This window comes from Cervus elaphus, chromosome 24, assembly GCF_910594005.1.
Source record: "Cervus elaphus chromosome 24, mCerEla1.1, whole genome shotgun sequence".
NCBI classification, from domain to species: domain Eukaryota; kingdom Metazoa; phylum Chordata; class Mammalia; order Artiodactyla; family Cervidae; genus Cervus; species Cervus elaphus.
Genome location: NC_057838.1, coordinates 34,439,519 through 34,583,697, shown reverse-complemented (window position 1 = coordinate 34,583,697; position 144,179 = coordinate 34,439,519). Strand labels below are relative to the sequence as shown.

The 144,179-nt window shown below is 39.6% G+C and overlaps 1 protein-coding gene across 2 annotated transcripts; it reads left to right on the top strand.

Moving 5' to 3' along the window:
* The first annotated feature begins 56,182 nt into the window (after nucleotides 1-56,182).
* LRRN1 (leucine rich repeat neuronal 1) lies at nucleotides 56,183-101,380 on the top strand. 2 transcript variants are annotated; one of them, XM_043885669.1, is made up of 2 exons: nucleotides 56,183-56,688; nucleotides 94,248-101,380. In XM_043885669.1, the coding sequence occupies exon 2, from the start codon at nucleotides 94,527-94,529 to the stop codon at nucleotides 96,675-96,677; it is 2,151 nt and encodes a 716-aa protein (XP_043741604.1). In that variant the 5' UTR covers nucleotides 56,183-56,688; nucleotides 94,248-94,526; the 3' UTR covers nucleotides 96,678-101,380. The 2 variants fall into 2 exon arrangements, with proteins under 2 accessions (XP_043741604.1, XP_043741605.1); XM_043885670.1 differs by lacking the exon at nucleotides 56,183-56,688 and adding an exon at nucleotides 57,092-57,215.
* Nucleotides 101,381-144,179: the final 42,799 nt, after the last annotated feature.

Genomic DNA, 144,179 nt, shown 5'->3' with positions numbered 1-144,179 from the left:
TGACTCTTTGCCACCCCATGGTTTGTTTGTACAGTCCATGGAATTCTCCAGGGCAGAATACTGGAGTGGGTAGCCTTTCCCTTCTCCAGGGGATCTTTCCAACCCAAACTACTATATCATTCAGGACAATAGATTTTGCATATATTATCAGATAAACCTAAATCATTCTTGTGACTAAATTTAGATTATTGACTAAGTGATACATGGGGGAAAAAGTTTAATTGATTTTGGTACCAATACTGGGAAAGATGGAGGGCAGAAGGAGAAGAGGGCATGAGAGGATGAGATGGCTAGATGGCATCACTGATGAAATGGACATGAACTTGGGCAACTTCAGGAGATGGTGAGGGAGGTACCGGGAGGCTTGGCGCGCTGCAGTCCATGGGGTCGCAAAGAGTTGGACACAACTGGGACACTGAACAAAAACAACCAATAATCAAGAAGAAAAATGCTTCTACCTTTTCAGTAAAACTACAACAAACTTTTTTGATAAAAATAGAGGCATGGTTAAAGTTTGAAAATAAAAGTTTGAAGCCTTCCTTACATTGAAAAACAAAAGACAACAGATCCACAATTCTATGAATTGGTGTAACAACTTATTTTTTTAAGGCTTTGTTTCTTAGAGCAGTTTTAGGTTCACGCAGTTTTAGGTTCACATCAAAAGTGAGCAGGAAATTCAGAGTTCCAAGGTACTCCAAACCCTGCCACATGTATGACCTTTCTCACCCATCCCCCTCCAGAGTGCTACATTCATTGCAATCAATGAACCTATACTGACACATGATTATCACCCAAAGTTTACATTAGAACTTGCTCTTGGTATTATATATTCTATGGGTTTTGACAAATGGATCCAGCACTATAGTGTCACACAAAATACTTTCACTGTACTAAAAATCTTCTGTGCTCTATCTATTCATCCCTCCCATTCTTCATCCCTCAGACAACCACTGATCTTTTTACTGTCTTATAGTTTTGCCTTGTCCAGAATGTCATGTAGTTGGACTCATATAATAGTAGCCTTTTCACACTGACTTCTTCCACTTAGCAATATGCATCTATGTATGTTTCCTTCACATTCTTTCATGACTTGATAGCTCATTTTGTTATAGTGTTGAATAATATTCCATTATCTGGATGTATTCTGCCACAGTTTATTTATTCATTCACCTATTGAAAGACATCTTGGTCATCTCCAAAGTCAACAATTCATTTTTAATCTCCACTTTTAAAAAGTAGCTATCTTAGATCAACTGTTTTCTTTATTTCCTCATTGAATTTCTGAGGCAACCCAGCCATACTCTTAACAGATGTGTGAATTCCCAATGACAAACAAGGCTGCATGATTGGCTTTGCTTGCTTCCTCTAAAAAGTAACTCACTATTTTCATAAGGCAGCCCATTTTGTTACAGGATGTCCTTAATTATTATTAAACAGTTCTTCCTAATGGCTGACTTGTCTGCATCTCTCAAAATAGTCTTTGTTCCTTTCCATGTATATTTCTGAATGTATTTTTGATCGAAATCTCAATATTTTTTCTATTGTTTAAAGGGAAAAAACAGAATTGTTTTATTTTTTTATCCACTTTTGCAATTTATTTTCTTAAAATATTCACAACAATCACAGATTTTCAGACAACTAACGTGAACTCTGACACACTTTTTTTCTCCTAGATAAGCACTGCTAACCCTTGAAGCATCCTCTCACAACATCATTTTGAGTCTCCCACATCATTCTGGCCATCCTCTAAACATGCTTCTTTTTTATAAATATATTTTTTCTTCAGACTTGGGCACAATCTTCCATGAGTAATTGGGGGAATGCCGAGGAGAGGGAAACAATTATCTCTCGTGTGAAGAATATGCATTCCAATTACTGCAGTTGGAGGCTGCATCAGCTTTTCTGCCACACTATTCTGAGACCACATTAAACCTACGGTTAATTAAAACTCACTCCCTTTCCATCTGCTCCACGGTACCACCTCACTTCTTTGTCATATTCTCCATCCTAAATTTTGTGCTGTTACTTTTAGACCTGTTTTATTAATCTGAAAAGATAACTTTGAAAACTTTATCTACTATCCAAAGTATCAGCCCTCTCACTTTGTTTTATGGTACTTGTGGTTTTGATCAATTGCCTTTAATTCATTCATCCACTCATTCATTCATTTAGCCAGTACTAAGTGTCAATTCGGAGAAGGCAATGGCACCCACTCCAGTACTCTTGCCTGGAAAATCCCATGGACGGAGGAGCCTGGTGGGCTGCAGTCCATGGGGTCGCTATGAGTCAGAGACGACTGAGCAACTTTACTTTCATTTTTCATTTTCATACATTGGAGAAGGAAATGGCAACCCACTCCAGTGTTCTTGCCTTGAGAATCCCAGGGATGGGGGAGCCTGGTGGGCTGCCGTCTATGGGGTCGCACAGAGTCGGACACGACTGAAGCGACTTAGCAGCAGCAGCAGCAGCAAGTGTCAATTATGGTGTCAGGTTCTGGGGCTACATGACACACATAAGTCTCTATTCTTAGGAAGCATATGGTGTAGTGCGAATAGCAGATTATAACTGATCATACTAATACATGTGTAGTTACAAACTGATGTAACTGTTCTGAAATTTTTAAAATGAAATTGTATTAGTGATTAAAACAAAGTAACCTAGTATGGCTATAATCAGGGAAGTGGTAATGAAAGGCTTTCCTAGAGAAATGATGGTCAAGCTGAGGCCAAAAGGACAAGTAGAGGTTAACTAGGCAAAGGTGTAGGGGTGGAAAGTATTTTAAACAGGGAAGTCCTGGAGGAGAAGGAAGCATATCATTATTCAGGGATCAAACCGAGGCAGGAGTGATCTGGAATACAGAGTGATGGTCACAGGAGAATCATGCCACAGACATACGCAGGACCAGGCCCCGTAAAGTCTCTGTAGAACGGGTTGATGATTTGGCTGCACTCTATGCTGTGCTATGCTTAGTTGCCCAGTCATGTCCAACTCTTTGTGACCACATGGGCTGCAGCCCACCAGGCTCCTCTGTCCATGGAACTCTCCAGGCAAGAACACTAAAGTGGGTTGCGATGCCCTTCTCCAGAAGATCTTCCCAACTCAGGGATCCAACTCAGGTCTCCTCCATTGCAGGCAGATTCTTTACCATCTGAGCCACCAGGGAAGCCCAAGAATACTGGAGTGGGTAGCCTATCCGTTCTCCAGGAGATCTTCCCAACCTAGGAATTGAAACTGTGTCTCCCACATTGCAGGTGGATTCTTTACCAGCTGATTTTTTACCAGTTGCTATTTGTTTGTTGTTACTTTTCTTGAATGCTACTTACTTCTGTACAATTTCTACACACAGTAGAAATAGCTAATCCATGTTTATAGGTTGTATAAGTAGCCACCTCTAAGAGTTCCCTACTGAATAAGATTACTCCTTTTGCTAGCACTGAGCTCTACGTAGTAGGCACAACAGTAACATGCAGTGATTATGAGACTCGGTTTCTTAGAAAGGATGCTGTGGAATCTTGTGTGTTAGGAGTTTTTATACAGTGGGGAAGCCGAGCTAGGGCATGTTCCCTAATGTTTTAGGACAGCATTTTTCAAAATGTGTTTCACACTACTTCGGTTGTTGTTCATTCACTAAGCTGTGTCCGACTCTTTGCGACCCCATGGATTGCAGCATGCCAGGCTTCCGTGTCCTTCACTGTCCCCTGGAGTTTGCTCAAACTCATGTCTGTTGAGTCAGTGATGTTATCTAACCATCTCCCAAGAAAAAGAAATGCAAGAAGGCAAAGTGGTTTTTTGAGGAGGCCTTACAAATAGCTGAGAAAAGAAGAGAAGTGAAAGGCAAAAGAGAAAGAGAAAGATATGCCACTTCTGAGTTATATTCAAAAAACTTAGTTGAAAAGGTGTCCCTTGACCATATATGCTTCAGAATATCAGGTTATGTATGAATTCAATTTGCAGAACTTCTCAAAGCGTTAACCTATTGGTAGGTATGTCCAGGAGACAATACGTCATTTGTTTAACAATACTAGCATATGCCATACAACAAGCTAACAGAGGTATTCTGGTAAATTTTTAAAAGCCAGCTCTCTAAGGAATAAGAAATCAGACCCTCCAACTTGAAGTGTTTGCCAATCTCTATAATGTATAGATTCCCACATGGTTGATTTCAAGCTATCAAAGTGACATCACCGAACTTGGAGTAAGGTTGAAATGCACACCATCAGCCCTTTCCAGCCAATTCAAATTGGCTTCAGCACAGTGGGTACTAACCATTGATAAATAAAACAGCCATGGTATCTACACTTGTATAGCTTACAGTTTAATGCAGGCAACAGAAAATAAACAGATTAATAAGCCAATATATAAATCTGAATTGTAAAGCGGATGGCCAAGGGGAAAGACAGAGCCCTGTGAGACAGGGAAGCTCTGGGGACTCAGGAGGTGTCACATGAGCCCCCTCCAAAGAAGACATGTTAAGGACTAGGTTATTAGAAGAAGCTTGTCAGACGGAAAGGGAGGAGAAAAGCATTTCAGGTAAGAGGAACAGCATGTGCAAAAACATTGCCCTGCAAAGAATATGGCCATCGAGCAGACTATGAAAACCACTGTGGCTGGATCAAGAGAGAAGGGAAGAAGGACAGCAGACAAAGCTACAATGGTAAGTGGGCTCCACATGCATGACCTTGGACTTCCCAGTAGGGACTTTGGATATTAAAAGGCAAAAAGAAGCATCTGAAGCTTATTTTTGTTTTAAGAAGAAGGAAAATATCCTTAGAATTTTACAAGCTCACTTTGACTGCTGTATGGAAAAGGGCCTGAAGCATTTCCCATTGGTAACTGACAGGGAGCCATGCTTTGTCTCGGGCTCTCTCTTGGAGGACTCTTAAAGTGCATTTTGGAAAATGTTATACTGGGAGTTTTGAATACATGTGTAATTTTTTGTTGTTCCGTTGCTCAGTTGTGTCCGACTCTGCCATCCCATGGACTGCAGCATACCAGGCTTCCCTGTCCTTCACTATCTCCTGGAGCTTGCTCAAACTCATGTCCACTGAGCCAGTGATGCCATCCAACCATCTTTTGTCCCTTTCTCAACATCAGGGTCTTTTCCAACGAGTCAGGTCTTTGCATCTGGTGGCTAAATTGTTGGAGCTTCAGCTTCAGCACCACTCCTTCTAATGAATATTCAGGATTGATTTCCTTTAGGATTGACTGGTTTGATCTCCTTGCAGTCCAAGGGCCTCTCCAGAGTCTTCTCTAAAACCACAGCTCAAAAGAATCAATTCTTCAGCATTCAGCCGTCTTCATGGTCCACCTATCACGTCCATACATGACTACTGGAAAAACCATAAGTTTGACTCCATGGACCTTTGTTGGCAAAGTAATGTCTTTGCTTTTTAGTGTGCTGTCTAGGTTTGTCATAGCTTTTCTTCTAAGAAGCAAGTGTCTTTTAATTTCATGGCTGCAGTCACCATCTGCAGTGATTTTGGAGCCCAAGAAAATAAAGTCTGTCACTGTTTCCATTGTTTCCCCATCTATTTGCCATAAAGTGATGGGACTAGATGCCATGAACTTTGGTTGTTGAATGCTGAGTTTGAAGCCAGCTTTTTTACACTCCTCTTAATTAGTTAACCTTATTTTTCAACCTCTCACGTGTCAAGGAACAAATTCTTAAGCATGATTAATAGAAGCTTGTTCTTTGCTGCTCCCTACCAAACCATCCCAAGCTTTCCCAAAAGGCTCAGTACAATCCCTACTACTTCTACATATGATAAAAATGAAAGCAGCTTTAAAAAATGTGAATAGAAAAACCTAGAGACACTGTGAGTTCCAAGTCAGATGACACTGGCTGTTGATGGTTATATCTAAAGCTTTGTTGTTGTCAAAAAAACAGATGAAGCTGGTTCCAAAGTGGCACCATGCAGCAGGATGTTCTGAGACAATGGGAAGTTCTGTATTTTCTCTGTGCAGCATCGTTGTTGCTAGCCACATGTATCTCTTAAGCTCTTAAAATGGGGTAATGTGATTGAGGCACTGAATAAATTTAAAATTTAATATAAACTTTGAAATTTTATGTAGCTTTAATTCATTTAAATTAAATTTAAATAGCCACACATTATTTTGGCTACTGCAAACGACGCTGCCATTCTAGAAGATATTAATGGTAAAGCAAAAAGTGGTGACATCTCACTTTTTCTGGCTAAATGAAACCCCTGCCCCCAAATAAAGTCAGTCCCACAGGAGAGTGGCATTGCAAAGGTCACTGCAATTTAAACTTTGATTGCTATTTTCTGCACCCCCCCCAACATCTTTTCCTGTTTAAAGCCATATATACACAGGAGAACTTATTAATATCTCTAAATAATAGATCAGTGTTATTTATTACTTGTACTTGTGTGCTCATTTTCTCCTAAAAATATCACCACATTTTAGACATAAAGCTTTCCTCTTTGGTGGAAGACAAAAGTTGGAAGGCAATAGAGAACAGAATTGCCTTGTGACTTTATTTTGTCAATATGTAGCTGCAACTGACGGACACAGCAACTGTTACCTGCACTCCTATTTTTCATGTCAGTACTCAGAGTTCCTTTAAATCTGCTTTAAGCTCCCTAAGCCCTTTTAAATTACATCATACCAAGTCAATACCCAGGATAAATGGCTGGGAATATATAGTCCATTAGAAATTCCCTACTGACCTTTTATTACAAGGTGTTTCTCAAAACATTCTGTTATTTGGTGAGATAAATCTTTCTTATTGATTTCGCTCTTTAGCACCCCAATCATGAAGAACTGAACTTATAAGTGGTCCAAGGCAAGAGGGTACAATTTGCTTGTTCAAATGACGCTACCTGTCATTATCTATTGCTTTCCTTCATTTCTTCATTTCTGTCCTTGCCTCCTTCCTCATCTGTTCAACAAATTTCTCCTGAGAGCATCTTACGTGCCTGAAACAGCAGCAGGGGCTGGGGATACAACCAGTTAAGACAGAGAGGTCTCTATCTACATTCACGGAGCGACGGAACACTACCAGACACAGGACGGCGTGCTGAGCAGCGTGGGGACGTCAACAGACAGGTGTGGGAAAGAGATGAACGTATGTGTCTGAAAAAAGAAAAGAGGAATAAAGAGATGGGCTTACAGAACCGGCACACGGGGCTCAAATTTCATCCAGAAATTTTGCCTTTGTAACAAGGAAAAGAAAACTCCTTCCCAGAATTATCTTTAAGGTCCACAGAAAGAACTATTTGAAAGTTATTGAAAACAGCATCAAGGCAAATCTTACTTCATCATCACATAAAGCAGTTATCCTACAAGAGAATGGTAGAGCAGACAAAATCTCTTTTAAGAGGTTTATGGTTTAAGGTTGATGTGTGGACCATTAAACCATCCCTAATCTCATGCTGACCAGATAGTCTAAAATCCTTAACCAGGCATTCAAGACTCTCCAAAATTTAGCTCTTACCTTTCCAAAGTTGCACCTCTCTACCCTTCTCAGGAGCCTTTAGTTACAGCCAGATGGGTCTATTCACTGTGTCCTGAAATGTTTGAGGATTTCTTGGTTTTCTTCCCAGATTCTTAGCAATTCTTCAAAGCCTAATTTATGCCATCTCCTCTATATAGCTCTACCTGATCACCCCAGCTTCTAAAGGATGATCTCTTTCTCCTCAGAACTGGTAAGGTACCTTGTGAATATGATAAATTTTTGACAGTGATAATTTATCACTTTGCAGATAGCAAATTTAATAGGTATGTATGTCGAAGTCATAAGAGCAATGTGCCTCAGAGCCTACTTTTCATTAGTAACACATTTGCCTATACGTTTATAGTGTATAAAGCATTTTGACAAACCTTACCTCATTAAACGTAAGCCTCACTATAATCCAGGTAGGTTAGTTTTCTTCAACAGTGTGTAGAGGTGGATCCAGAGCCCAAAAAAGGAAGCCAATTCATCTGAGGTTGCACGGTGAGTAAGATAATGTGTTAGTCACTCAGTCATGTCTGACTCTTTGAGACCCCATGGACTGTGGCCCACCAGGCTCCTCTCTGCATAGCTGAGTTTAAAATGAGGACTTTTGACTCTAAGTCAAATGCTCTTTCTAGTAACAGTGAAGAGGTTTTAAACCTAGGACTCTTGGTAACTATGCCTCTGTGTGCTCCAGATGGTTTTGGTCACGTAGTAGGTATTTTATGGATACATATGGAAAAATTGATTTATTTCTGATTAATGAATAAAATGAGAGAGGTCTCTTTCAAAATCAGCTTCTTCAGTACCACAAAAGAAGTGGGCATGGGGATTCATCTTTGCTAGTGCCATCCAGGGTAATTTTTGAATTTAAAAAACAACTACAGAAAGAATTGCCTGTGATTTCAACTGTGGCTGCTCCAAATACTTCTGAGTCACCTTATCTTTAGATCTGCTTTTTCCTAATGGTTTCAGGACAAACTATCCAATCCTTTATGATTTAACAGCTCCTTCATAAATAGAAACAGGTCAGAACCAACTATTAATACCCAGGCAGATTCAGAAACCACCCAGATGGGTAATTTCAATGTTAATACAAAATATTTAAAAGAGCTACAGAATGTCACATAGAGGATTGGCAATACAAAAGAGATAGAAGGCATATTTGAAAAGTTTTTTTATTTTTTTTCCTGTGTATCATCTGTACATTTTAAATCGAGCTTCTACAGCTTACACATGAATTCTACTTTCTAAGCAAGAGGCATCTTCCCTCACCATTAAGCGTGCCTCTGGGTTAGGCATGCTTAATCATAATAGCTTCCACTTGCCAAATGTGTGAGCTCTGTGTTACGCCCTGTGCGGGAACTTCTTTACTCCTCACAATAACTCTGCAAGCTCCATGTTATAAACCTACTCCTGAGGAGGTGTGTGGGCTTTCCATGCCAATTAATTCTGACACTAACTGCCTGCACTTAGGGCAGATCCCACAGATTACAGGTTCATTCCCACAAGACTGCCCCCCACTTCAGATGCAGATCTCCCTCTTCAGATGGAATCTAAGTATTGGGTCCCCAGATGACTTATATTTCTGTCCCCTTTGGCTACAGATGAGTGATTCCTACAATCTCTACCCTTGAGTTCTGTCATTCACCAGACTGGTTCACAGAACTCAGGAAAAGTTTATTTGCTACTGCTGACTTAGTACAAAGGATATTTTAAAGGATACAAACGAATAGCTAGATGAAGAAGTACATAAAGCAAAGCCTGGAAGGATCCTGAGTGAAGCGCTTGTATGGGGATTTGGGGCACACCATCACCACCATCCCTGTACACGAACATGTTCACCAACATCAAAGTTCTCCAAACTGCATACTTCGGGGGTTTTTATGGAGACTTCATTACATAGGTATAATCAGTTACTAACTCCATTTCTGGGCTGGAGAAGGCAATGGCACCCCACTCCAGTACTATCGCCTGGAAAATCCCATGGACGGAGGAACCTGGTAGGCTGCAGTCCATGGGGTCGCTAGGAGTCGGACACGACTGAGCAACTTCACTTTCACTTTTCACTTTCATGCATTGGAGAAGGAAATGGCAACCCAATCCAGTGTTCTTGCCTGGAGAATCCCAGGGATGGGGGAGCCTGATGGGCTGCCGTCTATGGGTTCACACACAGTCAGACACGACTGAAGCGACTTAGCAGCAGCAGCATCAGTAACTCCATTTCTAACCCCTTTCACCTCCGTAGAATGGCAAGCTTCTAATCATGGCTTACTCTTTCTGGTGACCAGCTCTCATCTAGGGCACCACCAAGAGTCACCTCATTCAAATAAAAGATGCTCTTCTCACCCAGGAAATTCCAAGGGATCTAGAAGCTCTGTGTCAGGTAGTCAGGTACAGGGGGAAGAGACCAAAATATACAAATATTATTATTTCATGGGAGGAAGAATTCCCAAAGTGACTACAGACTAGTTGAATGTAGGAGTATAGAAGGATTGTAACAGAGATTATACAATTGCAGTATGATTGAGGAGATTTTTGAGGTTTGATTTTTATGGTAGAAGTTGCTTTATTTATTGATTGATTGATGTGGGGAAAATTACTTAGAAAATTATATTTAAGGGAAGAATGTGTGACATAATAACTAAATTGGAAAAAATGATAAGAACTTAGTTTTGTTTTGTTTGTTTTTTCTCTTTTAACAGTGTCAGAAGCCCTTTGATTCCATCATTTCTTTATGTGGATCTCTAGGGCCCAACTGTTAGCTTCTAGTAAGTTTCTCTTAAAAAGAAACCTGGTCTTTGCAGAGAGTAACTGGCCCCCTGCCTTGGAACTCAGTAATAATATCAAGAAGCCTGGAACAGGAATGATGGTGCTCTTGAGACCATCAGGACAAACGGCCAGTTTAAAGAGACTCTTACCCACCAAGTTAAGGCAAATTGAGCATCAGAAAGAGAAAAATAATTTTGGCTAAATGGAACAAATTTGAGTCTATGAGAGACCGTGATTCTACCCCAATAACAAATGGGGAAAGTTAACAGAAAGTGAACTACAAGGTAGTTCTAAAGCAAAAATAAGAATGGCTATAAATATATATATATTTACTTTTAAATTGGTTATAATAATTAAAAGCAAAATGATAGGTAGGTGTGTTGTTTCTTCCATTTATTCTCCTGTACAGCTGCTCATAAGGTATAGATGTGTACTTGCTGTCTAAATAGAGAAGGGTAGATACAGGAATACTGGATCAGTAAAAGAGTTTTTTTAACTAAACCCCTAAATAAGAAGTACCTATTATGGCCACAGGTAACCAAGTAAAATGAGGTTAAGTCAACGATCATACTCAATGATCAAAATAGAAAGAGGGTTCAACAGATAATTTTGAGATGATCAGTTAGCCAAATGTCCCCAGAGAGTTAGATGGCCCTACTGATATTTAATAAGATACTAATAAGACATAGATAAGTTGCTAGGAAGTTGCTAGATAAGTTGTTAGGATAGGAAAATGTGTAATTATTGGCAGGATAATTGATGATTATCAATTTGCTGGCCATCCAAAACTTAAAGACCGCGTCATTCTAGGGAAAAGACACAAGTTGCAAATATACTAAACCTGTGGGGGAAACACAGAATTAAGATCATGCCATTAATATAACAAAGTATAGTTTTAAAAAAGACTGTGCCAAACAATCAGTGGCTCACGTTCAAATTAATTTGGGACAAGCAATCACCCCATTCATAGATCAGATATCAGCTTGCATTAGGTTTGTTTTGTTTTGGGGTTTTGGAGGGGGAACCACTAAAAAGCTTGCAATCTTGGGAACAAGTCAATATAAACTCTACTATAATCTATAAATTAGCTTAAACATTATTGTAACCCTACAAAGGTGTTTAAGAATATATATAAATAGAAATAATAAACAAATCAGAAGAACTGATAATTCTGAACAAAGTTCAATTGCAGAAATGAGTTTAGTAACCATTATAATTGTTTTGTCTACCCTTTAAGGTATTTATAGTGTTCTAAAGCTTGTCACATTAAAATTTTAATTGTGATTTGTATTTTCTATGAGAGTTTAAATAACTGCATGTATAATAAATTCTAAATGATCAATCTTATCTTTCAAGTTTTGTATGTTAGGTATGTACATTTAATAAACTGAGCATTCTACAAAGTATAAATAGAAGTTTATGTTCCTCTCTGTTAAATCAACCCCCAGAAAAAAAATTAGCGGTAGAAACAATCTCAGAGAGGTTAATTTGTCCAAGGTCACACTGGAAACTTAGATCTGTAGAAATATAAAGCCTGTGTTTATATCTGCTGAACCACCAACTCTTGGTAGACATCTTTTGGAGTCTCTCTTCTCACACTATTTAGGGAACTTTTAATTTTTTTTCATTTAACAGTAAGTGATTTTGATTTGCACAGACACAGTTGTCCAAACAGATTCCTCAGGAGCTGAATTAAGCCATTAGAACTATTTTTTAATAAAAATGAAAGAATTCATTGATAATATTTTAAGGGAAAGAATTTCTCACAGAAATGTAGATTTCTAGCTTCTCTTGAAAAAAAAAATAGCAGATCTAGCAACAATGCGCTATTGTGTGACAAAAGTCAACAGGAACTTAGTGAGGGTTACCCTTGGAAGATTGAGAAGGAAATAGCAACCCACTCCAGTATTCTTGACTGAAGAATCTCATGGACAGAGGAGCCTGGCAGGCTACAGTCCTCGGGATTGCAGGAGTTGGACACGACTTAGCCACTAAACCACTACCACCACCCCTGGAAGGGGGCACTTACATCCAATTTTCCTCTAGGTGCATATAAGGTGCTATTTTTATAGCAGACTTGATGTACTGAAACCAACTGCACAGAGATCCTCAAGTATCTGCGGGCTTGTAGAATCTGTCATCAAAGGGGACTTTTGATAGCACCTGGCACAATATAGAGATGCAACCTATTTTAAAACCTCAAAGATAATGTTTCCCATTCTAGGCTGCAGATTCTAGAATCATATATAACCAATCAATATGTTCTCCTAACATGGAATTGGATATGCAGATTACATAAACACACACATAATTAGACACTGACCGAATGAGAAAAAGCAAGTAGAGGACACGGACAAAGAGCAGCCAAAGAAGTCAAATGAAACTAGAAGAGTTCATCCATCCATTCATCTCTCCATTCATTCATTCATTCATTCATTTACAAAGGAGCTCTGCCAGGTACATGAGAACCTTATAACTCTTTCCTGAATCCATCATTCATTCACCCAGCAGTTTTCAGTGCCCACTTTGTTCTAGGTTATGGAATACGTACAGGACACGCAGCAGTAAACAAAATGCATAGGATCCCTTCCATCACCTAACAGACCCTAAAGTGGTTAATCATGCAAATAAAACTGGTAAATCTAGTAAAAGATGCTTAAAAGTTTAAGTGGTTGCCTACCCTAATTTGGGGAGTCAGAGAAAATTTTTCCAAGGACAGTATATTAAATCATTAAAGCCCATAAGCCATTGGCCATCCCTTTCTAAACCCTGGGTGGCGTCACTGTACGTTCACTTACCAACTGAATAAATGGTAGTAGTTAACACAAACTAAGGATGTATCAGCTGAGCTTTGTGGTGAGTGCTTTACACAGATCAACTCTTCAACCCTTAATTCTATGTTAAGATAGATACTCTGCCTGTCTCCACTGTGTAGATGAGGAATCAAGCACAGTACTTGCCCAAAGCTGGTAAACTCAAATCCAGATCTTTCCTAGAGGTGCCATACCCTTAACCCTTGACTTTCTTTCTTTCTTTTTTTTTTTAAGGACCGTTATCTGAAAAACTTAATCTAGCTGGTAAATAGTTGCATACTACACACACACACACACACACACACACCAGAGCAGTGTTTCCTGAAAGAATAAATATCAATATATCTTAATCCATTTTTATAGTAAAGAGTTACTCCAGCAAGAACAAGCAAATTCTTCCTATAATACCTCTTTATTAAGGACAAATATGAGCTGGGAGACATGGTGCAGTATCCAATCTCAGAAAGCAATTTTCAAGGATGGAGTATCTGCACTTTCTGTTGCAAAATAATGAACACATGGACACCGCAGAATGCTTATCCAACATAGTTTGCCATGTTAGCATTTAAAATAGGAGAACATGTGCTGAGAGATATAAAGAAACGTAACTCTACATATGATTTCTTTCCTGTTTGGCTCAACATTGATCATTTGCTGTTAAGTAAACACTTTAAAGTAAAAAGAGTCAGTGGGAATTTGGATCTTTCAGAAGAAATTACATGGCAAAAGCTCACCCTGGGGAGGTGAGAAAAGAGAAAGCAAAAGCCTTTATTGCTGAAGAAAAAGTAAGAGAAGCTGATAACCTTGGCTGAGAAAACTCTTTGAGATTGAGTCATATCCATATGCAAGGAAGATCACTTTTTATGCAGTTGCATTGTGAAATAAGGAGAAAGCTTTCCCGCTTTATCCAAGTGCAAAGAAAGATTCCCTAGGTTAACATTAGAAGTGTAAAAATACTGTCTCCCCAACTTTTCCTTCAGCTCCCAGCTCCAATGTCTCTTCTTAACACTTTGACACTCCAATTTTTGTAAATATTAATTCCTCAGAAAGTTTTTAATGTAGTCTAAATTCTAATTCTTGAACACTCTACAAAGCACAGGGAATACCTCCCCCAAAAGATAACATGCAAGCTTAAATTTTCTCAACATCTTTCAAAGTTAGAAAATCTGGACCTATTAATATGGTTAACATGACGTAACATATATACATTCTGTTTAAAATCAATGAATATTTGAAAGAGTTTACAAAAAGCTGAAGACGTATGATAGAACAGTTTTTGTTTGGGGTTTGGGGGTTTGTTTTTTTATACTGAGAGGGTGAGGAGAAACATTTTTTGAGTGCTATGATATGGTGTGATATATTAGAGCAATATTTCTGAAGTGCATTTAATTACAAATTGGCTTAAGCTTTCAAAAGGATGGACCTTGTGGCTAGACATGTCCTGGATATGAAACATTACTATATTAATGATGTATTAAATCATTTTTATAAAACAAAAAAACACTGCTTCTAGAGTACATTAAAAAATGTATACAAAAAATGTCCACAGCTCTTTGTATATAGTATGTGAAGGAGAGAGAGGAGGATTTGATAAATTTAAAACACCAGTGAGTTCAAGGGAATGGGATCATCTGACCAAGACTGTGTCCTCATTCATTTATCCCACAGATATTTATTGAGGGCTTATTAGGGCCCAATACTCTTCTAGGTCTTGAGGTCAGCAGAGAATGAAGCAAAGTCTCTCTTATCCTAGGGTGGGTGTTCTATTTTGGGGAAACATATTAAACAGAGAGCAAACTAACATTCAACAAAATGTCAAGGAGGGACACGGTCTTTGAATATAAGTACAGCAATGAAAGATAAGGGGCTGTGGAGTGGAAGGAGAGTGGGGGTAAATGAGGGAAGAGCTTATGAAGATAGTTTGCCATTGTCTCTAGCCTGAAGAAAGGGAGTGGTAATAATGTGAAAGAGCTCTGCTTTAGGAGCCAGGAGACATGGACTCCAGTTATGACCTTCTCAACAAGGATCCATTTTTGTTAGAAACTCATATGCAAGATCTTATGCAAGTATGGAAAAGTGACGAGGACTGAGAAATTCAGAAACTGGAAAGAGATCCTTTGGCACTGCTAGTTTGAAGACCAAGTCTGTTGCTTTATTGGAAAGCAGGAAAGAAAATAGGAGTTGGAAGCAGAAAGACCGAATTCAATCTCTTCTTAGTCATGTGATCTCAGTCAAGTTGCTTCATCATTCTAAGTCAGTATCCTCATCCATCAAAGAGAGATATGCACCTACTTCAGGAAGTTTCCATAGGATTAAATGAGAGCAAGCATGCAAAATTAGCTCAATGCATGGTTCATAGTAAGCACATGATAACTGGGATATGTTATTAATTATTTGTTGTCGTTTGTGTTGTTTAGTTGCTAAGTTGTGTCCAACTCTTTGCGACCGCACGGACTATAGCCCGCCAGGCTCCTCTGTCCATGGCATTTCCCAGGCAAGAATATTGGAGTGGGCTGCCATTTCCTTCTCCAGAGGATCTTCTTGAGCCAGGGATCAAACCCATGTCTCCTACACTGGCAGGCGACTTCTTTACCACTGAGCCATCACAGAAATCCAATATTAATTGTACTAGATAACAACACAACAGTGCCTTTGAAACAGAGCCAAAAAGTCCTTTCATTTTCTCAAGATGCCCCTTCTTATTCCCACGTGAAACAACTTGATTGTGGCAAATTGCTTTCTTTAGGCTGAATTATATCTGTCATGTTATGAACTGGTCCACTAAATACTGAGTTGGCCAAAAAGTTCATTTGGGTTTTTCCATTATATCTTACAGGAAAACTCAAATGAACTTATTGGCCAAACCCAATATTTTCATTTTTAAAATAACAGAACCTACTTGCAGCTATTCAGATAAGCATAAGGGGAAAAAAATATCCACTGGAAATGTGTGCTAGTCATTCAGTCACTGAGTCTGAATCATTTACAATTGCAGGGCCTGGATTTCCCCAGATATGGACTCCTATGCAGACACCGGCCATGGGGAGAGAGGAGCCCTGGCTGAGTACTGAGAAAGTACATTTATATGTGTCTGACTGGTTACATCCTAAAAACAAATATAAAAATTAACTTTGATTCCTTCTTGGATTATTATTACCCAGAGTCCTCTACTAAAGCTGACATAGATATTTAAGTGTTTACTTGAAATATATTTTTGTTATTTATATCCCCTTCTCAGAAACAAAAGAGAAAATGAAATACAGAAAAAATTTTAAAGCTTTGCAAGAAAACAGCTAAGAGAAGATTAACCATTTGGCAAATGAGGGCAGCTGGGGAAAGCTTATGCCAGGAATGTGGACAGAATATGACAGAGAGACATGGTGTATTGGGATAGAAGCCGTTCCCAAGAGGTACCTCTTACACATGATCCATGAAGCGACAGGTGTTTTTGGAAATAGGATCCTGTCTTTGTCTCAGGCCACGTCCTCTGTCACAGAGGGGACAGAGAACTGGAAAAATCACTGCCACACTGACAATTCTCATTAACCTCTGGCATGGAATAACATGTTCTTACCTACCAGCAATGGCTGCCCAGTCTGCAGCCTACCTCTTATCTCCATTTGCAGGCCGTGAAATGATCCCAGCCTCTGAAAATGCACCAACAGCAAACACTGCTACAATCTGAACCTCTTTGGTGACTAAGACCCTCCTGAGGCCCAGTGAGGAGGGATGACGATAAAGGTTTATCTTGTCGAGGACACATCACACTGCCTGGGCTTTTGAAGGAAGGCCAGAAATTATTCCTCTTTGTTAGAAAACTCACAAGGATTGAACATCAGTCAAACTAAATGAGGAAAGGAAAAGGGAGGACAGGTAGGTAGAAGTCTGTTGCCATACGCCCATGGCCGCCCTACTGCCTCAGTCAGAATTGTACTTGGGAGAGAAGTCACATCCTTCTGTCACCTGTAAGAAGACTCTAAATGGCCAGTCCAGGACACTGCCCCAGTCTCTCACCTACAAAAGGCAACCCTGACCAGTGAGCACTGTTTTACTTGGGCAACCATAAATAGCCAATTTCAACCCAGTAGTTCATGGACTCACTTACAACTGATCAGAACAGACACAGAAGAAATGTGCTTCATATATTTTAGATAAGAGTGTGGTATAATCACCACGCACCCTTTTCCCTATAGGGGAAGAAATCCTAAAAAACCTAAGCTTAGGAATTAAAAAAAAAAAAAAAAACATTCCTGGCTAGATTTTGACTCACATGACACCATTTTAGAAACCACATGATCTATAAAGGAAAATGTTATCACAAAGTAGCAGATGTGAAGTCTTAAAATGTCAAGTGGATTTAGAAGAAAACTATACTTCTAAATGGCAACAGGTGGTCTTTCCTTCTCATACTCATTTTAAGAGAGAAGATCACAAGAAAGAATACATTTTGCCTGTCAACATGATAATGGATAATCAGGCAGGAGGTGAAAACATAATGTTACAAGTCAAAAAATTTGAAAGAGTTTTTAAAAATATGTTTTCCGTGGCAGTCAGAAGTTTTCAAATTTTTTTGTGTGTGGGGTGAGGGGTACATAAGCATATATTGAATCATTTCCAACATGATTCCTTTTCTCAAGTAGAAAAAATCTTTGCAGAGAAGGGTCAACTTGTATTTTACAAGCAAAGGAAATGTCTGACTCTTTGAGACCCCATGGACTGTAGCCTCAAACAAAGGAAATGGAGTTGGTAGAGAATGAATGACAAAAATAATGCTCAGGTGAAAAATATTGCATGTGTATTCTCTATAGCAGTAATCAAACTATTTGATGAAAGAGTTGAGTGTATTCACATTTCAATATATTCATAGCTAATATCCTACCTGGAAGAAAACTAAGCCTTGCATTTAACAAGGGGTCACTGTGCAGCTAAGGTCATGAGGTTTTGTGCACAAGCAATTGTCTCAGAGTTCCTTGTTGGCTGCATGTTTCAATTGCTCAAATCTAGCCATTGCACATAAGCAAAAATTGTCTCAGTGCATGATATGATGAACTAATAATGTCTTATATTACAAAATACAAGAATTTCAAGATGGAGAAACTCTACAGAAGAATCTAACACATCTTCCTAACAAAAACGGCAGTCTTGCAAGTGCTTTGCTTGGTCTTGTTTTAAATATTTCAAGCAAGGAGAATTTTGACTCCCTAAAACTTCTCATTGTTCAAGAGGTTTCTTTTCTTACCTTTAAATGTGCTTGGGACTATATTCACCCCATTATGCCTTTCGGCTACCTCTCATTAGTGTCATGGCCCGGGTGCAGATTGGAAAAGAATTTCCAGACATGAGACAGAATGAGAGGGAAATAAAGTTTATTAGAGTGGGAGACGCTGTTAGAACAGTGGGCCAGCTCAAGGAAGAACCGACGTTGAAGAGGGGTCCTTAGTCTACTCTTAAACCCAGGGTACAAGGAGTGGGAAGGGGTCTTGCGGGTCATTTACTGATTGGATGAAGCACATATACCGGGTGGGGGGTTGGGGGGGTGGAGAGTAAAGCAAATATCTTCTCCCTATGCAGTAGGAGGGGAGACAGGTCATACTGCTCAGGAGGACCTGAAATCCATGAATAGTTACAACATGGGGGAGGCAAGGACAATATGGGTCTGGTTTTTTCATTCCTGCATTCCAAGACCCTCCTTGGTTTTATCTGCTCTTTTGTCCCTGGTCACCACAGTTAGCACCTACTTTGTCTCCAACCAAAATATGTATGGAGAGAGGGAGAAAAAACAGGGAAACAAAGCATCAATTGTCAGACACTTGGAAGAGAAAACACATACAGGAAAAGACAGTTCAAGATGTTGGTAGGGGAAAATTCTGAACTCACCCCTTCTCCCCAGACACAAGTCTATAGCTATATATGGAAAAACTCCCTCTGAAAAGAAGCCAAGAAGTAGCTGAACTGCTCCTCTACAACAACAAATAAAAGTAACACACTGAGATAGGAAGGAAAGGCAGAGACACCGATTCACCCAAAGCCTCACCCACTGCACTACAGTACGCAAGCAAGAGGGATCTTATCAATATTGAGCATTGCTCTGAGAAGTGAGACATTGGTGCTATGTTCTAAAAGCTTTATTAGTTCACCCCTCAATTCATTGAATCCATACCACCATACTGAGGGTTAGAAGAGCATTTTCCTAGGTGAAAACGCAGACATAGTGGTTGAACTCAGATTTTTCCATCTATAAAGACTTCTCCGTTGACCCCAGCTACTCACAGATAGCATGATGGGAAGCTCTAAGCTATTGGGTCAGGGAAAGGCCCTAGATACAGTTCATATTTGCTTTAGCAAAACATTTCACACAGAATCTTTCATAATCACCAGTTTTCAGGGGGACTGGCAATTATTTGAACCAATGAGTGCTGTGTAAGAGATCAATATTGAATTGGAAAGAAGTCTCTAGGATAGTGCCACAAAGTTATGTTTAGGCTCTAATACTCCAATATTTTAATCAATACATCTGGTTAAATGTAGAATGTGCTCCTAGGGGGGAAAAAAATCTTTAGAACAAAACAAATCTGGGAAACAGCCTTAAAATGGCTGACAAAATCATGTTTCAAAATCACCGCCACAGGCAGCAATGCTGGGCTGCAAACAATCAAAAGAAATTTAACAAATATGAAAGTAGATTCCTAATATTTAAATTAAAAAAAAAAAAACAAAACTATATGTAAGAAGAATGAAACCCAGATTGAGAGTCTTTTTAAAAAATTCATGACTTTCATCATTCCACTGTCTGAGCTCCACTTTTGAACAAGAGCACACATGGAATGATGTTATGGACTGAATAATTGTGTTTCCCCAAAATTCATCTGTTGAAATCTGAAGCCCTGAGGTAATGGCTTTAGGAGATGAGGGCCTCTGGGAGTGATTAGATCATGAGGGTGAAGTCTTATGAATGGGATGAATATCCTTATATAAGAGGGCCCAGAGAGCTCTCTGACCTCTTTCCACCAAGCACAGAGGGAGAAGGTGGTCATCTGTGAGCCAGAAAGTGGGTCCTCAAGTAACACCACATTTGCTAGCACCTTGAGGTCGGACTTCCCAGTCTCTAGATTTGTGAGAAGTAAATGTTTGTATTTAAGGCGGTCTATGGTATTTTGTTATAGCAACCTGAGCTGACTAAAACAGGTGAACTGGAAACAGGAATGCGTGAGGCTAGATCATGGGTTGTAGAGATGTCTTAGAAGGAACACAATTGGGATCTGGCCATGCAGAGCCTTGTTGAAGTGTCCCACAAACAGGAGGAGGAAGAGCCAGAGAAAAACAGATGCAAGGCCATGGGACATGACAGGGACGTAGGTCTAAGGGCAGTGCTGGGCGATTTGGATGTGAAAAGGAGGCATAACCTTGAGGTACTAGAATGACTGACCATGCGGCTTTCCTAGGCCATAAAAGGAGTGAAGTTGTGTCCCAATAAAAGTTTATTTGGACACTGAAATTTGAGTTTCATGTAATTTTCTTGTGTCAAAAAAATATTATTATTCTTTTGCCATCTACCAACCATTTAAAAATGTAAACACACACACACACACACACACTCTTAGTTTTTGAGTAGCACAAACACAGGCAGCAAGCCTTAGTTTGTCAACTTGAGTGCTGGACTGTAGTTCAGTGGACAAATAAATGAAACTGATTTCTTAGGTGTTCTAGGGAACAGAGATCGCTAAGAGCAGGATTAATGGAAGATGAAATTCAAGAGGAGAAAATAATTCTATGATAATATAGATACTTTAGGAAAATTCTGGGGGGAAAATGATAATTCTAAAAAAGTACTAAAAATTCACAATTGTACAGTGGTTATCTGGACCAAAAATTCACCCCAGGAAACGTGAAACTTCTTCCTTCAAAAGAGAGCAATGTCATCATTCCATTCAGTTCAGTCACTCAGTTGTGTTCGACTCTTTGAAACCCCATGAACTACAGCACACCAGGCCTCCCTGTCCATCACAAGCTCCCGGAGTTTACTCAAACTCACGTCCATTGAGTCGGTGATGCCATCCAACTATTTCATCCTCTATTGTCCCCTTCTCCTCCTGCCTTCAATCTTTCCCAGCATCAGGGTCTTTTCAACTGAGTCAGTTCTTCACATCAGGTGGCCAAAGGATTGGAGTTTCAGTTTCAGCATCAGTCCTTTCAATGGATATTCAGGACTGATTTCCTTTAGGATGAAACGGTTGGTTCTTGCTGACCTAGGAACTCTCAAGAGTCTCCTCCACCACCACAGTTCAAAAGCATCAACTCTTTGGCACTCAGTTTTCTTTCTAGTCCAACTCTCACATCCATACACGACTACTGGAAAAACCATAGCTTTGACTAGATGGACCTTTGTTGGCAAAGTAATGTCTCTGCTTTTTAATATGCTATCTAGGTTGGTCATAACTTTCCTTCCAAGGAGTAAGCATCTTTTAATTTCACGGCTGCAGTCACCATCTGCAGTGATTTTGGAGCCCCCCAAAATAAAGTTAGCCACTGTTTCCATTCTTTCCCCATCTATTTGCCATGACGTGATGGAACCAGATGCCATGATCTTAGTTTTCTGAATATTGAATTTTAAGCCAACTTTTTCACTCCCCTCTTTCACTTTCATCAAGCGGCTCTTCAGTTCTTCTTCACTTTCTGCCATAAGGGTGGTGTCATCTGCATATCTGAGGTTATTGATATTTCTCCCAGAAATCTTGATTTCAGTTTGTGCTTCATCCAGTCCAGCATTTCTCATGATGTACTCTGAATATAAGTTAAATAAGCAGGGTGACAATATACAGCCTTCACATATTCAAGAGATAGGAATACCAGACCACCTGACCTGCCTCCTGAGAAATCTGTATGCAGGTCAAGAAGCAACAGTTAGGACTGGGCATGGAACAACATCATTTCATAGCTTATGACATTCATTGAAGCTGAGGTGAGGATGGATACATTAAATATATAGAGTTAAATATATACAAAGGACAGAGAATAGCTTCTCCGAGACAGGACTGGATTCCCAGTTACATTTTCAGACTGGCAACACAAAACTTTTCTCCCCAGAAGAAAGGCTTTTTAAAAATAAATACAAATTAAATTATTTTCTAAAACACTTTGGATGACCATAACATTAGTTTTTGTTTTTTTACACCAACTGATCCATTTTGACTTCATTTTCCTTGTACTTAGCAGCCGAAATGGCCGCTGCCTCTTTGTTGAAAGAGAAATATGAGAACAAAGCCAAGGGGTTTCTATTAGATGTGTACTTTACATGGAAAAACATGCTCCTGAGTCTCATAGAATTGCTCAGAATTGAAGATTTTCCAATGAATCATGCACTGCAACTAAACATTTGAATGCTATTTCCAACAAATATTGCTTTTATGTCAAATATGATGTTTGTAAATATGGCGTGTAGTTTACTGGTTTCTAAATGAACAATGTTAATACAAATTCTAGGGCAAGAGTGACAGCATGGTTGTATATTACACTGCACAGTTGCCATCATACTCTTTACATTAAAAAATAATGAGTCTGGTCTCATTTGCAGGTTTCTTAAAAGCAAGCATCACGTGGCCACATGAAAATATGATGCCACAGCTCATAAATAGTAAATGCAGACAGGATCTCCTTACCTTTCTGAACAAGTACGGCTGAAAGCTTTCTGGTCCTCAAGGGGCCCAAACTTATTAACAAAAGTTTGAAAGTTCAAGGGGGATTTTTTTTTTTCAAGACTTTAAGGAAAGTGGTAAAGTAAGGATTTTTTCTCCCTCATTCTCTGGAAACCTACCATTCTACAGTTTAATCATTTTTAGGATGGAAAACCTCAATTTGCTTATGTTTATGATTAAGTATCACAACAGCTCCTTTTTTCCCAGAGTAGCTTTACGAAGTTATGGTCATTATATTTATCGTAGTACTTGTATCAGTTTCTTATGACTGCCATAGCAAAGTACCACAGCTTAAAAGAAATTAAATGTGTTCTCTCACAGTTCTACCAGCTAGAAATCTGAAGTGTCAGGAGGGCTGTGCTCTCTCTGAGACTCTGGGTAGAATCATTTCTTTACCCCTCCTACTTCTGGTGGTGACTGTCAATTCTTGCAGATCCTCAGCTTTCAGGTCCCTCATTCCCATCTCCACCTTCATCATTACCTGGCATTCTTTTCCCTGGGTCTCTTTCTCCTCCTCTTATAAGGCATCAGTCATTCTGGATTAAGCATTCATCATACTCTAGTTTGACCTCACCTCAACTAATTACATCTAAAGTGACCCTATTTCCAAAAGGATTACATTCTGAGAATCTGGGATGTCTTGTGGAGAGGGGCATAATTTAACCATCACAGCACTTAAAGAAATTTGATCCTAAAAGATTTCAGACTCTGTGAATGAAGAATACTGAACATAAACCAAGACCATATCAACAAATATTCGTGTTGAACTTCTTCTGGGCAACAATAAGCCTGCCTACTTCTTCCTGGGCATCTTTTCTGTCACAGGCACTATATAATATGCCCCTCACACAACACTGTAGTAGTTTGTTAACCATACTACTACACTTCAGGGAAGACTTTTCACTTCTGGTTTACAGATGAATGAAATGAAGATCTAAGTGGTACAATAACTTTCTCACTGTCAAGTCAAGATATTAAGAGAAGCAAGCAATGAACTTTCAAACTCAGGTTTGTCTGACAGGCAAAGCAGTGAGTAGACTTAAAGGGCCATGTAGTTAAATAACAATAAAAAATTATTATTAATTGGCAGTGGGGTAGTATGATTTAGAAGGATTGTAAATGTTGGGAAAAATCAGTGTATAGTCTGGAAGTCTTTATAATGTTTTATTCCAAACTCTATTACAGATTAGAATTACATTAAGAATTACCAGTCTTTGACCATTTATTATCTACTAAGCCTTGCAGTAGACACTTGAGATATGAGATCAAACAAGATACAGTCTCTTCCTTCAAGATGCTCATTGCCTAGTAGGTGAGAAGGACAAGTAAATGGACAATTAAAGTTTGGTATAATCTAATAATAATAGGTAATATTTATCAGGCATTTGTTGCATTCTTGGGTCTATTGTGAGGGCTTAATGTACATTAATGTATTAACCCTCACATGTGCTCTGTGAAGAGGTGCTATTTTGAATCTCTATTTTGCAGATGAAGAAAGGAAAGGAAGGTTAGCTTAATGCAGAGGAACACTATCAGAGCATGGCCAAGCTAGGTTTAAGCCCACAGAGGCTGGCTCCAGAATCCATACCCTTAACTTGTTAAACTCTACTTGTTTCCCAATAAAATATGGAAGAATAGAAATAAGTAAAGATACCAAAGAAGCTCAAAGGAAAGAAGTGTAATGAAGGCTATAAGTCAAGCAAGGATGCCTTGTAGGGTAACAATACATGAGCAAAAACCTAGAAGCAAGTGAGATCACAACAAATTCAAAGATTTACAGTAAAATATGTGTACAATAATCTTATGTAGCTTCTGAGACTGTTACACATATTATACGGGACAAATCAGACTATGCCTTAGTTCAGTGCCTGACAATCAGAAACATCTGGTACATACGGGCTTCCTTTACCATCACCAACTTTATCCCCAGGCTGACCACCAAGAGGTGTGCTGTTAGAGGGAATTCAGGCACCAGGTGGGACAGAGGGAGGTGAATTTGATAAGGATTTCCCAAACCAGAATGGTTAACAAAAACACTTCAGGAGACGTTCTAAAACACAGATTTTAGAGACTCACAACAAACTAATAATCCAGAACCTCTCAGCGGTGGAATACAGGAAGTGCAATTTGACAAAAGAGTCAGGTATGAGATTTGGGAAGCACCGCACTCTATAACCTTTATCTTTCCAAGCCTGACACTCTATGATTTCAACCTAATGTTTGGTCTGGTATCTAGAAATTTGGGAAAAGTGATTCAAGTGGGAAAGAGTGAGGTAAGAATATTAGCATGTATCAAAGAGTAAACAACATGCTTCCACAGTTATTCTGGTGCGGGATTATTTGATGCTGCTCAAAAGAGAAGCCTTCAAATGTAATTTTAAGAAAATCACCCCTCAAAAACACGCTGACATATCTACTATGCTAAATTTCAACCAAGGGCTGATACTCAGTCCGCCTTGACCCTGACCTCACCTCCTACCACATACTTGACTCTCCCACCATTCTTTACTTTCAGCTATCTGTAATCTCACGCTGTTCTTCAGTCTTGTCCACAGTTAGGGTGGGATCTTGTCCACAAAAGGACTCAGGGATACAGTATGCCCAAGCATATCTGTTATGAATAATCCTTGGTAATTACATATAGTATTTTTTACGTGTGACATAGCAGAGCAAAAATTATTAAAGTGTGAATATTCTAAGCCTTACCTTCCTCAGTAGTCCTCTTGTGAGAACTCTGTCTTTGATAGCTTGGATAGACAGGATTTTGTGATGGAGAATTTGGGCAGTGTCTAGGCAAAGGCCAGATAGAAACAGATAATGACTAGATTTAAAAAAAAAATTTTTTTTTTCATGGTAGCACATAAAGGGAAAACAAGGACTTTCTTAAACTAAAAGAAAAAGTTTGGAGTGTTGACAGTGAGGAGATAAAGAAAATGTTAAGGTTAGCTACTGGACTAATGGGGAAACAGTGGAAACAGTGTCAGACTTATTTTTTTGGGCTCCAAAATCATTGCAGATGGTGAGTGCAGCCATGAAATTAAAAGATGCTTACTCCTTGGAAGGAAAGTTATGACCAACCTAGATAGCATAACAAAAAGCGGAGACATTACTTTACCAACAAAGGTCCGTCTGGTAAAGGCTATGGTTTTTCCAGTGGTCATGTATGGATGTGAGAGTTGGGCTGTGAAGAAAGCTGAGTGCCAAAAAATTGATGCTTTTGAACTGTGGTGTTGGAGAAGACTCTTGAGAGTCCCTTGGACTGCAAGGAGATCCAACCAGTCCATCCTAAAGGAGATCAGTCTTGGGTGTTCATTGGAAGGACTGATGCTGAAGTTGAAACTCCAATACTTTGGCCATCTCATGCAAAGAGTTGACTCACTGGAAAAGACCCTGATTCTGGGAGGGATTGAGGGCAGGAGGAGAAGGGGACAACAGAGGATGAGATGGCTGGATGACATCACTGACTCGATGGACATGAGTTTCAGTAAACTCTGTGAATTGGTGATGGACAGGGAGGCCTGGCATGCTGCGATTCATGAGTCGCAAAGAGTCAGACATGACTGAGTGACTGAACTGAAATGAACTGAAGACATATTTAAGAAAACTAGGGAAAGATGATTTAAACAAACAAACAAAAAAATTGGGAGTTTCAGATTGTGTCTGCCTTGACATTATTCAAGAGATTCCAGTTAAGATGCAAAGGGTTTAAACTATTTTTGATTTATGCAGTGTATTTTTCTTCTAAGGCTACACTGACAAGGACTGGATTATGTAGAATACTAGCTTTTATTGGAGTTACACATATTTCAAGACAGTCTTTTTGAAGAGACCAGATCTAAATAACTTGCCTAAAAATTCCAGAAGCCCAGGAAACTGGATGGACTCTTTACTCAAGCCTCAGTTTAGATCTTTATAAAGTAAGAGCACAGATCCCACTACCATATCTTCATAATGAAGAGGAGAATTTTTACTTAGTTATGTCAGTTAATTTGCCTGAAGACACAGACATCAACTGCACTTCTGCTCAATTTTTAAATTTAATGAAAACCTCGGTTTCTATTAGTTCTTTGCTTCTCAAGTGCTGACTTTCAAGTTTAAATGTACTTGCTAAAAAATATCTGAACTCAAATTAATTATGTTTGGGGTAGAAGTAAATATATTAATCACAGTAATTTTTCTGAGACCTAAACAGGCCACAAAGGTATTTCATAGCTGGCAATGGAGCTGCTATGAAAATAAGACACAGGTGGGTTCAAATCTTGGCTCTATCTTTAGCATGATACAGACAGCAAGTAAAGAGACGGAACCTGGTTATAGTCCATGAGGGGAAGAGGTTCTATCCAGGCAACTCCAGAAGTTACTCAAGAGCCAATGACCCATTAGGTGAGCACATGCATTTCTTTCACCAGGACACAGAGAAGGCAAGCTCCTGTGAAATGTATCTGATGCTCTGAACAGAAGTTCAAAGCATCAACAGAGAATTCAACCTGAGGTCACCATAAATCTACTCTGAGAAATCTCAGAAAAATAGCTTTCATCATCTTCAAATTAGCAAATGGAGTACAGGACCTTTTATTCCTCTCACCTGTCCCAGAGGAAATGTGAAATACTTTCAGGTCACAGGCTGTTGAATATACTAAAACTTTCCACTGTGATTGGAAAACCTACTCCTCCCACCAGAATTATATAAAACCCTCATATGTCATTCATTTGTCTTCACCTATTGATTACATTAAGTAAGCTGAGTCTTTCTTATTGTAGTATACAAGTGGCTATTTACTAAAAGTGTCAAGTTAAAGAATCCCTCTAACTATTGGCAAATATTCCTTGACTGGGGGGATCCTACTGATGGGAGCAGAACTCACCAGGGGCACGGAAAGTTCTGCAGAGCTCTTATTCATGTGAATTAGCTACTGTCTTGACAATATTTTTAAATTAAATATTTCATGTAAAATTCTGGATCTCCAGTTTCTCTTGGCAAAATCCAGCCCACATTCTCACCAGATGACAGTCTAATATTACGGACTAACAGCTGCCCACTTAAACAGGACTGTGCTCCCTAACATGCACAGTCCCTACCAGGCCATTTTACACACTTATCATCCAGTCCCCTGTAGACAACTTGGTTCGAGATTTCTGTAGTAAAGATTCTGACAACATTTTGAGGCAAACCAGAAAAGCAGCAGCCCACTCACAGAATTCTCATTTAGTGCTATTTTTATCTATCTCCATACACTACTTGTATTTGTATCTTTTACAGCCCAGTGGCTTCCACAGAATAGTTGTCATACATTTTAGTCTAATAAATGAATAATTTAAACTGAAGACAGTTGCTAGAACTTCTCCTCCTTTATTTCAAACATAATACTTCTTTTAATACAGCCTGAAGTCACATAAGCTCTTTTAGAAATTACAAATATTCTGTTGAACTCCCCCCTTCTCAGATCACAAATATGAAACACTGGGAATAACCTCTTATAATCTATGGGCACAAACTCAGAAACATCCTTCAAGCATCAGATGGTTCTAGTTATGCAATTTTAGTTCTCTCCAGGTTGGTTTAGGGAATATTCCCAAAAACCTGCTGATGAGCCATCTTTCAGAATCTATGGTGCCTTTAGTCATAGGTGTATCTGAAACATCTGATCCAGTCATCAGGAGAAGACACCTAATGTGAAAACCAACACAGCCATTGCACAATACCATATGTCAAGATGCTGAGTGAACATTTGGCATAAAATCAGTGGCAGAAACTGCCTAATGTGAAAGTGATGGAGGAAGACTGGATGAAAAGAGAAATGGGGAATTAATACAGGAAGAGTCAAGGTAACTGCTAATGGGTGACATTTTCTCTGCTAGCTAGTATTCTTAAAGAAAACTCCTTAGAGTTTCCTAAATGGACAGAATGACTAACCTATTATGTTAACAGGGAATTAGAAATTACAAAGAAGCTATATCCCCACTTGGCTAATGTGGGGTTGTATGTGCTGGTTTATCACTGCGTATAAACTCCAGAACCCACACTGTTAGGTTTGTCAAAAAATAAAATTCAAATTGTGTTTGAGCATCTCCTGTGGAGGTACAGGTCAGCAGTGGACCTGTACACAGTTCCACCCATCAACAGGGGCTTTGGGTGCGTCAAACCTGGGTATGGCATAAGCCCTCTTGGAGGAGGTCTCCATTAACCCCACCACAGAGCTGCTAGAACTTACACAGGACTGGGAAATAGACTCTTGGTGGGCACAAACAGAACTTGTATGCACCAGGACCCAGAAGAAAGGATCACTGACCCCACAAGAGACTGATTCAGACTTGCCCAGGAGCGTCCAGGAGTCTCCAGCAGAGGCATGGGTCGGTGGTGGCCTGCTGCAGGGTTGAGGGCACTGAGTGTAGCATAGGATCTTTTGAAGAAAGTTGCCATTATCTTCATTACCTTCACCATAGTTTGGTCCCAGGTAAATAGCAGGGAGGGAACACAGTTCCACCCATCAACAGAAAACTGGATGAAAGATTTACTGAGCATGACCCTGCCCATGAGAACAAGACCCAGCTTCCCCCTCAGTCAGTCTCTCCCATCAGGAAGATTCAATAAGCCTCCTATCCTTCTCCATCAGAGGTCAGACAGATTGAAAACCACAATCACAGAAAACTAACCAATTTGATCACATGGACCACAGCTTTGTCTAACTCAATGAAACTAGGAGCCATGCTGTGTAGGGCCACCCAAGAAGCCAAGATGGATGGGTCATGGTGGAGAGTTCTGACAAAATGCGGTCCACTGGAGAAGGGAATGGCAAACCACTTCAGTATTCTTGCCTTGAGAACCCCATGAACAGTATGAAAAGGCAAAAACACAGGACACTAAAGATTAACTCCCCAGGTTGGTAGGTGCCCAATGCGCTAGTGGAGATCAACGGAGAAGTAACTCCAGAAAGAATGAAGAAACAGAGCCAAAGCAAAAACAACACCCAGTTGTGGATGTGACTGGTGATAGAAGCAAAGTCCAATGCTGTAAAAAGCAACATTGCATAGGAACCTGGAATGTTAGGTCCATGAATCAAGGTAAACTGGAAGTGGTCAAACAGGAGATGGCAAGAGTGAACGTCGACATTTTAGGAATCAACGAACTAACATGGACTGGGATGGGTGAATTTAACTCAGATGACCATTATACCTACTACTGTGAGCAAGAATCCCTTAGAAGAAATGGACTAGCTGTCATAGTCAACAAAAGAGTGTGAAATGCAGGACTTGGATGCAATCTCAAAAACAACAGAATGATCTCTGTTCATTTCCAAGGCAAACCATTCAGTATCACAGTAATCCAACTCTAAGCCCCAACCAGTAATGCTGAAGAAGCTGAAACTGAATGGTTCTATGAAGACCTACAAGACCTTCTAGAACTAACACCCAAAAAAGATGTCCTTTTCATTATAGGGGACTGGAATGCAAAAGTAGGAAGTCAAGAAACACCTGGAGTAACAGGCAAATTTGGCCTTGGAGTACAGAATGAAGCAGGGCAAAGGCTAATAGAGTTTTGCCAAGAGAATGCACTGGTCATATCAAACACCCTCTTCCAACAACACAAGAGAAGACTCTACACATGGACATCACCAGATGTTCAGCACTGAAATCAGATTGATTATATTCTTTGCAGCCAAAGACGGAGAAGCATTATACAGTCAGTAAAAATAAGACCAGGAGCTGACTGTGGCTCAGATCATGAACTCCTTATTGCCAAATTCAGACTTAAATTGAAGAAAGTAGGGAAAATCACTAGACCATTCAGGTATGACATAAATCAAATCCTTTATGATTATACAGTGGAAGTGACAAATAGATTCAAAGGACTAGATCTGATAGACAGAGTACCTGATGAACTATGGATGGAGGTTCATGGCATTGTACAGGAGACAGGGATTAAGACCATCTCCAAGAAAAAGAAATGCAAAAAGGCAAAGTGGCTGTGTGAGGAGACCTTACAAATATCTGTGAAAGAAAGAGAAGCGAAAGCCAAAGGACAAAAGGAAAGATATACGCATTTGAATGCAGAGTTCCAAAGAATAGCAAGGAGAGATGAGAAAGCCTTCCTCCATGATCAGTGCAAAGAAATAGAAGAAAACAATAGAATGGGAAAGACTAGAGATCTCTTCAAGAAAATTAGAGATACCAATGGAATATTTCATGCAAAGATGGGCACAATAAAGGACAAAAATCATGTGGACCTAACAGAAGCAGAAAATATTTAGAAGAGGTGGCAAGAATACACAGAAGAACTATGCAAAAATGATCTTCATGACTCAGATAATCATGATGGTATGATCACTCACCTAGAGCCAGACATCCTGGAATATGAAGTCAAGTGGGCCTTAGGAAGCATCACTAGGAACAAAGCTAGTGGAGGTGATGGAATTCCAGTTGAGCTACTTCAAATCCTGAAAGATGATGCTGTGAAAGTGCTGCACTCAACATGCCAGCAAATTTGGAAAACTCAGCAGTGGCCCCAGGACTGGAAAAGATCAGTTTTCATTCCAATCACAAAGAAAGGCAATGTCAAAGAATGCTCAAACTAGCACACAATTGCACTCATCTCACACGCTATCAAAGTAATGCTCAAAATTCTCCAAGCCAGGCTTCAACAGTACATGAACCGTAAACCTCCAGACATTCAAGCTGGATTTAGAAAAGGCAGATGAACCAGACATCAAATTGCCAACATCTGTTGGATCATCAAAAAAGTAAGAGAGTTCCAGAAAAACATCTATTTCTGCTTTATTGAGTATGCCAAAGCCTTTAACTGTGTGGATCACAATAAACTGTGGGGAATTCTTCAAGAGATGGGCATACCAGACCACCTGACCTGCCTCTTGAGAAATCTGTATGCAGGTCAATAAGCAACAGTTAGAATTGGACATGGAACAACAGACTGGTCCCAAATAGGGAAAAGAGTACATCAAGGTTGTATATTGTCACCTTGCTTATTTAATTTATATGCAGAGTACATTATGAGAAATGCTGGGCTGGATGAAGCACAAGCTGGAATCAAGTTTGCCTGGAGAAATATCAGTAACCTCAGATATGCACATGACACCACCATTATGACAGAAAGTGAAGAAGAACAAAAGGGCCTCTTGATGAAAGTGAAAGAGGAGAGTGAAAAAGTTGGCTTAAAGCTCAGCATTCAGAAAACTAAGATCATGGCATTTGGTCCCATCACTTCATGGGACATAGATGGGGAAACAGTGGAAACAGTGACAGACTTTATTTGAGGGGGGCTCCAAAATCACTGCAGGTGGTGTCTGCAGCCATGAAATTTAAAGATGCTTGCTTCTTGGAAGAAAAGTTATGACCAACCTAGACAGAATATTAAAAAGCAGAGGCATTACTTTGCCAACAAAGGTCTGTCTAGCCAAAGCTATGGTTTTTCCAGTAGTCATGTATGGATGTGAGAGTTGGACTAGAAAGAAAGCTGAGTGCCAAAGAATTGATGCTTTTGAACTGTGGTATTCGAGAAGATTCTTGAGAGTCCCTTGGACTGCAAGGAGATCCAACCACTCCATCCTAAAGGAAATCAATCCTGAATATTCATTGGAAGGACTGATGCTGAAGCTGAAACTCCAATCCTTTGGCCACCTGATGCGAAGAACTGACTCATTTGAAAAGACCCTGATGCTGGGAAAGATAGAAGGCGGGAGACAAAGGGGACGACAGAGGGTGAGATGGCTGGATGGCATCACTGACTCGATGGACACGAGTTTGAATAAACTCCGGGAGCTGGTAATGGACAGGGAGGCCTGGAGTGCTGCACTCCATGGTGTTGCAGTCAGACAAGACTGAGCAACTGAACTGAACTGAACTGAAATGTGAAGATCTAATTTGCTTCATTTCATGATCCAGGCATCAGGCAGCATCCCATCTTAGCAGACAGAAAGGGGCTCCAAGGATCTGTACAAAATGAAAAACTTCTACAGGTAGAAGGAAGCAGGGCAAGGAATCTATTCTAGCAAAAAACAGATTGCTTCAGGTAAGATCACCTTCCTTTGGGAAAAGGCAGGTGTCTATCAGGCAAGTTACGTCACTCGTACTGACCAGGTAATTCCCAATTGGCTCGTTAGAGGTCATATTTCTGGGAGAGGCGAAAACTGCAATCAGGTTAGGCATGGAGTTTCGGTTTTCTGACAGGGGACTTAGCACAAGGGGGTCCATTTTGGATCTGTTTCATTTTTTTAAACAATTTCCCCCTTATGATCAGATTCTTAGTTGAACTGACAATTTATCAAAGTTTAAGGCATTAGCACCACTCTCAGCTATCACTCTGTGTTCTTGCAGTTTTTGCTAATATGCCACATGGTACTCATGGGTCATGACATTTTTGCTAAATCTCTGTGGTATTCACAACTCATGACTTTAGGTTTATTCTCTCTCTCTCTCTTTTGAAGTTGGTCATTCTCTTTGTTTCTTTTTTTTTTGGAAGTTCCAGTCTTAAGATCATTTTTTGGTGATTAGCACCTGAAAACATTCATTTAAAGATTCTGAGAGAATATAATATACCAGGGGGAACATTATTAAGACTATTATAAGCAGGATAATTCCCAGTGTCCGGAATGTACTTCAGAGCCATGATTCCCAAGGCCCAAGCCAATCAAAATCAAGTAAGTCAAAGAAAGACTCTGTTGAAGGAGTACATTTTTAAGCCAAGTGGATTGCTCAGTGATCTAATGCAAGTGAGTTTCAACCTCCCCCAAAGTGTTAATCCAGGTACAGCAGGTGGTGTTGGCCAAAGAACAGACACTACCTAACTCCCCTAAAAGACAGTCAAGGACAGTCCTGTTATCAAGAACAGCTTTGGCCAGAGAGTCCTAGGATTTTTGTTTGGCAGCTATTATTTTAGCAGCGGATTCTACAGTACTTTCAAGAGTTAGGGAGAGACTCCTGATCATAGCCTCATGTGTATTTACTCCTAACCAGGGAAATAGAGACCTGTGAAAGGAAGCAAATACTGATTTATGAAAGCATCCTGATAAGACTGTTCTAACTCAATGATGTAAAATCAAGGGAGTGGACTAGTGAGATGTCTCAGTATGTCTGTGAATATTTAGGGGCACAGTTAGGTAACCTAAAAGCATTGCTCTATTATACATCAGTCACCCAAAGAATGGATGCTTTTGAATTGTGGTGCTGGAGAAGAATCTTCAGATTCCCTTGGACAGCAAGGAGATCAAATCAATCTTGAAAGGAATCAACCCTGAATATTCATTGGAAGGACTGATGCTGAAGCTCCAATGCTTTCACCACCTGATGCGAAGAGCCAACTCGTTGGAAAAGACTGCCATGTTGGGAAAGATTGAAGGCAAAAGGAGAAGAGGGTGGCAGAGGACGAGATGGTTAGATAGCATCATCAACTCAATGAACATGAATCTGAGCAAATTCCAGGAGACGGTGAAGGAGAAGGAAACCTGGTGTGCTGCAGTCCGTGGAGTCACAAAGAGTTGGACACGATTTAGCGACTGAACAACATCATGTAGCCATTCATTTAAAATATATATATATATATAATTAGAGCCTTTTCAATTGTATCCAGCTTGTTCACACACCAACATTTCTTTCCACAGATTCTTTTCCCACAAACCTCCTATAATTTTTTTTTCTTACATTCAGATTCTATTCTGGTTTTTTTCTTCTTCCCCACTCTGAAATAACAAGTCTCACATTAGAACAAAATTACCTTCTTTTCTCTCAATAAAATGCACCTCTGTTCCTCATTTCTTCTCTTGCCAAAAACACAATCCTACTTTCCATGTTGCCCTTTTCCTTTCTAAAATCATTAAACAGTTGTGAATAGTCTGTTACTGACAAATTTATAAGTACATTCCATTAATTCCCCAAAGTATATTTTCCTCATAGTAAATTTTCAATGTGGCACAAAATATGTTTACCATTAGATCCAAATATCTTTAGTTCCTCTGTTAAAGGAAGCCAAAAAAATGTGTAAACCTGTTTTTAGTAATGTTTCAGTGTTTTATTTGGAAATAATCTAAATATTCAATAAATTTGACTTAACTCATCATTTAAATTAACTTAGCAAAACCTTAAGGCTACAAGTAACCAAAAAGTTTTGGAAACTCTGGTGAAAAGTTAACCTAGAAACTTTAATCCCATTTAGATCTATTATATTCATTACATCTTTAAACCACTTGTTCTTAATCATGTTTTGAATATCTATGAAAACTTCACTGGACATTAGACAAAGGTAATCATCTTCTTAAGCTATTTTTCTTGCAAGAAATGATGCCGGAGGTAACATGAATTTATTTAATTAGAAAACCCAGGTAGAATGAAAGTATTATATTTAATGCTAATAACTCTAAAGACATACTTGTTTTAATTAAACCAACAACCTTATACTAACCTTTATTTTCTAAAGATCCTATTATCAGGTTGTCAACTAAAAAATAGTCACAACCTAAAAGTTAAGAACTACATTTTATTCAATGGGAATTTTTAGGACTTCAAGCCCCAGGCGACAGCATCTCAAGTGACCCTGAAAGAACTGCTCTGAAGGGAGGGGGGTAAGGGGGACTGTGTGTGATCAGGTTATACAGAATTTTGTAACAAAGGGTAAGTGCTCCAAACATGAAAAGTATTTTTGTGAATTAAAGAAAATCCGATCTCTCAAGTTAAAGAATTTAGTGCTTTTCTATGTATGGGGCTTCCCTGGTAGCTCAGCTGGTAAAGAATCGGCCTGCAATGCAGGAGACCCCAGTTTGATTCCTGGGTCGGGAAGATCCACTGGAGAAGGGATAGGCTCCCCACTCCAGTATTCTTGGGCTTCCCTGGTGGCTCAGATGGTAAAGAATCTGCTGCAATGTGGGAGACCTGGGTTTGCTCCCTGTGTTGGGAAAATCTCCTGGAGAAGGGAATGGCTACCCACTCCATTATTCTGTTCTGGGTCACAAAGAGTTGGACACAATTGAGCAATGTTCATTTTCACTTTCATGTATGGGAAGATGTAATAGTCTGGGCTCACTGAAATCATTCCTTTCCTATGTATCTCAGCTATCTGGTGTCAGCATCCAGTGATCTTTCACACCCTAAGTTCCTCAGTTCTCACTGTAGGGAATGACTGCAGCCTGATGGTTGCCTGATCGCAGGTATTGTTCTCCTTCCTGGTTGTCCTTAGGGCTAGAAATTTACATTTGAAGGGTCAGAATTGCTGATGACTGTGACATCCTTGTTTACTGATATGGCAGGAAGTACTCCATTTCTCAAGGTGAACTTGAAAAACATCTGAGTTATACTTTTGCATTTCCAAGAGTTTTAAGAAACTTTCACCCATATAAGAACTTGATTTTCTTCAAGCCAACGAAATGGAGCTCTTTTACAAATCAATGTACAGTAATACCATCATATCATCCAGAGGTAGAAATTAATATACATCTACAAAATATACACATAGATACAGAAATGTACAGACACAGATAGATACCTTATAGCTTCTGTTTAAAAAGTTTAGCCATGAATTAAATACAATAATACAAAGCTCACTAGTTATAAAAATGGTGGGATTCAAACTACATTTCTGACAGATGGAATAATTTAAAGTTACCTCCTCAGATGGCTAAAGGCCTTTATTAATATTAGTGGAGAAGACACTTAAGATTCTTCATTTGCCTAAGTGTCAAAATAACCTTTCCCTTTTTAGTTTTTCTTCTAATAAGAATTACCTCCCTGAAGTTTTCATTTCAAGAGGATGGCCTAGATAAGAGTTCTAGGAGAAGACCAGGTAGATTATCTACATCTCAAAGGCACAGAGAAAGAATGCAGTTCCTCCAAGGACTTCTGTTCCCTAAAGCCAAAATTTTTACAATACCTGCAATTTGTTTGTCTCTGTAATGTTTTACTACATCTTTTCACAAAAGCTTCAGGTTTTTCTTTCCATCTGGGCACATGGTTTCATTTTAGCTTAGGGGTTCATTTCAGCTCAGTCGCTATGTCATGTCCGACTCTTTGTGACCCCATGAACCGCACGCAGTACGCCAGGCCTCCCTGTCCATCACCAACTCCTGGAGTCTACCCAAAGCCATGTCCATTGAGTCAGTGATGCCATCCAACCATCTCATCCTCTGTTGTCCCCTTCTCTGAAGGCCTTAAAAGAAAAAATTTCCTATCAGGCTATGAATATCAGCTTCAAATTTAGCCAAATTCTGATGTGAGAGATACTTATAAAAAAAAAGAAAAGAAAAAGAAAGACATCCTTTCAAATATCTTGAAACTTTTTAGCCAGGACAAACAGTAAATAATTTTGGTAACACAGAGTAATCCTTTTTGGATTAAAGAGATATCCCCAAAAAGGATGCAAGAGAGATTTTCTTTTCCTTTCTCTACCTGGTATTACAGACAGAGATTCAAGAGAGCAGATTCTGGTAAGAATTCTCAACCTTTACTGACTTCTGCAGGATCCTACTTGCAGGCTATGACTGGGGATTAAAGCAGAGTGTAGCTATGATATCACCAGAATTTGGCAAGATTTTTTAATTTTAATTTTAGTTTTCTTTTGGTGGTTTAAAAATATTACTGGTAGCAGTTTACTAGTCCCAGAGAACCCCATTAGCTCTTGAAGGGGCCCACACAGGGCCTGTCCTTTGAGGGTATAAGTGTTAGAGGAAGGACACTGATTGAAACCTTTCACCCTGGCCAGACACCATAGTAACCATTTGCATAAGTTGTTTTATGACAGGAGGTCCTTGTAAGGAACAAGGAACTAATAAGCCTCCACCAACCGGAAGAGTTTGGGAAAGGTCAAAAGAAGACACCACATGTCTGACCACCTCCCAGAATCCTTCTCTCTAGCATCCATCTTGGCTGAACAAGGCGTGCACCACCAGGAAGGACACTGAGTCAGAATGATTGGCTAGAGACAACCTGGAAACTAATCCCATCACCATAAAACCCTGAGACCTCAGAGCCACATGGCGGAGCAGGTCTCCTGGGTTCCCTTACCCTCCTGCTCTCTGCCCGGGCGCCCCTTCCCAATAAAATCTCTTGCTTTGTCAGCACGTGTGTCTCCTCAGACAATTCATTTCTGAGTATTAGACAACAGCCCAGTTTCGGGCCCTGGAAGGGGTCCCCCTTCCTGTAACATAAACAGCAGAATTGGAGATGACTTTGAAGATTTTTCATAGAGCCTATGAAGACAATCTTTTTTTCCCAGTGTCCTAGTTGATTACAAGTGAGACATCAATCCCTGGGCCAGCATTTTGATGATGCTTGTGAGGGTGTGATGTAGAAGACCCGGGTGTTATTTTAGCTGCCAGGACTTGAAGCTGTTGTAGTTGTAAGGTCAATAGCTTAGCCGACTTTTGCTTGTGGTCTTGTTCCAAAATACTTTCAAAGTGCACAGCAATGGTCATGAATTCAGTCAAACCAATAGTCTCCCACCCTATCTTCTGCCCTTTTATCAGTCCATTTATGTTAGGAGATAATTTATTTACAAACAGGGCAGCTAGAGCAGGTTATGCTCAGGCAGTCAGTCAGGTCTGACTCTTTGTGGGCCTATGGACTGTAGTCCACCAGGCTCCTCTGTCTATGGGATTTTCCAAGCAAGAATACTGAAGTGGGTGGGCATTCCCCCCTCCAGGGGATCTTCCTGACCAGGGATTGAACCAGCGTCAGCTGCATCTCCTGCAGTGGCAGGCACATTCTTTATCACTAGCACCACCTGGGAAGCCCAGAGCAGATGGAGTGACTTCATTTATTGAATGAAACCTGGAATGCTTTAGGTAAAGCACTTCCAGACAGGTTTTAAAAATTGCAAAAGAATCATTTTTGTTTTGTTTGCATCTTTGAATAATACACCAACCTACATGGGCAGAGAAGACTCTAGGAATGGCTTTTAAAAGATGGGTTGCTATTTCATGAGCTTTATTTTTTGGTTCCTGAGGGAACCGTGTTGATGGCCGAGGATCTCATTCTCAGGATTATGTCTTTCTGCTTCCCATATCCACTTTTTGGCGTGGATTGGCATCCTACCAATATGTGCACCAGCAGAGTACTTTGGTAAAGGAGAGAGGGGAGCAATAGGAGTCATGTCAGATTTATTTTCTCTATTTTAGGTACCTCTTGGGTCTTTAATTTTCTACTAGGGTTTCGTAGCACATTTTTTGGTGAGGCTATTTTGGAATCTTGAAGACTTTCGGATGCTTGTGCACACCAACTTAAATAGGTATCCCATTCTGTTTAATTCAGGAACGCTTACTTTCAACTACACTTTTTAAATGACCGATCTTATCCAATTGGAACATTTGCCAAAATGGCCATTGTAATTATAGACTGTTTTTAGTAAGATTTTGCCATTTTTGTAGATATTTATAACTTCTGGGACCATAGTTCTTAGACATAAAATAAACAGGTGTACCAGAGACAGCATGCTCAAATTTTTTGGAATTTAAGTATCCCATTTTATTACTGTTAATCTACTTGCTTATTCTAGCTAAACTTCTGAGTCTTTTGGAGCCAAACTGTACCTAACAGGGTTGTGCCTCTGGGTTGGGAATTGTGTAATGTTTTTCAGTGTACCTTGCTGCACAGAAATTTTCTTGAGATTGACAGGTTAGTGTCAATCTAACCCATCCCGTGACCAACTTAATGTAACACAGGTGTGTTAGGTGATGAGCACTCTAAAGGTTTTTAAATGCTTGGCTTATGTACATTTCTATGACTTTCTGAGATCCTGATTAGCAATAGTTTCTACTTCATGTGCACATTAACATACCAGCATTATCAATGTTACTGTGGAACGGCCACCAGGAAGTCCTATCTACATCAGCAGCAATTCCCATGAAACTGGGGGCTAAATAAAGAAGCGAACCAGTGAATCCCAAAGAACGGGGGCTGCAGGATGGGTCTGCACAGCAAATGCTGGCGGTGGTGGTGGCTGGGGTGCTGGGGGGGGCTGCAGACTGAACTGCCAGCAGCTCCCAGGGTGGATCTAGAGACAGAAGCAAAGGCTGAGGCGTTCCAGTCAAAGGGGGAATTGTGAACTGAACGAAAGGCTTGGGTTCTAGATGGAGCCATCTGCTCGCTCATGCTGACCTACCCTGGACTGGAAAGCCAATTAGATCAGGAGTTCAACACAAAGAGAACAGAGCTCAGAACCACAAGGAACTTACCCTCAGCCCTCAGAAATGGTGAAAAAGAGAACTCAGAAGATTTTCCAGGTACCAGGCCTCTGTTTCTCATTTTTCCTGAAACCATTGGAAGCGTTAGCTGCTCAGTCATGTCTGACTTTTTGCAACCCCATGGACTGTGGCCCACCAGGCTCCTCTGTCCATGGGATTCTCCAGGCAAGAATACTGGAGTGGGGTTGCCATTCCCTTCTCCAGGGATCTTCCTGACCCAGGGATTGAACCTGGGTCTCCCACATTGCAGGCACATTCTTTACCATCTGAGCCACCGGAGAAGCCCCATTGGAAGTCTCCTTCAATTCCACCACGGCCACTAAATTTGTTAAGAAAAAAAATTCAACTGAGTAAATCTGAAGACCTAATTTGCTTTATTTCATGATTCATGAATTGGGCAACATCCCATCTCAGCCAATAGAAAGGGCTCCGAAGATCTGTACAAAATGGAAAATTTATAGACAGAAGGAGGCAGGACAAGGAAGCTATTCTAGCAAAGCATGGATTGTTTCAGGTGAAGTCACTTCCTTTGGGGAAAGGCAGGGGTCTTTCAGGCAGACTACCTCAGTAATACTGACCAGGTAATTTCAGATTGACTGATTAAAGGTCACATTCCTGGGAGAGGTCAAAATTGCAATTTGGTTCAGTATGACATACTAAAAAGCCTGTTGATGAAAGTGAAAGAGGAGAGTGAAAAAGTTGGCTTAAAGCTTAACATTCAGAAAACTAAGATCATGGCATCTGGTCCCATCACCTCATGGAAAATAGAGGTGGAGACAGTGGAAACAGTAGTGTCAGACTTTATTTTTGGGAGATCCAAAATCACTGCAGATGGTGACTGCAGCCATGAAATTAAAAGATGCTTACTCCTTGGAAGGAAAGTTATGACCAACCTAGATAGCATATTAAAAAGCAGAGACATTACTTTGCCAACAAAGGTCCATCTGGTCAAGGCTATGGTTTTTCCAGTAGTCATGTATGGATGTGAGAGTTGGACTAGAAAGAAAGCTGAGCACCAAAAAATTGATGCTTTTAAACTGTGGTGTTGGAGAAGACTCTTGAGAGTCCTTTGGACTGCAAGGAGATCCAACCAGTCCATCCTGAAGGAGATCAATCTTGAGTGTTCATTGGAAGGACTGATGCTGAAGCTGAAACTCCAGTACTTTGGCCACCTCATGCGAAGAGTTGACTCATTGGAAAAGACCCTGATGCTGGGAGGGATGGGGGGCAGGAGGAGGAGGGGACAACAGAGGATGAGATGGCTGGATGGCATCACCGACTCGATGGGCATGAGTCTGAGTAAACTCTGGGAGTTGGTGATAGACAGGGAGGCCTGGCGTGCTGCAAATCATGGTGTCGCCATGTCATCAAAGAGTTAGACACGACTGAGCGACTGAACTGAACTGACTGATGATGTATTGGTTTGCTCACATGGGGCTTAACACAAGCAGCTCCATTTTGGATCTGCTGTTTCTTTTTTTTTCCTTTTTTCTTTTATTTTTGACACTTTAACTGTGTTTTCTCAGGCTCATGGCACAGAAAGATTCCTGCCTAGTTTTCATGGCAAAATGTATATATCTATCCTGTCTTTGTCACCTTTCCTTTCCACTAAATTTGCGCATGGCATGGAAATGGGATTAATGTGCATGCAGATAATGGGATTAAGACGCAATAATTTAGGTAAGGGAGGAGGCTTCAAAAGCATATGATCTGAGCTACCTCCTATGATCTATATAAAAATAACATTCATCATGGTAGATCTACATTTTAAAAAGTAGATTATAAAAAATAATTAGAGTATTTGCTACTTATTTTATCCTTAGGGCATAACAAACTAACCTCAGTATTTTGTGTTCCCCAAATTTTACCATGTTAAGTTCTAGAAGCTTTCAGGAGATACCCAAGACATAAAAAGATCACACTTGCACTTGGGAAGGTTATAGTTTTGTTAGTAACTTGGAATTCAACTAGTGAAAACATTTAAAGAGAATTTCCAGAGCAATACACAAGCACGGATGATGGAAGACAAGTACATATACATGAAACTTCTTATTTTTAAGCCAGTACAGTATGTTTCCTTAATCGAAGATAGAAAATTCCTAAAATATTTTATTTCCTTTCTGTGCAATACATGTGTACTATCTCATTTAACCTATTCAAACACATATAGGATAGATATCTAAATGACAATTGCTTATATAGATGAGGGAGCTAAGGTTTGGAGAGATAATTAATTTGTCAAGGGGTCATCACAATACCAACAGCTAGTACCAGAATCTCAGTTATCCTTTTGAATCCTATTCCAGACCACTTTGGACCACATCACAGCTACATCCCAATGCAGTTTCTCATTTTAAACTCAGGGAGTTAAATTCCTCAAATGTAGAGAGGCTGCCTAATAGTGGATATAAAACCTGCTAGAATGATCAGCTTACTCTGGTCTAGCCTGTCTTTACTGATTTTAGGCATCAAAATATTACATCCTGGGAAATCAGTCTCCCTTTAAAAAAGAAAAGTTTTCTGCATCAGTAAACCCCTTAGTTGCAGGCAAACTTGACAGTTGGCCACTTTACCCCTGGTTTTCCCACATATATAGGGGTAGAGTCAATCCTAGCATCATTCTCCCAAGTCACCCACAGCCTACATCCAATCCCTTAGGGCCTACCTAAAGCTCAGAGCCAAAAACAACCCCTAAACATAGGAGAAAAGTAAAGTAGCTCAGTCGTGTCCGACTCTGCAACCCCATGGACTGTAGACTACCAGGCCTCTCCATCCATGGGATTTTCCAGGCAAGAATACTGGAGTGGGTTGCCATTTCCTTCTCCAGGAGATCTTCCCATCCCAGGGTTTGAGCCCAGGTCTCCTGCATTGTAGGCAGACGCTTTACTGTCTGAGCCACCAGGAAAGCCCTAACATAGGAGAAACTCAACAAATATTTGTGAATTAGTGTCCATGTTTGTCAAGTTCCCCAGTTCATGGGCCACAGTGTTTTGCCTCCAGTCATTGTTCATCAATGTTTGCTAAATCATGTACAGATGAAATCAGTCTGAAATAAACATTAAGGGCAATCTTAAAGATGTAAAGAAGGTTCCAAGGAAGGAAGAGATCTGTCTCTTCATCTTGATGATGGTGTAGGACTTGGGGCTTGATTGCACATTTATGAATATCACATCTCTCTCCTCTAGAAGATCAATTGGTAGAGCTATATTTCCTCTCCTGACCAGCAACCTCCCCAAATTGCTGCTTGACTGCCAGCACCAGCTGGGCTTCCAAAGGAGCAAAGGTCAAAGTAAGTGCCCCATTGACTGTCTAGACAACATTCCTCAAGTCTCAGGCAATGTGCTCATAATTAGCCCATCTAATGCTTGCAACAACATGACACCATTACTATTATTATTCCCATCTTATGAATAAATTGACTAAAGCTTCTTAAGGGGGCTGAATCAGAAACCAAACCCTTAGACACAAAGACAAAGAACATTCCATATTATCATACAGTTGATGGACATGTCATGCCTAATCATTCAGTACCTCACTGACATCTATTGTCTTTGATTGTCTTGAAAATAATCAGAATAGTTATTTTCTGGTAATTGAAAGATATTAGGGAATAAAAGATTATGTAAACAGAACTTTATATAATTTAAGGTGGTTTAACTTTGCTTGTTCTTTCTTCTGGTTCTCGGAACTTTGTACTTGGAATCTGTAGGTCTGAACCTGTGCCTAACACTATAAGCAGTTTTCCTATGACTGCATCTGCAAGTACTAGCAAAGTAAAAATTCTTCCCTTGAAAAGCCCAAAATATGTCCTTCTGAAAAACAAACAAACAAACTATACATCTTCATCAAATATTTACCTTTCTTTCCCTTGCACTCCTTTTCCTTTCCTTTTGTGTAAATTGGATGTTCTTGTACAGATATATCTAACTGAGGGAATCAACCAAATGTAAATGTAAATGAAGCCATACTCCATGGCTTTAATATCCTTAACTACTGATAATTGCAGAGAATATATTGGAACTAGCTGAGTCCTCTAGGAAAATACTTTAAAATTCTCCACTTTAACCTTGGAAATGCATAGAATCAAGGAATTTTACAACTGGAGAGATCTTAGAAATAATCTAATTTGGTGGTTTTCTAGCTTTGGTTTACAGAGCCATGGGAGTCTGTTTGATGAGTGACTGTTCAACAGGGACCCATCAACATGAAGGAACAGTGACAGGAAAAGGTTAAATAGGGGTCCTGCTCATCTTCAATGTGTACTGATGGCAAGTATTATGAGTTGGCGCACCCAGTACCTACTCCAACCCCTTTCTAGCTGTCCTCCTGCCCTGTACAGGGCCTGGGTTCAGTCAACAACACACACACATAAAAGTGAGCTGCATGAAAGGGCAGCGCAGATGCTGGGGGCTCAGATCTTCCGGCAAGGGCACTGGCAATATCATTAGGCAGAGCCGTGTACAGTTTCTGGCTTCCAGTCTATAGTGTGGTAGGTATCAAGTGACGGGCAAATGACAAAGTTGCTTCCACCAGAAGAGGGGCATTTTGGAATATTCTCTAGCTGCTTTGTTCCTTTGCTGACAAAGGTCCTTCTAGTCAAATTTATCATTTTCCCAGTAGTCAAGTATGGATGTGAGAGTTGGATCGTAAAAAAGGCTGACGCCGAAGAATTGATGCTTTCAAAATGTGGTGCTGGAGAAGACTCTTGAGAGTCCCTTGGACAGCAAGGAGATCAAAGCAGTCAATCCTAAAGGAAATCAACCCTGAATATTCATTGGAAGGACTGATGCTGAAGCTCCAATACTTTGGCCTCCTGATGCAAAGAGCCAACTCACTGAAAAAGAGTCTGATGCTGGGAAAGATTGAGAACATGAGGAAAAGGTGACAACAGAGGATGAGATGGTTGGATGGCATCACTTACTCAATGGACACAAGTTTGAGCAAACTCTGGGAGATAGTGAAGGACAGGGAAACCTGGCACGCTGCAGTTCATGGGGTCGCAAAGGGTTGGACACAACTTAGCAGAACAATGAACAAAACCTCATGCCTGTGCCTGAGGTCATGGTCTATGGGAACCTCATGCTAGAAGCCCATGTCTCAGAGAATCTTCCAATCTCCTGGCACCAAGAAAAAAATGGCTGACATATTCCACAGATTGCAAAGTGCTTCATTGAACAGTTTGACTTGATTCAGAAAAACAGCACTCAGGCTGGACTTTTCAGGTGGCACATTTAAACTAGTGGTTGGCCCACTGAGAGGGATGTGACTGGTCAATGGCACACTCACATCTTCTGACTGTAGCCCAGGACTTGAGAGATCTCTGTACAAGTAACATTTGACTAATATATTTGAATCAGTTTAGTTCAGTTCAGTCACTCAGTCGTGTCCGACTCTTCATGACTCCATGGACTGCAGCACACCAGGCCTCCCTGTCCCTCACCAACTCATGGAGTTTACCCAACTCATGTCTATCGAGTCAGTGGTGCTATACAACCATCTCATCCTCTGTCATCCCCTTCTCCTCCCACCTTCAATCTTTCCCAGCATGAGGGTCTTTTCAAATGAGTCAGCTCTTCACATCAGGTGGCCAAAGTATTGACGTTTCAGCTTCAACATCAGTCCTTCCAATGAACACCCAGGACTGATCTCCTTTAGGATGGACTGGTTGGATCTCCTTGCAGTTCAAGGGACTCTCAAGAGTTCACAGCGCAAAAGCACCAATTCTTCAATGCTCAGCTTCTTTATAGTCCAACTCTCACATCCATACATGACTACTGGAAAAACCATAGCCTTGACTAGACGGACTTTGGTTGACAAAGTAATGTATCTGTTCATATATTTGAATAGCCAGTTCTAAACCAATTTATAAATCATAGATTGTACATTTCAAAACCAAATAGGTCTAAGTATGTGACTCAAGGCTGGTGTAAGGTAATAGGCAGGGTGCTCCTTCTGAGATCATCTAAAAGTCCCTACTCCTTGAAAACAATCACCTTCAAGATTTATTAACGTGTAGGCTTACTGCCGCTCTTAGACACTGTTCTGGGAATAAAAAATGGTACCACCACTTTAGAAAACAGTTTAGCACTTTCTTAAAAAGTAAGAAAAAAAAGCCCATGTACCATATGACATAGTCATTTCATGCTTGGGTATTTACTCAGAGAAATAAAAGCATATATCCAGATAAAGACTTGAACATAAATACTCAGAGTAGTGTTATATGTAAGAGGCAAAAACTGAAAACAATTTAAATGTCCATCAGCAGGTGAGTGAATAAACATATTGTGATATAAACACAATGGAGTTCTACTCAGCAATAAATAACAGACTATTAAAACACAAAACAACATGGATGAATCTCAAAATAATTATGCTGAGTGAAAGAAATTCTGGAAAGTATAAATGAACTTAGAGAAAGAAGGTGAGTTTACTGAATCTAGATTTGGGCAGCAAGAAGGGGCACAGAGGGTGGGAAGAAATAAAATACAGGAAGACACAAAGAACCCCTTGTGGGTGATGAATCTCTTCATTATCTCCATTGTGATGATGGTTTCATAGGTGTAAAGAGAGGTCAAAATTCAACAAAATAAATAAGTGAATTTATCATATGGCAATTGTTTCAGTTTGCTAGGGTTGTTATAACTAAGTACCATAAACTGGTCTAAACAACAGAAATTTAATTTCTGGTAGTTCTGAAAGCTAAAAGCTCATGATCACGCTGTCAGTAGGGCTAGTTTCTTCTGAGGTCTGTGAGGGAGAAACTGTTTTGTGACTCTCTACTACCTTCTGTGGCTCGCTGGCAAACGCTGGTGTCTCTTGGCTTGCAGAAGCCTCACCCTAATCTCTGCCATTGTTTTCATTCAGTGCTCTCCTCATGGGCATGGATGTCCAAATTTCTCCATTTCATAGGATTATAAATTTTGGATTTTGGATTAGAGGTCTACCCTGCTCCAGCATAATTAATCTTAGCTAATTACATCTGCAGTGATCTTATTTCCAAAGAAAGTCACTTTGTGAGGTCCTAGATTAGAACTTCAACATACGAGAAGAGACGCAATTCAACTCATACAAGCAATTATAACTGAATAAAGCTGTTTAGAAAAAAAAAAAAAACAAAAAAAACCTTACCAAACCAGTTAAAATGATTAAACTGGTTAAATTCAACCATCAATTTTATGTAAGAGTTGGACTTTTCCCATTTTTTCCCTAAAATTAAGTCACCTCTTAATGTGTGAATATGGTACTCATTCTGTCTGTCTCTCTCTCTAGTTTAGACTACTCCATGTTGTGGGGTGATTCAGTTCTCTTATCCCATTTTTTCCTTTCCCTTCACTTTTAACTCATGAAATTTCTCAGGAATCTTCTTTCTTGGAATGTGCTGAGACATCATGTGGCCTTTACCTAGTCAAAAGACATCATTTATACACCAAAACCACCCATTTTCTCTCATCAGTTCCAATACAAAGTGGTACTATAATCAACATGGTCATAAACACAAAAACAGATACTGGCACTCGATGGCATTTTTCTTCATTCAGTTATAAGGATGCCATTCAATGATTCAGAATATGCTTATATTGACAGTAATTTTTCAGATTATTACTAGAATGCGAACAAATAAAAATTTCTTACAGCAACCTAGCGGACTACTGAGCGTATAACCACAAAATGCTGGGAAGCCTGAGGATCCCAGTTAAAGTCATATTACTATTAATACTAGAGAAAGATTCCTGATCTAAAATTCAAAGAGACAGATTTTAGGCTTAAGCGTGCCTATTAACCAGCAGTGTGACCTTGGACAAGGATTTAAATCTACCCAAACTTCCCAGATGCGCTGAAGTACATGGAAATGTTAGCATTCTTAAGACATGAGCTTGCTCATCTGTGAAATGAAAGGGTTAAGCCAGATTATCTCTAAGGTTCTTTTCAACCTTCAATCCTATGGTACTTGCTGAACAGAACTTCAATATAGACTCAATTCAAGTGACCAGCCTAAGTCACCACTTATATATCACATGTCTCTCTGTGGCTTTTTCTTATCCCTAACTCACAAAGCTTAAAAGCTAAGGCCCTTTTCCAAAAGACAGTGTATGGTGCAAGGCTTGGGCTAGATACAGACTCAAGGGTACAATGTGAATCAAATTTCAGGGGATAATGATTTCAACAGATGATTAGTCTGGTAGGCAAGTACTCAGTTATCCATGAAAATGGAATATGGGCAATCCTTTACTCAGAAGAAACTGTTAACATGCTCAGAGATGTAAAATGTGAGCATCTTTATTATAAAATGAAGTGCAGTCATAAATGCAGACAAACTTGACAGAGGAAGGTACTGAATGAAGTGGAGGGAAATTCCGAGAGCTTCTGTATTTCTGCAGGATATGTATAAAACTTTTGGTCTCCTTTGCCTGATGATCTTTCTTTTATAGCCTGGTAGACCCCTAGGACTAAAAGTAAATGTAGATACTAAATTTATGGTAATGGGGCACTGAATTCCCGTGCAGTTTTCCTATGAGGAAATATTCTGAACTTCTTTAAAGTCTTATGGTTACTGAAAGAAAAAGGATATTCATGAAAGCAGGAGTACAAGCTGTGTGGGGGCAGCTGACAGTCACCCCTCCCTGCTTTAAGTCTCTGGGAACTTTCGGAAGGCAACAGAGTGATGGTAATCAGGTTAACCATCCCCCAAGAACCGTTTTAAGAGGAAGTGAGAGCAGAATACAGCCAATATTTCATAATATCAGTCGTGTCCGACTCTTTGCAACCTTATGGACTGTAGCCTGCAAGGTTCCTCTGTCCATGGGATTTTCCAAGCAGGAGTAATGGAGTGGGTTACCATTTCGTCCTCCAGGGAACCTTCCCAACTCAGGGATCAAACCTGCACCTCTTATGTCTCCTGCATTCTTTACCACTGAGTCACCTAGCAGGAAGCATAAGAAGAGAGGAGACTATGGACAATATTTTATACTAACCATAAATGGAATATAACCCTGAAAAATTGTGAATCACTATATTGTGTATCTGTAACATAGACTATTACACATCAACTATACTTCAGTTAAAATAATTTATAATAGAAAAAGAGGAAGTGAGAATTGGAAAGCCCTAACAGCTGTATTATAGTGTATTTTGTTTACTATAATGATGGCCTTGTCCTTGCTGCATGACCCTGAGTCAGTCATGTCCTGACTGACTGTCCATAGGAAGAAAGTCTATGACAAACCTAGACAATGTATTAAAAAGCAGAGACAGCACTTTGTTGACAAAGGTCTGTATTGACAAAGCTATGGTTTTACCAGTAGTCATGTATGAATGTGAGAGTTGGACCATAAAGAAGGCTGAGCACTGAAGAATTGATGCTTTTGAACTGTGGTGTTGGAGAAGACTCTTGAGAGTCCCTTGAACAGCAAGGAGATCAAAGCAGTCAGTCCTAAAGGAAATCAACCCTGAATGTTCATTGGAAGGGTTATTGCTGAAGCTCTAATATGCTGGCCACCTGATGCAAAGAATCAACTTAGAAGAAAAGACCCTGATGCTGGGGAAGACTGAAAGCAAGAGGAGAAGGAGCAACAGAGGATGAGATGGTTAGATGGCATCACTGACTCAACGGACATGAGTTTGAGCAAACTCAGGGAGATAGTGAAGGAGAGGGAAGCCTGGTATGCTGCAGTTCATGGTGTCGCAGAGTCGGACATGACATAGAGACTGAACAAGAGTAACAACGTATGTTAGGAACATAAACATTTTTTAATCCTCACAAACCCCACCATACAGATGCAAGGACAAACAAAGAGAACTTAAATAACTTGTTCAAATCCACACAGCTATGCTGTGCTGGAATATAAACCTTAGTAACATAAATAAAAGGCCCTAACTTGTAACTATTACAGTATATTGCCTCGTTAGTAGGTGTATTACTGGGCACAGAGTAAGTAGTTAATTTACGTTACTTAAGTTATCTATTATCATACAGGCAAAAGAGAAATCAGAATGGAGAGCAAATAATTAAAAACAAACATATAAACTAAAATTTTTATAATATAAGAGCCAAAAACCTAAATAAACCTTTATTTATTAGCAAGGTCTGGCTGCCTAAAAATAAATAGCTATGGAAATAGAAAAAAATTGAATATATTAAATTGATGCTTCAAACTATAGTTTATGCATCCATAGTTCAATAACCAAAATGGGCATTTCTAAAGAGTAAGTTTATTACAACATCTGCTGTAGCAAATAACTGATAAGGCCTTATTTCTCACCAATAGAAGATTGGTAGAATTACACAGCCATAGAGCATTACAGTTTCAAAGACATTTTAACAATACGAAGAATAAGCTCATGATCTAATCTGCTCTAATTATATAAAGACATTAACTTATTAATTGAGTCAATTCATCCATTCAAAAAATGTTTACTGAGTACCTATTACATGCTGAGTGCTGGGCTAGCAGATGGCCATCTGGTCTCTGCCTTCAAACAGTATATAGTCTAGCTTTATAGAGTAAGCTTTGTCAATAGCCTGGCACAATCCTTTTATAAGACTTAGTTTTCTTATGTGTAAAATAAGGAGATTGGGCTAGATGACTGATAAGGGCTACGCAGCAATTAAATTAAGGCGAAATGGGATTCTTGATCCAGTTAGGCATAAAGACATTATTTGGCGTATGTGCAAGGTTATAGCAGGACTAAAATTGCAAAAGTACCATAAACTTAGGAATGTGAGCTGTTTAGAACTATGAACCATCTTGATTTGTTCCAGACTGAGGAATTTCTCAGATGTGAAACTTTAGGAATAAAACCTCCAATGTCCTAGGCAAACCAAGATAGTTGAACACCTTAGTTTCATGTCAACTTATTAACATAATTGCAGAAATAATTTACATTAATAATTAGTAAAATTATTTTGCTAAAATAATTAATAAAAATTATTACAGAAACCTTAATGAATACCTTTTCTGTGTTGAAATGATTTTATATGCAGTACAAAACTGAAAGAACAGAGACCATGGACATGCAGTAAACTCACTCCATTGTCAGAAATTTTCAGAGAAATAATACGTTTGGTGTGCAAGTTAACAATGATCACAATCACACGAGTTTTACAGTCATCATCCTCTGAAAGCTTGGTAATGATTGTTTTAAAACTATAATCTTAATTCAGAGGCTGTAAAAAACACTGACCATCAGAGAGAGACCACACTGTCTCTCTCTAATTGAAATATACATTTACTCTTAAGATACATATGATATTAATAGTTACTATATTAAATAATATTTTATTCAGAGAGACATTTCTTTATTATTATTATTTTTTTTTTATTATTTTTTACTGAAGTTTTTGTTCAGTCATTATGTCATGTTGGATTCTTTATGACCTCATTGACTGTAGCACTCCAGGCTCCTCTATCTTCCACTATGTCCCAGAGTTTGCTCAAATTCAGGTCCACTTAGTCGGTGATGCTCTCTAACCATATAGTTGACTTACAATGTTGTGTTAATTTTTGCTGTACAGCAAACTGATTCAATTTTATGAAAATGAAAGTGAAAGTCGCTCAGTGGTGTCCGACTCCTTGCGACCCCATGGACTGTTCCATGGAATTCTCCAGGCCAAAATACTGGAGTGGGTAGTTTTTCCCTTCTCCAGGGGATCTTCCCAACCCAGGAATCAAAATGGGATCTCCTGCATTGCAGGTGAATTCTTTACCAACTGAGCTATCAGGGAAGCCCTCAGTTTTACCTATATGTGTAATATACTTTTCAGTATTCTTTTCCATTATGGCTTATCACAAGGTTTTGAACATAACTCCCTGTATTATACAGTAGGACACTGTTGTTTATCTATCTATCTATCTATCTATCTATCTATCTATCTACATACCACATCTTCTTTATCTTTCCATCAGTTGATAGATGTTTAGGTTGTTTGCATGTTTTGGTTATTGTAAATAGTGCTGCTATGAACATAGGAATGCATGTAACTTTTTGAGTTACTGTTTTGTCTAAATATACATCCAGGCATAGGACTGTTAGATCATATGGCAAGTCTATTATTAGTTTTTTGAGGAACTGCCATATTGTTTTTCATAGTGGCTTTTCCAGCTTATATTCCCCCTAACAGTCAGTGTAGGAAGTGTCCCTTTTCTTCACAACCTCTCTGGCATTTGTTATTTGTAAACATTTTAATGAAGACAAGAAAATATCACTGGTATGAGGTGGTATCTCATTATAGTTTTGACTTGCATTTTTCTAATAACTAGAGATGCTGAGCAACTTTTCATGTGCCTGTTGGCCATCTGTATGTCTTCTTTGGGAATATGTCTGTTCAGGTCTTCTTCCTACTTTTCAATTGGGTTATTTGTCTTGTTGTTGAGTTGTATGACATGTTTGTATATTTTGGAGATTAAGCCCTTGGAGAGAGACATATTTTCAGTTTGTAAAAGTTGTGGCTTAAAATGGCATATTATAATTTCATTCTTAAAGTACAGATGTCCTTTAAAAGATTATTCCAATATAATTACCTTATAAAGGTTCCATCTTTCTTTTCTCTGTTCTTTTACCACATATATCAGTACAATTAAGCTAATACCAATTATAATGTTTCTTCAAACTGAAGCTAAAGAACCTCAAGGGGATGGTGAGGGATCCCAGAGGAATTTGTAGTGTCTCAACAAGGCCAACTCCAGGGACACGAATGCCTCCCTACATCAACAGTAAGACCTGGCTCTCTTGGGAACTCTGGGGCCCTTCTATCAATTTCCATTCTCCTCCAAGGCCTCCAAGATCTTCCAAAATGTAAGAAATAAATGTTTACTAATAAATTTAGGACCCGAGTAATGGGTGAGCTCAGGAGGAGAAATTCAGATAGATTTGAGGATTCTACAAAAGAAACAAATGAGTTTGGTTTAGTTATCCTTGTCTGTTGACTATTTCCTCTTTATTCATTCCAGTGACAAGGGGTTTTTAAAAGTCAGTTGATAAAATAATCCTGGCACTCCTTTGCAGAGTTACAAAATGGCAGTTCCTAAAATTTGGACCCATTAACCATTTAGGCAGTTCATCACATTTCCAATGACTGCATCAAACTTGTGATTCCTTTATAAATACTCTGTCTACATCTGTCTTCCTCTGTCCCACAGCCATCTTTCCAACAAACAGCAAACCTGGTCTTCCCCACCAACCAGGCTCCCTTCCCACCTCTGGCACATATCTTTCTTCCTAATGGTAATGCTCCTTCTGTCAGAAGCCAAATACATGCAGTGGTCAAGTGGAAATAGGCAGAGCTTCCTTTCTCATTCTTGCTTTGGGGAAGAAGGAAAATAGTTTAAATAAATGATATGGGGGTTTATAAAGAAATGAATAGTGGAGAGACAGTCTGTTTCTCTCATTGGAGCTGCTAGTGCTTTTAAAATATCTGTCATCTGTATCAGCTCTGTGAAATTATCATCCCACTTGTCTGACCTAATAACCTAACGAGAACCTAATTAGTCCTCACTACTGGGCTAATAATACCTAATTCTTCCTTGTGCTGAAAGCTTACTTCAGTTCAGTTCAGTTCAGTCACTCAGTCGTGTTGGATTCTTTGTGACCCCATGGACTGCAGCACGCCAGGCCTCCCTGTCCATCACCAATTCACAGAGTTTACTCAAACTCATGTCCATTGAGTCAGTGATGCCATCCAACCATCTCATCCTCTGTCATCCCCTTCTCCTCCCGCCTTCAATCTTTCCCAGCATCAGGGTCTTTTCAAATGAGTCAGTTCTTCACATCAGGTGGCCAAATTATTGGAGTTTCAGCTTCAGCGTCAGTCCTTCCAATGAATATTCAGGACTGATTTCCTTTAGGGTGGACTGGTTGGATCGCCTTGCAGTCCAAGGGACTCTCAAGAGTCTCCTCCAACACCACAGTTAAAAAGCATCAATTCTTCAGCGCTCAGCTTTCTTTCTAGTCCAACTCTCACATTCATACATGACTACTGGAAAAACCATAGACTTGACTAGACGGACCTTTGTTGGCAAAGTAATGTCTCTGCTTTTTACTAAGCTGTCTAGGTTGGTCATAACTTTTCTTCCAAGGAGCAAGTGTCTTTTAATTTCATGGCTGCAGTCACCATCTGCAATTATTTTGGAGCCCCCGAAAATAAAGTCTGTCACTGTTTCCATTGTTTCCTCATCTATTTGCCATGAAGTGATGGGACCAGATGCCATGATCTTAATTTTCTGAATGTTGAGTTTTAAGCCAACTTTTTCACTCTCCTCTTCCACGTTCATCAAGAGGCTCTTTAGCTCTTTGCTTTCTGCCATAAGGGTGGTGTCATCTGCATATCTGAGATTATTGATATTTTTCCCAGCAATCTTGATTCCAGCTTGTGCTTCCCCACTAGACACCAAGAACTGCACCAAGCATTTTACAAGCTTATTCTTACTTAAACAGCACAACCCCCTGGGATAGGTACTGCTATTAATCCCACTTTATAGGCAAGGAAACTAAGGTTTAAAGAGGTAAAGTGACTTATCCCAGAGGGACACAGTTCATAACTTGCAGTGCTGGGGTTTAAAGCAGTGTCAGCCTAGTTTCAAAGTTCATACACTGGTGTCTGACTAGGTTTCTTCTTAGCTGGGCTTCACACCATTCTCATGAAGCCTCTTCCAAAATCTGGAGGCTGTTAGCTATCTTGCCTCCTAGTAACAGTAATTCCTAACCACCATTAATTGCTTCAACTGCTCCCCAGGACTTACCTCTGTCAAACACCACTGTGCAAAGTACAACATTGTTTCCCTTCCTCTCCCAGAAAGACAATCAGAAAACCCTAAAGGAGACTTCCTAAGAAACCTGTGTTCTGTCTTTCCCTTATCATTCAAGCTCTGTGTTTCTGCTAGATGCCCACCTCCTTTCAGACATGCTACTTCCAAGCTACATGTAATCAGCATGAGAAAATTTGACTCTTGGGAAAGGTTCTAGATTCACCTTACTTTGAAAGTTTTAAAATCTTTTATAGGCAGCACTCTCCCATTCTATTTGCAAAGGGCCTTTTTGTGTGGCTGTCCTTCTACACTTCATTTTACCTGTTTCCCTAAGTCAAAATATCTTCTTTCCCTCGAGCCTTTTAAGGCACACTAAGACCCACTGGTATCTATATGACAGTTTCAGAATAAAAGAAAGTAAGTGGACATTTGAGAGCATCAAATAATTATCAGGCAACTATGAAAGACATCAAGGAATGCTACAGGAATCAAGATAAAACATTACTATGATTAAATGCATACTATATTTTCAAGGAATTTAAAAGATGATACTGTAATAATGAATTTATTCTTCCAAATTCCCCAGAAGTTCTAAACTTGGACATCACAAAGAAATGTTGTCATATTCTCTTGCCAGAGCCACTTGGCACTGAGGGGTTAATAATGCTCTAGCTTAAATCAGTAACAAGTACTAAGGGCTTCTCTGAAGTCTGGTTGCAAGATGCTTGGAGGATGAAACTCAGGTTCATGTGCGGTTCCCAAAAACCCGTTTCCACCTTGCTCTCTGACACCCCCCACTTCAAACAGACTGCATTCTCAATCCTCCGCTTATTTGAACACAACTTTCACACCTAACAAATCAGAGAGCTGTAATCACAAAGTTTCAGAAATGTTTCCTGAAAGCGTCCCTAAATAAGAAACTGTTTCGCCATCCATTTAAGTGCCATAATAGTCTCTTTCTGCGGCAAGGACACAGACCAGTTCCATGTGCATATAAGTCCAGGTGTGTATACACAGCCCAATGAATCTCCATTCATTTTAAGAGGAAGGGTCAGGTTTCACACCGAGACTTAGCTGTCTTCTGGGTGGAATTTGCTTCTCAGTCCCAGAAGCCCAAGTTCTATGTTGCACAGAAATCTGGCTCCATTGTGCCTAGGTGGCCTGGTAGAAAGGGTTTTTTTCCTTCTTCTTCTTCTTCTTTTTTTTTTTTTTTTTTTTTTGGTACCTTTTCTGCTAAGAAACGGCAATGTGCTCTGCCTGCCTAACCCAGCCGCAGCCTGTCGTTCCCTAGACAAAAAGCGGTGGCCCGCTGCTCCCTGCAGCGGCCGCGGCCGCGACTCGGGGAGGCCGAGCCACCCGGACCCACGGCGTTACGTTTTCGTTGGGCCGGCTACAGATGGTGCCCCAGCACCGCGCTGAGTCGGGGGTGGTGTGGGGGGGCAGGAGGACCGGAGGGGGAGGCCGGGAAGGGGGTCGGGCGGGAGGGGCGGAGACCGTGGAGCAGCCAATGGGCGTGCAGCCCATCAGCTGACCGCTTTTGCTTACACCAGGTGCACGCCGGCTGCGGGGAGCACAAAGCGGGGCGCACCGAGGGCGCCGGCAGCTAGCCGGCGAGCTAAGCGAGGCCCGTGCGCCCGCGCCTGCAGCGCCCTCCGGGCGGGGAGAGGGGCCGCCGGCGTCAGCGCGGGCAGCAGCATCCGCGCGGTGGCATCCCTAGGCGCTCCGGACGCCCTCCTTTGGACCTGGACACTCGCTGCCCCGCTGTCGGCATCCCGCTTCCATCCTTTACCCCAATCCTGCCTGCCTCTGCCCGGCCCCCGAGAGCCGGATTGAGCCCAGGCCCGCGCAGCAGCTGTTGCTCGTGTTACTGCCTCGCTTCGCGTCTTGGTGCTCTGCCGCGAGCCCCCTAAGGAGCCAGTGCCTGTGGGTTTGGAGGGAGGTGCGGCTCAGCCGGTCCTCCTTCTCCTCTCCCTCCTGCTGCCGCCTCCGGTGCCCGGTCCGTGCGCACCCCGACACCCCTGCCAGCCGGGCCTCGGGGTAAGTGCGCTCGCTCAGCCGGGCAGCGGCGGGAGATGCGGGCGGCAGCGAGGGGAAGTCGAGGCAAACTTGGTGGCTTGGAGGGCCAGAGAACGGTCTGGGGAACCGTGGGACAAGATCGCGGGCCTAAGAGATACGAGGGGGCGCGGCTCATGAAGATGGGAAAAATGACGGATCTGGAGGAGCGGGAATCTAGTAACCTCTTTACTGGGTTTTGAAAAAACAAACAAAACAAAAAATCACTGGGGTCGGGGAGAACGGTAATTCGGAAGGAAGGCAGAACAGAAATGAGCAAAAGGCAGTGACAGGAGACGAACCCGCTAGATTCCCGGGACCGACGGCGGGGAGGGTGATGCCCAGGGATCCGGAAGAAGGAGGGCTGCTGGAATCTGAACTGAGAAATGCTGCCAGAGTCGGAAGGGGCCCGGGGAGTTGGAAAGAGGGCTAAGAAAAGGGGAAAGAAGGTGGCAAGCTGTGGAAAGAGAAAAGAGAGAAGATGTCTTGGCGGTGGCCTTTTTGGCAAAAGGGTAAGGGGCGTAATTCACAAAGCCCTTGAGTGTACTGAGGTGAAAGCATTCGAAAGAATCAACTCAGCTGTCGCGCGGTCTAAGTGGGGAAAGACCTCACCCTGCGTCGCGTTTTGAGTCCAGAAAGGGTGGCAGCCTCAGGAGGTTTGCCAGGGATGCAGAAATGTCTGGGAAACCTCGGTCCGCCCCAGGCATGGAGCCGGAGCTGGTTCCAGGCTAGGCTGGGGCGGATAGCGGAAAGTTTGCCAGCGGGTGTCTTTTGTGCTGCGTGCAGAGGGGTGTGGGCAGCCGCCGACCTGGCACTTCCCAGGGCCCGGCAGTGACTGCCTGCACCGAGGGGAGCCGCTGCCTGGTAGGCCAAGGTAGGGTGGAAAGATCGAGTAGCTGCAGGGGCTCGGCTGACCCGGGACTGGTGGGAAAACCCGTCCCAGGACGGTTGTGAGGAAGCCGGCCTGGATACTGGCGCTGGGAGATTGGGCAGTAGTACCGCCTTCGGGAGAGAGAGGGGGACCTTGCCTGCTGAGTTCACCCGTGTAGCCATAGCGCCTGGAACTGAATGAATGAATTATCGGGGTGTGAAGGTTTTGAGACATTCACTCAATTCTCGACCCCACAGGCCGAGAGTTGAGGAAAATAGAGCCTTCTCTAAATAGCACACCGCTATTAGCATCTTCATTCCCAGACCCAGATAATAAAGAAAATTGAATTCATTGAGGGGACAGGTATTGCTGACTTGAGAGCTTTTTGCTTGTAGGATATTTGGGAAATACAGTATATTGTTTTATTTTGCAATTTGCTCTGCCACCATGGCCTAAAGAGCATTAACACTCGAATATGCCAATTATTTTTGAAAGCCAGCACTAGAGGACTGGAAAGTTCAGGAAGGTACTTTGATCAGTATAAGTCTACAGTTAAAAAGTGGTGTTGTTGGCTCTGGGGCCATGTGTGTCCCTAAGTCTCTGATTTGCATGCAAATGTGAGCAAATCCTGGCAGATGTCTGGCCTCATCCATTCACATGAAGGAATTTGAAAAGACAAGGAGTCTTTAGTTAACAATAGACCTTAAGAAAATGGAATAAAGGCTCAGTGAGTTTTTCTCTTTGGGAATTCCAAGGCTTGCTGACACCTTTATTCAAGAGCCAAAATCTCTGAGTGTGATTGTACTGAAAGCTCCAAGCTCTGCTTGCTCTTTACCTGGCTGTGCGTTTTTGTGCAATATTCAAGCTGGATGTTCTGAGCTAGTGAGGAAAAGTGTTAAATGAAGCAGAAGGTAACTTAATTCCACTTCTGGTGGTTTGAAGTAATTTCTGAATTGACCCCTTAACTTTTATTTAGAGTTTCTTCTCTTTTCCTTTTAGTAACCCCACCTCCTGCTCACACAGGTTCTCCATCCTCAGGGATATACAATATAGTTGAAGATAGTTGTAGATGACTGACAGGAAGATCTCACTAGAAGATCTTCGTAGTCCAGTCAAAATCATTTCAGGAGCAGGCACCAAACTTGTAGAATTGCAGGGGATGAAACCATCACACTCCTAGTCACCTGAGGGGCTTTAGGGCCACAGGACAGAACAGTGAATAGCGAGGCACTCATGTAATGGACTCTCAAACAGAGAAATGTCTGCCTTGTCTAAGAGTAGCCAACAGACCACTGCACTGCTCACCTGCTGGCATTGATCAACCGCTGAACAAAAGGCAGGCAGTGTGGTCTGCACGTGAGTCCCAGGGATCATACCTACTGACAAGCCAACCAGTGGCCTCGTCTTTTGTCAGCCTCAATCACTGTTGGAGGGAAGAAGAACCTATTCACTGAACAGCATTTGCCTCTGTATTCTATATATTCACTGAAAAGGACATTAAAATACAAGTTAGAAAAAAAAGAGAGAGAGACAATATTGTTTTGAAGCTCAGTGGGGTGGGATGGGTTTAGGGGATGGGTAACAGATGTTAGTTTGCTATTTTACCTGTTTTCTTAAGTTATTTTTCTGAACCAGTTAAGCTGGTTCAGTGACTTCTTTTAAACACATAACACAGTACTTTCCCAGAAGGGGAAAATTGAACTGAGTCAAATTTAAGTAATAAAAGATTATAGCCAAGATTACATTTTTCTGTCTTAGGGCTATCTAGAAGTCAGAAAGTTACAAATCATTATAATAAACTCTTATGTGACTTAAGCCTGGGATTCTGTGAGTATTATGAACTTGAAGGGTACCTATAAAATGCAGTTGGCATTTCTGAACTAGGCAATAAGTCATTTTATTGTAAAGTTATCATCTAGATATTTTTGAAACAAATATTGTAACTTTAAAATGACCAAAGCTTCACCTTTTGTGAGAATTTCTTTGGCTGTTATCCTGGCTGTGTGAGATTTTTGTTCCACAAGTCTAATGAAAGGGAAAATTAGTGCTTATTCCCTGGTAAATAAAAGCAATAAAGTACCTATTATTAGAAAAGTATCACTCTGCTAAATAAAATCTTAGACCAGATCCAACTGCCTACTCTGGTCCTGAATAGTAACACAGGTAGTTCTGTACAGTGTCTGCAATTCCCAAAAAGCCGGGGGAAATACAACCACTGATTTCTCTTTGGTTAGAACCTGTTAAAGCTAGCTTTTTGACCTGAACTGTTAGAACAATTATCACATATTCTAAAGCAGTTATACTCATGGGAATGAACCCAGTAGGTACTAAAGAAAATCTGCCTTTACAGAATTATACTGCTACTTCCCAAGGCAGTTGGGCATGATTTTAAATAATCAGAATGGTAGACCTTTTTACGCCACCATAAACAAACCATAAACCATGAGTAAAATGTGGTAAATTATAGGACCAGGATGTCATTTTTTACTAGACTTTCATAATACTTTCTTGTAATTTATTTTTAAGATACAAAATAATAGTTTTTGAATGATTCACTTGCACACTAATGTAAGGTTGCTCAAATATTGTATTTAACTTTTCAAAATTATTATGCTGAACATCTATTTTGGGTTAAGGCAATCTGGAGATAAAGCAAATTCTATTTCAGAATCATAACCATATTTTGGTTTCTGGGAACAATGGAAGTATCTTTAACTCATGAATAGAGTTTTGATTAATATTTTATTCAGGATGAAATTATAATTATATAAAGTCAGAAAAACATGTATTCTCTCTTGTTTTGGCTCAAAGTGCAGAATAGAGACAAAAGTTAAACCCTATATGTAAAATTCAGTACTTTAGTGACCAAGGGAACCATTCATTCTATAAGTCTTAAAAAAAAATTGCTTTTTAAATTTTCTTGTTTTATCATAGTACTGTTTGCCTAATTGCTTCTGTTATAGCTCAGATGGTGAAGAGAGATGGCAATGCAGGAGACCCCGGTTTAATTCCTGGGTCAGGCAGATCTGCTGGAGAAGGGATAAGCTACCCACTCCAGTATTCTTGGGCTTTCCTGGTGGCTCAGCTGGTAAAGAATCCACCCACAATGCGGGAGACCTGGGTTTGATCCCTGGGTTGGGAAGATGCCCTGGAAAAGGAAACAACTACCCACTCCAGTATTCTGGCCTAGAGAATTCCACGGAATCTATAGTCCATGAGGTCACAAAGAGTCGGACACAACTGAGTTTCTTTCACTCACATTTGCCTATTTTATGGATCCATCACTGGATGTAGTATCCAAGTCTCAAAACAGACAAATGCATAATAAATTGTTTACTGAAATTATAATTATAATACATGATACAATCATATAGCATATATTTTCAGACTTTATGGACACCCTTCGGCTTCCTTGGTGGCTCAGTGGTAAAGAACCCGCCTGCTAATGCAGGAGATATGGGTTTGATCCCTGAGTCTAGAAGATCCCCTGGAGTAGGAGATGGCAAGCCATGCTAGTATTCTTGCCTGGGAAATCCCATGGACAGAGGAACCTGGGGGCTATAGTCCAGCCTACAGTCCATGGGGTTGCAAAAGAGTCAGACATGACTTAGTGACTAAACAATGCCATGCCAACAGAAGTGTTAAGCATTTTATTCAATAATTAAAATTTATGCCATTTTATGTTCAGAGTTATTTTTTAAGAAACAATATGCAGGCTTATATATATATATATATATATATATATATATTTTTTTTAACTTTTTGAATATTTTCAAAAGGTCTAACAAAAGTAGAATATTATTAGCAGTTTTATCAGTTATCTGGTTGGTAACTCAGCTATCTAATCTTAGCCAGGTGATCTTAGATCAGTTTCTTAACCCCACAAACTCTCAGTTCCCTCATTTGTATCTGACAAGGTTAGGTGAATAGGGCTGGAAGGACTGACTGCCCTAATAAGTAAGATTGCTAAAAGCTTTGTGGAAGTTGTGCCCTCAATACCACAACTAACATAAAAACGTTTAACTTGGATGGAACCTTTACACTTGATACACTGAAAATCATCCTGAGATGCAAAGAAACTAGGCTTAAACTTGCACTGATACATTACTGGAGGTCTGTCAACTTTGACTTGGGGGTACCCTCCAAAGTTACTGCTGCCTTTATTTATGACATTTAGTTTCAAAAACTGAGGAGTGAAAACTGCTTTTACAGTGGCTTATTGCCTTCCATTTACACTCTTCATAGCTCAGGGGTTGAAATGTTATTTGAAAGCTCTGATTAATATAAATGACTGGTAATTTTCTGACCCAGGCCATCCTCGCTCACATCTATTATACCACTGGCAGACATGTGGACTCCACAGCTGCCCCCTCATTTGTGTATGAAACAGACACACTGGTGGCATTTTTTGGTCACCATAGTTACACTAACAACATACATGTGACATGACATTCTTCTACATGAAAGGTTTTTGTGGCAAATATTATGTAGACCTGGGGGTAAAGGACAACTGCGTAAAGTTTGAGGAATACATAGATTAATCTGTTGTCCATTTTTGGAGCCATCGTTTCACTCATGGCAGGGCAGCCATTCTACAGTGAGATCCAGCAAGAGGCAACTGCAAGCCTTTGACTAACAAAGATTTCTAAGGGAGGCATTTCCAACAATGCTTAACCTCTACTGAAGGATGTCTGTTAAGTATTCATTTCAAAATATTTGCTACTCCTATTTATGACTGCCCTTTGAGATAATGTATTAGCATAGTCATTTTTGATTCATATAGGGGAAAATGGACAGCACGAGTATTAGCATCCATCTCAGGAAGGCCCAGGAGACCAAAAAAAAAAAAAAAAGTCAGCGTGCAGTATTAAGTAGGAAGCACAACGAGAGAATCTTCATTTAGGAAAACTAAGAAAGCTTTACAAAGAAAGAAAGCTTGCTTAATTGGTTTCATGCCTGTAATTTTCCCCTCTAGAAAAAAATGTTAGCATGGCAATAAAGAATATGATTAACCTGCATTGTTATTTCACAATAGTAATAAGTCTTAATTTGCATCTATAATAATCACTGTAATCAAGTACTGGACAGGGAGTCAGGAAGGCGCAGGCTCATTTCCCAGCTCTGACACTAATGACTGAATGTGTGACCTTCTGGATGTCCTGCATCCCTCCTGGTGCTTTGCGTCCCTAGCCAAGTTGTGTTTTAAAGGATCCAAGCACACTAGTAGATGTTTCTAGTTTTTTCCACTGCAAAGAATGTGATTTCTGTCATGTATGTCATGATGAAACAGAGAGCTTAAGGTCTGGGGGACACAGGAAGGTTATCTTCCTGGTTCCTAATACCACAGTTTAAGAGATTGTTTTGTTCTTTAAAAATCCCCCCCACCCCTCCCACCACAGGACAATTTCCCAGCACCTCACTTGGATTCTTTTGAGGGAAAGAATTTTACTTGGGATACAGGGAGCTGCTTAGGATTATAGAACACTTGTTCACCCAGTAAATATATACTGAGCACCAGACGTGTGCCAGGCACTAAAACCAAAAGAAATTAGCTTGATTTTTCTGCAGCTTGTACACTAAATCATCATAAGCATTTTGTTGCCATCAGTCACGTAATCTTCAGGGATTTATTGAATGCCCAGTATGAAAAGACACTTGGCTAGATCTAGCATGGAAGTTTTCAACCAGGGGTGACTTTGCCCCTTCACCCCCAAGGGACATTTGAAGACACTTTTGTCAGGTATTGTCACAACTGAGGATGGGGCCACTACTGGCCAGAAGTCAGGGATGATGTTAAATATCCTAAAATGAACAGATGGGCCCTCCATAGCAGAACAGTATCTGCTCCACGTGTCAGTCAGGCTGAGGGTGAGGAATCCTGCTCTGGTGAGTTTACGTCTAGTACAGGTGACAGAAAAGAGACTGGCAAGTGCAATAAAGCATTCTGTGATGGTAAAAGTATGAGCTACAGAATCTGTACAGAAGTAGATGCCTTCATTCAAATTTTGACTGCCAGCAAATGCTTTAAGAAACATTCTGATTCATTCCGTGAACAGGCTATCACCTGGAACACCAATACTCAGCAGGAGACAATTTTAGACCTAACCTTACTGAACATAAATGAGTTGGACGGTTGGTTGAAAGAGGGTACAAGTCTTAAATTTTCAAGAAGTCTACACTGGGGACAGAGCTGTTAATTCCTTGTAGAATTCAGAATTCAGAGTGTCTTGAGTCATCAGGAGAGGAGGCTGGAAACAGAATGAGTGTCAGTGACAAGAAACATAGGGCTGTACAAGCTGCTTAAAGAGCTTAAAGAGGAGATGTGGCTGACAAAGCGAATAATGCCTCATGTTTCAGAGCCTCAAATTCAGCAGAGTCCTTAAATATGTATCTCATTTGACCTGCAACATTCTGAGACACCAAATACTATCATTCTTTCTCCTTTTTTTTTTTTTTTTTAAACAACTAATGAACCAGAGCCACGGAAAGATGCAGTGTGACCTTGGACAAGTCACTTAATATTTCTCTAAGGTTTATCTATAAAAGAAGTAGGGTTGCAAGGCTCTTCTTTGTAATGCAAGTTCAGTTTGTCTAAGGTCACACACCTAAGGAAACAACAGAGCTGGGGTAAGACCCACCTCCCCGCCTCTTTCAGACCCAGTGCCTTTCTGGTTCACACTGAAGCTACTTCCTGGACTATGAAGTCAGAACAGGTAATAATATGACAGTGACTCAGCATCTAGCTCTTGGGTTACCAAAGAGAGCAAAGATCTGGGATGCTTTAATTATAATGTATCATGCAGAGAAATTTAAGCTGGGTTTCCCAGACACCTAGGGACTAATATTTCTTTTTCTAATATTTTATTTCAAGCTGACCTTAAAAGCTTAAAAAATGACTGTGACAGGCTCAGAAGAAAGGTTCATAGAAGAGTGATGCCAGGGTAGGAAAATGACATAACCCAGAATATGTGGACAGAATTGAGGATGTTCTCCCTAGGAAAAGAGATGCAGTAGTAGTGTGGCTCTCTGCCTTTGCTTTTGCTTTTTTTCTTTGGCAGGATTATTTTAACTTTTCTCTCTGAGAATAATGACCAGTGTACACATAGATACACTTGCACACCCACATACAACAGGGATGACATATTAGATTTCACACCGAAATGTTTCTGTATTTGCTTTTAATAAAAGCAAAAAGAACACGAAAGTGTTAGTCGCTCAGTTGTGTCTACTCTTTGTGACCCCATGGACTGCAGCCCACCAGGAGAGCTACATGGAGAATCCCATGGAATTCCTCAGGCAAGAATACTGGAGTGGGTAGCCATTCCCTTCTTCAGGGGATCTTCCCAACCCAGGGATCAAACCTGGGTGCCCTGCATTGCAGGCAGATTCTTTATAGTCTGAGCCACCAAAAGACTGGCACATTAAAAACGAGTTTTGGGGAGAGCCTTCTCTCAAGGTTTTAAATATACAACTACTTCTCACTTCCCTGGAATGGTGTGATGTTTTCTTGTGAGAAGGAAGACTGAGGAACTGCCTGACTGTTCAGGGTTTTCTCATCTTTGTAATTCTGTGATTTCCAAGATCATGAGTGAGAGTTATGTAGGGCTTCAGCCATGACCTGAGAGTTTCCAAGACACTAATGGAATTTATATTAACTTATCCAACCACGAAGGAACCGCTGGAGACGCTGGAGTGGCAATTAACTGGATTTCTCTGCTTGTTCTTCCAGCTGATTATGGTTCTTTGCAGAGAGAACTTCATGTCAGGTTTAAATTCCCAAAGGACCAGTTAGCTTTGCTGTGTCCTACAGGGATAGTCTATCTCTGGAATCCCAGGCAACTTCTGCATATACTCACAAACCCATCATTTCTCACCTGGGAAACCAGGTGGAAAACTTGGGTCCCTTCAAAGCCATCTAAAGGAAAAACAGAAAGTACGTGGGCAAATGCTGGTGGGACAGTGTTCTCTTCGTGCACTGAAGGATAACACTGTCCAAATAAACCCTACTGAAGAAGTTTCCAAATGATTTCACCCTCAAGATAGAGCAATGGAATGAGAGATTCAGTCCATGCAAGTGAGATACGTTAGTTTTTAGGAAGAAGATATTATATAGGACTCCCAAGTTATATCCCCAGGGCCTACCATGTTACCTAATATAAAATGTAGAAGCAGTAGGAGAAACATGTCCAACATTCTTTTTTTTTTTTTTTTTTTTTAATTTTTTTATTAGTTGGAGGCTAATTACTTCACAACATTTCAGTGGGTTTTGTCATACATTGATATGAATCAGCCATGGATTTACATGTATTCCCAATCCCGATCCCCCCTCCCATCTCCCTCTCCACCCGATTCCTCTGGGTCTTCCCAGTGTACCAGGCCCAAGCACTTGTCTCATGCATCCCACCTGGGCTGGTGATCTCTTTCACCATAGATAGTATACATGCTGTTCTTTTGAAACATCCCACCCTCACATTCTCCCACAGAGTTCAAAAGTCTGTTCTGTATTTCTGTGTCTCTTTTTCTGTTTTGCATATAGGGTTATCATTACCATCTTTCTAAATTCCATATATATGTGTTAGTATGCTGTAATGTTCTTTATCTTTCTGGCTTACTTCACTCTGTATAAGGGGCTCCAGTTTCATCCATCTCATTAGGACTGGTTCAAATGAATTCTTTTTGACGGCTGAGTAAAATTCCATGGTGTATATGTACCACAGCTTCCTTATCCATTCATCTGCTGATGGACATCTAGGTTGCTTCCATGTCCTGGCTATTATAAACAGTGCTGCGATGAACATTGGGGTGCACGTGTCTCTTTCAGATCTGGTTTCCTCAGTGTGTATGCCCAGAAGTGGGATTGCTGGGTCATATGGCAGTTCTATTTCCAGTTTTTTAAGGAATCTCCACACTGTTTTCCATAGTGGCTGTGAAACATGTCCAACATTCTTGTGCCTTTCTGGTGTGCCCAGAACCATCCCACATACCTTACCTGCATTCATTCATTTAATCCTTGCAATTAATTACTCTATAATGTAGATACCTGCTTTACAACTCAGGAAACTAAGGGACAAAGCAATTAAGTAACTTGCCCAAGGCCACAAACTAGTGTTTGACATATCTATTGAGTGTTTGTACTCAATAGATATGTCGAATGAATGAATAGAATATATGTGTTTTAGAGGAGAGAGTCCTTTAGGTGAACTCTCAGTTTTATAGCAGTCCGGCTTTCTAAGCAGGGCACTTTCAAGAACTGGCTCTGGATGACAAATGAAGTCTTAGAGCTGGTAAGTGGCAGGGCAGGGATAGAACTTGGGTCTGACTTTAAACTGCACTGTAAAAGTCCTTGGCTGTGTTTCTTTCTCTTTAATTGTAGCTGAAAAACTAAAGGATTGGACTAAACTAGCTTTCATAGGCCATCTGGCTCTAAAAATTCTATAATTCCATTATTAAGGGTTTATGTAAAATAAAATGATGTGTTTATTTATTACTTTAAATTTTAAAATACGATGTTTTTATTTAACCAATCATCATTGAATTATCCTTTAAAATTATTGCAATTATTAACAGCATGTTTCTAAATTGTATTTAAGATAAGTAATTTTAAGTGGATGAAAATGCATACTTAAAGACTGCATTCTCCTAACCATTACCGTGACATGGCATATTGAGTTATTTCATCTGTTTAAATTTAGAAGGTTTCTAAAAGTTGAAAAACATCTTTATGGTACACATAAAAAAAGAAGTAAAATGATTAGTTGTGAAAAAAGTTATTTGATATTTGCAGAGATAAGTAGATTGCTGAATATTATGAAAAGTATTGAGTTTGCTATCCATATTAGAAACTACTTGAGATTTGCTTCTTTTTTTATTTTTATGGAAGGCTAGGTGTTTATTTTTGCTGCTTCTCAGACAAGCTCCTCAGGGTAAAAACAAAATACACAGTTTCAATAGCATAGATTTGCTCCTAAAGAGTGCTTTTAATAGATCCTTCTGGTGTGCAAGTGATGCATCAAAAACAATGTGAGTCCCTGTCATATTGTTACAGGAGGTGCAACCCAAGACTGGGCTAAGAGAGTGGATAACCAGGCAGGTCTTAGAGTTGGGAAGAATTGGTTTCAAAACTGCATCCTAGCTCTGTGACCTGGAGTGAAGTCAATGAGCCTCAGTATCCTCTTCAGTAAAATGGGGATAATAATAGGCCTGCCTTACAGAATCACTGGACTCATTCAATGAGATCATGCATCTAAAGCCTTTTGCACAGTTCTTGGACCAATGTAAGTACATAGTAAATAGCAGTAGTAGGTCATACTGGTATTATTATATAGAAACCCGGCATTCTGACTGCTATAGTGTCTGGATGCTCTTTTTTAGTCAAGTGGAGGTATTTTAAGAGACAAGAAGATTCGGACTAGATGTTTGAGAAGCTGATTGTACACACAATTGTCACCTTTTGTGGTGAACCCCAAGAGAGCTTATATTTGTCCAGACATGCAAGAAATCTTGAGTCAGTGGATGTACAATATTTTGAAAGAACTGGCAAACAGATGAATACATTAGAGCCTTTTTTTGTTTCTAGATTGTGCTTTGTATCCATTCTGCCTTTTCTCTCTTTGAAAATATTATAATTCCCCTAAGCTGTGATTCCTAGAATCAGATTTTCTAACCAGAGAGAAAAGGTACAGTTCAGAGCTATCATTCCCCCAAAGAGGAGCTGAATTCAAAATTTTCTTACAATTAACAGACCCAAAAGTTTCAACTCTAACACTGTAGGAACCACTGTTAAGATAATAAATCATGCTACTACCATTACTATTGTTGATTCTTTGAATCACCATCTTTGTAATATTTACCTTCTTGCTTCTTGACAAAACTGCAAAACTCCTGGTTGGGACCAGATTAAAATCCAGTGCAATGTAACCAAAAGTCCTCCTGGGAGCAGGTCAGTCACAAAGCAAGAGGAAGTACCAGTCTAGCCAAATCAGGTGACTCTTAAGGAGACGCTTGGTCTGGCTGACATAGGAAAAAGCTGCTATGATTTAAGCTGCTCTGCCGTGTTTAAGCTAGCAGATTCTACTTTACACGTGAAGGGGAGGGTTGGAATACTATTAAGTGCCTCATTTTCTCTGAATTCTATGAGGGCTGGAAGTAATAACTATATGCCGAGAACTTTTACTGTCTGTCTCATCCTTCTAATCAGAGCTTCCCAACTGGTAGGTGGGTGTATTTACAGGTAAATGGAGATGCGACCTTTAGCCACTGGGGACAGACAGCCAGTGCCACCCAGTCAGTCGCCGCTAGTGACTCTTACCAACAAATAGCTTTTCCTAAGTGTGTTGAGAGGAGGGCATGGCAACTCTGGGACATAGGTATTATCCCCAGTTTAAAGACAAGGAACAACCTGACACACAGAATCTGTCCAGTATCTCACAGCCAGTTAGTGTTTAGGACCAGGTGCTTTTAACTCTGGTTTTCCTCCAGGCTGAGCTAGTCACATTGTCTTTGCTTTTCCCACATTTCCTTGTCCTCTCTTCAAGCATAGATTATCTTAATTTAAGATTATTTATTTACATCACTGTGATACCACCCCCTCCATCCAACAGCTCCTTGAGGGAAAGACTATGACTTCCTCAGCTTTACGTCCCTGGCACCCAGAAGAGTACACATGGAAACACACAAATATTCAGCGAATGAAAGAGGAAAGGGATTTCCGTATCATATGTCCATTTCATTTTGCCATGCTGTCTCTTTCAAATAATTTTTAAAAAATTATCTCCTAAAGTTTGGTAGAAATTAGTAGCTCTTAAACCTGTATTATACTCACACATGTTAGTACATTACTATTTTAGACAGGTTGTTATAGAAAGCTGAACTCATTTGGGGATGCTTTTATGTTATTAATGCCAAGAAAGTACTATTAATCAAAAAGTATTCATTAAATGCATGTAGAATATCAAATGCTATTAGCAGGGTGATGTGGGGGGATGAAAATAATGTACAAGGTGCTATTTCCATCCCAAATAAGCTTTGAGACTCATTGGGGAGATAGAATGAATAGAAACAAGACAAAATAATTAAGTGATCATCTGTGGAAATTCCATAACAACAGAAAAAGGGGCTTGGATGAGATGGGTCTAGGTTTGAATTTCAACTCTATCCCATACTAGCTGAGTGATCTTGGTTAAAAGACTGAATTTATTTGCTCCCCACCACCATCCCACCCCCGCCCCAAGTTCTCTCATCTGTGGAATAGAGGAATGATGTGATCTCACAAGGTTGCTATGAGGATGCGTGGGCACGCTCTTGCTGAAATGCTTAGAACATGACAGTCATTTACTTCAGTCACTTGACAGACACTAACAGCACCACCTCTGTCTCGGTGCAGATCTCTGGGTGTGGACTGAGGAGCCTTGCAGGCTATAATCCATAGGGTCACAAAAGAGTTGGACGCAACTGAGCAAGTAAACGACAACACGATGGCCCACTCTCACATGCATTGTATCTGGGGATATAGTGGTGAGCAGAACAAATGAAATGTGGTCCCTTCCCATGTCAGGCTCAGCTTCTGATAGGGGATAAAAGCATTAATCCAGTTATCACACAAGGAAATGTAAAAGTATGGCTCTGTCAAGTCCAGTGAAAGAGAAGTTCAAGAGGCCAGAATAGGACATGCCATGGAGGCTTCTAAGAGAGGACCTCCCTAAAGAAGTGACATTTCAACCAAAAATTCAAGGGTAAGTGAAAAGCACCTAGGCAGAAGGGTGCAGGGGAGATCTTTGTAAGCTAGGACCTGGAGGTTGGAAGAAGCATGTTGGGTTTGAGAAACGAGAGAGAAGACCAGTGAGGCTTAGACTAGAACAAAAGACTGAGGGAAGTTAGTCCTTCCTCTAAAGTACGCTGGAGTTCAGACAAGGCAGGCTATTATGAAGTTCTGCAAAGGAAGAGTTAGCATTATGTACAGAAGGAATGGGATGTGTTGAGTTTAGTCACGAAAAGAAGAAGACAGCAGAAGGCTTGAATTCCTGGAGAGATGAACTGCAGGAACGACAGTTGAGTGGTATGCCGGTGCCTGACATATTTGGACTGACATGCCCAGTTCAGTTCAGTTCAGTCGCTCAGTCGTGTCTGACTCTTTGTGACCCCATGAATCGCAGCACGCCAGGCCTCCCTGTCCATCACCAACTCCCGGAGATTACTCAAACTCATGTCCATTGAGTCAGTGATGCCATCCAGCCATCTCATCCTCTGTCATCCCCTTCTCCTCCTGCCCCCAATCCCTCCCAGCATCAGGGTCTTTTCCAATCTGGTCCCATCACTTCATGGGAAATAGATGGGGAAACAGTGGAAACAGTGGCTGACTTTAATTTTGGGGCTCCAAAATCACTGCAGACAGTGATTACAGCTGTGAAATTAAAAGACGCTTACTCCTTGGAAGGAAAGTTATGACCAACCTAGACAGCATATTAAAAAGCAGAGACATTACTTGGCCAACAAAGGTCCGTCTAGTCAAGGCTATGGTTTTTCCAGTGGTCATGTATGGATGTGAGAGTTGGACTGTGAAGAAAGCTGAGCACTGAAGAATTGAAGCTTTTGAACTGTGGTGTTGGAGAAGACTCTTGAGAGTCCCTTGGACTGCAAGGAAATCCAAGCAGTCCATCCTAAAGGAGATCAGTCCTGGGTGTTCATTGGAAGGACTGATGCTAAAGCTGAAACTTCAATACTTTGGCCACCTGATGTGAAGAGCTGACTCATTGGAAAAGACATGCCCAGACTAAGAGCTAAAAAGGCACAAGGCAAGAAAGGCTCTCCTTCCTTTCTGAGTGGTCTTGGGCATGTTACTTAACTTCTCCACCTTTTGGTTAAAGATATAATGCATGTGAGAGTGGGCCATAGTGTTGCCTTTTAGTTGCTTGGTCACATCCACCTCTTTCTCATCGCTATGGACAGTAGCCTGCCAGGCTCCTCTGTCCATGGGATTTCCCAGGCAAGAATACTGGAGTGGGTTGCCATTTCCTTCTCTAGTGGATCGTCCCAGTCCAGAGATTGAACCTGCATATCATATCCTCCTTGGCAGGTGGATTCTTTACCACTGAGCCACTTGGGACGCCCAGTAAACTAATATACCCTCTTTTATTTTCTGCTTTCCATTGCCCGTTTTCCCCCTTTACTGTAGGTGTAATACATGTCCCTTTATTGTAGATGAACCTCTGATTAAGACACTGGCTAACTAACAACATATCGACTGTGTTGCCCATAGTTATAAAATTTTAAGTACTGGTTTAGGTGTATCATTTAAATAACTCCTCTTGCTTGGTTTGCAAATGTTTTAGGTGTAGAATATCATTCTTGTTCATGGTCTCCATTATAAAAGTTGCACTTAGCTACATTTGGCCGGTGTTAACGTGAAAGAGGTGACTGATGTTGAATGTGCAAGATCCTCTGAGATATTTAGATGGTGAGTAATTTCATTAGGGTGCTAATGACCATAAAACCTAGTTGTTATTGATTTGTCCTCCGTGGAGAGATATACTTTTCTGCCTGATCTCAATTATTATGGTTCATAATACAGAGATCACCTCAATACTGAGTTAGAGTGCTGCCTGGTAATAATTTGTCTTAGCTCCATCTTTGTATTGACATATAACTTAATTCCAACACTATCACTAAACAGTTATCAAAGGAGACAATGGAGGTAGAGTCAGTTGTTTTTCAGCAAGATGCCATTATCCTTTGTATTTGTACTGTGCTTTATGGCAGAACATCTCTGGCTTCCCTGAACCCTATTATTATTATTCTACTTTTCTCTCCATGCCTCTTGAGATCTCAAGTCTTCTATACTAGACCTTTATGAAAAAAAGTTCAAGTTTCTCTCTGACCATAACCTCACTTGCAAACTCCTGTCCTATATTTTTATATTTTCAAATATCTGCTGGATATTTTCACCCCATCACAACATCATCAAAGGGTCAAGAGGAGGCAATGGTTTGGATCCAAAATGAGCTGTGGTTGTATGAGAGGATACCGTAGTGTTCTGCAGAGGAACATAGTCACTACACACTGGCCCAGCAGCGAGGGGACCAGAGGGAGAAGTACTCCGACCTTTCCCTCTTCCCACCTTCTAATCACACAAATGGAAACTTAGCCCACTTTCAAAATAAGCTCCTGCATACCCTGTCTTGTTTGCAGCCAGGATCTCAAAGTCATCCAGGCTCAATACTTTGGTATTACTTGTAACTCTTCTCTCCCCTTTCTCCATATCTGGTCAATGTAATAATATCCGATAAATACCTCTCTACTTATAGCTCTCTGATGCCTCCTACATATGGTCTTTCTTCTCTGTTCCTATCACCACAACCCCAATGCCAGTTCTCATTACCTCTCATTTAGCTTATTCAAAGTGCTTCTTGGTGGGTTTCCCCATATCCATCATGTTCCCTCTCCTGTCATACACAGCTGGTGCATCAGTCTTTCTGAATTTATAGAAATAATCCCATAGTTCCCTGCAAGGACACTTAGTTGTCCTCACTGATGCTGAGATTGTGCTGGATATTCTCTATGCCTCTGGATCCACCCTACCCTTTCCGCTTTGCTTGTAACCTGGGAATTGGATTGTATGGACTGTCCCAGTAGGTCCCTGGCTGTTTGGTTTCTTGTTGGCATCTGCTTCTTGCAGTAGCTAGCCCAGGGCTGTTTGGTCATCTTTTGTGAGTTTATCTGAACCTTCTCCATGCCCTGTAGATGGTCCCCTTTTAGGATTTTTTTAAAAAATTCACTCCATTTTTAATGTACCTTCTGTTTTTTGCTAGGTCTCTGACAAGGATAGTAAATTGAGAGAATACTTCTTAATGAAGCATTAAAAGCCCTGCATAGATAGGCACCATCCTTCTTTTCTGTCTTGATCTTTCCACTCTTATCTTGTTGTTGTTCAGTCGCTAAGTCATGTCTGACTCTTTGTGACCCCATGAACTGCAGCATGCCAGGCTTCCCTGTCTTTCACTATCTCCTGGAATTTGCTCAAACTCATGTCCATTGAGTCAGTGATGCCATCCAATCATCTCATCCTCTGTCGTCCCCTTCTCCTCCTGCCCTCAATCTTTCGTAGTATCAGGGTCTTTTCCAATGAGTCAACTTTTTGTATCAGGTGGCTAAAGTATTGAAGCTTCAGCTGCAGCATCACTCCTTCCAGTGAATATTGAAGGTCAATTTCTCTTAGGATTGACTGGTTTGATTTCCATGCTGTCCAAGGGACTCTCAAGAGGCTTCTCCAGCACTGCAGTTTGAAAGCATCAATTCTTCAGCACTCAGCCTTCTTTATGGTCCAACTCTCATATCCGTACATGGCTATTGGAAAAACCATAGCTTTGTATGGACTTTTGTTGGCGAAGTGATGTCTCTGCTTTTTGATATGCCATCTAGGTCTGCCATAGCTTTTTTTTTCCAAGGAGCAAGCGTCTTTTAATTTCATGGCTGCAGTCACCATCCTATCTTAGCAGACGTTGAATCTCATTCATAATGAAGTAGTTCTGATTCCATGTACCAATTCCAACTCTGCTACTTTGGTGCCTTAACACCAGTAGTGTGCTGGTAAATGTTTAACATCTCTCCAGTAAGATAATCCTGATTCTTAGGGTTTGCCAATTTCTGTGGTGTACACTTAGCATGACCAGTTTCAAGCTAACAACACACTGTCTCTAAATTTGGATTTGAAAAGAAGTGCTCACAACTGACTCAAGATACTACGCTTTGCTTACAGTTTCACCTCAACCTAGGATGCCCAGCACCCCCACTGCCTGCCCCCTAACAGTGCCTTACACAGGAGAGCTTCCCAATCAATTATTTTCATTCATTCTGTTGTCCCTTTGACGTGTACAGTAACCTAATGGCCAGTCACATATTGATGGTGATCCTTCTGAACCCACAGTTTTTTCATGAGTGCTATAACATGGGTGCTTGTTAGATTTCTGAGACTTAAAAGTCCTGAAGCAAGATTAAGCTACCTGTCCATGTTTTAGCCCAAGTTGCTGAAGCTTACTATTTAAAATTGCCTAATTCTCCAGGAAAGTAATTCTCATTTTCTGGTCTTGTGTTCAAATTATGTCTTCATTATCCTCATTTAAATGTAATGTGAAGTAATAATAAGCCAGCATTAATCTATTTCATCTCTGTTATAACCAGTTGAGCAAATAGTGTATTCTTAAACTTAAAACCCTATAGAAAGCTTGTACGGTGTATGTTAGTCCTAGATAGATGAGCTTGTACCGCATTTTATTCTAAAATGTATTTTATTTAAAAAGAACCTTCTTATTTAGTCAACCTTTCTAAGAGATAACTTTCATTTTGAGTCATTAAAAATATCATTCCTATATCTAAAGTTCAAAAAGTAACTACTAAAGTAATAAAGATGATCTTATAATAGCATTGAATTATTTTATATTTTAATGGTTATGATGGCAATATATTATAGATATTTAACTAAAACTATTCTTTTTACTTTTAATTTAATAAGACACATGAATTGAGGAGATTATGGAATGCATTATGATTTACAATGCCTGCTGGCATTTTAATGTTCTCAGCTGTTCCTTTGCACCATTGATTACGTAAAGCCTAAACTGTGTAATTAAGGGACCGTCCCACTAATGTGTTCTGGTGGATTTATGGTGCTCAGGTCATCGACGATGTGAGCATTTTGTGTATTGGACCATTAATTTCAAATGCATACTAACATAGGCAAACACATTGGCATTAAGGAGAATCTATAATAAGAAGCTATTTCAAATTCAGGGAGGTAGCTTTCACCTGATTTTAATTTACCAAAACAATTTAAAAACCTGATTACCAGAAATCCTAATTAACTAGAAATTTTTTCCTCCAGAGTCCACTTTTAGGAGAAAATGGGAAATTGGAAGAAAAGAAGTTAATAACCAGGGGTCTAGATTTTTTAAAACAGTTTTCTAATATGAGTTCATTATCAGGGCCTTGAAGGAAAAAGAAGTCTTTAAAACAAAAAATTAACTACCCTTATCTAAGGCAAGAAAGTGGGTATTAAAAATCAAAACTAAAAGCTTTCTAATAAAGGTTTAAATCTGCCAATTCCCTGAGCTTAATCTTCTGGTTAACCAAGGTTTTACTTTATAAGTTAGTTTTCTTCTGTGTATCTGCCATTTGCTGCAGTGCATTCACAATTCTTATTGGAGGTCCAATGAGATCATTGAGGCAAGTGGGTTCACAGAATGGAATCTGACTTCAGAATGTAACAAACTTGGGGGACTTCCCCAGTGGTCCAGTGGGTAAGACTGCTTGCTCCCAATGCAGGGGGCCTGGGTTCGATCCCTGGTTGGGGAACTAGAGCCCACACACAAGCTACAACTTATGTCTGCAGCTACAAATTAAGAGTCTGCGTGCTACAACTACTAAGCCCGCATGCCACAGTGAAGATCTCATGAGCCACAGCTAGGAACCGGTTCAGCCAAAATAAATAATAAATACATATTTAAAAATAAATCACAATAAATGTACTTTTAAAAATGACATCTTTTCTTAAAAAAAAGAGAATGTTAACAAACTTGGGTATAATACCAGCTCTTTCACCAGTTAGCTGTGGGAATTCTAGCAAGTCACTTAGTCTCTGGGCCCTAAAAGTTCGTTTATAAAATGAGAATGATCACATTTGCCTCCATCTCAGCTGTGAGAAAGTAGGTAAAGCATTCTCCCCAGTGCTGCCCTCTTGTTGCATATCCTGCTCCCATCCCTGGTCTTTGGCCATCTTGACACTCTTCTGTAGAGAGCCATGCCACCCCCACCCTTCAGAGGGAACATTTGAACGGACAGGCACCCTTTTTACTGTATCTGTCCTCTCCCAGTGATGAAGAAAATCAAGTTCTTTGAGTCCTTATTAGAATAAATAGTCATATAAAAATAGTTTAAGAGAAAGAACTTGAAACCACATTTATTTTAAGAGTTCAGGGACAGATGGCTTTATTTTGCTTCTTTTAAAAATATTGCAGTCTGTAGAAATACATTGTGCTTAAGGTCTATCAAATTGAAGGGCAAATACTGTCACTCATCCAAACACTGCAATCTTTAACCTTGAGTAGCAGAACTTTTACACTGAAGATATATATACCTCTGTATATCGGGCTCCAAATTTTACAGGAACATTTCAATGTGAAAGGGATATGTTGTTGACATTTTCTCAATATAAAGTTTAATAGCACTTACTCCTGTAGTTGGCAAATTCTAAGCAGTCAGATTCCTTAGAGAAATAGCTCAAGATGAGATCTAAAAGTATAGACTCCCCTTAGAACAACACTGGGTATTTTCATTTTTTAAATAAGAATTTTGTGAAGATGCCTCTTAGCTAGTAAAGATTACTACTGGATATAAAAATATAACAAAAGGTGGTACAGAATTCTCTTTGAGCAAAGAGGAATGCAAAAAATATTCTGACATGGATGTGAAAATGTTTGCCATTTTTTTGATGAGAAGTTATTACAGACTAAACTCTCATTCAGGCTGGAAGCAAAAGAAAATCTGATACAGTCTAATGGCGTTGCTTGACTTGGTTGGCATCCAGTAGTCTACAGTGTTGGTATTAGCAGCCGACATATTGCCACTTTCAAAACCAACCAACTCATCAACCGTGATGAGTCTGTTTTTTTCATTGGTCTGTCTGTAGTTTTGAAAGTATAATCAAGAGCCATTATAGCAGGTGGCTCCTTATGCAACATTTATTAACATGGCATGGTAAAATCTATGGGTGCAGTGAAAATATTAAGCAATATACTGTGAAGTTCTTAAAAAGAAGTAATGAAACAGCCTTCTGGGCATATAAAGGCTGCCAAACTAAGAATTTTGCATTTATTTAACATTTAATCATGTCGGTAATTACAAAGCAATTATTTTATATAGACATATTATGGGAGGAGAATTAAAATAACTTGTAAAAAGACTAAAATTAATTGATTTCATGGTAGTTTTTATGTCACTGCACTTGCTGATACTAAAAAGGAGCAATAAAAATAGCCCAGTTGTTGGTTCATGTTTTGTTCTGTTTAGCCTTCTGTCGGTTTCTCAATTCAATAATGTTAAATTGCTACTTTATGATTCCAGTTATGCAAATAGCTCATTTCTTACAAAGAAAGGAAAAAAAGAAAAAAACTTTCTTGATCCTGCAAGTGATGTAAACAGGAAAAAAAAAAATCCTGGTCCAGCTTCCTTTGCCTGTCTTAGAATCTCATGTTTAAAAGGGATTAGAAAGATGATAGGTTCAAGAATTCTTCAAACTGTATCTGCTTTATGACTTTCAAAACACTGGAGGAAAAATTATTTTGGCATAGAGCTGAGAGTTCATAAATAACCATTAGTCTTGCTTGCTAAGTCCTAGAGAAGAAGCTGTAAAGATCATCAAGTTTACCAGAGCATTTAAGAATGAGTACTTCCCTATCCATAAGATGTACAGGCAATGGCAGAAAACCACCTTTTTTCATAATTAGTTTCTGTGTCCTAGGTATGTAGTGGGGAGAAGGAGGGTAAAGAGCGTCAGCACCTTAAATAAAACAAGGATTCATGGAAAAATAATTAGGAAAGTAGCTAATACACATATTAATTGTTTAGTCACTAAGTTGTGTCCAACCTTTTTGTGACCCCATGGACTGTAGCCCACCAGGCTCCTCTGTTCATGACATTTCCCAGGCAAGAACACTGTATTATTTTCAAGACTGTCATAATAAAGGATCAAGGCCTGGGTGGCTGAAACACCAGAAGCCTACTGTCTCACAGTTCAGGAGGTCAGTAGTCTGAAACCAAGGTACCCAGGAGGCAGCAGCATCATGCTTCCTCTGAAACCTGCAAAGGATCCCTTGCTTGGCCCCTCCCTAGCATCCGGGGGTTTGCTGGCAAACGGTGTTCCTTGCCTTGCAGCTGTGTACTCAAATCTCTGCCTTCATTGACAAAAGGCGTTCTCCCTGCACTGTCACTTTGCTTATTCAACTTATATGCAGAGTACATCATGAGAAATGCTGGGCTGGATGAAGCACAAGTTGGAATCAAGATTTCTAGGAGAAATACCAACAACCTCAGATATACAGATTATACCACGCTTATGGCAGAAAGCGAAGAGGAACCAAAGAGCCTCTTGATGAAGGTGAAAGGAAAGTGAAAAATCTGGCTTAAAACTCAACATTAAAAAGACTGAAATCATGCTCATGACAAATAGAAGGGGGAAAAGTGGAAGTAGTGATAGATTTTATTTTCTTGGGCTACAAAATCACTGCAGACTGTGACTGCATCCACGAAATTAAAAGACACTTGCTCCTTGGCAGTTAAGCTATGACAAACCCAGATAGTGTATTAAAAAGCAGAGACATCACTTTGCTGACAAAGGTCTCTATAGTTAAAGCTGTGGTTTTTTCTAGTAGTTGTGTATGGATTTGAGTTGAACCATAAAGCAAGCTGAGTGCCAAAGAATTGATGCTTTCAAATTGTGGTGCTGGAGAAGCCTCTGGAGAGTCCCTTGGACTGTAAGGAGAGCACGTCAGTCAATCCTAAAGGAAATCAACCCTGAATATTCACTGAAAGGACTGATGCTAATGCTCTAATACTTTGGCCACCTGATGCGAAGAGCTGACTCATTGGAAAAACATGATGCTAGGAAAGATTGAAGGCAAAAGGAGAAGGGGGCAGCAGAGGATGAGATGCTTAGAAAGCATCATCGACTCAATAGTCATGAATTTAAGCAAACCGTGGGAGACGGTGAGGGACAGGGAGCCTGGTGTACTGTAGTCCATGGGGTCGCAAAGAGTCAGACACAACTGAGCGACTGAACAACAACCGTACTCTTCATGTGTGTCCCTGTGTTCACATCTTCTCTCTTATAAAGACACAAGTTCCACTGGATTAGGGGCCCACCCTGCACCAATATGACCCCCTCTTAACTAATTAACATCTCCAACAACCCTATTTCCAAAAAAGGTCACTTTCTGAGGTCCTGGGAGTTAGGACTTACACATACCTTGTTGAGGGAGGACAGTTCATTTGAGCCTTTTAACAACCCCATGAAGAAAGGAGGCTCACACGACTCCTGTATGTAAAACTAGATTTTCATTCAATCTGTTGGCTCCAAAGCCTGAGTTTACTCTTATCTTCTAAAGTGTTGCCTTATCAGTTGACATGTTTTCCCTCCCCTTTCTTCTAGGTGGGAAATATAATTTCCTGAGTTCTTAAAAACAATTTCCACCTTTCCTACCATAATATGAATTTGCTTTGCTGGTTTTTAAACTTGAAGTTATTTTATATCTTCTAGTATTATCTGACCCAAGGGTGTGATCCAGAAATGACAAATGTTTTTGATGAGAGCCAACTGCCTAAAACACAAAATAGTTAAAGCACAATAGCACCTAAAAGCTTATTCATTCAACAGCCAATGTTGAGTGCCCCCTCAATGCTGAGCACTCTACTAGGCCCTGTGTAGCAAACACCATCAAAAATTTTAATTTCTGAAAGTTTCCTACACTCAGCCTTATCTGTAAGAAATAGACAAAGTATTATGGCATTTGTTACAGGGTTAGACATTTTTTGTTTAGGTTATTTTCTATTATTTTCTATACAGAATGGTCTCGGATAACTGCCATTTTCAAAGATGGTAAGGAGAACAATGGTGCACTCTGATACTTAATTTGAAGGCAGGAGTCTTACTTGCCTTATCCTGAGATTTTGGACAAACGAATTCTTTTTTCATAACTTTCCTTCTGTAGTCAAATTATGAATCTTTTAAAGAGTGCATTGGCTTTCTTGTGTTTGCTTTTTGCAGTTCACCATCCATACATACACCTCTTTCAAGTGGACTTTGTTCTCTGGAGTGGCAGTCTCCTCAAGTGGAAGATTGTTGAAAATATATTTTGTGATATATCTTGGTTGTTTCAGTCAACATATATAGAAGACTTATAGGCCAGGCACTGTGTTAGGCACAGCAACTACCTAGAGGAATAAAACACAACTTTGGACTTCAGTTAAATATTAGCTTGGAGCTTGGGTCACCTCCAAAAACACCTGGATTAGTAGATAAAGGAAGGAAACAGAGTGACTTAGAGCAAAGCCAAGCCAAGCGACATCTTTACAGTTCCCATGTAAAGAGATCATCTGGCTGACATGCCTACCAGACACTCCGAGCTTGTGCTTGCTGACAGGGCAGAGCCCAGGATAGCCTGAGGCTGGAATTTTTTTAACTCGGTGTGCTTTAGAGCACCCTGTGGAGCTTTATATACCCAAACCCTGTCCCAGACCAACTTCATCAAAATTTCCTTAAGGCATGAGAATCTGCATTCTTAAAGAGAACCCTGGGCAATAAACAACTAAGTCTATAAATCTAGGGCTCTGCTGCCCAATATAGTAGCTGCTGGCCACATCTGGCCATTTAAGTGCAATTGAAATAAGTTTAAATAAAAGTTTTAAATTCCATTCCCCAGTCATGCCAACTACATTTCAAGTACTCAGTAGCTACTCAGTCACTACCCTGTTGGGAAGAGCCAACGCAGAACACTTCTGTCATCAGAGGGCTGGACTGGATGTTGCTGATGGAGCTGTCGCAGGCTGGCAACTCTCATCTGTCCTTCCCAAGGATCTACATATCTCTTCATTCCTTCCTTCTTTCTGACATGTATCTTATTTTGCAGAGTCATTTGTATATTTTGTCTTCTTCTCCCCCACAGGATTATAAATTATTTAAGCCCAGGGTCTGGTCTTTCTGGCTCTGTGACACAGTCAACACCCAATGAGTATTTGTGTAATTAAATTAATCTAATTAAATTAGGCATCAGTTTATTAGACCTCTTTTGCATTTAGACTAAATCCTGATTTCATCAGAGTCTGGAAAATAGATCAATCAGAGAGCAGGATTTTCCTAAATCACAGGCATTAGGATGGATGGGGAGAAGTTTATGTGCTAAATTGAAAGCTTTTTCTTCTTCTTTGTTAATTTAAATACAAGTATGATTTTTAAAAGCACAAGGTTGGGCTGCCCTGGTGGTCCGGTGGTTAAGAATCCTCTTGACAATGCAGGGAACATGGGTTCTATCCCTGGTCCAGGAAGATCCCACATGCCCATTCATCACAACTACGGAGCCCAGGCACCGAGAGCCCGTGCTCCTTCCATAACAAGAGAAGCCACCACAATGAGAAGCTGCAGTGAGCGCTGCAGTGGAGAGGAGCCCCCGCTCGCCACAGCTAGAGAAAGGCTGCACACAGCAGCGAAGACCCAGCACAGCCAAAAAAATAAAAGAAAATAAAAGCATAGGATTTCTATCAGCCCAAATTAGAAGAGACCCAGTAGGACTGTGAAAATTGCTGGCTTAATGTCATTGTCATATTTGGGCACTTGGAAAGCATGTTTTAATTGATTCAGATATTTTCTTTATTTAGTAAGTGCCCACTGTGTAGATGCCAGGCCAGTGTCATTGTGAACAAGACAGAAACAGGGTCTCTACTGTGAAGCTCACGTTAGCCCTGGCAGATAAATCATTGCCAAGGACTTGCTCTGCCCAGACAGGCTGGGACAGTAGAGGAGCATGATTTGGGCTCTGGCCTCAGGTGGCTGGATTCACACAGATCCTCTATCACTCTGCTGGCTCCAAGATCTTTGCCGGCTTCTTTCATTTTTCTGAGTCTCCATTTCATCATCCATAAAAATAGATAAATTAATGTTTCCTACCTCATAGGGTTGTGAACACTAAATGAAATAGCTTGTGTAAAGTGCTTAGTGCAGTGCCTGTGGCATTATAACAGCTAACTGCTATTAGTAAGTATGGACTGATATTATTATTATGACTGCTACTCGGTCAACATGAACCCAAAACAACCACTAGGTGTAAAAATGACAAGTGTCTACAAGGTTAGAGAATAATTTATTTTTTTAGAAAAGATGCTTCTTATCTTTCTTGGGCTAACAATTTAATTCTCTTTGCTTCTTATTTACATCTCTGCACCCAGAGTAACCAAGATCAATAAGTAAGTATGTTGGTAAATGCCCATCCTTTGCTTCATTTTTTGTTTCTTTGTTTGGCAAAGGATTTAATTCATTTGGAACATTTCTAAGACAATTAGAAATGGAAATATTCTGAGAGGTCATTCAACCTCTCAGTATAGAGAGGTGTATGCACTTTTAAACCTAGTTCTTCCAAAGGAGAATTCTTTCAAGAGGTTTATCATTAAACTGCAAAATTGACATCCTACTTCACTAGCATGCAAGGATTTAATTAGCATTGTCTCATTAAAATAAATATAATATTTTCTTCTAAAAATGATATTGCCTTTGAAGGTATGTTCTGGAAATGAGCATTGAATTTTGAAGGCAGTAATGAGATAATTGGAGAGTTTGCAGGTTGAGCTTTTTCTGAGTCCTGTCCATTGTTTTGTCTGAGGGAGAAAGACAGCTGCTTGTATAAATGTATACACGTGTACACAAGTGTGTACACGTGTATACTTGTATTTCACATTAAAATAGAATAAAAATCGTGGTACCTACCAAAGTCTCCTGTAAAGATTCAATCGAAACCAAACTGCAGAACTATTCTTGTGCCTTTGTTCTAACATCTTTCTAGAATTCTAGAAAACTGTTTTATCCTTAACTGAGGAATAGAGGATGTCTCAGTGGTACACGAGCATTTTGGCAAAAAGATGATCCATGCCTAGATCTATTAAACTCCAGTCATTTGGGAAGAATCTGTATTGCCTTTAAGAGCAATAAATACTCCCAGCCAGCTAGTATAGAATACTATACTTTTGATACTTCATTGATAGTCATACTCCTCTGATTCAAAATCTGGGCTTCTTTGGGATGATCATGTGGGAGGTCACGTGTTACATGTGGGTGTTTAGGCCATGGGCTGTGGAGCCCTGCTGCCTCTGTTCAAATCCTGCTGCATCACTTTCTAGCTGTATATATTGAGCATACTACTGAATATCTCTGCATTGGTTTCTACTGTGTGAAAAGGGACAACCATAGTTTCTATCTCCCAAAGATGATGTGAGGCAAAAGTAAACACTACATAAAGATTGGGCTTGAGAGAGGAGAAAGGAAAGGAAAGGAAAGAAGAGAAAGGTGTTCCAAATAATTTTCAGAAAATGTGTTCATTTCCTTGTTGGAAGAGTAGATATCAACTCAGTTTTCAGCACCTGACTGTATTTTCTAAGTTGAGAACTCCAGAGTAAATGTGTGATTATTGAGATTCCCAGGCACTGCTCAAGACATGCTCTTTCATTAAATCTTCACAGCACCCATGTGAGGCAGATAGATAAAGATCCCCTTCCAACAGATGAGGAAACCATGGCTCAGAGAGTTGGACTAATTTGTCCAAGGTGATATAGATAGTGGCAGGATATGGACCTAGCTCTGTCTGCCTCTTTAGACCATTTCTTTAAAAAAAACAAACAAAATTGCTAAACATAATTTCTCTTAAAAAGCCAGGATTAAGTAGTGTTTTGCTGTCAGTCATAGGAAGGGCTGCTTACATGGGTGCTACTATGAGTAGAAACTCAGAAAAGAAGGGTCAAGTGTCTAAAATCCTGGAGCTACCAGAGTCCTAAGACATCATCTATATTTGGCCCCAACCCATCCCTTACAGGCAGGAAAGATGGCCAGCATGATCTGAGTTGGAGGCAAAACCAGAGTTAAGGACTCAGGTCACCTAACTGTTGGTCTAATGCACCAATCCTGGTACCACTCTGATTTTCAAACTGCCTCCAAACCAGAAAAGATTCACAACTAGATAACATTTTGGCCTGAGCTTTATGTCCTTGACTCAGTCTTATTTGAGATCTTAGACAAGTTACCTGACCTCTCTATAACACATAGGGATGATCATACATTATAGCGTATACATGTAAGGCACTCACTATAGTGGTTAGTCCGTAGTAAGTCTTCTATTAAAGTAAGTCTATTAATAAAGTTAGCTGTATTCATATTATTATTATATTATTCATGAGGCTTCTGCTACCTTGAATGCTCAGTTCCAACTCCTACTAATTTTTCAAATCCACTTTACACTTATTATATTTGAATATCTGTGCCCTTACTTACAAAGTTTGCAACATAAACAGTCCATCATCAAATTTTAAAAAGTTTAACTTATGCATTTTACAAATTAAACTTGTGATTTGGTTGTGCTTATGTAGAACAGATCAACCATTATAATCAATTCAATAGCATGTTTTAAAAAAATCAATAGACATTGTCTAGCTGACCTGACTTAATTTTTTGGAATAAACTTGCCATCAGCATGATTGATTGAGTTATCCCGTCTGTGATCCACCTAAGCGAAGGTTAAGATGGAGTTTACTAAACAAGCCACTGCACTCTTCCTAAATTTAATGATATTTTCCTATGCTTCAAATAAATGGTAACTGATTAATGGAGTGCTGGAGGCCAACATTCTTCAGAGAGTTTTGGACCCTGACCATTTAGACCCTGCCAGAATATGAATTTCAACTAACCCAAGACTAAGCAAAGCAGTGTGGCGTTCCATAAACAGCCCTGTATTTGGAGGGTAGGAATGCAGTCAAGCTTGGCCTCCAAATATGTGATCTCACCTCTCTGAGGTGTCCTCTATGAAATGAGAGCTTGTTTTAGATGTGCCAGGTAATTAATCTCCAAGGCCTTATCCAACTTTCATAGTTTGTATTTCTCATATTTCAAAGGGAGATGAGCCTGTTTGCCTTTGATCGGTTGAAACCAAATCAGATTCTGAAGTAGATGTTTTTCCCCAGGGCTCTTCCACATGTCCCTTCCCAACCATACTAAGTCACCTACTTAGATTTGGGTTCATCCCAACTGGCTCTGGGTTTCTGACTTTTGTTTTCTTTTGGCCTTTTACATTTTTTCTTTTGTAACTCTTCAGTCCATGCATCCTAGCCTGTTCTGTTTACCATGCCTGGCCAACCCTCCCACGAGGGCTGATGTGCTGTCCATGCCCAGTTCTTCTCAGGAGCCTAATGAATTGTGGCTCCAGCTTATACCCTCAACTTGGAGACCAGCTGCACCTGTGAGCTTTTCCCAGAGGTGCTGGCTGATGCTTTATCTGCTGTGTAATGGATTTGCCTCAGCCCAGAACAGGAAGGAAAATTCGGGGTAATCAAAAGATCACGTGTGATCATCCTCTGCTTTACACCCTCCTGCATTTGTACTGCCTAAGCATGCCAGGGGATTTTTGAGTCCTTATTAGTTAAGAATAACAAATACAGGAAGAAAATAAAATTAGGGAAGGGATGATCACAATTTTCTCTAGGAGCCAGAAAAACCAGCACTGAATTTTAAAGTGGTCAGATCAGAAACTGCTGAATTGAGGATCAAGGCACTTGGGTTTTATTTTGTTCCTCTGCCAATTAACTGGGTCATGCTGGATCACCTAGGGTATCTCTAAGGTCCTGCCTTTTAAAGTAGGTGTTCCAAAAGAAAGGGGTGTAAAATGAATTTCTGTAAATGTAATGCTCTTTTAAAAAGCACTGAAGTGTTGAATAAGAATCTTGAGAGTCTCTTGGACTGCAAGGAGATCAAAAAAGTCAATCCTAAAGGAAATCAACCCTGAATATTCACTGGAAGGACTGATGCTGATTTTGAAGCTCCAATACTCTGGCCACCTGATATCAAGAGCTGACTCATTAGAAAAGACCCTGATGCTGGGAAAGCCTGAAGGCAGAGGAGAAGAGTGTGGCAGAGGATGAGACTGCTGGACGGCGTCACCAATGCAATGAACATGAACTTGGGCAAACTCCAGGAGATGGTGAGGGACAGGGAAGCCTGGCATACTGTAGTCCATGGGGTTGCAAAGAGTGGACATAACTGAGCGACTGAACAACAACAAAAGAAGTTTTCTTCAGAGCAAAGAGTCACATCCACACCTTAATATGCTGAGCCTCTAATTATAGATTTTCATGTAGGAAGTATTTGCCGATAATATTTGAAAACTGACATCTAATTATCAGATACTCCCATTAGCTCAGCATTACTGGTGATATTGTTACCTATGGTGATATTTAAATAGTTCAGAGATTTCAAACTGGCCACATGCCATTAAAGGCCTCATAAAGCAGATAGTTTTGTTTTGTTTTAGCTTGTATGGATATAAATATCTGTGGATGCCTTTGGGAGTGCATGCACTCTCCAGCTTTTTACATGACCATTATTTCCTTCTGTGTTCTACTCAGCTGACTTTACCCACTTGACCCCTGAAGGCACTGCGGTTTGAGATCCTTGGCATAATCATCAAATGCCATGCCTCTGTAATGATTTAATAACCAAAAAATAGAAATAAAGTAAAGAAGGAAAGGCAGGAAGAAGGATTACCTCTCTGGAATGGCGGGAAGTGTAGTTTTCATGACACTGGAGAATGGGCTGATGAGATGACTTCCTGAGGATTATGTTGGTCTTGGAAGCTGTGACTGTGTTTCCTCTTGACCCACTTACTGTGAGATAAATAAAATAGGACACAGAGTACTGGACTTGTTCAAGGTCACCTGAAAAGTTTGTGGTGAAGCCAAAATGAAGAAGCATTTCCCTGGTGTCCTCGTTCTGTTGCTCAGCCCATTCACACACACTGCTGCACTCTTTGCTGATGAATAATGTGGGCTCTCAGGAACAGTTCCTTATGCAAAAGAGTCTCTGTGAGCTCCATTACATCCTTGCAAGGGGATACACTTTATTGTTGCCTTAATGCATTATGGAGGCGATTATAGCTCCTCCTCCCATACGCACCCTCCATCTGCGATCACTAACACACGCTACAGGGTGCTTCACTTTGGATAATGTGCGAGCAAGGAGCGTAATTTTGGAAAATGGTTGGAGAAAGAAATCCAAAGTCAGAAAGGGTCAAGGGCCAGAAGAAAGTGCAAGAAACCAATGCCTTTAAAAACAGTTCTTGCAGATTCAGAGTTCAGAATGCATTAGCAAGACCTTCTTTCTTTCTTAAGGGAAATAAAATACACCCTTCATAAAGAAAGCCCTGCAATCTCTCTCTCTCTCTCTCTCTCTGGTTCTACCTGCTGTAGCCATCTGCCTTGTTAGAAGGCCTCTGGCCAAGTCCTTTTCAGAACTTGCAGTTGCTGATACCAAAATGGCACTCTACTGATTTCTACCACCCTTTCATCCTCAATGCCCATTAAGAGACTCAGATTCAATATGGGACATCAAACCTGTAAATAATGATAGCTAACATCTGTTGAGCGCTTGCCATGTGCCAGGTCCTCTACCAAAAGCTCCACATTTAACATCTCATTCTTATTCTCTTACCAAAGAAGGGTTCATGATAGCCATTTTCTTAAAAAAGGAACCAGACTTAGATAACTTCAATAACTTGCTCAAGGTTACAGAGCTGAATTTGACACCAGGTCTGCTTCTCCAGAAACTGCACTCTTGACTCTAAATTCCTGTTTCAAAAAGCTTAAAGACTTTGTGAATCTAATCATCAGCCCCTTGTACCTGGAGCAAAAGTCAGGGTGGCCTTCAGACATAGGGCAGTTCCCTATGGGAGGTCAATCCATAGAGTGAGGTTGGCTCTACTGTACCATACCAGGAGAGTGGATAGAGAGACAATGTGTATGGAGACAATTTTTGTTTCTAACCAGAAAGAAAGCTTGCTTGAATAAAAATCCCTTCTCTCCATTATTCAAGCCATTCCCAAAAGAAGACAATCAAACCTGAATTCTGTGTTAGCCCTGGATCTATGTGGGCTAAAAGACTGATTTTTCTGAACATTATGTACATGGTGTGAATTTGGCCACCAAAGAAACTTTGCATAAAAGTATATGTCTGCTGAAGGCATTTTCTTCAGCTTTTAGGAGGTCAAAGTTTTAGTTCTTCATTGATGTGACTAATAGTGTCTATGAGATGATGTTAATTTCCAGGTGAGAGGTTTGTGTTTTACAGTTTGCTTGCCTGCAACAAGTTTTAATTTAGCCCCAGTGCAATATTTGCTCTCTGGGTTTCTAACATTATTAATTCCAACAATACTGGGTAAAAATATAATGGAAATGGTAAGCAATAATAATTTTTGAAATAATTAGAAAAAATAACTCTTTTCTAAATACCTGTCATACCCAAGAGTCTTAAAGAGATTTGCTTATTCATTACCTCCCAATCGTACTGCAGGGTGAGAATGAAATTTAATGGGTAAATTTGATGAGGTTCCAGAGATTCAAATAAGGATTTGCGGTCTCAGTCTGTGCTGGACTCTTTCCCAGATTCTGGGCTGAATACTTTCACATAGATTATTTTATTTAGTCTCCACATATGAAGTATGTATAATTAGTCTTACTTTAAGCCATGGAAACTGAGACACAAAAAATGTATGTAGTTTGTATAAGGTAACACTTCTAGTAAGTAAGTTAAGAAGTCTGATTCTGAATCCAGATCACTTGATTCCCCCAGGACAGAGTCCTTTCTGTAATTTGAGAGCTATCTGGGTTTAGCATAACTAGAATTTGCACAACCATCATGTTACTGTGACTTGCTTATTTCTTTTGCCCAACTCCCTAAGAACTTAATGCATAAAGATTCTAGCCCAAATTCCTATCAGCTATTGTGATTTTGTTAAACTAACATCCCGTCTGCTTGATTCAATGGAGGAAATGGGAATCAGTGCCAATTTCACTGATGGTGATGACCATGCAGTCCATTTCCTTTGAAATTTTATATGCAGAGCAGAGTGTTCCAAACATATATAAAAGAAGCATCAAATTTAATTATATAATTGTTCATGGACTCTTTGAAAGGCATCACTGGCCAATTCCGGGCTTTTAGAGCTATGGTTTGTTATTATTTAAGGGACTGTTCCTTTAAACTGCCACAGTTGTTTATGGAAGACACTGTCTTCTCACATTTGACCAACTTTGGTCCAATCAGCCCTAGAACAAATCAGTTTTACTTTTTCAAATAATCTGTGCTAGCCATTTGTTATTTGTTGCAGAATTTAAGATCTCAATTTGTGTGTGAGTGATAAAAGTTGGCCTGTGTTATGATTAACTTACTTTATTATAGTAAAAAGCCCTAACATTAAATGTTGTTGTTGTTCAGTTGCTAAGTCATGTACAACTCTTTGCAACCCCACTGACTGCAGTATGCAGGCTTCCCTGTCCTTCACTTAAACTTACCATCTTCCATTTTCTAAGTGTATAGTCACACTGTTGTACAGAGCTCTCAAAACTTCTTCATCTTGGAAAACTGATACTTCCAAGATGAAGTTTTAAAATTTTTTAAATCTAATTATCTCTTTCCCCTCCCTGTAGTCCTTAGCAACCACCTCTCTACTTTCTGATTCTGTGATTTTGATTATTTAAATAATTCATATGAGTGGAATCTTACAGTATTTGTGTTTTGTGACTGACGTTTCATCTAGTGTAAATGTCCCCAGGGGCCATCCATATTGTAGATGTGACAGGGTTTCCTTCTTTTTTATAGCTTTTTTAAAGCTGTGTAAGATCCCACTTTATGTATATGCCATGTTTTCTTTTTCCATTCATCCATCAGTGGACATCTGGGTTGCTTCCACTTCTTGCCATTATAAATGACACTGCAGTTTACATTGGTGTGCACATACCTGTTTGAGATCATGCTTTGAATTCTTTGGGATAAATACCCAGAATTGGGGTTGCTGGATCATATTGTTATTCTATTTCTAATTTTTTGAGGAGCCCTCCATACTGTTTTCCATAATGGCTACACCATTTTACATTCCAACCCGTAATGCACAAGAGTTTTAATTTCTTCACATCCTCATAGAAAGTTTGTTCTTTTCTGTTCTTTTGACAGTGGCTATCCTCTTGGGGCCCAACTTCATTCTTTTGCATCTGGATACCCACACCATTTGTTGAACAGACCATCTTTTCCATATTGTATAGTCTTGGCACTTTTGTCAAAGATCTTCTGATAATATATGGAAGAGCTTATTTCTGGACTGTCTGTTCCATTGGTTTGTATGTCTATCTTTGGTCATTATTACTTTGTAGTATGTATGTTTTAAAATCAGGAAATGTGATGCCTCCATCTTTGTTCTTTGTTTTCAAGATTGTTTTGGCTAGTCAGGGTTCCTTGAGATTCCATGTACATTTTAAGATTTTCTTCTTTAATTATCTTCAAATATTGTCATTGAGATTTTGATAGGGATTGCATTGAATCTATAGATCATTTGGGGTAGATAGATATCTTAACAGTAGTAAGTCTTCCAGTCTATGAACATGGAATTTCTTTCCATTTATTTTCATCTTCTTTTATTTCTCTTAGCAGTATTTTGTAATTTTCAGTGTACAAGTTTTTCACCTCCTTGGTTGAGTTAGTTTATCCCTAAGTGTTTTATTATTTTTGATGCTATTATAGGTGGGATTCTTTCCTTAATTTCCTTTTTGGATGGGTCATCAACATGTATAGCAACACAACTGATTTGTGTCCTGCAGTATTGTTTAAATTGTTCATTAGTGTTAACAGTTTGGAGGTTTTTTGCATGACATCTTTAGGGCTTTCTACATAGAAGATAATATCATTGGCAAACAGGGACAGTTTTACATCTTCCTTTCCTGTTTGGATGGCTCTTATTTCTTTCTCTTGTCTAATTGCTCTGCCTAGGAGTTCTAGTACTAAGGTAAATAGCAGTGGCTTAGTTCTAGTACCAAGGTAAATAGGAGTGACAATCCTTGCATTGTTTCTGATTTTAGATGAAAAACTTACACTCTTTCACCATTGAGGCTGATTTTAGCTGTGGGCTTCTCATATAGAGGTTTTATTATGTTGAGGAGTTTTCTTTTAGTTTGTTGAGTGTTTTTATCATGAAAGGGTGCTGGATTTTGTCAGGTGCTTTTTCTGAATCAACTGAGATAATCATGTGGGTTTCGTCATCCGTTCTGTTAATATGGTGTGCAGTGATTGATTTTCATATATTGAATCATCTTTGCATTCTATGTATGAATCCAACTTAATCATAGTGTATAATCCTTTCAAAGTGCCACTGAATTCAGTTTGCTAGTATTTTGTTCAGGATTTTTGGATCAATAGTCATCAGATATTGGTCTGTAGTTTTCTTCTCTTGTTGCAATAATGGCTTTACTTTTAAACACTGTTAATGAATAGTTCCTGAGATATAACCTATGTTTTAAAATGGTATAGGGACTCTATGAAGCTTTTTTCTATGTATAATGTTCAAAAATAAGTCTGGGAGAATACAATAAAGAGAAGTTACAATGGTATACAAATAGAAACATCTTAAACACCTCCTTTTGTGTTAAGGAAGTTTTATTCTCAGTTCCCAAAGGAGCTGAATGCTAATTTGAGAGAATATATCTTCCCTCTATGTTTGATATGATAGCTGACATTCTGAGCTTGTGTGGTGTGTTTGTTTAAAGAGGTTTGTAAAAAAAAAAAAATAAAGAGGTTTGTGTATGTGTCAAGGAGAATTTTGAGTATTTCAGTATAATAAGTTCATCATATAAACTGAAATGGAGGGATTCCACATGACAAGATTCAAAGGATAGCCCCATAAGAGATACTCTTCAATGGTAACAGACTTTCTGGGAGTCTCACACAACTTAAATATATGTTTTACTTTCTGCCATGTTTTCTTCAGTTCAGTCAGAATTTAAAAATTAGTTGAAATTCCATCTCAGAGTTATTAAAGGTATATTTATTCTCCTGGTTTTTCTACTATGAATTAAAATTAAGAAAAAGCCTGTGGCAAAAGTGTTCTTAACTGAACACCTATTGTGACCACTGTCCTTGTTTTAAGATTACTGTAAATGGAAACAAGAGTAGAATAAACTTGTGGAGTTAATGATATTTGGAAAATGTATCTCTGAGGTATGTTTTTATTTTATGGGATTTCTTAATAAAAGTCACAATCGGGTAGTGTTAAACATTGAAAAGTTTTGCATATCCATGTATGTAGTCAAGTATCCACATCAAGGGAGGAGGATGTCAGTATGTTTCACCCCACTGAGGAGAGTGAGCATCTAGCATCACACAGCACATGCCCTCCCTTCTCCCACTTCTGATTTGCCAGATCTGTACTGAATGGTTTTTTAAAATTCCATCTTGTTAGACCAGTAACTTGGTTTGTGTATTTTATAAAACAACCTGAAAAATATACAATTTTTCATTCTTTCTACATATATATATATATATATAACACAAATAGCGAACTGCAGGACCGACTATTTGTAGCATTATGCTTCTTGGTCCCTCACAAGGATAACTGTGTTTTGTAAAGAATGAGGGTAGTAATAGTAGCTAATATGAATTGAGAGCTTGCTGTGTATACAACACTAGGCTTCAAACATGTTATATGCTCTACTTTATTGAATCCTTACAGTAATCTTCTGAAGATAAAGAAAACACTAGTCACTGAAGTACCTTCAGTACTCAAAGCTGAATTGCATTATAGCAAGTGTAAGGAAATATATATCTCTACTTTTAATATCTTAGCAAATGACTAGACTGGTCTTGGGAGAGCAGGACAGACACTGAATCCATAATGACTTTTACACATGCTGTAATCTAAAAAATCAGCGGCATTAGTTACTGTATGATCTTTACAAGCAGGTGAGCAATGCATATTTGACTCCAGAAGACCTTATCAAAATCAATAGATGATACATGGCTAAATAAAATCAAATATCTCCAGCTTTCCTTCTCTTATATATCCTCCAATAACCACTGCATAGCTAAAATTAAATAGATGAGAGCTATAATAAAATAACAAATATAATTAACTTTTATAAGCATTTAATATCTGCCAGGCACTACACTAAGAGCTTTACATAGATTCTTTTAGTTCTCTCAATAATCCTATGAGAGAGATACTTTTATGACCAATCCTGCTTTATGGTTGAAGAAGCTGAGGCTTTAAGGGGTTAAATAACATGCCCTTGTTATTTAACATGTTAAATAAGGTTTAATAACATACCCTTATATAGCTATTAAATGACTGTGTCATTTCCTATGAGATGGATGAAATCATGCATGTGAAATTATATATATACATGTATAAGTGTATTTGGATTTTTAATGAAGACCAGTAGTGTGATGGACTAGAGTCCTTATACAATTTCATTCAGTCAAAATCAGCTGTGTCTATGAGAATACAAGAAAAACTGATATTTTTCTTTTGTAGTTCTGTTAAATTAATTTTTTGTGTAAGAATAATTGAGCTAGATCAGCTGTGGCTGAATATGTCTACCATTTGGAAAAGAAAGAATTCATGAGGACAAATGAAGAATCAATTAAAATACAAATAACTAAAAATAAACTTTGACTTTCATGCTTTGCTTTTATGAGGAATGATCTTTTAATTTTTTTTTTGAGCCATAAATATGTGTAGTTTCAAAAGTCACCTTCATCTTGAAAGAAATGACATTTGTGGGCTTTTCCAAGTGTTTTTATTAAGTGTGTGTGTATATGTGTGTACCTGTTTAATGATTTCACTCAATAATACAAGAAGTCCCAACTTAATTGTAAAAGTGAAGGAACACTAAAACTAGTTTAGTAAGTGTAATAATATATTAAAAGTATTCTATAAATTAAAAGCTTATTTCATTACTTTGAACACTATTAGATTTATAAGTGATTGTCTTTTTAGTAGACAAAGAAAAGCTATAATGTGGAATGTATGTGGAGTAAACATAACATTTGTCCTAATCTGATTTTCAGGCACATCTCCAGACTCTGATTGGGCTGAAATAACTTATGCCATAGAGCTGTGCGTATGCCTGGAATTGAGAGACACAGGTAAAGAGACTCCAGATTGCGTCCTGCCTTCTGAAACGCCAGGAAATCATCCCTTCAGACTCTGGAATTCTACAGCTTTCAACAGAGACTTTACTTAAATGTTTACATTTTTTGCTTGCTGTCTTTCATACCACTATATAGTGCTCGTGTTTTGTTAAAACTTAACAATTGTCAGGAGTTCAACTTGCTTGGCAAGCCAGCATGGCTAGGATGAGCTTTGTTTTAGCAGCTTACCAGGTGGTGCTGAGCTTGCTCATGACTTCATTAACTGGGTCTCCCCTACAAAGTAGTGAGTGTCCACAACTTTGTGTGTGTGAAATTAGGCCCTGGTTTACCCCTCAGTCAACGTACAGAGAAGCCACCACTGTTGACTGCAATGATCTCCGCTTAACAAGGATCCCCAGCAACCTTTCCAGTGACACTCAGGTGCTTCTCTTACAGAGCAATAACATCGCCAAGACTGTGGATGAGCTACAGCAGCTTTTCAACCTGACGGAGCTAGATTTCTCCCAAAACAACTTTACAAACATTAAGGAGGTTGGGCTGGCAAACCTGACCCAGCTCACCACCCTACATCTGGAGGAAAATCAGATTACGGAAATGAATGATTATTGTCTACAAGACCTCAGCAACCTTCAAGAACTCTACATCAACCATAACCAGATTAGCACTATTTCTGCTAATGCTTTTTCAGGCTTAAAAAATCTTTTAAGGCTCCACCTGAACTCCAACAAATTGAAAGTGATTGATAGCCGCTGGTTTGATTCCACACCCAACCTGGAAATTCTCATGATTGGGGAAAACCCCGTGATTGGAATTCTGGATATGAACTTCAAACCTCTCTCAAATTTGAGAAGCTTAGTTTTGGCCGGAATGTATCTCACTGATATTCCTGGAAACGCCTTGGTGGGCTTGGATAGCCTCGAGAGTCTGTCGTTTTATGATAACAAACTGGTCAAAGTCCCTCAACTTGCCCTGCAAAAAGTTCCTAACTTGAAATTCTTAGACCTCAACAAAAACCCCATCCACAAAATCCAGGAAGGGGACTTCAAAAATATGCTTCGGTTAAAAGAACTGGGGATCAACAATATGGGGGAGCTCGTTTCTGTGGATCGCTATGCCCTGGATAACTTGCCTGAACTCACAAAGTTAGAAGCTACCAATAACCCCAAATTATCTTACATCCACCGCTTGGCTTTTCGAAGTGTTCCTGCCCTAGAGAGCTTGATGTTGAACAACAATGCTCTGAATGCCGTTTATCAAAAGACTGTCGAGTCGCTTCCTAATCTGCGTGAGATCAGTATTCACAGCAATCCCCTGAGGTGTGACTGTGTCATCCACTGGATTAACTCCAACAAGACAAACATCCGCTTCATGGAGCCCTTGTCTATGTTCTGCGCCATGCCGCCTGAATACAGAGGGCAACAGGTAAAGGAAGTGTTAATCCAGGATTCCAGTGAGCAGTGCCTCCCAATGATATCTCATGACACATTTCCAAATCATTTAAACATGGACGTCGGCACAACGGTTTTCCTAGACTGTCGGGCCATGGCTGAGCCGGAACCTGAAATATACTGGGTCACTCCCCTCGGGGATAAGATAACTGTGGAAACCCTTTCAGATAAATATAAGCTAAGCAGTGAAGGTACATTGGAAATATCTAAAATACAGATTGAAGACTCAGGAAGATACACTTGTGTTGCCCAGAATGTGGAAGGGGCAGACACTCGAGTGGTGATGATTAAGGTTAATGGAACCCTTCTGGATGGTACCCAGGTGCTGAAAATATATGTCAAGCAGACAGAATCTCATTCCATTTTAGTGTCCTGGAAAGTCAATTCCAATGTCATGACGTCAAACTTAAAATGGTCATCTGCCACCATGAAGATTGACAACCCCCACATAACATATACTGCCAGGGTCCCGGTAGATGTTCACGAATACAACCTAACACATCTGCAGCCTTCCACAGATTATGAAGTGTGTCTCACAGTGTCCAATATTCATCAGCAGACTCAAAAGTCATGTGTCAACGTCACAACCAAAAATGCTGCCTTCGCTCTGGACATTTCTGATCAAGAAACCAGTACAGCCCTTGCTGCAGTAATGGGGTCCATGTTTGCTGTCATTAGCCTTGCGTCCATTGCTGTGTATATTGCCAAAAGATTTAAGAGGAAAAACTACCATCATTCATTGAAAAAGTATATGCAAAAAACCTCTTCCATCCCACTAAATGAGCTGTACCCACCACTCATTAACCTCTGGGAAGGTGACAGCGAGAAAGACAAAGATGTTATTGCAGATTCCAAGCCAACCCAAGTTGACACATCCAGAAGCTATTACATGTGGTAACTCAGTGGATATTTTGCTTCTGGTAGTAAGGAGCACAAAGACGTTTTTGCTTTATTCTGCAAAAGTAACAAGTTGAAGACTTTTGTATTTTTGACTTTGCTAGTTTGTGGCAGAGTGGAGAGGACGGGTGGATATTTCAGATTTTTTTAGTATAGCGTATCGCAAGGGTTTGACACAACTGGCAGCGTCTCTAGGCTTCCGGTTTGTGTTTGGTTTTTATTCTTATCATTATTATGATTATTATTATTATATTATTATTATTATTATTTTGTTTTAGTTGTTGTGCTAAACTTAATAATGCTGTTCTAACTACAATGCTCAATAAAATGACTAATGACAGGTTGGGGTTCCCCTGTGCTTTTACCAGTAGCATGACCCCTTCTTCTGAAGCCATCAGCAGACAGTACCATGTCCTCCAAAAAGCTAACACCGGTTGTGAAGCAGCATTGAAACTTTTGTAGCAATCTGGTCTATAGACTTTTAACTCAAGAAGCTAAGGCTAGACTTGTTACCTTTGTTGAATGATGTTAGTTGACTGTACTGTAATGTTGTATCAACTGAATTGAATGTTTGCTTTTGAACAACAACTTTTCTTTTTGTAATAGTTAAAAGGCTTAGAACAAGCTAACAGGCAATAGAAATATGTATATCAGATTTTTTATGTAACAGACTACATGTTAATTGATACCTTATTCTTTTTATCTTTAGTAGACACTTTTAAAAAAAAGATAATAATTTTGTTGTGTTTAACTCACCAACATGTGGTGTATAATGAAGACAGAACTATAATAAATTAGTTTTGTTCTGATTTTTTAGAACACTTGCAATAATGTATCATTTATAGTTCTTGCTAGTTGCAGTGGTGATATTTTTCACATCCCTAAAAACAACCACCAAAATAAATTACCGAGAGCATGTTGCTTTTTAAAACTAGGCCTAAAAATTTTTGATTTCTTTTTCTAAGGGAAGAAATGAATATTTTAATGAAAAGGATTTCTATATTTTAAATATTACTGATAAGACCTAATGGAAGGAAAAGTTCATATGAAGAAAAAAGGTGTATTACTGTATCCCATGTAGAGCTAAATGTAGCAAAAGACATAGATGTGTCACATTCCTTCTCTGTAAGGGTCTTGTTAAAATCTGATTTTTTTAAAGTAGTATCCATATTCCCCATCAGTCTAAAACATAAGTTCCGAAATGTATTACATGTTATTCCTCTAACAGCTGTCATTATGCCTAGATACATAATAATCCACATATCAGTGGGGAGATATCTACTAAGAGAAGTAAATGATTAATAGAAGAGAGAACAACTTCTCTACAACTAGCATTTTACATCCAAATAAGATATAGAAACAGTTTTGCAGAATAATGTGTTTCCCGAATAATGTGTGTGAAATTTAGAACAGAAGGACCCAGATTTAGGTGGGAGGCCAAATCCACAAAGTAGGGGAGGGGGAAGATTTGAAGGTATAGTTAGAGGAAAGAGGACCCACTTGAAGATGAAGACTGATACAGCAGAGAAATGTTTTTAAAAGACTGTTCCAGCTGGCACCTGCTCCCAGAGACATGCTGTCACACCAGGAACGATGAGATTGTAAAAAGAAATTGAGAGCAAGCGGGTGCCAGCTGAGCAAAAGCAAGGGAAAGGGAGAACGAAGTGCAAGTGAGGAAGGATGAAGGATTTCTTTGTAAAATTCCTTTTCTGTGTGTGTGAATCTCTTAGGAAAAAATCATCACCTTCCTTCCCATAGTGTCTACTGTGTAGAAGAGAAGTTTGAAAGCTGAAGCAAGTGAGCTGCATAGAAAAACAAAGAGCATCTGAATAAGAAGCATCTCTCTCCACAGCCTTCATTTGTTGGCAGAAAAACTGGGGCCCAGAGAAGGATTGTAACTTGCCCTGGTCAGACTTTTATCCATGGAGAAGGCTGCCTCCATCTGTTGCTCTGGGACCAGCAGCCTTCTAGACTGTGGTGCAGAGCTTCTCTTTTATAGTTCTCACAACCTCTGGTGCCCTTGCTTCACAACTGCCTTGTATCTTCAAGTTCTCATTTATTCAGGACATATTTTAGCACAAGGGCAAACCAAAGGGTCTGGAAAGCTTCTGCCTCATGGTTATTTGCCAGTTACATGTGGGATACACCGGGGACTAGAGATGCTTTGGATGCAGCCTTGGTGGGGGAGGGTTTCCTGCCGGGGACTCTTCAAATATCTACAGACAGTAATGGACTATCCAACAAACTCTTCCGCTAATTCTGCAAACCGTGAAAGGAGAATGATGCCAAAGCTTTAGGCCCAGAGCAGGGAGGAGGCATTGTTCATCCCATACAGCACTGACCTGAACCTGGCACATAATCAGCACTCAACTATTAGTGGCATGAACGAAAACAACAACAACAAAACCACTTCCCTATTCTGGGTATGTAACAAGGGGTCGCAAGAGTCGGACGCGACTTAGCGACTAAACCACCACCACCACCACCAAGCAGCAGGAAATCCAGTGTTTTTTTTGCCAACTATCTTCTGCCAGGTCAGTTTGGGGGTAAAACCCTTTAACTCCTTTTCCAATAAAATATTTGAGCTTCTTGTTCCTTGTCCATGCCACTTGGTTTTCAGTCGAGAGAAAGCAAAACGGCATAGTATTTTTTTTTTTACCCAACCAAGTATTTTCTCATCTGTACTTAATTTAATTTGATCCGTTAGACAGCCAGTGAAATTAGACATCAAACGAGGTCCTGATTGGTAATGGAAGTTATATCACCTTTACCAATGAAGGGACTATTATAGGTCATTTTCTAATTCATATTTTTCCCTTCCACTTCCTGCTGCCCTCAGGGCATATAATGTATCTCTAACTTTATTTCACAAGGTTATTTTTGGATCAGTTTCTTAAAACAGGCATTCCCAAATTTGCCTAATTGAACTGATGCCATGAATATAAAAACAAATGCAATGCTTGATTATCAAATTTTCTAATTTGCCTGTGTGATTGGCCAAAAGGAATTATATCCATTCTTTCACAAACAAACAATACTGAAGTCTATTATCTTCTCTCATGTGGTTTTCTATTTATTCATTCATTTATTTGCTAAGGACACCATGATCAGTCCTTTACTTGGTGTTTGCTTTCTATCTCTATAGTCATGTTCCAGGGCATTTTCTTTTCTTCATTACTAGGGGAAAATTTTTCACATGCCTAACATTTTCCCAGGAAAACCATACTTTCTGACTTTCTATTCACTGAAAAGAGGAGTTTAACTACTTCTAATGCATTCTAAATACAACTGAAAAATGCTTTCTTCACCTAAATTCCGTCACTCTCACCCTGCTGGCAAATAGACTTTTTAAAATTGTTATTCATAAGGGATTACCTACAGGGAAAAGGTTTCTTAAAAGACTTTGACAATCACCATTCATCCAGAGCCCTGGAATGATTTTGACCTAGAATCCCTGCAGGACTTGATCTAATCTGGTGTGGGCAAGATCTCTCTGCCCTGCCTCCCTTGCTGTGATACCAGCTCCTTCACTCTGTACTCCAAGTCAGGAACTTAGGGTACATGGTAAGAATAAGGAGATAGCAAGGGAGTGCTTTATTTTTGTACCTGCTTATTCAGCATTGCCCAGCACAGTTTAAGAGAACTAAATGGATGTCTAGTATTGTAGAGTTCCTCAGACACTTGATGGTACTAATATGAAGTACATAGCATTTCCCTGTCGTTTCACCATTAGGATATCTCAGGCTACTATTATTCTGCATTACAGATCCTGAGAATTTGAGGATTTAATTTAATCTCCAAAATAGTCCTGATAAACTGGGTATTTATTCTTCACAATTTTATAGAAAAGACAGTCAAGGCCTATTTGTTGTTGTTGTTCAGTCACTAACTCGTGTCCAAGTCTTTGCAACCCCATGGACTGCAGAATGCCAGGCTCCTCTGTCCGCCACTATCTCCTGGAGTTTGCGCAGATTCACATCCATTGATCTGGTGATGCTGTCTAACCAGCTCCTCCTCTGCTGTTGCCTTCCCCTTTTGCCTGACGCCATCCAGTTCTGTAAGTGGGTGACTGGGATGGGGCCCTTCACTTCCCGTCTCCTCCACATCCACCTGGCACGCTTCTAAGGTGGAGTGGGGAGCACCTACCAAAGGTGAGAGGCTGGAGGTCACAAGCATGTGGAGGAGGCAGAGAAAGCACATGCTGGAGAATTCACGGGAGATGACTCTGCAAACTTTGTATCTTAAAGTTCTTCTCTCTTCCCCTTTAAAGCTTTGTGCTAGGAATTTCTGAGATACCCATCAAAACTATGTTCACATGAGGCTTAACTTTAATTCTAACCTTCAATTCTCGTATAATCTGTTACATGCTCAGAAAATTTTAAAGATTTTGTGGAGGAAATTCCAAGCTCCTCCTTTCCTTAGCAGAAGATTATGGAAGGTGTATGTAAAGTTAGTAACAAACTCAATCTTTAGCTCTGAAGCTTAAAGAGGGAAATGTGGAATTCCTATAACTAGAAGGGTGTGTCTGACATACTTGGAAAAAAATGGGTTTTGTATAACCACCAAGTTTATGGAGTTGGTGAGATCTTTTTATTCAGGGATCTCTCTGTTCCCCAGGGAAAAAAAGTATCCAGAGGCTGAAAGACATTAAAAGGATGTCTTGATTTCTTATTTTTAATAAATGTGACAGCACTCTTGACATAATTGAATTTTGTCAGTTGTATTACTTAATATGAAGCAAAGCCTGTTTCACTCCCTTCATGAAAGTAGCTCTGGGTACAGAGTGGGTCAGACCATGTAGTCCTCCTCTTACCTTGGTCTTCCTTTCTCTCTCCCATAAGATTAAACTGACAAGGTAAATAAATTCAGCCTGGGCCCTGATAAAATGGTAATGAATTCCTAATTAGCGGACTGCCCTGAATTAAGCAGCATTTTAATGCGTCAGTCTGCACCTTAGCATGTCTCACTAATACAAACAAGACAGGATGGTCCTGGAGGGAAGAAAACCAAACTTACAGTGGTGACTTACGAAGAAAGAAGGAAGGAAAAACATTTTTTTTACTGTATGTAGCCCTCTGCTAGGAGCTTCATGTGGATTATTTACGTTTAATCCTTTTAATTGACCCTCCTCCCCCAGGGAGTGGGTACAGGGCAGGTAGCATTGTCCCTCCACTAGAGAGGAGAAAAAGGAATACTCAACCTCAAAGATGCAAGCAATTTACCTGAAATCATACAGCTTCTAAGAAGGAGAACTTAAACTCAAGATGTATATAAATAAAACTTGCAGTGTTTCCATTATAAAATGGTCTGCAAGCTAAATCTGGACCAGGAGTGTAGAACACTGAGCCCAAAAGCCAATTTGGCACTTGAGACAGAAGGGAAATGGAGCAAAAGGAGGCACTGCCCAGCAGTGAGGCCTCAGAGTGCAGGGATCTAATTTAAGACCCAAACTTGAGATCAGTGTACAGAAATAACAGTAAGCCAGAGAGAGGAAAAAGGAAAGGACTATTTGTGATAGTAAATCCATACAATCAGATGGAAGACACTGAAGCTGAAGAAGAAAAAAACAGTTAAAAAAAAAAGGCAGGGGGAGATGGGTAGGGGTAGAACTTGGAGTAGATGCCATATTTTGCCATATACTGAGCACTTATGCTCCAGATGTTGTATTAATCACTTGACCCATATTATCTCATGTAATCTTTAACAGTTTGATGAAGTGGTTATTTTTTTGAAATGCATATATCCTTATTTTTCACATGGAGAAACTGAGCCTCAGTTCATCAGTCTTAGTTTGAAATCAGATCTGAAGCGAAGATTTCAGCCCTGGCTGATTTCAGCCAAGACTGACCCCTGAACTGTTTTTGTAGCTAAAACACACCCAGAAGACTGGGCTGGCCAGCTCCTTTGCTTGATTTGGTTCTTCTCTGAGAGTGAGGAGCAAGAAAAGGGGTAGGTTTCATGACCTTGTGAGGATCTTGAAAGGACCTTCCCACAAAAGGTGTATAAACATGGATTAATGCCACAGACTTCTGGTAAGAAGAAAAACGCTGCCTCGTTCTTTTTCTTTTGTAACCGTTAAGGTTAGTCTCACAGTTTAATCATTTCTCTGATCTGCCTTTTAAAGCTACACCACATCATTCAGAGCACAGAGATGCTTGCGTAATCTAAACTTTCTTGTAAATCATTCAGGGCGTGGGGGAAGGGGGACCATAGGGGGAGGAAAGGGAAGATAAACTCCCAGGGGACCTGTTAAGTGAAGAGTTCTATACTAAATCCCATATCTTTGTGATCTCAATAGCCTTTAATTTAAAAATACATTACTTTCTATCTTATAAAAAGCAAATTGGTTTAAATACCTTCTGTTCTACTGATGAAACTATAAAAAAGGGCCACTATGAACAGTAACTAAAAATGTATGCTCCTGTGTATTTTTCCTCTGATTAGAATATGACACATAACAATGTTCTGTTTCACCAAATTTTATTCTAACTGGCTGAGGTGTGCCCACATCTTAAGATAGTCCTACTTGCCATTCATTTTTAAAAATGGTAATTTAAAATTTAAAAATGGTAATTTTTTTCCTTCAATTATAACAGTAACATACATTCATTATAGAGTATCTGGAGAAAAATAGTAATAAAAAATAGTGTTTATCAAAATAACCAAGTGAGATTTTGGTATACTTTCTTCTAGTCTTTTTTTCCCCCTCTGTGTGTATATTTATATATGTATATATACAACAACTATAAAAACATACATCTTTATGAATATAGAATTTAGAATCCTGGTATATATGATCTTGTATATTTTTTTCCCTTCATGCAAAGACAATGAGCATCTTCTTATATTATTTATTAAATTCTCATGGAAAGCCTCTTGTTAACGTCTGTATAATCCAGTGATTATGGATATCCGGTGATTGAAGAATTCCTTCTCTTGGGAGCATTTTACCTCTCTCAAGCACTAGGGGCATAGAAATTAGCATCCTGTGCCCATGCTCTCAGGGCACAGTCACAAAGGAAGATGAACATCTACATACGCGATTACCCAGTATGAGCTCAGCCACCAAAAGGATCAAATGGTGGCGTGAAAGCTTAGGAAAAAAGAATGCAGGTCAGCTGAGGAACTCAGACTTCAAATCTCACTACCTAAGCTCAGATTTAGAAGATGAGGTGAGCATTCAACAAGCCAACAATCAGAGAGAGGCAGCCTGGGTGAAGGGAGCGAAGCCCCATGATCACAGTGTCCCAGGGCCTGGAAGAAGGCTTCTCCGAGAAGCTGGGGGTTTTGGAGGCACTTTGGTGATGAGGAAAGGGCTACTGAAAAGTACAGAGTAACTCAACAGGAAGCTGAGGTAGGAGAATAGTTTTTGTGCAAGGATGAGAAGATGAGGCTGAGTAATACAAGGAGGGTACGGGCTCCAGGAGTTTTGTCCCCAGTTTAATTCCTTTTAGCCTTTGTGTGAATCCCTGGAGGAGGGCCTTCCTGGGGAGGTAAGAGAAGCTTGCAGGAGCAACCTGATAAACCTCCCAATCCCTGGGGCTTCAACGTGGAGTCTCAACTGTGGAGATAGGTAAAACCCAAGCATTACACAGATGAGAGATTGCCCTAATTGCCACCATCAGAGGCCTGCAATTAGTTCACGTTTCCTTCAGTGATCCTGGTGTCAAGGAAATAGGAAGTGCATGTTTGGAAAACGGAAACGGATTATGTGGGATTGTAAAGCACAAAAATTCTCTTTTCAACTTGCTCTTAATCCACTAAATACAAACATTTCTGGTTCCAAAAAAATCTGATTTTTTTAAATGTAATAAACTAGGCCTTGGGCTGGCAATAGCAATAAAGAACAAGCTGTACCTTGGCACATCTACCTCCAAACTCACACACTGCACCACACTTTGATCCCCAAAGTAAAACAGATCAGAGACACTGTAGTGTAACCTAATATAAAATACTTCTGAATCTAGAATCTATTCTTACAAAATCTCCTTTGGATTCTTAATTTGATTAATTCCTGAGAATAGAAATTCATGACAGCAAGAAAAGACTGGGAGAGAAGTTTCTTTTTCCTAATTCTGCTCTTAAAAAGGATATTAGTGGATATAATATTTAGTAGGTTTTCTCTTCCCCTCTATTGGGAGATCTGTCCAAGACTGTTTATACCTTCCCATCAACTCAGTCTCTGAAGTATTGGTCTCTCTCTGGAGAAAGATTCAAATAACCATTCTACAGATATCTTCATTCCAATCATTGGGAATCATCTTCATTCCCCAGACAGACAGTATAAGTTATAGTTAGTCTCCTATTAGGTATATAAATTGAGACAAGCAGTTTTGTAGACAAGGAAAAACACTGGGCAATCCAGAAGTCAATAGTGGTTTGTTGAATGAATGAATTCATTCACAATTTTGACTTTGGAGTGAATAATAAGTTTTTGCTAGAAACAGATTCATCTTCCTAGTTAGATTTTCTTTTGTCTGGTAATACATTTTTGGACTGCTGGAGGGAGCAAGCTGTGCATTTGGTTGATTTGGGGAACAGACTGCTCTTCCTGGGTTTTTTTTTTTTTTGTTTTTTTTTTTTCCTGTATTGAGGTCTGGGAAATTTTGTCTTAACTTCAACTCAAGTCTGTGGGTATCATGCAACCTAAAACACCTGCTTGGACTGAGCCACTTGTGGTGACCCAGGATTGTTGGGATTTCCTGAACACACCACACAGCAGCTTACACTATCTGGGCATACAGCAACTATCCGTGGATTTGAGAGCCTCAGACACTCCCCATGCAGATGAATACATATTCTGTTTAGTTCGCTGGAGAACACCTTACTAATTCCGCAGTTATGGAAGCTTCATTCAAAATAGCACAACCACCCTTTTGTTTTTGTTTTTCTCATTAAACCTTGTGCTTTGAAGGCAAACAGAAATTCATATTCAATGTATCTCATGTTTCACAACTACCAATAGCAAGGGGCTGGAGAAGAGTTTTGGGGAGAATAATGCCACTAGAGGAGAAATGGAAAAAAAGCCTTGCAATGCAGCTACTGTAGAAATGCCAAAAAAATAGAAACAATGTGGACAGACAGTTATCTAAGGACAGAGAGCAGAGAGCAATCCACCTCCCTGAAAGCTCTGTACCATGCAACCATGGTAGGAGCAGACAAAGGACAAAGTTAGCTGGGAAAAAAGAGCCTTTTAAATGGATCTTTTGTGAGTCAGTCTCCTTTCCCCTCCCATTTTCCTCATTTTCTCTAGGCAAAGTGGTCTGACATTTCTACAATCACTCCTAACCCCCTCTTTCACTTGGGTTTTCCCTTGGGGAGTGAAGAGAACTTTTACTTGTACCTAGAAGAGTAGGTCCAGCTTTGATTAGACAGGCCTTTGTTGGTAAAGTAATGTCTCTGCTTTTTACTATGCTGTCTAGGTTGGTCACAACTTTTCTTCCAAGAAGCAAGTGTCTTTTAATTTCTTGGCTGCAGTCACCATCCACAGTCATTTTGGAGCCCCCCCAAAGTAAAGTCTCTCACTGTTTCCCCATCTATTTTGCCATGAAGTGTTGGGACCATATGCCATGATCTTATTTTTCTGAATGTTGAGTTTTAAGCCAACATTTTCACTCTCTTTCACTTTCAAGAGGCTCTTTAGTTCTTCCTCACTTTCTGCCATAAGGGTGGTGTCATCTGCATATCTGAGGTTATTGATATTTCTCCCAGCAATCTTGATATCAGCTTGTGCTACATCCAGCCCAGTGTTTCTAATGATGTACTCTGCATATAAGTTAAATAAGCAGGGTGACAATATACAACCTTGACATACTCCTTTTCCTATTTGGAAGCAGTCTGTTGTTCCATGTCCACTTCTAACTGTTGCTTCCTGACTTGCATATAGATTTCTCAAGAGGAGGGTCAGCTGGTCTGGTATTCCCATCTCTTTAAGAATTTTCCAGTTTGTTGTGATCCACACAGTCAAAGGCTTTGGCATAGTCAATAAAGCAGAAATAGATGTTTTTCTGAAACTCTCTTGCCTTTTCAATTATCCAACGGGTGTTGGCAATTTGATCTCTGGTTCCTCTGCCTTTTCTAAAACAAGCTTGAACATCTGGAAGTTCATGGTTCACATATTACTGAAGCCTGGCTTGGAGAATTTTGAGCATCACTTTACTAGCATGTGAAATGAGTGCACTTGTGCGGTAGTTTGAGCGTTCTTTGGGATTGCCTTTCTTTGGGATTGGAATGACAACTGACCTTTTCCAGTCCTGTGGCCACTGCTGAGTTTTCCAAATTTGCTGGCATGTTGAGTGCAGCACTTTCATAACATCATCTTTTAGGATTTGAAATTTGAAATAGCTCAACTGGAATTCCATCACCTCCACTAGCTTTGTTCGTAGTGATGCTTCCTAAGGTCCACTCGACTTTGCATTCCAGGATGTCTGACTCTAGGTGAGTGATCATATCATCGTGATTATCTGGGTCATGAAGATCTTTTTTATATGTATTACATATAATAATATATGTAATATATTATATAATAATATATATAATATAATTATATATTATATAATAAATATATAATACATATAATACATCTTCTATGTATTCTTGTCACCTCTTCTTAATATCTTCTGCTTCTGTTAGGTCCATACCATTTCTGTCCTTTTTGTGCCCATCTTTGCATGAAAAGTTCCCTTGATAGCTCTAATTTTTTTGAAGAGATCTCTAGTCTTTCCCATTCTATTGTTTTCTTCTACTTCTTTCATTGATTACTGAGGAAGGCTTTCTTGTCTCTCCTTGCTATTTTTTGGAACTCTGCATTCAAATAGACATATCTTTCCTTTTCTCCTTTGCCTTTCACTTCTCTTCTTTTCACAGCTACTTGTAAGGCCTCCTCAGACAGGCATTTTGCCTTTTTGCATTTCTTTTTCTTGGGGATGGTCTTGTTCACTGCCTCCTGTACAATGTCAGGAACCTCTGTCCATAGTTTTTCAGGCACTCTGTCTATCAGATCTAATCCCTTGAATCTGTTTGTCACTTCCACTGTATAATTGTAAGGGATTTGATTTAGGTCACACCTGAATGGTCTAGTGGTTTTCCCTACTTTCTTCAACTTAAGTCTGAGTTTGGTAATAAGGAGTTCATGCTCTGAGCCACAGTCAGCTCCCGGTCTTGTTTTTACTGACTGTATAGAGCTTCTCCATCTTCTTCTGCAAAGAATATAATCAATCTGATTTTGGTGTTGACCATTTGGTGATGTCCATGTATAGAGTCTTCTCTTGTGTTGTTGCAAGAGGGTTTCTGCTATGACCAGTGTGTTCTCCTGGCAAAACTCTATTAGCCTTTGCCCTGTTTCATTCTGTATGCCACGGCCAAACTTGCCTGTTATTCCAGGTGTTTCTTGACTTCCTACTTTTGCATTCCAGTCCCCTGTGATGAATAGGACCTCTTTTTTGGTTGTTAGTTCTAGAAGATCTTGTAGGTTTTCAGAGAACCGTTCAGCGTCAGCTTCTTCAGCATTACTGGTTGGGGCTTAGAGTTGGATTACTGTGATATCGAATGATTTGCCTTGGAAATAAACAGGGATCATTCTGTCGTTTTTGAGATTGCACCCAGAGTCTTGCTTTTAGTTCCTATATGTCGGAAATTCCTTTCTGTTTTTGCTTCAAAACCTTCTCCATACCAGTAGTGCTGAGTAAAACTACAGGCAGCGCTCCTACCCCAAGGCCAGGTCTAGTCCTGAAAAGAAACGTTATTTTCAAAATTTAGGGGACTTCTTTTTTCTACCATCTTGTGAAGGAAGACGATAACAAGACAGAAATAATCCATCATAGTCTGTTCAAATAACAAAGCATTCTGTTTTCCATGCAATCATTTTTAACCTGAACCATAAGAGAAAATGACAGCTGTCATAGAGAGCTTCACACATAGAATCCCCAAGCCCGAGTTATATTCCTGAGCCAAAAAATACATCTGATATGTCACCAAATCCTCCCCAGGCTCAAAGCGCAAAGGCTTTTCAAATCTCTAGGGAATTTCAATGTAGGATGAAATGAGGTCTTCAGATGGAAGGATACACGTGGTATCCTCAGAGAGTCCCTTTCACTCTGCACAGATACTTTCCTTCATTGAGCATCTGCTGAGAGCTGAACTTGATCACAGAGTAGTTGTGTCTACCAGCTAAGGCTGAGCAGCATGTCGGGGAGGACTGACGTTAAGATATGGGTGAAGGAAAAAACGTGCTCCAGATCTCAACCAGTGGGAGTCTTGGAGGGCATCCTTGATTCAAGTGGCTGCCACTTTCACCTTAGAAAAAAAAAAGTCAAGGGGATATAAAGAAAAGAGAGGTCATTCAGAAATGTGGGGAGCAGAAAAAGAGGAATTACCTTTGTGGAAGCGGTGTTGCCTATCTAGGAAGCAACACTGTGAGAGGATACCAGAGAATGAATTACATTTGAACTCAGAAAAGAGGGGAAGGAGTGAGCAAAAGCATGAGGCAGAAGAAGTCTCAGAGAAAATATAAATTATGGGGTACTCACAATAGTGCTTGCAGCAGTAATTGGTCCAGTTTGCTGGATCAGGGGAGAGAGAAATGGTAAAAATAACAACCTTCTGTTGAGCCTTTATGTTGTTGGCATAAAAGTGAGCCCTTTTATGCATAATTTTAATGAATCTTCAAAACAACCCCCATGAGACAGTTTCCACTGTTTGCTCTATGAGAAAACAGGAGATTTAGAAAGATTAAGCAATTTGCCCAAGGTCATCCAAGAGGCAGAATCAGATATTTAATCCCAGAATCTATGCTCATAACTACAATGCTGTTCTAGAATTTGACTGTAAGAACACTTAAGCACAGAGTGAATGCTTAAGACTTTATTTTTCAAGTGTTAGGGAGCTGGTGAAGGGTTTGAACAAAAATGACATAATCAATGTCATTCTTTAGGAAGGTAAAGAGATTAAATAATCACAGATCAAGGGTCCAAAATACACACACAAAAAAGACCCCAGAACTTATGCAGAGTGGGGGAAAAAAAAAAAAGTACAGCATTCAAGAACAAAGGCTCTTTCCCAAGCTTGACTACCATTAAGGAATTGAAGCAGTCCGTGAGAGTCTCCATTCCTCCTCACCCTCACTTCATGTATGTCTCTAGGTCATCAAACTTTGGGTACCACAACAAAGGAGGCTAGAGAGACGGGTGACTCAAATCCTCACAGGTTTAACACACATATTGCCTCAACTTTTAAAGCTGTATAGAAAAAAAAATAAATCATTGGAGAAGTAGTACACAGGCTGGAGATTATCTAGGGCAAATGATTCATCTCAATGCATATCCCTACTATCTCCTGACCTCCTTTCTGCCTCAGTATTGGGAGCTGTTTAGATTTTAAAAACTGACCAAAAAAAGATGCACTTTTTAAGCAATTTAAACAAAACAAAATGTAGAGGTCTTCACCAGAAAAGTAAAGAGATAAGCAGATTACTTTTCAAATTTAAATAGAATCTATTTGGTGAATTGCCTATTTCAGCGCTACCAGATATGTATAATAAAGTTCCTTAGGAAGTTCCCACTGATACAGGACAGACCCACATTTCATTATCACATGTCAGCTTATTTATTTCTTGTCCATAATTGGTATCTTTAAAATCACATTCATGGGAAATTGCCTATTTGGTTATTGGAATTTGAAAGCTCATGAGCAGTTATTAAGCAGCTTGGCAAATGTGGTCAAATAGTGTCATAAAGGAACAGGAAGATTAGATCACAGTTTATATAGTTCATTCATCTCATCACTAATAGGTCTTTATTGAACCCCTACTATTTGTCAGGCACTGTGCTGGGTGCTGGGGACACAAGAAGAACAGAGGAGACTTGGTTCCTGCATGCCTTGAACTTTTATGTTCCTGACGGGCAACTGGAGAGAAGTTAAATAATTAGTGAATTAATTGCAGCTTATGACAAGTCTTATGAAGAAAATGAAAGTAGTGAATAAAAATAACTGGCGTGGGACAAAAGATTGGTCTGTTCCTTTCCCCCAGCATGGCTATGTACAGTACACTGTAGATCATGCTAATGTGAGAAGATGCAATACCCTGGGTGCTGCCACTGCAGCAAGAGCTGACTGTACACTGATGAGGATGCTTTGTTCGTTAAATATCTCCCTAGAAAAGGATGCACAGCAGTTTGCAAATGGCATTTCCATTCATCACTGCAGCACTTCTGAGAGGCGAGAGAGAGAGGTTCAAGCCTCATTACCTTTTCTTTAAAAAAAAAAGAGGAAGGGCAATAACTGGAGAACTGCTGCCAGCCAAATACCAAGGAGCAAAGCAGCTGTAGGGCTGATGCAGTAGCTGAGCTCAACTCCCCTGTTCCTAGCTGTTTCCTCTAGACTGTTCATCCTACCCTTCAGTGTAACTTAGGAACTCACACATGGCTGGAGCTTCTGGAAATTAACCAGCTCAAACTAACTCAGCAAAAAGGGCTAATTTGTTACACCAAGAAAATTGTTTCCAGTAGTCATTCTTATGAAGTTTGATTACCTAAACTTATAAAATTTCCTATGTGAGAAATCTAAAAAGTGGAATCACAGACTGAATAATTTTCTGGAATATTTTGCCTGGTTTTCCCCCTCTTTTACAACAACAACAACAAATAATAATAACCTTCCATTGGGAATTTCTTTGATGTGAATCACAGTAGCCACATCCAATGGAATTTATTATAAGGCAAAGTCATCATGAATCCCACATCCAGAAGAAAAGATCCAGTTATTCAAATAACCAAAGAATGTTAGAGAATCATAAATGAGTGTCTAAAAGGGATGAAGCAGAATCAAAGAATAGTTAAAAATCTGTAAGATTCCAGACATGGTTTGAAGCCAAGAAAAGTAAAATAACTTATCAAAGGTTGTATAGCTATTGAGTCAGAACTCAAATTCCAGTTTCCTGGTTCTCAATCCAGTGCTCTGTTGCAGGTAGTAGAAACTCTACTCAATAGTCAACACATCCCTGGGACACAGTGAGGAGATAATGTGGCTTAAGAAAGTCAGGGACATACTATTTACCACATAGCAAGACAACAACCTGTAGGTAAGCAGGGTAATGACTCCATTACTGAAATGCTTAATACTTATTACATTTTAAAAATTTTGCCACAATTAAGACATACACAAAAGCTACAAAAATAGTACAAAAAATTTCCCAGATACTTTTTACCCAGATACACCAAATGATAACATTTTACTACATTTGTTTTATCCTCTCTGTCTCTCTCTCCTGAACTATTTGTTTCTTATATGATGTTCCTTCATCCTTAAATAATTCAGTGTGCATTTCTTAAAAATAAGAAAAGTCCTCAAGTATTCTAACCACAAAAAATAAGAATATTCTTGTACATCACCACAGTACAATTTATAAAATCAGGACCATTAATACCGAGAAAATACTATTATCTAAACCCTTATTCAGATTTTTCAGTTGCCTTAATAATATTCTTTATAGAAAAATAAAAACTCAAGATCATGTATTATATTTAGTTTTCATGTATTTTTAGTCTCCTTTATTCTGGAATAGTTCTTGAAATCTTACTTTGTAATCCATGACATTGACATTTTTTTTAAGAGGACAGGCCAGTTATTTTATAGACTGTCCTTTAATTTTGTTCTGTCACTTTTTTTCATGATTAGATTTAAGTTATGCTGCTTTGGCAGGAATACACTGAGATCCTCTCAATGCATCCAATCGAAAGGCACATAAATATGTCCCATTGACCAATTAAATAATTTGATTAAGATGATGTCTATCAGATTTCTCCACTGTCAAGCTATTCTTTTACCCTTTGTAATGATCTTGTAGAGAAATACTCTGAGACTATGTAAACTCCTGTTTTTCCCTGGTTTTAGCATCCACTGAACTTTCTTGCTTGAATCAGTTATTAGTATAATGTTTGCCAAATAATAATTTTGTGATTCTATCCTCCCTTCTTCATTTGGTAGTTGAATCTGGCTGCAAGGAAGAACTTTCCCTTCTTACTTATTTGTTTGTTAATTGTTTATCAGTGGACTGGTGGATTCTTAACTCTATTCAGTAGGTTGTGATCATTTATAATCATTATTTACTGTCCAGATTTGGCTAGTGGGAGTTCCTTCAAGTTGGCTCCCATGTTCTTTTGACCTACTCTCATCATTTTAGAGTACTCAAAGATTCAGTCTTCTAAGCATTTACAGATATTAAGCAACTGAGCTAAGAAGAAGACCCTGAAATTTGAATGCAAGTATAGATCTTCCTTGACTTGCTTTGGGCTTACATCCCAATAAACCCATCATAAGTTGAAAACATTGCAAGTTTAAAGTACACTTCACACATCTAACCTACTGAATATCATAGCTTAGCCTAGCTTACCTTACATGTGTTTACAATACTTGGCCTACAGTTGGGCAAAATCATCCAACACAAAACCTATTTTATAATAAAGTATTGACTATCTTCTGTAATGTAGTGGATACTATACTGGAAGTGAAAAACAGAGTGCTTGTCTGAGTATGGAATGGTTGTAAGCGTATCGGTTGTTTATTCTTGTGAGTGGTTGAGCAGGAGATGCAGTTCACTAAAGCTGCTCAAAATCAAGAGAAAACACCACATATCGCTAACCTGGGAAAAGATCAAAATTCAAAATACAATTTCTACTGAATGTATATCACTTTCACACCACTGTAATGTAGAACAATCATAAGCTGGGGACCATATGTATTTGAATTTGGGAGAGTATTCCAGGAAATAGGGTGTAGTGAAATAGGAAAAGGTAAGGAAACCAGGAAAGGGTATACTAATGAGCAAGTAAGTAATGTGGGTAGCTAGAGCAAAGCCCTGCTGGGAAAGTCTGGAAACTGTACAGAATGTATGCTCAGAGCCGTCTCACTCAAGGAGTGGTGGAATTGGGGTATTTTACACTGAGATAGGCAGAATTATGACCCCAAATACGTCCACATTCTATTGACCAGAACTTGTGGATATGTTGTTGCCTTACAAATGGGATGTGCTGGTGTGATAAAATTAAGGAAGGACATTGAGATGAGGAGATTATCCTGGATTATCCAAATGGGTCCAGTGTAACCCTAATAAGAAGGTGGCAAGAGAGTTGAAGTCAGATAAGAAAATATGACTATGGAAGTTGAGGTCAAAGTAATTTGAGGCCAGAAATCAAAGAAGTTTAAATGCCAGCCCAGGCTGGATGCATGAGACAAGTGCTCAAGGCTGGTGCACTGGGAAGACCCAGAGGGATGGGATGGGGAGGGAGGCTGGAGGGGGGATCGGGATGGGGAACACATGTAAATCCATGGCTGATTCATACCAATGTATGGCAAAAACCACTACAATATTGTAAAGTAATTAGCCTCCAACTAATAAAAATAAATGAAAAATAAATAAATAAATGCTAGAAAAAGTGAGGAGACAATTCTCCCCTAGGTATTCTAAGAGGAGCACAGCCCTGCTAATACCTTGACTTAGTTCCATTGGACTTGTGTTACAGAGTTCTGACCTTCAAAACCATAAGATAATAAATTTGTGTTTATTTGAGTTTGTGGTAATTTGATGAAGAGGAAACCAATACATGTACCAACTCTTGTAATCAGTTTTTGGTTAGGGACTGCTCTTGGGCTGATAATACTTCAGGTTTAAAGGCAGGTGAGTGCAGTAAGGTGATCAAAATAAGCCCTCAGGCAGAGAGAATCAGGTAGGCTTCTACACCTCAGGTAGGTGTACCTCCAACAATGTAATAAGGGCAGAGCACCCACTCCCTCTATTGTTATAATCAAACCCCAGCCAATCTCCTAACCTCCTTCCAGGGCAGCAAACACTCTGTCTTCCACCACAACAATTCAGTCAGTAAATAAACAGTGGGGAATATTATGGAAAGAGGCAGAACTCTTGGCCATGCCTCTCTGGGGATCTCATCTTGTGATGTTATTTTCTTGCTAAGGATTCTTCAAAATTTGAGATAAATGGCCTTGTCTGTTATCACTGCAAGAGACACCAGATAAGGACAGTTCAGTTCAATTGCTCAGCGGTGTCTGACTCTTTGCAAGCCCATGGACTGCAGCACACCAGGCCTCCCTGTCCATCACCAACTCACGGAGTTTACTCAAAACTCATGTCCATTGAGTCAGTGATGCCATCCAACCATCGCATCCTCTGTTGTCCCCTTCTCCTCCCCTCCACCTTCAATCTTTTCCAGCATCGGGTCTTTTCCAATGAATCAGTTCTTCTCATCAGGTGGCCAAAGTATTGGAGTTTCAACTTCAGCATCAGTCCTTCCAATGAATATTCAGGACTGATTTCCTTCAGGATGGACTGGTTGGATCTCCTTGCAGTCCAAGGGACTCTCAAGAGTCTCCTCCAACACCACAGTTGAAAAACATCAATTCTTCGGTGCTCAGCTTTCTTTATAGTCCAACTCTCACATCCACACATAACTACTGGAAAAACCATAGTTTTGACTAGACAGACCTCTGTTGGCTAAGTAATGTTTCTGCTTTTTAATGTGCTCGCTAGGTTGGTCATAACTTTCCTTCCAAGAAGTAAGTGTCTTTTAAATTCATGGCTGCAGTCACCATCTGCAATGATTTTGGAGCCCCCCAAAATAAAGTCTGTCACTCTTTCCACTGTTTCCCCATCTATTTGCCATGAAGTGATGGGGCCAGATGCCATGATCTTAGTTTTCTGAATGTTGGGTTTTAAGTCAAGTTTTTCACTTTCCTCTTTCACTTTCATCAAGAGGCTCTTTAGTTCTTCGCTTTATGCCATCAGGGTGGTATCATCTGCATATCTGATGTTATTGATATTTCTCCTGGCAATCTTGATTCCAGTCTGTGCTTCATCCAGCCCAGTGTTTCTCATTTTGTACTCTGCATACAAATTAAATAAGTAGGGTGACAATATACAGCCTAGAGGACAGGGACTTGTAATTAACTGGTGTCATTGATAAAATTTTGCCTTACAACATTTTCTGCAAAGTTTAATACTAAGTATCACAGATAAAACAAAAGGTTAGTTTGCAAACAACTACAGAACGATGGACAGAGGAGCCTGACGGGCTACAGTCATGGTGTCGCAAAGTCAGACATGACTGAGTGACTAACACGTTCACTGTTTTTCACTTTTTCACTTTTTTTCACAGAGCAAGCTCATGAAAAGTGAAGGCTCTCAATTTATGCTAGAGTCACAAAAGGAGGCTATAAAATTATTCTAAAAAATATTGGAGAATGTTACTATTTGGCACTATTCATAGAAGGAAATATAGAATCTAAGCAGTATATACGGATATGGAGGATATGTAGAAGCTGAAGTTCTTGTCCATTGCTGGTGGGAACATAAAATGGTACTGTGGAAAATAGCCTGGAAGTTCCTCAAAAGTTTAAATATAGAATTATCTTATGACCCAGAAATTCCATCCCTAGATATACGCCCAAGAAAAAACACATGCCCACACAAAAACTTATAGTGAATACTCATAGCAACATTATAATAGCCAAAAACTGGAAACCACTCAAATGTCCATTAATTTATGAATGGATAACAAAATGTGTGTGTGCTAGTCACTCAATTGTGTCCGACTCTTTGCAACCCCATGGACTCTAACCCTCCAAGCTCCTCTGTCCAAGGGATTCTCCAGGCAAGAATAGTGGAGTGGGTTGCCAGTTCCTTCTCCAAACAAAATGTGGTATATATTATAATAAAGTATTATTCTTCCATAAAAAGGAATGAAGTACTGGTCCATGATGGTACATGGCTAAACCTTAAAAACATTACGTGAAAGAAGCTATTCACAAAGGGACATCAATTATACAATTCTATTTATATGAAAAGTCAAGGATAAGCCAATCCTTTGGGGAAAAAAAAGTCTATAGAAAGTAGATTAGTGGTAGTCAGAGGCTGGGGGATGGAGAGGAGAATAGGGGTGACTGCTAATGGGTATAGCGTTTCTTTAGGGGTGAAGAAAAGACTCCACAATTAGTGGAGATGGCTGCACAGCTTTGTGAATATACTAAAATAAAAAACACCAAAGTGTATACTTTTAAACGGTAAATTTTATGGTACCTGAATTATATCTCAATCAAAATATATAAAAAACAATAGAGAGAGAATAAATGATATACTACTTTATTTCAAAGACTGAAACTTCTACAGCACCCAACCATCATTTGTATAAAGCATTATGGCTCTTCCAAAAATGCTGCTAAATTTCAATTAATTAAGCATGCTATTTTCCAGAAATCCCTGAAGGAGAAGGTGTACTTGTGATTGGAAATTTTCTACTGAATCTTGTTTCTAAGTCAATTAAGTTCATGCTATTATCTACCCAGCACCAGCCTGACTCTAGGTGAGGATTTAAGAAGAGTAGAGGGAATATTATCTGAGCATATTATTCTTTTGCTTAAAAACTACCAGTAACTTCCCATTCCCTATAGCATAGTCTCCTGGAGGAGGGTATGGCAACCTACTCCAGTATTTTTGCTGGGAGAATTCCAAGGACAGAGACTGGCAGGTTGCAGTCCATAGGATTGCATAGAGTTGGACACGACTGAAGTGACTTAACAGGCATGCATAACTTAGTTTATCTTTCTAGGATGCCACATCATGCCCTTCACAATTTGGTCTATTTCCATAGCCTCTTTGCCCACTACTCCCCAAGAGGCTCCCTCCCTCCAGGTATCGAAGTTCATCCTCAAACCTGCTTAACTTGCATGCCATACCATCCTTTTTGCATTGCTAAAACCCATCCCTCTATATAAATGCTCCTCACCTCCCACCCTGTCTGGGAAGGATAACTGGGTAACACCTGTTAATGCTCGCCACCTATGAAGATGTGTATTCAAGGGAATGCTTGGTCTCCACTCCTGATCTGCTGGAGGTGGGACCATTAGTTTATTCTGTGTATCTTGGTTCCTGGCACATGTGTGACACATTCTGCAAACATCTGTTAGCTGAATGCAAGAATGAATATTTGGATGAGATTTCTAAAAATCTAATTTAGAAGGTAAGAGGCAGTGTGATCTAGTATCCAAACTCCTCATCTGACAGCAAGCAGACTTGCCTTACAATTCTGGCTCCATCCTTCACTCGCTGTGTGAACTTAGGCAAGTCTTTTGCATTACCCAGGCCTTGATTTCCACATTTGAAACTGAGGAACTTGGACAAATGGTGTGCAATGTGTCTTTCAATTCTAACTTTCTAAAATCTTAGAATTTTAGGCAATCTTGTAGCTGAGAAATACCTAGACAGCACAAAGTCAAATACTAAATTGTTTAATCAAGATTCTTAAATCTGAGGTTCAGAGGAGGAAAGAATAGATGGGAAAATTTTGCAGAAATGCAAAGAAAACATCAAACAAACCTTTTCTATGACCTGCTAGGATCTGCTTCACATTAAACCATGTATATAGAAATAAGTCCAGCTGCACATTACTCTGTCTAATAATTCTATCCTTCCAATTCTTCTTTCATGCTTTGCTCCTTTCCCCCTCTTTCTCTAGAAACACAGTACTCCTGAGAGTTGAAAATTAAGTTCTCAAGAAGAAATGGAAAGAAGTGACTTTATTTTGCCTAAAGAAACCAAGTTGAGAGGCAGCAATAACTACACTGTTAAGAGCAGATAGCAGGCTTCTTCACTGCAGTTTCATCAAATCCCATTTTTCACCAAAATGATCTACAAAGTTGGCATCTTGAAACATGAATTAAAGATGCTCAAGACAAGAGTGCTGCATTTAAAGCCCTCATTTTAATTGCAAAGTTTTTAGGAGTACAGGCTCTGGAGGCAAACTGCCTAGGGTCAAATATAGGCTCTGCTGCTTACCTTGGACAAGAACTTAACCTCTTCAAGTCTTAACTTCTCTGAAAAATGAAGATAATTATAGTAATTACCTCCATAGGATACTACTATGAAAACCTAAGAGATAATATTAATACATGTAAAATAATCAGCACAGGGCCTACCTGCAACCTATAAGCATTGCTGATATTTCTCAAACACGTGATAATTTTAAAGGAGATAACATATTCTTAGACAGATAGCCTTTTTCTATTAAACTGTTAGGCTACAAGATTGCCATTCTAGAGACTTTTTTTTCCTATTTGAGATCTATATAAAAGTTTCATATGTGGACAATGGCAAAATTTTATGGACACAAATTATAAAAATATCAGTTTAGACAGAACTTTGAGGAAAATTTTATTAAAAGATGAATAAAATGCTAGTATTAGGGCTTCTCAGGTGGTACAGTGGTAAAGAATCTGCCTGTCAATGCAGAAGACACAAGAGACACAGGTTCAATACCTGGGTCAGGAAGATCCCCTGGAGGGGAAAACGGAAATCCACTCTAGTAACCTTGCCTGGGAAATCCCATGGACAGAGGAGCCTGGTGGGCTATAGTCCATGGGATTCCAAAGAGTCAGACATGACTGAGCACACACACACATTAATAATACTAGTAATAAAAAATTCTTGTATTTATAGAAATAATATAGTTTACAGCATAATTAATACTTGTCATTTGATTCTTCATTTAATCCTGAATTAGGTAAGAAAGTTGTAATAACCTCAGTTTACAGATTCAGAAACTAAGATGCAGAAGATTATATGGTTTGCTCAAGGTTACAAGTAAAGTCTCCTCTTAAATCTTGAATAGAAGACACAATCTGCTAGGCCAACCAGGGGAGGAAGCCTATCTGGGAATCTAACAGGCCCTTACTCCCCCTGGTGGCATCCTCTTGAATTACAAGTACGCTTCTTGAGTGGACCAATCCCCAATCTAACCTTGCCAAGTAATGAAAACATGACAGTGTTAATATTAACAATAGTAAAACTTACCAAATAACATAGTACATTCAAGGCCATTGACTTAGATTTTCCTTTAATAGTTTCTATAATCTAACGAAGTAGATACTGTTAATTCAAATAACAACTACACAGATGAGGACATGTGGGACAAAAACAGGTTGAATGATTTGCCCACACAGTAACTAGGGGAAAGGTAATGTGAATCTAGGATTCTCTGATTCTGGAGCCGAAACCTTTCAAAAGTGCACTGTGTTTCCTCCAGCATTTCATACAAACATGTGTCTGTTCAGCTCTAAAAACCCCAAAGTGTTATAACACATGTAGTTGTTCTCATCTGACAAAAATCATGGGTTGTAAATCTGATGGGGAGAAGAATCGAGCCATTTTCCCTTTTCTTTCTAGGGCAAGACCACCTATTTATGGGAGTTAAGTGAAGATAAAGGTATTTAGGGAAAGGATAGTGTTCTGAATGTCCTGTAATTCTATTCACAGACTATCCTCCTTCCCGCTTCCATAAAACAACTCTCTGTCTGGCTAAACCAACCACTGCTTCTCCTTGTAATAGGCTTCCACAGACCCTCAGGTGACTCCCAATAGTTCTTGGAGATTTTAGGTCCCAAAACGGTCACTTTCTCCAATACTACTCTCGCCATAATTCCTGGTGACTTTCATACTGCTGTGGGGAACACTTCCAGTTGCCTGGCACCTCAGTCCCTTAATGTCCTCTCTCTTTTTCAGGGTACTGGTCCCCCATGTGACCTCAGTCACTCATTCTCACAGCCACATTCTGGACTTTGTCATTCCTAACAACCCTTTACAGTCTCAATTACAAATTTCCATTCTCCACCATCACCTCCTATCATTCCAGCTGACTTCAATTAGTCTTTATCCCCAAATAGGACAAGCAACCCTTAATGCCATTTCCCTGTCTCTTTCATCTCCATGTGTACTCACTTGCTGCTTACCCGGCTAGCATTTCTGGTATACCATTACATTCCTGGTGTACATGCAATCCTCACTCCCCTACCCCTTCTTCGTGATTTTCGTACTCTCCAATCAAATCCTACACTAGCTAACTCCCACTCTATATAACCCTGAATTTGCCCCTGCGCTGTTGAACATGGCTGGGGGGAAAGAAAAAAAGACAATGACTGGAAACGTTCTGCCTTAAGTTTATGACCACTAAACTCAAAAGGGTCTCAGGGGTAACTAGCAATCCTGCAGCATTGCCCAGTCATTCCCTCTCTCCCTCTCCTGAGATAATCATTTCACGCCTTCTCCCTCCAACTCTTAAACTCCTCCCACTACACTTGTTCAGTCACTCAGTCATGTCCGACTCTGCGACCCCATTGGCTGCAGCATGCCAGGCTTCCCCATCCTTCACTATCTCCCAGAGTCTGCTCAAATTCATGTCCATTGAGTTGGTAATGCCATCCACCATCTCATCCTTTGTCACCCTTCTCTTCCTGCCCTCAATCTCTCAAGCATCAGGGTCTTTTACAATGAGTCAACTCTTCCCATCAGGTGGCCAAAGTATTAGAGCTTCAGCTTCAGTATTAGTCCTTCCAGTGAACATTCAAGGTAAATTTTCTTTAGAACTGGATGGTTGATCTTGCTATCCAAGGGACTCTCAAGAGTCTTCTCCAACATTATCAATTCTTCGACGCTCAGCCTTCTTATGGTCCAACTCTTACATCTGTACATGACTACTAGACAAACCATAGCTTTGACTATATAGACCTTTGTCGGCAATGTGATGTCTCTGCTTTTTAATATGCTGTCTAGGTTTGTCACAGCTTTTCTTCCAAGGAGCAAGCATCTTTTAATTTCACTGCAGTTACTGTCAGGAGTGATTTTGGAGCCTAAGGAAATGAAATCTGTCACTGTTTCCACATTTCCACCATCTATTTGCCATGAAGTGATTGGACTGGATACCATGATCTTAGTTTTTTGAATGCTGAGTTTTAAGCCAGCTTTTTCACTCTCCTCTTTCACCTTCATCAAGAGGCTCTTTAGTTCCTCTTTGCTTTCTGCCATGAGGGTTGTATCATCTGCATGTCTGAGGTTGTTGATATTTCCCCTGCAATCTTTATTCCAACTTGGGATTCACCCAACCTGGCATTTTGCATGATGTACTCTGCATATAAGTTAAATAATCAGAGTAACAATATACAGCCTTGACATACTCCTTTCTCAATTTTAAACCAGTCCATTGTTCCATTTCTGATTCTAACTGTTGCTTCTTGACCCACATACAGATTTCTCAGGAGACTGGTAAGGTGGTCTGGCATTCCCATTTCTTTAAGAATTTTTCACAGTTTATTGTCATACACACAGGCAAAGATTTTAGCATAGTCAATGAAGCAGAAGTAGATGTTTTTCTGGAATTACCCTGCTTTTTCTATGATTCAGTGGATGTTGGCAATTTGATCTCTGGTTCCTCTGTCTTTTCTAAATCCAGCTATACATCTGGAAGTTCTCACTTCACGTACTGTTGAAGCCTAGCTTGAAGGATTTTGAGCGTTATCTTGCTAGCATGTAAAATGAGTCCAGTTGTTTGGTAGTTTGGACATTCTTTGACATTGCCTTTCTTTGGGATTGGAATGAAAACTGACTTTTCCCAGTCCTGTGGTCATTGCTGAGTTTTCCAAATTTGCTGACATATTGAGTGCAGCACTTTAACAGCATCATCTTTTTGGATTTTAAATAGCCCACTCCTCCTTATCCTCAGCTAATGATTACCTTCCTATTTTGCCAGGAAAATGGACATAATAAGAAGAGACATTCCAGATGTTCTTACCACCACATCTACCCACCCAACTGCATCTCCGTCCATACATTCTGCCTTGCCTCCTGTACTCCTGTTTACTTTCTGAGATAACTATCCTTGCTCCTACCTAAATTCATGCCCTTCCTCATTGTTCACTAGATCCCAGACCCTCTTGCCTACTTTAGGATATTGCTCTAGCAGTTGTTTCTTCTCTTTCATGCATATTAAAATTTCCCTCCCTACTGAATTATCCTTGTCAGCATTCAAATATACTGTAATTTCTTCCATCTCCACAAACGAAAATAATCTTGACCCACTTCTCCCTGCAGCTATGACCTCATTTCTTAGCTATCCTTTAAGGCAAAACTCCTCTCTACTTCTTTCCCTCTCATTCTTTCTTTGACTCCTTCTCTGAAATTGGTCTTGACAAAGACACCAGTGATCTCCATGCTGCCAAATCCAATGCTCGATTTAAGGCCTCATCTTACTTGTGCACAGTGAGCAGCACTGACACAGTCAATCACTTCCTCCTGGAAACAGTTTCTTTCCTTGGCTTCCAAGGCGTCATACCCTCTTGGTTTTCCTCCCATTTTACTGACCAGACCTTCTAAGTCTCCTTTGCTGCTTTCTCCTTATCTCCCTGACATCTTCACAGTAGAGGGACCTGCAGTTCAATTCTCACACTTTTATCCACACTCACTCTTGTCTCGTGGCTTTGTCATCTGCACATTCACGGTTCTGACATTTCTATTTCCAGTTCATACTTCCCTCCTGAATATCAGTTTTCTGCTGGAAGACTGTAGCAGCTCATTTCACACCTCTGCCCTGATGCCTAAAGTCACCTTAAAGTTGTGTGTGTGTGCTCAGTAGTGTCTGACTCTTTGTGACCCCATGAACTGTAGCCCGCCAGGGGCCTCTGTCCATGGGATTCTCCAGGCAAGAATACTGGAGTGGGTTGCCATTTCCTCCTCCAGGGGATCTTCCTGACCCAAGGATCAAACCCACATCTCGTGCATCCCCTACAGTAGCAGGCGGAGTCTTCACCACTAGCACCACCAAGGTAACATGTTCAAAACTAGACCCTCGATCTTTCTCCAAAACATGCTTTATCTCTAGTCTTCCCCATAGCAGTTAAGAGTAACTCCAGCCTTCATTTGGTCAGACCTTGAAATCATCCTGGACTCTTGTTCCTGTCATACCACCTCGATTTTATTTACTCATTTATTTGTTGCCTATTCCTCTGAACTAAATTTTAGGTCCATAAAGTCAAGAACTTTACTTTGTTTTCATTAGTTTATCACTGTGCCTAGAATAGCATTGGTAAATAGTAAGAGCTTAATAATTACTCAACAACTCACCAAAGTGGCCTGGAACAATTTATCATCCATGTTTTGGCCTCAGCTTTCTCCTTCCTCCTACTATCCTCTTATACTCTGCTGGTTAGTTTTCCCATTAGTACTTATAACATTTTACACCATCTCTTATTTGTTCATGCCAGTATTGCCTATTTCCACAGTGGATGGAAAATTCCCAAAGGGCAGGGACTATGTTCATTCTATTGATTTAACATCATGCCTGGCACATAGCTGTTGCTCAGTAAATAACTAGTCTTTCTGGGTTATGAGGCAATAAAGTCTGTCACCCAATAGAGGCTCAATAAGTATTCTTTTGGAGTTACATAATTATTTAACCTTCCAAATGAAGGACTAGGTGCAATGTGTAGGTCTCTCAGTGATTCTTAGGGAAGTGTTCAGATATGGGTCCACACAACTGCAGAGACATCAGAGAATGGGCAACTCTGGTGTGACACAGTCTTGTAGGATCTCAGGCCCTGAAAGGCCCTGGGGGTGTTAGGTGCTCAGGAAGACCTTACATCATACCTGCAGGTCAGATGTGACTGCAGCCTGTACTCTTTCACTGTCTTGGGAGGTTTTCTGTTGTAGTAGATGCCGTTTTGTTCTAGTGGTCTTGTGAATAGGCTCTGGAGGGCCTTTTCTTGTTGTTAATGCTGTCATCGTCATAACGCCTGCCAACTGTGTTAAATGGGCATCCTCTGCTCAGTCTATGGCTCTCCTTCAACCCTCACCTGTGGCTCCAAAGGGGCAATTCCTATTAACAGGCCCTACCTTTCTTCATCATGTGCAGCTTTAGGAATCAGCAGACACAAGACACTAAATGGGCAGTAAACTTGTCCATTCACCTTTCACATTTAGAGTCCATAAAGTATGCTCTACTACTTGCAGAAAGTGGGGAATTTTCCTTCCTGTTGACAGATTTTTTTTTTTTAAACAGAGATTCAACATTTCCCAAAAGGCACTCACTAATCTCTCAAGAACTTTTCCATAGAATAGAACTGGATCCTAATATTATTATCTTCATTTAAGAATCCAACTTAGAATAAATAATATCACTTGCTTAGTCATTTAAGAAAAATATATAATCTCCTCCAAGTCATCTTACTATAGGAAAAATTATACCAGACCTTATTTTGATATCTCCCAAAGTTACTTTTCTTCTTCTTGTGACCTTAATGCTGCTAACAATAAGCAATAATAGAATACATATTTGTGATACAATTTCATTGGTGTCAAAATCTAGTTGACTTCACAAATTTGTCATTTATGTTTTTTAAATCTAAACTGAGGCTCTCACTTTCTATTGATAGACCCATCTATCAAAAACTTGAAATTTCAGCTGGCCTAAATCGTGTCTTCAACACCCTATTGATGAAATGCAATGTAAGTCACAGTTTTCATAGACAACAGAAAAGGACTGTTGCTTAACAGATGCCTATTTTCAAAGGGTAATTTCTACAGCTGTTCCTCCTCACTCAGACAGATCATGTGACAGCCTGTGGAATTCCAGTTAACCAACCTCAGGAATTTCCAGTTATTTACTGTCTCTAAAATGAAAATCACCTTTAAAAACCACCTATAAATCCAAAGAAGTGTTTGAGCTTCTAAGTCTCAGATTGGCCTCCCTTTTGAGCCCCCTCTGATTTCTTATTTCTGAGAAACCACTGACAGCAGTATACAAATTAAGTTTCCAGAAAGGCAGAGAACTCCTCACTGATGAATTAACTTAGGATAACGTTTTGCTTCTGCAGTCCTGCTCACTGCTAAGTGGCTTTAGTCCACAATGAACTTGGTGATCCTAAAATAAATTTAATATTCTCTCTTGTGGGTAGTAAACCTTATGTGGTAGTGGTGGTTTAGTCGCTAAGTCGTGTCTGACTCTTGCGACCCCATGGACTGTAGCCTGCCAGGGTCCTCTGTCCATGGGAATTCTCCAGGCAAGAATGCTGGAGTGGGTTGCCATTTCCTTCTCCCATAAACCTTATATAGCTATTAATAAAATCTTAGTACACAAAGTGGATTTGAAGTGGAATAACAGGCAAACTTACAGAGTATAACAAGTGGGATCTTCTTCTTATCAAGGGTGTTAATGACACAGATTGAAGGTCTAACAATATTACTAAGCAGAATTATAGATCAAATCTACTGTAATGAAAGCTCAAGAATCATTTGTATCATTGTAAGTGGTTCTCTTAAAAAAAAAAAAAAGCTTTTATTTTCCAGGTACCAAAACAAATTCCTTAATTGCTGGGGGAAAACGCCTAAGGTTGTACTATTCTTTACACTAACTTCCATGTGGTTTCCTGACCAGATTAGCTATCCAGGTGGCATTTGTGTTCTCTTTAGTCTGCTGTCAGAAAGAACAGAGGTGGTAAAAATGAGAAGAGGGTGACAGTGAATGCAGGGAATTCTCATCTGGAAGATTTGCATTTATTTGTCATGTGTCTGAGGCTTTTGGAGTTTTTATTCATGTAATAAACCAAGACAGGGTCAGGAGAGGAGGTGTGATATGGTGAAAATCACCCTGGCTTGAGGTCAGGAGACCCTGATTATAGCCCTTAACAACCTATAACTACCATGTGACTCTGAGCTGATGTCTGCCTACTATTTTCTTCTTCTATTAAATTAAAGGGGCTGGAAAATCTGTTCTCTAAAGGTCTCTTCCAACCCTCAAATTCTATGATTAATGACATATAATGATTTATGTAAAAGTATAGATAGAATTCATTCAATAAAGTCATAGTGCCTTAACCTAAATGATTTTTGGTTTCAAAGTTCAAATGTAATTATAAAGAAATGGAGGGGACAGAAACAAGTTACCAGTTAGAGCTAACAGGCATGCCAGGCAGCAGCTCACTTTCTTGAAACGCACGTTGACAATTAGCAATTAACATTTTCTGGAGACAGGCAAATGATCAGGAAGCCTTCTGGCAGAAGAGAGTCATAAAGTTTCACTGTACCACTTAACAGATTTTTTTTCTCACATGACAAATCAGGCACCTTTTCATCCACAGTGAGAATATATTTTCTACCATAATTAGAGATGATTCAAGGCCTGATGCACTCTGGCTGGGACTGAGTCTGAACAAGACAATTTGCTTGTTCAGTAAGATTTTGGTATGTTTGTGCCCCAAAAAAAGGAAAAGACCCATGAACTCCTCTTATCTTGTGGTGCCTATAACAGCAAACTGAACCCCCAAACTGGCTCACTTGTAAGGAGAATCCAACCCTTGGCTTTGCTTCAGGTAAGGATAGATTTGGGGGCTGACACATGTCACCAGGACCCAGTCCTTCCCTCTCGGGGCTCTGCTCTGCCAGGCGCTGGCTAATTTCCATGTTCTACAAGTAGTGGCATGACTGACTGTCAGCATCACGGGAAAGCGCCTGCATTCTCCCAGGATCCAGTTCAGTGCAAGTGAGTACTAATACTTTTCCCCTGAAAGTCAGAATAAAAATTCTGAGTATGGTTATTGTTGGCCTCCATTAAGTCACATGACCAAGCCCATGTCCCAGGAAAGAAATGTGTGATGAGCTTGGTCCTAGGTCACATGCACATCCATGAGGGAGGTCATCCCCAGCCCCAAACTCTGCCAAGTAACAGTGGGGAAGAGAGTTTCCTCCAGGAAATTGGAGTTGTGGTAGCTGGGTGATTTGTAGCAAATTACAGATTTCAATTTCATGCCTGAAATAACATGTACTCTTAGAGAAGAGTCACAAATTTGGAAAGCTTCCTAGAGATTGCAGTCTCATCTCTTTGTTTAAGGCTGAAGATGCTTAGACTTAAAGGAACTGAAATAATGCATAAGGATTAAGTTCATAAGCTTTGCAAGCAGCCAATCCTGGCTTTGAGTTCTGACTCTGTAACTTATTAACTCTGTGACTCTGGGAAACTTACTTTCTGATCTGAGTCTCATTTGGAACTAGGAGCAGTCATGAGGCCTACCTCACAAAATTGATAGGAGGATTAAATAAAACAGTGGATTTACAGCACCTAGCAATGCTGCACTTATTTCACATCCAGTAAAAGATAGCTATTATTAATAGAGAGGGGAAAAGACTTGCCCAAAGTCACGCAGCTAATTAATGGCAAAGCTGAAATGGAAAATGAGTTTTTTCACTTCTACCTCAAAGCAAGAAGTGAATCAAACTGAAATTTAATGGCACACAAGTCAGTTATATCTAAAACATCACAGAATAAATCAGTTTCTTTTCCCAAATTTCTACCTGGAGGCTAACAGTTCCCATTTCATAAAAAAGCCACATAATGTTAACATCACTAGAATCCCTTGAGAAAGGGCCAGGAGAAGCCCATCATATTTTACTCTACCAACCTTGAGAAGGCAAATTAGAGAAAGGTACCATTGACGTGACACATGCAAGGAGACCCTTGGGAAGATGTGGCTAACATGTCCGATTAGCCAAGAATTTCCTGATCACTCTCTGTGTATCCAGGAATGTATGAAACAGCAAAATAAAAGCATGGTCCCTGCATTCAAAGAGCTTATTCTCATCAGGAAATGAGATGACTGGGTGATGGAGGTGAAAAGTATTCAAGGCGTTAAGGGAGAAAGGATTGCTAAGGACAGGTATGGAAAATGCATGAGCAGCTAGGGCAGATTTGATTAAGAAGAAAAAAAGACGGAGAGGGAATCCTCCAGGTGAGGGGTTCAGCATAAGCAAAGGTACAGAAAGAGGTGAATATGATGTGGGAGAGCTGGAAGGGAAGCATGAGGGTAAAGTGAAGAGCAGGAAATGAAAGCTGAGAAGGCAGCTCTGGATTCAGGACTGAAGAGGCTGCATGTGAGTGGATTAAGGCTCAGGAGCACGAACCAGCAAGAAATGACTCCTCTATTCACAACACCCACTGGGTCTCCAGCTCTTTAACTCAGCCCTCAAGGTCTTCCATGCTCTGATTCATGCCCCACTTGGCTTTTCTTCCTCTTCTAGATATGCCTCATGCTCTTACCCAACCACGCCGATCATTGTTAGTAAAACCTTCCTTGACAGAATGCTGTCTGTATTCATTTCCACATTGCACAGTGTGTTTCTTATATTTAAAATGCCTTTCCTGTCTCACCTCTGCCTGGCATACTTTTACCTGCTGTGATGTCCAACTCATGAAACCCTATTCATGAATAATCATTCTTTAAAATTGACAATAGAAAATAAGAGTTGACTAAGGGCTTTCATGTCCACTATTTCATTTAATAACACTCTTCCTAGAGTGTATCACACTCCAAATTAATTTTGACATATTCCTTTTCCAAATCCCATGCAAGAGTAATAGCAAAAACCATAATAATGGTGGTAATGAAAATAACACAACTATTTAATAAATACTAAGCACTTTGCATGCATTACTTAATTTAGTATTTAATAACTCCATGAGCAATTCTGTCATACCCACTTTACAGATGAGAAAACTGAGACTCAGAGAGAGTGAGTAAATTGCCCAAGCCCACAAAGCTAATAAATGGCACAGCCAAGGTTTGAACTCCAAAGTCTCTGTCCTCAACCCACTGTGCTATCAGAGAAGACTGTTGTCCTCTAACAGAAGTGATCAAGTACTGCCTTTGATATTTATCTATGTATATATCTTAACTTCATAAGATTTTAACACTTTTTGGAGGAATAGAGCATGTTTACCTGTATTAATAATAAATAATATTTGAATAGTAATTGGGTAACTTACAAAGCACTTTAGTATAACAGTACATGGAATTCATACCACAATATTGTGACATTAGATTCATGTCCACCTTGCATATGAGAAAATGAAGTTCAGATGACTTAAGTGATATCATCAAGGATTTTCTGCTAGTAAGTTACATACTTTCCACAAATAGCTCTCAACCAAAACCTGGTAGCAGTTGCTGGAGTTGTATAAACACTGTGATCCTCTCACACGTCCCCTGAGATAGCTCGGAGGTGTGTGTTCTATGCCAGTCCTCAGAGGTCCCCAGTGGGAAGAAGCTCTAGTTACCCACAGTGGTGACCTGCTTGACCACATGCTCCTTATTGCCTCCTTCCTCATCTCACTTTCTCCAGCCCCAATAAACTGCTTTCACTCAAGCTCTTAGTGTCTGCTTCTAGGGAAAGCAAAATTTTGCTTTAAGACATTCTTCCTGAAACAGTGTTCCCAATGGATCAGAAGGATGAAGTTAGGGAGATAAAATAATCAGGAATTTTAGACCATGCAATTTCCATTTTCAATTCTTTAAACAAAGAAGAGAGAGCTGTTATAGTCAGGCATTTGATAGCCTACAGCCTGTTAAATTCATGGCAAGTCAAAATTTCTGCTTAAAGGGGCCCTGATATTAAAATGACAGTTGCCTTGGAATTCAAAATAGAACTCTTTAGAACAGACTAGAGAGATTTCTTTTGCATTTCTCTAGTTATTTCCATTACAGAGAAAAACACACTTCTGTCACTTGCTCCTTTGCTCTGATTACAGCCTATAGTAATTTCTGAGATTCTTAGGTCAAACTGGAACACCCATTTATGCCAGATAGCATAGCTCATTCTGAAAGTCTCAAAATCTTAGCCTGAATCAAAAATCTTGATGTGGTCAAAGGGTGTTAAAAAATAAACGTGAAAACAATTTAATTTGATGAAGAAATATTTGGGAAAACAGAGCTAGAAATGCTCTCACATAAATACATGCACATTGGTCCAGGGGATTATTTGAATCTGGTGGTGGCTTTAACTATTCTTCTAAAATTTCTAGCCCTCTCCCCAGAGGGAAAAACTGGAGCAGAGAAATGTTAAGTCAAGTGGCAGAGCAGGGCTGATGCTTCAATAGCCACATCACGAAAAATACTTCAGATTGGGGAAAGCATATTCCTCAAAATCATAGCTTCATTTTCCATTTATGAACAGATACATTTATATCTTAAGAAGCACTACACAGGTATAAATATTTTATTTCATATTATTTAAAAAATCATCTTTCCAGGGAGAGTCCTGTTCAAAATATGAGGTGGGAAGCTACTTGCGAGCTCTTGTTAAGATGTCAGAGATGGTATCTGCTTTAGAGATAGAAAACTTGGCACAGAGCTGAGAAGTGGTGTTGTTCACTCGGCCTTACAGCTAAACCAGTGAGAAAACTAAGAGTAAAATCTTGGCATCTTCAAATTCCCCAGGGTTAGCCTGGCACATCGGGAGTGAGGGAGTCTGGGATCTGTGAGTATGTATTAAAACTAGGAACATTATTGAGATTCTCAGAGCATCTTTGTTTAGAGGTTTATCTCAACACATAATGATTTCATTTATTCTCAGACTATCTCTAATGGGCAAACTACAGTTAAAAGACACTGCTCTTCTCTTCTAAGGAGGAAACAAAGAAAAAGGATTGCAGGAAAACTGTCATAGTCGCAAGAGGGACTGCAAATTGGATAAAGGAGAGTTATGAAGATTTTTGTACCACCAATACTCCATGTCTCACATAGCAAAATTCTTAAATCTGGAAAAAATGAGAAAATTAGGGATTTGGGTATATAGAAAGGCGAATGCCTGAGAAAAAGCTTTAAAAATTCTTATTGCATTCTTAAGAAAGATAAAGGAAGCTAAAGCAAATTTCACCTGCTCAGATAAAGGGTTGAGTGGGTCATGTCAGTGTTCTGCAGTGCGAAGATGGGCTCTGTTTATGATGCCATCCTAAGCAAAGCAACAGCTGTGTTTTGGGAAGTGTTGAAGGCATCCTCTTCAATACATCTGGCAATTTCCCTCACTCAGTTCTCCTAAACTGGATAGGTTAAATAAAGGTGACCACGAACTTGTTCTCATATTAGGCAGCATACTTGGTCTTCCTCCATATTCTATAGGAAGCTGCAGCCAACACTTAAAATAATCTAAAGAAATGCAAATTAAAACTTTCAGTAAGAGAAAGCCCCAACAGAGCTCAAAAATTTTACTTAAAACCACATTGGTTTCTTAGTCTGGTCATTTATTAAATTTATGTTTATCATATGGGGTAGGCTGGTTAGGTTGTATTAATTCCATTTTAGAGATGACGGGGCTATGATTCATAGTAAAGAAAAGATATCAAGTAATTCTTCAGATTTAATAGCATGAAGCCATGTAGAAAGTGCCATTTACTATAGTGGGAAAAAGGCACTTTCTTTTGTTTGTTTGTTTTGATTATACTTCAACCAGGAAAGTCAAGGGAATGGCCTAGATGTTTGATATTGAGATTTCTATTCCTCTCATACTCTGTGAGGCTGACTCTTTTCATTACAGATTCCTCCATCTATTTTCAAAGGTGGACTTGTAATGGTAATGGTAATTGCCAAAGTAATTCCTCTATTATTGCTTTGCTCTTTGGGTGCCCTTTTCTTCAGCTCAAGGTTATTGTACCCACTAATCAGAAATATGGAAAATGCCCTCAAAGGTCATTTTTGAAGCCTTGTCTTAAAGAGAAATCTCTTTTGCAACCAAGTCAGGATCCTTTGCTATTTCCCCAAGAAGATAACTTCATGGACATTGTTCTCATTTGCAAGAACTTACCAATATTAATTGAAAATTTTCAGGAAGGAGAATGAAGTTGGAGTCAGGAGACCACTAACTGGCTACATGCTCTTGGGTAAAGCATTTAATTGCCCCAGTAACAATATCTCTTATTTGCAAATAACGGTGTTGGAATGATCTCTGGGGTACATTTCAGTTCTAGATCCATTATAATTCCATGTCAAATATGTTGTTATTAAAAATAAATAAAAATACTTTATAATTGACTCTAATGGTACCAAGAACTTAACAGATGTTCAAGCTGGGTTTAGAAAAGGCAGAGGAATCAGATATCAAGTTGCCAACATTTGCTGGATCATAGAGAAAGCAAGGGAATTCCAGAAAAACATTTACTTCTGCTTCTTTGACTATGCTAAAGCCTTTGACAGTGTGGATCACAACAAACTGTGGAAAATTCTGAAAGAGATGGGAATACTAAATAGACTACTTCACCTGTCTCCTGAGAAACCTGTATACAGGTCAAGAAGCAACAGTTACAACTGGAAATGGAACATCTGGTTGGTTCAAAATTGGGAAAGAAGTACAAGTCTGTATATTGTCCCCATCCTTATTTAACTTCTATGCAGAGTACATCATGTGAAATGCCAGCCTGGATGACTCACAAGCTGGAATCAAGATTGCTGGGAGAATTATCAACAACATCAGATATGAAGATGATACCACTCTAATGGCAGAAAGTGAAGAGAAACTAAAGATCCTTTGAAGATGGTGAAAGAGTAGAGTAAAAAGGCTGGCTTGAAACTCAACATTCAAAAAAAACTAAGATCATGGCATCCAGTCCCATCACTTCATGGCAAAGAGAAGAGGAAAAAGTGGAAACAGTGACAGGTTTTATTTTCTTGGGCTCCAAAATCACTGTGAACAGTGCATGACTGCAGCCACGAAATTGAAAGATGCTTGCTCCTTGGAAGAAAAGCTATGACAAACCTAGACAGCATCTTAAAAAGCAGAGACATCATCTTACTAACAAAGGTCCTTATGGTCAAAGCCATGGTTTTTCCAGTAGTCATGTACGGATGTGAGAGTTGGACCATAAAGAAGGCTGAGAGCTGAAGAAATTATGTTTTCAATTGTGGTGCCAGAGAAGACTCTTGAGAGTCCCATGGACTGCAAGGAGATCAAATCAGTCAATCCTAAAGGAAATCAACCTTGAATATTCATTGAAAGGACTAATGCTGAAGCTCTAATACTTTGGCCACCTGATGCAAAGAACTGACTCATTGGAAAAGACCTGGTGCTGGGGAAGATTGCAGGCAAAAGGAAAAGGGGGTGGCAGAGGATGAGGTGGTTAGATAGCATCATCAACTCAACGGACATGAATTTGAGCAAACTCTGGTGGCTCAGCTGGTAAAGAATCCACCTGCAATGTAGGAGACCTGGCTTCAATCCCTGGGTTGGGAAGATCCCCTGGAGAAGGGAAAGGCTACCCACTCCAGTATGCTGGCCTGGAGAATTGTATGGTCTGTTTAGTCCATGGGGTTGCAAAGAGTCAGACACAACTGACTGACTTTCACTTTCACTTTCTGGGAACTAAGAAGATAGGACAGAGGAGGCTGGTGTGCTGCAGTACATGGGGTGGCAACGAGTTGGACACGATTTAGTGACTGAACAACAACAACAGTGAAATGTTAGAATTCTATAAACTAGAGATAAAGAATTACTGCCTGTCTCTTGAGCTATAAAGGTGTTTTGTGGGGATCTGTTTTCATCTCAGAAACTGAGGAGAGGAAAAAGGAAAAGTTTGGTGTTGGATAAAAGGAAAACTTAATTTACCCATCTTAGTTACTAACCCATTAACAGTTGGTAACACTTCATTCACCCTTGAGATTTCTGACTAGAAGGCAATCATTCAGGGATAAATATAATTCATCTCTTGCATAAGATATGGAGGTTCTGAAAAAAAAAAAAAAAAGATATGGAGGTTCTCAGGGAAGGGTGCCCTGTTTTCAAAATGGCAAGATTTCTAACCATTTGTTAAAGCTAGACAGCCCATTTTTACCCACAGTGATCAGAAGATTAGAAGGGGTAGTCCCAGAAAACAGGATTTTCAAAAACCAATAAACCCAGCTCAAACAACTTTGAGGACTTAAAAGACAGAAGAAATTGATTAAAGAAGCCATCCAACAAAGTCAAAATGAAATGAAATAGTGAGGGTGCCTTAGAAAGCTCATATTTCTCCTTGTGTAAGTGGAAAACATGCTACCTCCTGGGGCCCTTCTAACTCTGGAATCTGTGGCTTTATGATTGCCTAGATTGTTTAATAGATTAAAGGAATATAATTATTTAAAAATAATGTCAAATTAATTATGATTCTCCTGCTCTTTCCGACATAGTCCCTTTTGCTGGGATTTCTTTGTTGACCATAAATCACTAGAATAACAAAACAATAGACTTAACCCCAATACATTAATATCCCAGATTTTCAGGTCATTCCCTCTAAAACTGAATCTAGATGGAAGTGTCATTGGCCTGACCTCATTTATCATATTTACCAATGCCAATGATCCATTCTACAAACTGTTATCCATTGTTTTTAAAGTCCACTTGGTTTAGATGGTATTTTCCGTAATAGTTAGAAATGCAGAGTTAGATCTCAGAGTAATAGCTTACACCCTATAATATTAATAGTTTGTTTTTCCATTATCCAGTGGACTATTGTCCTTCTGACATTAATTAGCATGAACTCTGACCCAGCTCTTATTTGCTTGGCCCTAATGAAGTGAAAGAGTTCCAGTTTTTTAGCTTTCCTTGGGGTTTCTTTGGATGGCTTATACCTTTTTATGAAGGCTATTAAGAATGTATTTTAACAGTTATTTTTATCTTTGAATACAAAATACATAAAAGAATTTGCATTTGCCAGGTTATTAGGCTATAATTAGGCCTCTGTGAAAGTCTATTGTAAATGATAAAATACTTCACCACTATTAATGATAATAATAACAAGTGTTTGATGTGATGCAGGGTAGTGACATTGCATGGGCTTTGAAGGCAGAGTAAACTGGGTTTGAAGCTTGCCTTTGAACTTTATGACTGTGGCAAGTTTGTTAACCTCTGAGTGAGTGCCACTTTTGCTGGCCTATAAAGTGCAAATAATATCAATACCTACCTCTCAGCATCTTCCTTAATGCTAAGTGTAGAGGATATTTTTTAAAGGACTTCCATAATATCTGCTCAATACATGTCAACTATTATTATTAATTATATTAGCTTGACAAATATTTGTTGATAGAAAAAAGTACTGATAAATTAATTAATCAATGAATTATTGTGAGGACTAAATGAGAAAATGAATGCAACAGACTTAGCACAAAGCCTAGATGATGCTCCATTCCACTTCCTCACAGAAATCACCCATCATAAGGTGCACCATTATTGTGTGTTCCTCCAAGAAAGGAAAATTTCTGCCGATTAATTTTAAGACATCAATAACTATGAGACACATCCCTATTGCAGAGAGATAAAATTCTGGGAAAAACGCACCTTAGAATCAATGAAATATAATAGTTCATATAAACAGTACTATGATAAGAGATAGAGAAGAGGAAAAGGAAAAACAGAAAATTATCAATAAACGCTATTTCTTAGTAACCAGATCTGTGAATATTACATTTATTTATATCTCAAACTATAATTCTTGCTAGAGGAGAAAAAGTAAGGACCTTGCCAGAGAGAACCAACAAAGAATCACCGCGACAGTGACAAATCTCCCACACTATGCAGGGAGTCCTTGAAGGGAATGAGGCCTTGGGCACCAGTTCCCCACCTCCTAATGCAAGTATCTCTTCTGCAGCATCTCTGACATACACGGATGAGAGTTAGGTTGCATTTCATTCCTGAGCCCCTTTCAACAGGTCTTAGAGCTGCTTCTGTGGAAATGTAAATCCCCTTCCGGGGGCTGACTCGGGAGTAGGTGGGGAAAGAGTGGCAGCGTGGGGGTGTGCTACTGATCAGTGCCAACCTTGACGGGAAGGTGGGTGACACTTGCTAATTCTAAATGGCAAAGGGGGGAAGCGGCATTTTAAGTACAATTCAGGTAGAGCTGGAAAATAAGTGACATAGAAAAGCCAGCAGAGTTCTCATTTATTTCAGAAAACTCTTCCAGCAGCTGAAATAGGTAGCAGACAAGAGGAGGAAGAAGGCATTGTGAGAATGCGGGAATATCTTTGAACAAAGAAGCAAAGAGAAAACAATACAATTGTTGCTCTTGGGGGTGTGTGTGTGTGTATGTGGAAGCGGAGGGGGGCAGTCAGCAGCATTTTAGGACACAAACATTTTACCCTACCAATCGATCAGCATGTCAATCTTGAGCAAGTCTTCATAGCCAACAAACCAGTCCTATTAGAACCTAAACAAGTTTGAGAGTAGAAGAAATACTGGAAACCATCTAACACAGTGGCTCCCAATCCTGACTGTACACTAGAATCATCCAGAAAACTTTATAAACACACAAGTTCTTGAGACTTACCCCTAGGGATTCTGATTTAACTGGTCTTGGATGGGACCCAGCAAATGGTGTTTTTTAAAAGCTTCCCCAGGTGACTCTAATATATACTGATCTAATTCAACCTCTTCATTTTACAAATAAAGAAACTAAGGCCTAGAGCAGTACAGTGGCTGCCCATGAATACATAGCTAAACGCTCAAACAGAGCTAAGATTCTGTGGTGGTTCAGTCATTGATCTCAGTTCTTCATTTCCCTGAAGTCATGGTGCATCTCCACAACCAAGGTATGGCCTCAGAGTGGCTGGAGTGGCCTCTGCCCTTTGCATTTGGACTTTGCCATATGACTTGTGTTGGCCAATGGAAAGTTCACAGACATGACATGAGCAATGCCTTGAAATGTGCGAGCCTGGGCGGGTCTGTCCTCTTGTGCTCCTGTCTTTTGCCACGAGAATAATATATTCTGGGTAACCAGTCGCTGATTGAAAGAAAACGAGAAACTCACTAAGTAGAATGAATCCAGCCAAGACCAGAGAACCCAGACATGTATGAGCCAGAAATAAATGTTTATTATTGTGAGCCAATGAATTTGGAGTTGTTTTTAATGCATCATTAGTATGGCAAAAGCTGATTGGGGCAGACTCAAGCCCAAGATTTGTAGTGTGTAACTTACTTCATTGCTGGATCTCTAATGGCTTACTATATGTAGGCCAGGGGTAAAAACTGATGGTGATCTACCAGTGCTCATAAAAGAAAAAACTAATCAGATTCCTCATGTATATAATACATCAAACCTGGACATGTGTAAGTCAAGCGTTTTTTTTTTTTTACTAGCTGTTCAAAGACAGACTTTTCCTCCATTGGGAACACTTCTTAGCTGCTTCCATATTTTAGTCACTCCTAGATAATTATAACTAAAAGTTTTTCAGTGCTTATAATATATAAAATTTATTTGATCCCAAGAGAAGGAAATCCTCCTGAGATGGGTACCATTTATTAATCCAATCTTACAGATAAGGAAATCAAAGCCCTAAAAGATAAATAATTTGCCCAAGTCACACGCCAGACAAAAACTACAAATGCTATCTGCTATACTGACTCCACCTTAACTTCACTTTTGTGATCAATGCAAACTACTAATATTGATTAATTTGGAAGAAATGCATATCGCCCCAGTATAATGTTCATAGAAAACTGCTTTTTCTTCAGGTATTAGGCCTACATGTTAGGACTGTTCTTATTGCCTCTTTACAAATTGTTTGATATTTAACTACAGATGTCTGTAAAGTTCGAAAAATATAAATTAATTTTATATTAACAATTCAACTCAATTTTGATACTGTCTACCTGGAGATAGTATCAGATCCCATAGTTTAAGGGTTCAGACCTATAAGACTGACCAACTCCCATTTCAGACACCAAATTATAAGTCTGGGTGTCATCTCTGATTCTGACCAGCTGACTATAAGCCAGAAGTTCCATTAACCCTTTTCCTGGCTTCAGTTAATTTTCTACAATGGCTCACAGAAATCAGAGAAACATTTTACTAACTAGATCCCCAGTTTATTATAAAAAGATATAACTCAGGAAAAAGTACATGGAAGAAATACAGAGGACAAGGTAGAGAAAGGACACAAAGCTTCCTTGTCCGTGTTGAGTGCATTGCTCTCCCAGAATCCTCAGCGGTTCACCAACCCAGGAGCTCTCTGAACTCTGTCCTTCTGGGTATTTATGGAGGCTTCACTACACACACATGATTATCATTGGTCACCAGTGGTAAAACTCAATCTCCAGTCCCTTTCCCCTCCCTGAAGGTAGTGAGTGGTACTGAAAGTTCCAACTCTCTAATCACAGGTTGGTTCCCTTGGCAGCCAGCTCGCATCCTTAGGTTACCTAGGGACTGTCCAAAAGTGCCTCATTAACATAACAAAAGAAACTTTTATCTCTCCCATCATTTCTCATCCAAGGTTTTTACTTTCTGTGCTAGAAATGGGAATGAAGACCAAACCATTTATGTCTTATTTCTGTTGGTGTTGTTCAGTCACTAAGTCACGTCCGACTCTTTGCAACTCCATGAACTGCCACACATCACGCTACTCAGTCCTTCACTATCTCCCCAAATTTGCCCAAATTCATGTCCATTGAGTCAGCAAGCCATCGAACCATCTTATCCTCTGTCGTCCCCTTCTCCTCCTGCCTTCAATCTTTCCCAGCTTTGGGGTCTTTTCCAGTGAGTCAACTCTTCTCATAGGGTGGTCAAAGTATTAGAGCTTCAGCTTCAGCTCAGTCCTTCCAATGAATATCCAGGGTTGATTTCCTTTAGGATTGACTGGGTTTGATCTCCTTGCAGTCCAAGGGAGTCTCAAGAGTCTTCTCCATCACCACAATTCAAAAGCATCAATTCGTTGGCACTCAGTCTTCTTTATGGTCTAACTCTCACATCATGACTACTGGAAAAACCATAGCTTTGACTAAATGGACTTTTGTCAGCAAAGTGATGACTCTGCTTTCTTTTTCTTTTGAACTTTTTAATTTTATATTGGGGTAGAGCCAGTTGCCCTAGTGCTAAAGAAGCACCTGCTATTGCAAGTAGATGTCGGAGATGCAGGTTTGATCCCTGAGTTGGGAAGATCTCCTGGAGGAGGCCATGGCAAACCACTCCAGTATTCTTGCCTAGAGAATTCCATGGACAGAGGAGCCTAGTGGGCTACAGTCCATAGGGTTGCAAAGACTCAGACATGACTGAAGTGACTCAGCACATAGCCAATTATCAATATTCTGATAGTTTCAGGTGAGCAGTGAAGGGATTCAGCCATACGTATACATGTATGTCCATCCTCCCCCAAACCTCACTTTTATTCAGGCTGAATAACACACAACAACAACAATGGCTGTTCCACATAACACTGAGCAGAATTCCCTGTGCTATAGAGTAATCCTTGTTGGTTGTCCATTTTAAATATAGCAGTGTTATCAAGTCCATCCCAAATTCCCTAACTATCCCTTTATCCCAGGAACCATAATTTCTTTTACTAAGTCTGTGAGTCTCTTTCTGCTTTGTAAGACCAGTTGTATCATTTCTTTTTGGATTCCACATATAAGTGATGTCATACAATATTTCTCCTTCTCTGTCTGTGATGCCTGTGCTTTTTAACACACTGTCTAGGTTTATCATAGCTTTCCTTTCAAGGAGCAAGTGTGTTTTAATTTCATGTATTCAGTCACCATTCACAGTGATTTTGGAGCCCAAGGAAATAAAATCTGTCATGCCTTCATTTTTTCATCCTTCTGTTTGTCCTGAGGTGATGGGACTGGATGCCATGATCTTAGTTTTTTGATTGTTGAGTTTCAAGCCACTCTCCTCTTTCACCCTCATCAAAGGATCTTTAGTTCCTCTTCACTTTCTGCCATTAGAGTGGTATCATCTTCATATCTGATGTTGTTGATATTTCTCTCAGCAATCTTGATTCCAGTTTGTGAGGCATTCATCCTGGCATTTCACATGATGTACTCCACATAGAAGTTAAACAAGCAGGGTGATATTATACAGGTTTGTCGTATTCCGTTCCCAATTTTGAATCAGTCAGTTGTTCCATTTTCAGTTCTAATCATTGCTTCTTGATCCCCATACAGGTTTCTCAGAAGACAGGTAAAATGTTCTGGTATTACCATCTCTTTAAGAATTTTTCATAGTTTGTGGTCATCCACACTGTCAAAGGCTTTAGATAGTCTATGAAGCAGAAGCAGATCATTTTCTGGAAGTTCTTTGCTTTCTTGATGATCCAACGAATGTTGGCAATTTGATCTTTGGTTCCTCTGCCTCTTTGAAACCCAGCTTATACATCTGGAATTTCTTGGTTCCTGTACTGCTGAAGCCTAGCTTTAAGGATCTTGAGCATAAACTTGCTAGCCTGTGAAATGAGCACCACTGTACAGTATTTTGAATATTCTTTGGCATTGCCCTTCTTTGGGATTAGAATGAAGACTGACTTTTTTCAGTCCTGTGGCCACCGCTGAGTTTTCAAAATTTACTGACATATTGAGTGCAGCACTTCAACAGCATTATCTTTTAGGATTTGAAATAGTTCAACTAGAATTCCATCTCCTCTACTAGCTTTGTTCGTAGTAAGTCTTCCTAAGGTCCACTTGACTTCACATTCCAGGATGTCTGGCTCTGGATGAGTGATCACACCATCGTGGTTGTCTGGGTCATTAAGATCTTTTTTGTATAGTTGTTCTGTGTATTCTTGCCACCTCTTCTTAATCTCTTCTATTTCTGTTAGGTCCTAACCATTTCTGTCCTTTATCATGCCCATCCTTGCATGAAACATTCTCTTGATATCTCCAATTTTCTTGAAGAGATCCCTAGTCTTTCTAAATAGAAAGACTATTTCTGTTTCTTTTTCTATTTCTAAGTATAATACTATTTTTCTATTTCTATTTTCTAACTTTCTATTATTTCTTTGTATTGTTCATTTAAGAAGGCCTTCTTATATCTCCTTGCTATTCTCTGGAACTCGACATTCAGTTGGGGATATCTTTCCCTTTCTCCCTCGCCTTTCACTTTTCTTCTTTCCTCAGCTATTTGTAAAGCCTCCTCAGACAACCACTTGCCTTCTTTCTTTTCTTCAGGATAGTTTTGGTCACTGCTTCCTGTACAGCAGTACAAACCTCCATCCATAGTTCTTCAGCCACTCTGTCTACAGGATCTAATTCTTGAATCTATTAATCAACTACACTGTATAATCATAAGGGATTTAATTTAGGTCAGACCTGAAAGGCCTAAAGCCTGAATTTTGCAATAAGGAGTTCATGATATGAGATATACATATGTATCTCTCTCTCTCTCTCTCTCTCTCTCTCTATATATATATATATACACATATATATGTATATATGTATATGTATATAGTATATGTATATACTGTATATATATGTATGTATATATGTATATGTATGTATATATATATATGTATATATATACACATATATATGTATATGTACATAGTGACTTATAAGGAATATATCTTACTATAAACACTATATATGTTATTGTTGTTCAGTTGCTAAATTGTGTCTGACTCTTTGAGACCTCGTGGACTATAGTAAGCAAGGCTTGCTTGTCCTTCACTATTTCCTGGAATTTGCTCAAATTCATGTCCACTGAATCTATGACGCCATCCAACCATCTCATCCTCTGATGCCCCGTTCTCCTCTTGTGCTCAATCTTCCCCAGCATCAGGGACTTTGTCAGTCCCTGGCTCTTCCCATCAGGTGGCCAAAGTATTGGAGCTTCAGCTTCAGCATCAGTCCTTCCAATGACTCTTTAGTGTTGATTTCCTTTAGGATTGCCTGGTTTGATCTCCTTGCAGTCCAAGGGACTCTCACGAGTCTTTTCCAGCAACACAATTCGAAAGCATCAATTCTCTGGTGCTCAGGCTTCTTTATCGTCCAACTGTCACATAATATAAACTATTCCATTTAAAATGTTTCATATTTTTTACTTTTTGATGCCTATAATCTGTCATTTCTGCTGAACTTTTTTCCACAGAACTTTTTGAAATCTTTTGGTATATTCTATCAAGAATACCATCCTAAAACATTAGAAAAACGCTTCAAGAGACTTGCACTTTATCAGAATTAGAGAAGTTATCAAAGGTATTGAAAGAAGTCACTGACTTTCAAAATCATCTCTTATTTTTAAAGAAGAAAGCAATGGAGAAACAAATTCTCTTCATTCAGTGAGTCCCTAGTTTGGGTTCTGGGAAGCTTAGAGACACTGTGAAGTCAAATCTTGTGTTAGGTATTTTTTTTCCTCCGGGTTCACTCTTTTTGAGGTTTATGAGCAATGTGGATAGTGAGACACGATGGCCTCCTAAGAAAACTTTTTTCAGGAAACAAAAAACCAAAATAATACCCAGAGAAAAACCTGTCTTTCCTGATAATAAGTGAGAAGTATTGAGAACATTTGTAGTTGGTGCCCTTCTAAACTCCCTTCCTCCAGTAATGCAGGTATATAATGAATAGTAAAGGCAGTGGTTTGAATTCAGGCACAGCCCAGCCTGCTTATAGCAGAGAAATAAACTAGTAGGTGGTAGCAGCAGAAAGAACTCCTCGGATTGAAGCCTACTCACTTACAATCTGCATGGGAAAAGAGACAGAGCACGACATACAAAGTGAAGCAAGAGGGACACAAAATAGAAACAGAACTAAGATTCCTAGGTTTTGATTCCACATGATCCTTTTGAAGCGGGCACTAATCCTTTTTGCTTATTACCTCATTGACAAAAGGGATGAAGACAGATTTGACTGTATTTTTTTTCAAGTGGATGACAGAAATACACAGTACGAGGAAGCAGTAGCTCTAAATTGTTTGATTCAATATGTTTTATAAAATAAAGGTACCATGAACTAGGATAAAAACATAGGATGCTCATTTAAATTAGAATATGAGATAAATAATGAATATTTTTAGTATAAGTATATCCCAGATATTTCATAGTAATATTGTAGCGTTAGTCGCTCAGTCATGTCTGACTCTTTGCAACCCTATGGACTGTAGACTGCCAGGCTCCTCTGACCATGGCATTTTCCAGGCAAGAATACTGGAGTGGGTAGCCACTCCTTTCTCCAGGGGATCTTCCTGACTCAGGGATCAAACCCAGGTCACCTGCATTGCAAGCAGATTCTTCACCATCTGAGCCACCAGGAAGATCTCAAATATTTCATGGGATATACTAAACATTTTATTTGCTGTTTTTCTGGGATTCTATTAATCACGTAACAGAGTATTTTGTATTGTAGCTGGCAACCCTAGTGGAAGTAGCAGTGCGTCATTTCAAAGACTAGGTCATAAAATGGATTACTACTTCTTCCTTCCTCTCTCATTGGGATCACTCTCTCTGGGGGAGGCCAGCTGCCATTTTGTCAAGACACTCAAGCCACCCTATGACTAGACCCACATAGTGAAAAACTGAGGCCTCTAAAGAACAGTCAGCAAGGAACACAGTCTTCCTGATAACAGCCTTTAGATGATTGTAGCACCAACTGACATCTTCACTACAACCTCATGAGACACTAAGCCAGAGCCATCCAGCTAAGCAGAATCCTAACCAAGAGAAACTGTGAAATGACAAAGCTTTGTTGTTTTAAGTGGCTAAGTTTGGACTCATAGTAAGAGACAACTAATAGAGCCACGTCGCTTAAATAGATGTACGTCTGTTCAGAATTCTGGTCAATCTTTCTGGCATATAATGATTCTTTTTGTTTAAAAGAAAATCTTCTTGCAAAATATCACTTAATAGCATTCTCCTATCAAAGACAGATCTAATATAATACTGCCTTAAATCTTTAAGGAAAAACAAATCAAGAATAATGTTTTTAGAGAAAATTTTAAATGAAAAACAGAAACAACAACTAAGTACACTGTCAAATAAAACAGATTTTCAATCTGCCTTAGAGATTACAAGCTTTCACACTGATTATGATATTTGATTACTGAAATAAAGCAAAACTATGAACCCCCGCAAACCCACAAAGCTTTAGAAGTTTCAGTGATATGCTGAAGTGGATTCCAACACAGATCTCAAC

Bases quoted from the DNA above. Each gene is read 5' to 3' on its own strand.
- LRRN1 (XM_043885669.1), top strand. From the start codon at position 94,527: ATGGCTAGGATGAGCTTTGTTTTAGCAGCTTACCAGGTGGTGCTGAGC.